The 142557-nt window shown below is 43.5% G+C and overlaps 14 protein-coding genes and 1 long non-coding RNA gene across 19 annotated transcripts; 10 read left to right on the top strand and 5 right to left on the bottom strand.

The window, feature by feature from the left end:
* The first annotated feature begins 12988 nt into the window (after positions 1-12988).
* LOC9266250 (pectinesterase inhibitor 28-like) lies at positions 12989-16080 on the top strand. The gene has a single exon (XM_026025421.2). The coding sequence runs from the start codon at positions 15322-15324 to the stop codon at positions 15916-15918; it is 597 nt and encodes a 198-aa protein (XP_025881206.1). The 5' UTR covers positions 12989-15321; the 3' UTR covers positions 15919-16080.
* A 1822-nt stretch (positions 16081-17902) lies between these two features.
* Positions 17903-19763, top strand: LOC4338536 (cytochrome P450 71A1). Its single transcript, XM_015782142.2, has 2 exons — positions 17903-18939; positions 19014-19763. The coding sequence occupies exons 1-2, from the start codon at positions 17983-17985 to the stop codon at positions 19662-19664; spliced, it is 1608 nt and encodes a 535-aa protein (XP_015637628.1). The 5' UTR covers positions 17903-17982; the 3' UTR covers positions 19665-19763.
* A 5359-nt stretch (positions 19764-25122) lies between these two features.
* Positions 25123-32002, top strand: LOC4338537 (ferrochelatase-2, chloroplastic-like). The gene is made up of 11 exons (NM_001420391.1): positions 25123-25334; positions 25533-25651; positions 26699-27014; positions 27375-27518; positions 28649-28750; positions 29154-29257; positions 29339-29465; positions 29605-29757; positions 30057-30157; positions 30334-30535; positions 31041-32002. The coding sequence occupies exons 2-11, from the start codon at positions 25545-25547 to the stop codon at positions 31263-31265; spliced, it is 1581 nt and encodes a 526-aa protein (NP_001407320.1). The 5' UTR covers positions 25123-25334; positions 25533-25544; the 3' UTR covers positions 31266-32002.
* Positions 32003-47765: 15763 nt separating this feature from the next.
* LOC107280962 (uncharacterized) lies at positions 47766-49196 on the top strand. Its single transcript, XM_015783116.1, has one exon. The coding sequence runs from the start codon at positions 47766-47768 to the stop codon at positions 49194-49196; it is 1431 nt and encodes a 476-aa protein (XP_015638602.1).
* Positions 49197-52535: 3339 nt separating this feature from the next.
* LOC4338538 (pectinesterase) lies at positions 52536-55876 on the top strand. Its single transcript, XM_015781941.3, has 2 exons — positions 52536-53638; positions 54769-55876. Exons 1-2 carry the CDS (start codon positions 52612-52614, stop codon positions 55488-55490), a joined length of 1749 nt encoding a protein of 582 aa, XP_015637427.1. The 5' UTR covers positions 52536-52611; the 3' UTR covers positions 55491-55876.
* Positions 55877-62527: 6651 nt separating this feature from the next.
* LOC4338539 (ethylene-responsive transcription factor ERF071) lies at positions 62528-63770 on the top strand. Its single transcript, XM_015782909.3, has 2 exons — positions 62528-62676; positions 62876-63770. The coding sequence occupies exons 1-2, from the start codon at positions 62571-62573 to the stop codon at positions 63364-63366; spliced, it is 597 nt and encodes a 198-aa protein (XP_015638395.1). The 5' UTR covers positions 62528-62570; the 3' UTR covers positions 63367-63770.
* A 10893-nt stretch (positions 63771-74663) lies between these two features.
* On the bottom strand, positions 74664-79020 carry LOC136356660 (uncharacterized). The gene is made up of 7 exons (XM_066310902.1): positions 77646-79020; positions 76506-77554; positions 76244-76417; positions 76047-76154; positions 75873-75945; positions 75679-75777; positions 74664-74693 (listed from the first exon to the last, which is right to left on the bottom strand). The coding sequence occupies exons 2-7, from the start codon at positions 76685-76687 to the stop codon at positions 74664-74666; spliced, it is 666 nt and encodes a 221-aa protein (XP_066166999.1). The 5' UTR covers positions 76688-77554; positions 77646-79020.
* A 1892-nt stretch (positions 79021-80912) lies between these two features.
* On the bottom strand, positions 80913-83091 carry LOC136356450 (uncharacterized). Its single transcript, XR_010741275.1, has 2 exons — positions 82612-83091; positions 80913-82295 (listed from the first exon to the last, which is right to left on the bottom strand). It is a non-coding gene; the product is annotated as an uncharacterized lncRNA (long non-coding RNA).
* A 770-nt stretch (positions 83092-83861) lies between these two features.
* LOC136356661 (uncharacterized) lies at positions 83862-84620 on the bottom strand. The gene has a single exon (XM_066310903.1). It carries the CDS (start codon positions 84618-84620, stop codon positions 83862-83864), a length of 759 nt encoding a protein of 252 aa, XP_066167000.1.
* Positions 84621-92557: 7937 nt separating this feature from the next.
* LOC4338540 (S-adenosylmethionine carrier 1, chloroplastic/mitochondrial) lies at positions 92558-96639 on the bottom strand. Of its 5 annotated transcripts, none has more exons than XM_015782220.3 (13): positions 96474-96639; positions 96331-96374; positions 96115-96187; positions 95828-95910; positions 95054-95130; positions 94633-94723; positions 94316-94369; positions 94133-94228; positions 93852-93941; positions 93442-93493; positions 93260-93321; positions 93075-93155; positions 92558-92993 (listed from the first exon to the last, which is right to left on the bottom strand). In XM_015782220.3, the coding sequence occupies exons 3-13, from the start codon at positions 96167-96169 to the stop codon at positions 92868-92870; spliced, it is 867 nt and encodes a 288-aa protein (XP_015637706.1). In that variant the 5' UTR covers positions 96170-96187; positions 96331-96374; positions 96474-96639; the 3' UTR covers positions 92558-92867. The 5 variants fall into 5 exon arrangements, with proteins under 5 accessions (XP_015637706.1, XP_066166809.1, XP_066166808.1 ...); XM_066310712.1 differs by having other exon boundaries at positions 96491-96509; XM_066310711.1 differs by lacking the exon at positions 96474-96639 and having other exon boundaries at positions 96331-96421.
* A 651-nt stretch (positions 96640-97290) lies between these two features.
* LOC107277871 (uncharacterized) lies at positions 97291-100341 on the top strand. The gene is made up of 2 exons (XM_015782221.3): positions 97291-99509; positions 99610-100341. The coding sequence occupies exons 1-2, from the start codon at positions 99380-99382 to the stop codon at positions 100230-100232; spliced, it is 753 nt and encodes a 250-aa protein (XP_015637707.1). The 5' UTR covers positions 97291-99379; the 3' UTR covers positions 100233-100341.
* A 4677-nt stretch (positions 100342-105018) lies between these two features.
* Positions 105019-112149, top strand: LOC4338541 (glyoxysomal fatty acid beta-oxidation multifunctional protein MFP-a). The gene is made up of 18 exons (XM_015782336.3): positions 105019-105263; positions 105739-105810; positions 105890-105946; positions 106029-106082; positions 106166-106233; positions 106340-106421; positions 107144-107199; positions 107316-107618; positions 107716-107802; positions 108176-108350; positions 108428-108549; positions 109086-109249; positions 109335-109589; positions 110477-110598; positions 110714-110835; positions 111360-111508; positions 111623-111761; positions 111889-112149. Exons 1-18 carry the CDS (start codon positions 105170-105172, stop codon positions 111922-111924), a joined length of 2157 nt encoding a protein of 718 aa, XP_015637822.1. The 5' UTR covers positions 105019-105169; the 3' UTR covers positions 111925-112149.
* A 9302-nt stretch (positions 112150-121451) lies between these two features.
* On the top strand, positions 121452-122388 carry LOC4338542 (uncharacterized). The gene has a single exon (XM_015784963.2). The coding sequence runs from the start codon at positions 121558-121560 to the stop codon at positions 122077-122079; it is 522 nt and encodes a 173-aa protein (XP_015640449.1). The 5' UTR covers positions 121452-121557; the 3' UTR covers positions 122080-122388.
* A 9193-nt stretch (positions 122389-131581) lies between these two features.
* LOC4338543 (uncharacterized protein At5g01610) lies at positions 131582-132436 on the top strand. The gene has a single exon (XM_015784962.3). It carries the CDS (start codon positions 131623-131625, stop codon positions 132169-132171), a length of 549 nt encoding a protein of 182 aa, XP_015640448.1. The 5' UTR covers positions 131582-131622; the 3' UTR covers positions 132172-132436.
* A 2119-nt stretch (positions 132437-134555) lies between these two features.
* LOC4338544 (protein SENESCENCE-ASSOCIATED GENE 21, mitochondrial) lies at positions 134556-135616 on the bottom strand. Its single transcript, XM_015784964.3, has 2 exons — positions 135454-135616; positions 134556-134957 (listed from the first exon to the last, which is right to left on the bottom strand). Exons 1-2 carry the CDS (start codon positions 135495-135497, stop codon positions 134711-134713), a joined length of 291 nt encoding a protein of 96 aa, XP_015640450.1. The 5' UTR covers positions 135498-135616; the 3' UTR covers positions 134556-134710.
* Positions 135617-142557: the final 6941 nt, after the last annotated feature.

A 142557-nucleotide genomic window follows, 5' to 3' on the forward strand; every position in this document is an offset into this window, starting at 1 on the left:
TTTGTCACTTAAACTACTCAGTGTCGATATTAATATGATGCAGGAAGAATTAGAAAAAACTAAATTTATATATAGCCAAAAAGGTAACGGTACCCCTTATAAAAAAGAAAGGGGTGAAAACAGAGTAGATTCGGATGGATGGTGGTTATACCATATCCTAAACCATATTTTTTAAACGGATTCGGAGCGGGTGCAGATAGTGTACGGATGCGGAGCGAATTGTTTCGGCTGTCGGAAATGGTGTGGAGTCGGTGCGGAATCGGATTAAATTTTTCAGATGTTACATGTGTATGCAATCAATACAACATCGAGTTAGCAATGCGAGAAACAATAATACAATAGTCAATAAATAACCTATTGTAATAATTGCGTGCTTAAGTGCTAAACAATATAAATACATAATATCCATAATATAAAAATACAGCTATGCAAGTGTGACATGAGACGGCGAAAGCTTCAGACTAAGAAATCTAAGTTAATTGATGAATTAGGCCAGTTGATTGGACCAATTTATGTTATATGCAATAGATAGAGTGGTTACATGTGTTGATAACATTAAATTATCCGGCAAACGACCTATCGGATAATTCGACAGAAATGTCGGATAATCCGTATCCGTCGGATTTTGGAGATACCATATTCTCATCCGTATCTTCATCATACTATCCACATCTGCATCTATATCCGTCGGATTTCTAAAAGCCCATACCATATACTCGTTTCAGACGGATTTGGAGTGGATCGGGTTGGATATTATCTGATCCGTTTTCACCCCTACGAAAAGACACTCGGTCGATCAGGAATTTTCATGATCATTGTCACCCCTAACTAAAATTATACTACTGTATTTACAACTAAAATTTTTTTACTATAAAATTTATGGACAAATCTATAACAAAACTGATTGGCATTTGCTTGAGAATGAGCTATCCGTAGGCCCATTGAGCCGGGGAGACTGAGCTTCCCCGGTGACCCTGGCATTCTGACTCGAGCCACATTTTGAAGTGGAAAAAGTGCACTGAAGGTCCCTCAACTTATCATCGAGTTACAAAATCGTCCCCCAACCATAAAACCAGATATCCGGCGTCCCTTAACTAATCAAAACCAGTTACAATAGGTCCTCTAGTGGTTTTGAACCTGGTTTTCTCATACGTGACGGCTGAGTCAGCGTGGAACCTATGTGGGCCCCACATGTCAGGTTGCCACATCATCTCTCTCTTCCTTCCCTCTCTCTCCCACTCTTCTCTTCTCCTCTTATCTGTGCAAGCCGTCCGGCGGTTGGGGAGGAGGCCGCTGGGGCGCCGACGGCAGCCGGCGTTGTCGGCGGCGGCTGTAGTGGGGAAGCACCGCGGAGAGGAGGAGGCGGCCGCCGTAGGTGTTCTCTGGGCATTCACCGTAGGAGGAGGCCTCGTTCTCTGGCTCTTCCCCTTCGCCGCCCGTCGCCGGTGGCATGAAGCCTATGGTTGACAGTAGCGGTGGCGGCGGCCCGTCGTTCTCTGGCCATTCACTGTCGTCGCCCGACGCCGAAAGCGCGAAGCCCGAGCCTCTGCACGACAGCGGCGCAAGGGCGTCGTTGGAGCAAGTCACTGTCGACCACACCAAGCCGCCCGACTCTGGAAGCGCGAAGCCGGTCACCGTCGACCACAAGTCGGCAACATCCGATTCTTCTACCGGCACGGAGTCTGACGGTGAAGGCGAGCCATCGTCGGCGTCATCCTCGCTGCCGGCGGCGGCGCACCCGTTCGGGCGCGCGCTCGCGGTGGTCGACGGTGTTGCCTCCGTCGCCTTATCCTGTACGCCGGGGACCCGTCGTCGTGGCCCCCCTCCCCCTCATCGTCGTCGTCGTCTTCATCGTCGTCGACATCATCGTTATCCTCCTTCTCGTCTTTGTCCGACGACGAGGCGGATGACGGGTACAAACACTACGCGTCAGCGCCATGAGCGCGGCGAGGCAATAGGCAGGTCGTGGGGATGCGGCGGCCGGCGACGGAGTAGACCATCGCATGCCACCCGGGGAGCTCGCTGGTGGTGGTGATGGCACAAGCGATCGCGCACCGCGTGACGCAGGTGTGGGTGGTGGACGCCGACGACGGCGAGCTGGTTGGCGTCGTCCGCTTCCTCGACGTTCTCAGTGCTCTGGGTTCTCCGCGAACACCTGAACCAACCACCCCCTGATCTATGTTGAGATTATGGGCATATAATGATTTAATTTATTCCATAAATAAATCATGACATTACAGATGAAAACTAGCATGAACGCATCATTAGATCTACACATGTAAACTACGCAGAATAACATGAACAGATCAAATATGCGCAACATATTGAACACGTACCGAGGTGACGAAAAGACCGGCTTCTTGGTCGAAACTTTTCGCAGGTGTCTACGAAGGCACGAAACACGCGAGCGAAGAGGAAGGCGAGCCGTCGCGAACGAACAGGGAGCAGTCGCGCGAAGCGCTTCCCAAAAACCTTATTGCCGCCTTCTCCCGGTGCAGGACGTCAAAGGCAGAGGTTCCGGAGACCTGCTCTCCCGATCGCTGGTGCACGCCGGCGAGCGGGATGGAGTAGTCTACGAGCGACGGCGCAGTACAGAGTAGGAGGCAAACCCTAGATTGATTTTCGCATATCCTGCGTGAAGACGGCGGGTCGGTTTATATAGAGAAGGGTCGCTTGATCAGGGCGCCCGCACGATCTCTACTGCGCGTAACCGAACCGGATAAGTCGCGCGTAACTTATCCGGACTCCACGCCGTTTGCACGCACCGGATTTTTCGGAACGTTTCCAAAACAAAAACGAATCCGAATTTGCAGCAAAACAAAACTGCAAAAGGAGGCTGCATCTGCGCAAGGGTGAGGAGCCAATTTTTCGGACCATTCGACGCGTGCGTCGTGCACGCGCGCCGCCTGCCCTGCCCTGCCAGGCCAGGCCAGGCCAGGCGAGCGAGCGCGCGCGTGTTTCCCCTCTTCTCTCCACCACACATGCTTCAAGTGGCTAGGAGGGCATCCTCTCTTTTAAGGAGGTCCCCCTCTCCTAGAATAAGCAAGGTGGTACTAAACTCCACATGCATGCCATCCCATGAGGTGGGCTTTTTGTGATTTTCCAAAGAATTAATCTTCGAGTGGGCTAAGGCCCATTCATTAATTCCAACAATCCCCCACCAAATCTCAAAATCCCACTGAGATTTGCCTTTTCCAATGTACTGTTTATATACCAGCGGTTCGATGGAGACCAATTAAGGTTGAACATCCACCTAGAACTCCAAGCTACACTTACTCACAACTTGAACAATGGACTACGCCTTGAATTGCAAGTCTTGTGCAAGCAAGTTTCACTCAAAGTCTTATCTGGTACTAGACCGTTTGTAGACTACCCCTCGGGTGGAGCGTATAAGTCATACTCCTAGGTCTTTAGTAAGCTTCCTAGAAGATTCACCCAAAATCTTCATAGACTGCGACCAACAGTCAAGCTCACAAAGGTGAGTTCTTTCAAGAATGCTCTGCAGGACAACATCTTTGCTAATTAAAGCCAACAGAACTCATTAAGGCATAGCCAACCTGCCTTGCAGCTCACGAGAGTATATGCATCTTCACTTGGAGAGGGTATATATATTGGTACTCTCCTATAGTTTATTAATGGTTTGTTCTTCCCAGGATCTAATTCACGGGATCTCCGATCACATAGACTGGGTTACCACCATAGTATAACTCACATGGGTCTCAAACCCATCTCTTTCGATGCATTGTCTATCACATTTCGTGATAGTCCCTTCGTGAAGGGATCTGCCAGGTTTCTCGCTGTTTGGATGTAATCCAACGTTATAACTCCGGAGTTTCTTAATTTCCTGACAGACTTCAATCGTCTTTTCACATGTCTAGACGATTTCATATTATCCTTAGAACTATTCACTTTGACAATTACCGTTTGATTGTCACAGTTCATAAGGATAGCCGGCACCGGTTTTTCAACAACAGGCAGATCCATTAATAGATCACGCAGCCATTCTGCCTCAACAGTAGCAGTATCCAGTGCCGTTAGCTCTGCTTCCATGGTTGACCTCGTCAAAATTGTCTGTTTGCAAGACCTCCATGAAACAGCACCACCACCCAGTGTGAAAACATATCCACTAGTGGCTTTGATCTCATCCACATCAGAGATCCAGTTAGAATCACTATAACCCTCCAGTACCGCAGGATACCCAGTATAGTGAAGCCCCAATTCCACAGTACCTTTCAGATAGCGCATTACTCGCTCAAGCGCACGCCAGTGATCATCTCCCGGATTAGAGGTAAATCGGCTCAACTTGCTCACAGCAAAGGAGATATCAGGCCTAGTTGCACTAGCCAGGTACATCAACGAGCCAATGATTTGGGAGTATTCCAGTTGATTCCTAGCAATTCTCTTGTTCTTGCGAAGCAACAAGCTAGGATCATAAGGTGTTGGAGAAGGCTTACTATCAATGTAGCCAAAGCGATTCAAGATCTTCTCCACATAATGGGACTGCAAGAGTGTAATCCCATTCTCACCTCTAATTAGTTTAATGTTTAAGATAACATCAGCTACTCCCAAATCTTTCATATCAAAATTTTGAGACAAGAATGATTTAACCTCATTTATCACCTCAAGGTTTGTCCCAAATATCAGTATGTCGTCAACATACAAGCACAAAATAACTCCCTCACCCCCACCATGGCGATAGTACACACATTTATTTGCCTCATTGACTCCAAAGCCTGCAGATGTCAATGTTTTGTCAAATTTCTCATGCCATTGCTTAGGAGCTTGTTTCAGACCATACAAAGACTTCAACAATTTGCACACTTTGCCTTCTTGACCTTCAACTACAAACCCATCAGGTTGATCCATATAGATCTCCTCATCCAGCTCTCCATTAAGAAAAGCTGTCTTAACGTCCATTTGATGAACGAGAAGACCATGTGAGGCTGCTAGGGAAAGTAGCACACGAATTGTGGTCAATCTAGCAACAGGTGAGTAAGTGTCAAAGAAATCTTCGCCTTCTTTCTGAGTATAGCCCTTAGCAACAAGCCGAGCCTTGTACTTTTCAATAGTACCGTCAGGCCTAAGCTTCTTCTTGAACACCCACTTGCACCCCACAGGTTTACACCCATAGGGTTGCTCTGTCACCTCTCAAGTCCCGTTAGCGATAATGGAATCCATTTCACTACGGACAGCCTCCTTCCAGTAGTCTGCATCAGGAGATGCATATGCTTCTGAAATTGACTTAGGAGTGTCATCCACGAGGTACACAGTAAAATCATCACCAAAAGACTTAGCCGTCCTTTGTCTCTTACTCCTTCGAGGAGCTTCACTGACATCCTCCTCAGAGACAAGTTCATGTGTATGTTCAGTTTGTTCTGGTGGTGTGATTGAACTGGGAATTATTTCAGAGGGTTGGTTCGAACCACTATGTGTATCCTTCATTGGGAAAAAGCTCTCAAAGAAGGTAGCATCACGAGACTCCATAATTGTACCAACATGCATGTCCAGTACCTCGGATTTAACTATTAAAAATCTATAGGCAATGCTATGATGAGCATATCCCAAAAAGACACAGTCCACAGTCTTAGGTCCAAGTTTGCGCTTCTTCGTTATTGGTACATTGACTTTCGCCAAGCACCCCCATGTGCGCAAATAAGAAAGTGATGGTTTTCTACCAATCCATATCTCATATGGTGTTTTGTCCTTATTTCTGTTAGGAACTCTGTTTAACACATGATTTGAGGTCAACAATGCCTCCCCCCACCATGCCTTAGGCAGTCCCGCGGTGTCCAACATGGCATTCACCAAGTCAGTCAGTGTGCGGTTCTTCCTTTCAGCAATCCCATTAGACTCGGGAGAATAGGGAGGCGTCCTCTCATGTATGATGCCATGTTCCTCACAGAATAAGTCAAACTCGTTCGAGAAAAACTCTCCACCACGATCAGACCTAAGCCTTTTTATCTTTCTGTCAAGTTGATTTTCAACTTCTGCCTTATAAATTTTAAAATAGTCTAGAGCCTCGTCTTTCGTTTTCAACAAGTACACATAGCAAAATCTAGTAGCATCATCAATGAATGTCATGAAATATCGTTTTCCACCCTTCGTCAACACCCCATTCATTTCACAAAGATCTGAATGTAGGAGTTCTAGTGGTGCCAAGTTTCTCTCCTCGGCAGCCTTGTGAGGCTTGCGAGGTTGCTTCGATTGCACACAACTATGGCACTTAGAACCTTTGACAATGGAAAACTTAGGAATTAAACACATGCTGGAAAGCCGAGACATCAAGCCAAAATTAATATGACATAAACGTGAATGCCAAACATTAGCCTCATCATCCACACTGCCACAAATATGGTTCACAGACTTATTGCAGAAATCAGAAAGGGAAAAGCGGAACAGGCCTCCGCATTCATAACCTTTACCAATAAAATATCCATGTTTAGACACGACTACTTTATTAGACTCAAAAACCAACTTAAATCCGTCTCTAGTCAGACGGGAGCCACTAACAAGATTCCTGTCGATAGAAGGGACATGCTGCACGTTCTTCAGCTGCACGATCTTTCCCGAAGTAAACTTCAGATCTACCGTGCCAACACCATGAACAGAAGCATGTGACCCATTCCCCATTAGGACGGTGGAACCCCGTGCGACCCGCTTCCATCTCCAGTGTTGCCAATGGTCACATTAGCAGACTTAGAAGTCTGCCCTGCAGGTGCCTTCATCCCCTTGCGCTGTGGACACTTCCTAGCCAGATGACCAACTTGGCCACACACAAAGCAAGTCCTCTCATCCTGATTAGGATTGTTGTTGTTCTTCTTCTGCTTCTTGAAGTTGGTGGTCTGCTGAGCTTTGTATTTCCCCTTGCTCTTGTTCTGGGCCTTGTGCACAACATTGGCGCTGGACTGCCCACCATCGCCCTTAGACGCGGCATCTTTTTCCCGAGCTTTCTCCTCAACATCAAGAGACGCTATCAACCCCTCAACGGAGTATTCTTGTCTCTTGTGTTTGAGTGCAGTACCGAAACTTCTCCAAGATGGAGGTTGTTTCGCAATAATGCACCCAGCCACAAATTTGTCGGGTAAGACACACTTAAGGAGTTCGAGTTCCTTAGCCATGGTTTGTATCTCATGAGCCTGTTCGACTACAGAACGGTTGTCAGCCATCTTGTAGTCATGAAACTGCTCCATGATATACAGATCATTGCTAGCATCAGTAGCACCGAATTTAGTATTCAGTGCATCCCACAACTCCTTAGCGTCGGTCATATGCATATACACCTCGACCAGACGATCGCCAAGAACGCTAAGAATGCATCCCACAAAGAGAGTAGTGGCTTCCTCGAATTGCTTCTGCTGTTCAGCAGTAAGAACTCCTTCAGGTTTGCCAGTACTCACCCAGAAGCATTTCATAGCTGTCAGCCACAGAGTGACTCTGATCTGCCATCTCTTAAAATGCACACCGGTGAATTTATCCGGCCTCAGTGCATCGGCAAAACCAGCCATAGTAAAATCACAGTGCCTATAATAAGGTTTTTGGATTGTTGAGATTATGGGCATATAATGATTTAATTTATTCCATAAATAAATCATGACATTACAGATGAAAACTAGCATGAACGCATCATTAGATCTACACATGTAAACTACGCAGAATAACATGAACAGATCAAATATGCGCAACATATTGAACACGTACCGAGGTGACGAAAAGACCGGCTGCTTGGTCGAAACTTTTCGCAGGTGTCTACGAAGGCACGAAACACGCGAGCGAAGAGGAAGGCGAGCCGTCGCGAACGAACAGGGAGCAGTCGCGCGAAGCGCTTCCCAAAAACCTTATTGCCGCCTTCTCCCGGTGCAGGACGTCAAAGGCAGAGGTTCCGGAGACCTGCTCTCCCGATCGCTGGTGCACGCCGGCGAGCGGGATGGAGTAGTCTACGAGCGACGGTGCAGTAAGAGTAGGAGGCAAACCCTAGATTGATTTTCGCATATCCTGCGTGAAGACGGCGGGTCGGTTTATATAGAGAAGGGTCGCTTGATCAGGGCGCCCGCACGATCTCTACCGCGCGTAACCGAACCGGATAAGTCGCGCGTAACTTATCCGGACTCCACGCCGTTTGCACGCACCGGATTTTTCGGAACGTTTCCAAAACAAAAACGAATCCGAATTTGCAGCAAAACAAAACTGCAAAAGGAGGCTGCATCTGCGCAAGAGTGAGGAGCCAATTTTTCGGACCATTCGACGCGTACGTCGTGCACGCGCGCCGCCTGCCCTGCCCTGCCCTGCCAGGCGAGGCGAGGCGAGGCGAGCGAGCGCGCGCGTGTGTTTCCCCTCTTCTCTCCACCACACATGCTTCAAGTGGCTAGGAGGGCATCCTCTCTTTTAAGGAGGTCCCCCTCTCCTAGAATAAGCAAGGTGGTACTAAACTCCACATGCATGCCATCCCATGAGGTGGGCTTTTTGTGATTTTCCAAAGAATTAATCTTCGAGTGGGCTAAGGCCCATTCATTAATTCCAACAATCTACCCATCGAATTTATCATCAATTACTCCCAGTACTAAGCTTCATTGATGTACATACGAGGACAAAATTGCGATCATGAACTGAAACCTTTTGTTCATCTTAATTGTACGCTATGTGTTTCGTCAGCGGATGAACTTGCAACGAACGAAGAAGGGTCGAAGATTGATGGAGGACAGAAACCACCTGTCCCGACAAATTTTGCAAAGTTTGTTGGTCGATCTGTGACGTCTGGGTTGGATGATGCATGCATGGTTTCAGTGATAGATCGTGCGTTTTCTGCTTGGCAAGACGAGAGTAAATTCGGGTTGGTGGCCAGGCAAGATCCGCCGCCTCGAGGGCCCATGGCTCTTCTCCTTCGCCGGCGCGGCGCGCCCTGGGAGCGCCAAGTCCATCCGTTCCGAGCTCATCGCTGGCGTCGGCGGCGGCGCGGCAACCGTCGACGTGCTCGGATACGGCAGCGGCTGCGGAGGAGGAAGCGTCGTGTGGGGAGCGGGCGAGCGGCCCCAAAGTCGAACTTGTGCAGCGCCGCACTCGTCCATGCCACGAAGCGGGCCCTCCTCTGCCTTCCCACTGCGGCGGCCGCCAGCGCCGGCGCCGGCCGCCGTTGCGGTGCTACGCTCCTCCTCTTCCGCCTTGCCCCGACGGCTTCCTCCCCAGCCGCCGGATGGCTTGGACAGACAAGAGGAGAAGAGAAGAAAGAGAGAGGAGGAGGAAGGGATTGAGATGATTTGGCAACCTGACATGTGGGGGCCACGTGGGTCCCACGCTGAATCAGCCGCCACGTAAGATAAAACTAGGTCAAAACCACCAAAGGACATATTGTGACCGGTTTTGATTAGTTAAGAGACGCCGAATATCTGGTTTTATGGTTGGGGGATGATTTTGTAACTCGATGATAAGTTGAGGGACCTTCGGTGCACTTTTTCCTTTTGAAGTTCTACATTGTGCTTGGGCCAACCTAATGGTCAACGTACCAAAGGAAGGAAAAAGTACTCCGGAGGTCCCTCAACTTGTCATCGAGTTACAAAATCGTCCTCCAACCACAAAACCGGATATAGGATATCCCTTAACTCACGAAACCGTTTACTTTAAGTCCTTCAGTGGTTTTGGACCTAGGTTTATCTGACGTGGCGGCTGAGTCAGCGTGAAACCCACGTGGGTCCCACATGTCAATATACCACATCATCACCATCTCTTTCCCCTCCTCTCCCTTCATCCCATCTCTCTGTCACTTTGCTTCTCTCTGCACGGCGTCCGGCGGGAGGGGAGGAGGTCGCCGTGCCTAGGTGGGAGAGGACATCCGGCGGTGAGCGACGCGGTGGCGGCTACGAATAGGGAGAGGACATCCGGCGCCCGGCAACACGGCGGTGGGCAATGAGGCGGTGGCGGCGGCGGCTGCAAGGCGGGAGAGGACATTTGGCGCACGGCGACACGGCGGCGGGCGACAAGGCGGTGGCAGCGGCACCCTCACCTTCTGATGTGAACCCGCTAGGGTTTGTGGCCCGATCTTTCGATGAGAGGTGGGGGATAACTTGATTGGATGAAGACGACGTTCACGGCCCGACTAAAACCGTCCAAAGACGTTGCGCCTTAGCAACCGATACACCGTCTCCAATGGTCACCGTGAACTTGTGGTGCGCGTCAATCCGGCCACGAGGGCACTCGTCCTGCAAGCAATCGAAGAACAAGCAAGAACAAGTAGAACAAGCACTGAATTGCTAGATGAGGATGAAAGTTTTCACAATCAAAAACACAATATGGTGGGGTTCTGATTACAAGCAGACGGGCGGTTTAGCCAACACGCGGGCTGTGAGCCGATAGCAAGTAACTAACTCTATCATCAAAACCCGAGTGTTCTTGGCGGCGACTAGAGGTATAAGAAGAGGGGAAGAACAACCACAGGGTCGTGCTCCAACCCTAGGACGCGCCCCTAATGGGCCCAACTTGATACACAGCCCATTGGGCCAAAGGAGGTGACGTAGCACCATGGACAGAAAGCAGTCGGGACTAAAACGACAATTGCGGCCGCTCCAGAACAGATATGGACATGTGGCTGGATCCATTTGAAAGTAGACTTGATAAGCTTTCCATGAAGTACTTGCTCGCCCAAATCGGAGTTCGTATGAAGTTGTGGCGACCGTCAGAAGTTGGTGCTGTCCTGCAGTCCGAATCCAACCCGCGGAAATCCTCTCCCCTTTGGATCCTCTCCATCGTTCCTGAGTAAAACAAGAGTGCACGCGTCTCCGGGGTATAAAGAAGTCGAAAATGAACTCAAGAAAGAACTCACCTGATTGTTGAGTTGACATGCACGAGCGCGAGTAATAGGACCATGAAGTTGTACCTGTGGGACGTGGATGTATCGATGGTGTTGATGTCCTCATCACCTTCCTCGAGCTCCACCACACAGTGCCCGCCCACGACGGCCGATGCACGCCCGCTGCACGCCCGTCGGGCCCATCTTTGGTAGCCGCGGAGCTCCGCCGTGCTTGCGCGATGCCGTGAGGTCGCTCACCTCGCCGCTGCCGGGGTCTCCATCCTCGACCTCGCCCACGCGGCGACGCCCTCCCCTTCTCCCGCGTCCTGCCGTCGCCGACGCCGACGCCCTCCCTTCTCCCCCGTCATCGCCCCCAGCCCCCGCTCCCGCCGCCGCCGCCAGCCACCGCCGCGGCGCCGCCCTCCTCCGGCCTCGCAGCCGGCGCCGCCGCTGAGAAGAGTGGGAAAGAGGAGGAACCGAGGAAGGGCGAGATGAGGGGAAAGAAAGAGGAGAGAGGGTGATGACTGATGATGTGGCCTCCTGACATGTGGAACCCACGTGGGTCCTACGCTGATTCAGCCGCCACGTCGGACAAACCAGGGGTCAAAACCACCCAAGGACCTAAAGTGAACGGTTTCATGAGTTAAGGGGTGTCATATATCCGGTTTTGCGGTTGGGGACGATTTTGTAACTCGATGACAAGTTGAGGGACCTCCGGTGTACTTTTTCCTAATTTGGTACTGCGTGCAGTAAGAACTTGTTTAGATCTAAACTTTTTCTTCAAATTTTCAACTTTTCCATCACATCAAAACTTTCCTACACACATAAACTTACAACTTTTCGATCACATCGTTCCAATTTCAACCAAAGTTCTAATTTTGGTGTGAACTAAACAAACCCAGTTCACTTTGACCACCTTCAAATATATAGCTGAGATCTGATTTATATCCCTCATCCGTAGTACTGGATATTTTAAACACCCAACTATCAAAACCGATGTAATTTGACTTCACCGGTTTTGACTTTTCGCTGAGTTGGCAGCACAGTTAGCAAGTAAAAAAAATAAAAAATAAAAACTAGTCGTGAGACTCACATGGAAGTGATTATCTTACCCGGCCCCTCCCTCTATCAGGGAAACTATTCTAATCTCTCGAGGGGATGTTCCCTCGTTTATCTAAACGGTTATGAAAAATACTGGAAAAATTTGACAACATTCATACAACACATATATACAACTCCACAAAATCTTAAGTCCAAACTCAACTCACACGTCAAGATATAAAAAAGACAAATTCAGCATATGAATAGTAGCATACTATTTATATCTAAATTTGTCTTTTTTGTTTCTCGATGTGTAGATCGAATTTGAACTTGAATTTTGGTGGACTAATAGGTATCATTATACTCTACATTGTCAATTTTTTTTCAGAATTTTTCACAACTATTTGCATCAAATTTGAAAGAAAAAGGTATACGAGGTGATATCCCCTCGAGGGATTAGAATCTGCTCCCCCCCTCTATCAGTCTATCTCTTCGTTCACCCCAATTCCTATGCCAACCGCGCAGGCAGCATGTTGGTGGCAGGCGGTGGCCGTGCTGGGGTCGGCGTCGGCGGGTGGCGGTGGTCATGCTCGTGCTCAAGGATGTGGAGGCAACATGCAAGCATGTTCGATCGGCGGCAGCTCAAGCTTGCCACCCATTGGCCCCACTCCTCCACGGCTTCCTCTTTTGTACGTCGGCGACGTCGGCATATGAAGTGGCGGTGGCGAGCCAAATTTGAGGAGCTAACTAACCTGAGTGTGGTGGATGGCCAAGTGTTTGCGCACACCGGAACGTGGACCAGCTGCTGCCGCGGCCGCCGCCGAGATCGAAAAGGCCAGGAGCAAACTAGGCTTGGGTGCCGCTGCCGCTAACTCCTCGTGGTCGCGCACTGCGAAGGTGGAATAGGAGGTGACGGTGAACTCTTCGGCGAGAAAGAAGGCGAAGATGGTCGGCGCCTACCACCGCTCCCTCCCTTGCCATTGCCAACGCTACAAAAGGAAAGACAAAGATTGGGGAAGAGAGCTAGGAAGAGATGAGAGGGATAGTGAGGATGACAAGTGGACCCATAATTTATTTTTTTTGCCATAGTCACTTACCTGTGAGGCCCGCTTTTATTTTGTGACTGGGTAACCACGTCAGCTTGGGGTGAACCAAGTAAGGTGCTTATAGCGAAACCACCCTCAAAACCATTGAGCGAGTCAAATTACACCGTTTGATAGTTGGGGGATAAGATATCTGGTATTGTAGATGAGGGATGCGAATCAGATTAGAGCTATATGTAAGGGAGTTAAAGTGGACTTATTAGGCCTTTCACAGTGCAAGCACCCACCACAAGATGATAGCTAGGATGAAGACCCTCTCTTCACAGTGCTAGCACTGAGTGGGACCCACAAATATCTGCTAGTGGGACCCACAAATCCCCAACTACTCCCCAAACCGGCAAATCCCCAAATTTCTCCTCTCCCAAGTCCTGTCCTCCCCCAAATCCCCTCCTCCCTTCGCCGGCGCCGGCTCCCCTCCTCCCTCCGCCAGCGCCGGCTCTCCTCTCCTCTTGGCCCGGCGGCGGCGGCGGCGTCCTCCGGGCTGTGCGGCGCGCCCTCAAATACGGCGGCGGCGGGAAGACGGCCGTGCGGCGGCGCCCTCGACCACCGATGTCGGACGAAGACGACGACGAGCTCGTCCGGGCCGGGCGGCGGCGTCCTCCGGGCCGTGCGGCGGCGCCCTCGAAGACAGCAGCGCGGCGCGGATCTGGAAGACGGCGGCGGCGGGAAGACGGTCATGCGGCGGCGCCCTCAACCACCGATGTCGGACGAAGACGACAACGGGAGCAGCGTCAGGGTCGTCGCGACGTGGAGCGGCAACGGGGCCCTAAGGTTTCCCCGACGGCGTGGCCGAGAGCTCCCCGGCGGCAGTCTCCGGCTCTCCCCGGCGGCGCAGCTACGAGCTCCCCGACGGCGTCGGGTTCCGAGCGATGGTGGTGGCGGCGACCGATCTGCTCGCGGCGGCATCCGTCGACGCATGAGCTGCGTCGTTCCTTTTTCGTCGTCGAGTGGGCCCTGCGCCAGGCTTTTTGGCCGAGCACCTCGTTCCTTTGTTGAGAAGCGAAGAACCCACCATAGCTATGGGTCCCACCTTGTTTTCCCTCCACGTAGACATAGCACCCCCTCCACGTAGGAGACTGTGAAGGGCCTTACACCAAATTATCACGTCACTCTGTCCGTGAACTAGCCCAACCGGCCTTGTGTTGATGGGCATCACGGCTCAGTTCTTGGGGATTAATCTAGGCCCATTTGATTTCTGGTTTATTCATTGGCCTGTTAAGCCTATCACGAATTTTATGAAAAACATATAAAAAATAAATTAGTTTTAGACTCGATAGTTTTGTCTTTCCACTATCATCTACACACTTGCACTTGTTCCTTACTTTATTAATATTTTTTTCAGGGGTTCGCTGTTTGTTATTTCACTCATGATATTTCTTTCCTGTCTGGTACTCATTTCGTTTTTTAATATATAAGAATGTTGACTTTTGAAAATATATTTAACCATTCGTTTTATTTAAAATATTATATAATCATTATTTATTTTATCATCACATGTTTTATCATTAAATGTTTTTTAAACATGACTTTAAATTTTTTATATTTGTATAAAAAATTTGAATAAAACGAATTATCAAACATTTATCAAAAGGTTAACGATTTATCGGTGGCATATATTAAAAAAAAAGAGGAAGTAGTAGTACTTAAAAGCTAAACCATATCCGTCCTCTCTTCCACGCCGCGTGAACCAAAATCTAGAAAAAAAAATAATCAAACGTTTTTCACCCAAAAAAACTTGTTGGATCAAATGCTTTATACTTGATCTAACACTTTCAACCTTTCCAATCGTACAATTGATCCAGCGTGTTGTAATGTACAGTATATTGCTATGAATAACGGGGAAAAATAATACTCCTTCCTTTCTTAAATGTTTCACGCCGTTAACTTTTTAAAACATGTTTGACCGTTCATCTTATTTAAAAACTTTCGTGAAATGTGTAAAACTATATGAAAAGTATATTTAACAATATGTATACATAAAAGTATATTTAACAATAAATCAAATGATAGGAAAAAAATTAATAATTACTTAAATTTTTTTGAATAAGACGAACGGTCAAACATTTTTAAAAAGCCAACAACATCAAAATAAATTTTGGGATGGAAGGAGTATATACCAAACCAGCATGTCTTTTTTTTTCCCAATCTTCAAACAAGCCACAACCAATTTTGGCCAAATGCCTATATTATGCATGGCGATATCCTAAAATTAGCAAAGACTCGCAGCGTAAAGACGCCATGCCCGCCTCCTCCCAAGAACCGAGCAGCTCGTCGACACCCAAACCCAAAAGAGAGGCGCGGCGCGGCGCGTCGTTGTCGTCGCGTCGATCGATCGCATCAACCCAACCCTACCAAATATAAATCGATCGATCCATCGCCGCCCTCTACACGTACGCGCCAATGGCGGCGTCGTCTTCGGTGCTCGTCGTCGTCGCCGCCTGCCTCGCGGCCGCCCTCGTCTGCCTCGCCGCCAACGTCGCGCCGGCGTCGTGCGCGCGCGCCACCGCCGCCCTGCCGCACGCCAGCATCGCGGAGACTTGCAGCTTCGTCGACGACCACAAGCTGTGCGAGGAGTCGCTGTCGTCGCTGCCGCTGACGGCGAGGGCGGCGGCGGACGCGCGCGTGCTGGCGCGCGCCGCGGTGCTGCTGGCGAGGCAGAACGCGACGGCGACGGCGGCGTACCTGTCCCACCTCCACGCCGCCGCCGCCGCGGCAGCCGACGACGGCGACGACGCGGATCACCGGTGCGTGGGCGACTGCACGGTCAGGTACGACAGGGCGGTGGCGTACCTCGGCGACGCGGCGGCGGCGCTGGACGCCGGCGAGTTCGACGAGGCGGAGCTGCTGGTCGGCGCCGGGCGGACGGAGGCGGAGCTGTGCCAGAAGGGGTGCGAGCACGCGCGGCTGCCGGCGCTGCTCGCCGCGCGCAACGGAGCCGTCGAGCGCCTCTGCAACGTCGCCATGGACATCACCAGGCTGCTTCATCAGCAGCACTGATCAGATGAGATGAGATGAGTTTACTATAGCCTGAAACGAGGATTGGTTGCTATCTGGAGTAGTTTTTTTTGTTTTAGCTGACCATATTAATTCTCAATTGGCAATGTAAGTCATGCGTCTTATTTATTAATTCAGGTGCAAAAGCCCCAAATATTCTATCAACCTCGGTCGAATTAATCAAAGATCATGATCCGAATTCTATCAACCTCGTTTGAATTAATCAAAGATCATGAATTCAGTCTCTGACTTTTAAATATTCTGGGCCGCAATTCACCCATGCCAGAGACCCCTTCGTCCTACTTCCTCTGTTCAAAAAAATAACTCCTCAAATTCAAACTTGTTTCAAAATAAATTAACTTATACCTTCTTACCAACCCATGGTCCACAAACGAGTAATTATATCCCTTCTATACCTCTTACTATCCACCACCAATTTTACATTTCTATTAGTGAGGGAAGAGAGAACAGAGGACGGAATTAATATTGAGGGTGGGTAGAAAAAAGCCAAGCACCAAGCCAAATTGTCCGTTTTTTAGGTGTTTGGTTTGGCCATCGATTTTTTAAGTACGTACGCATTTTTCAGTGTTTTTTTTATTGATCTGCTGGTTATCCATAGGTCACCCATTTAGGTTCGTTGGTCGAAATACTAGCAGTGCTACCATACGGCACGGTGTATACATCGTTACGGGTGTATACGGCATGGTGTATACGGTGTATAGTAGCACCCTTAATAACGACGATGAGGCAGAAAACAATGACACCACTACAAGCTGGTTTTCTTTGACTCATTTTCGCACACAAGCTGCTCGCGAGCCAACTAGTTATGTCTAACGTAACGAGCTGAAACAACATCTCAGCTCGTTAAAGAACACAATGAGCCAAGTCAAATCGAGCCACGAAACGAACGAACGAGCTACGAGCTTTTCATCGAACCCTATTCGCTAATACCAGTAGGTATTATCACCGTATTAACGCAGCCAAATTCCGTAGCCATCAACAACGTTGTCGCCTGTCCTACCATAAAATGTATTTTTGTCAAACTACTAGTCCCTGCATAGCATGATTGTACGTACGCTCGTTGGATGGTTCCCATCAAATCGGGAGCACTACAGGTTGGCGGGGCATCCTCATGCTTTGCAACTGCATTTCTGAGTGTGGTTGCCGCTGCTACAATAGTGTAACCACCACTGATTTTCTCTCCCTAATACTGTTCTACAAATAAAGGACAAATAAACTATACTCTTTCCGTTGTACTACCTCCATATTTTAATATACGACGCCGTTGATTTTTTGTCCAACGTTTGACCGTTCGTCTTATTAAAAAAATTTATGTAATTATTATTTAGAGTTAATTTCACTTTGGGCCATGTTTTATTGTCAAAGTTTCACTTTGGACCACCCTTTATCTAATTTTTTTACTTTGGACTAGGTAACTTTACCTTTGTTGCACAATGGACCATCCCAAAACATATTTTCATTTCTTCGATGACTTCGAGCAAATTGTTAACGGCATGCCAGCAAACTTTCATACCTATATGCATGACATATTTTTGTCGAAAGAGACGCTAAACATCACAAGCGAAAAGAGTTAGGGTAGTCCATTGTGCAACAAAGGTAAAGTTACCTAGTCCAAAGCGAAAAGATTATGTACAAGGTGGTCCAAAGTGAAACTTTGGTAATAAAACATGGCCCAAAGTGTAATTCACTCTATTATTTATTTTATTGTGACTTGATTCATTATCAAATGTTCTTTAAGCATGGCATAAACATTTTCATATTTTCACAAAAAATTAAATAAAATGAATGGTCAAACGTTACTCAAAAAGTCAACGTCGTCATACATTAAAATATAGAGGGAGTATAATATATTAACGTAGAATCAGATCAGACGTACCATATAAACATTAATAAAATATGTTTAAATTTATACTACTAGAATGAATTTCTTCTCGTTTCTGGGTTACTATATGATGGGACGGAAAATTAGTTTTTATTTCCATCGTCCATAAAAATGCATCCTGCGTGAGTGCAACGCAACCACTAGCTGCTCTCGCAAATTAAGCCATGGACATCTCGCTTGCTTCACTTGTCCTCGTCCTCCTCGCCTTCGTCCTGCCACTCCTCTACCTCCTCCTCCAACTTCCCGGCAAGAAGTCCGGTGGCGGCGGCGGCGATGGGCCGAGGTTGCCGCCGTCGCCGGCCGGGTGCCTCCCGCTGCTCGGCCACCTCCACCAGCTGGGCCCCCTGCCGCACGTGGCGCTCCGGTCCATGGCCGCGGCGCACGGGCCCGTCCTGCGGCTCCGGCTCGGCCGCGTGCCGACGGTGGTCGTGTCGTCGGCCGCCGCCGCCGAGGAGGTGCTGCGCGCGCGCGACGCGGCGTTCTCGAGCCGCCCTAGGAGCGCCATGGCGGAGCGCATCCTGTACGGCCGGGACATCGCGTTCGCGCCCTACGGCGAGTACTGGCGCCAGGCGCGACGCGTGTGCGTCGTCCACCTCCTCAGCGCGCAGCGCGTCTCCTCCTTCCGCCGCGTCCGGGAGGAGGAGGCCGCCGCGCTGGCCGACGCCGTCCGCGCCGCCGGACGGGGAGGAGGGCGCGCCTTCGACCTGAGCGGGCTCATCGTCGCCTACGCCAGCGCCGTCGTCTCCCGCGCCGCGTTCGGCGACGAGAGCGCGCGCGGCATGTACGGCGGCGCCGACGGCGGGCGCGCGGTGAGGAAGGCGTTCTCCGACTTCTCGCATCTGTTCGGGACGAAGCCTGTGAGTGACTACCTGCCATGGCTCGGGTGGGTGGACACCTTGAGGGGGCGGGAACGGAAGGCGCGGCGCACGTTCGAGGCGCTCGACGGCGTCCTCGACAAGGTGATCGATGACCACCGCCGCCGCCGTGATAGCGGCCGGCGGCAAACGGGCGACGCCGACGCCGGTCACCGGGATTTCGTGGACGTGTTACTCGACGTGAACGAGATGGACAACGAAGCTGGCATTCATCTCGACGCGATCGAAATCAAAGCCATCATCATGGTAACAGCCAACGTCTTCTCCCTTTGACATGGATGCAGCTCGCTGCTCACCTCGTTGATGGATGCATACGCCAGGACATGTTCGTGGCGGGGTCGGACGCGACGAGCAAGCCGATGGAGTGGGCCATGGCGGAGCTCGTCTCGCACCCGCGCCACATGCGCAGGCTGCAGGACGAGATTCGGGCGGTGGTCGGCGGCGGGCGCGTCACGGAGGACCACGTCGACAAGCTGCCGTACCTGAGGGCCGCGCTGAAGGAGGCGCTCCGGCTGCACGCGCCGCTGCCGCTGCTCGTGGCGCGGGAGACGGTGGCGGACACCGAGATCATGGGGTACCACGTCGCCGCGCGCACGCGGGTGGTGATCAACGGGTGGGCCATCGGCCGCGACACGGCGGTGTGGGGGGAGACCGCCGAGGAGTTCATGCCGGAGAGGTTCTTGGCCGGCGGCAATGGAGGCGGCGCCGCCGCGGCGGACTACAAGGTGCAGGGCTTCGAGATGCTGCCGTTCGGTGGTGGGAGGAGGGGGTGCCCGGGTGTCACGTTCGGCATGGCCACCGTGGAGATGGCCGTGGCGAGCTTGCTGTACCATTTCGACTGGGAGGCGGCGGCGGCCGACGGGAAGGGTGGGCGGGAGGGGACGCCATTGCTGGACATGAGCGAGACCAGTGGGATCTCCATGGGGCTCAAGCATGGCCTGCCTCTTGTCGCTAAACCACGCTTTCCTTAACCCTTCTTGTTCTTAGAAATAAAGCTTTCCTTCACCCTCTCTCGTTGTAATTTTGTTTCTTTTTTTCTTAAAACCGCAGCAGAACTGCGTTTCATTTCATTAAGGTAAAGAAAAGAAAAATATTTACAAAGTAGAAGCATCCAAACCCTTCCACCAAGACCCAAACACTTAAGACCACACCAGAGAGTCCTAACTACCTAGGTCGTTAGCCGTCCCACTAAAAAACTTTTGAAGTGGCAAAGCACCTGCAGAACACCAAAGATTACTCTTGTTATTTACCACTTGAAAAACCAACGTAACTCTAGAACTGACGTCATTGAAAACATAGTCGTTGTGATGCTTCCAAATCTCCCAAGTCACTAAAGTCACCAAGGAATTAATCCGTTTTTGCACTTCCTTCAGCCGGTTTTTAGTAGCTTGGCTCTACCATCTAAAAAAAGCTCTGTCGAAGGTTGAGGCGCCGCATCAAATAACCCCAATCCCGGGAAGAGTTAAACGACAATGCTCTTATTCCTCCACCTCTTCTCCTTCATTGTAATTATAAAAGATTTCTAATTAATATTTTACCTTCCTATAACTCAAAAAAACTAGTTTTTCATTATTTTTTTCCTTTTCAAAAATGGATAGGAAGTGAATTATAGCAGGGGAATGGATTCTAATCCCTCAAGAAGATGTCCTCTTATTTATATTTATCAATTGAATTTAATATAAATGGTTATGGAAATATCTACTTACTCCATTCTAAAATGTAACAACTAGTAACGATGTGTGTCATATCTAGTACATGCAGGTAATAGAAAGTTTGATAATATACTCTCTCTGTCCCATAATATAAGGGATTTTAGAGGGATGTGACAGATTCGTAGTACTATAAAGTATCACATCCCTCTAAAATCTCTTATATTATGGGACGGAGGGAGTAGAGTACGGTGTCATCTTATCTTAAAAAATCAATTCAAACTCGATATACTCCTCCGTCCCAGAAAAAGGCAAACCGTGGGTTTCCGTGCCAACGTTTGACTGTCCGTCTTATATGAAATTTTTTTATAATTAGTATTTTCATTGTTGTTAGATGATAAAACATGATTAATACTTTATGCGTGACTTATCTTTTTAATTTTGTTCATAACTTTTTCAAATAAGACGGATGGTCAAATGTTGGACACGAAAACCAGGGTTTGTCTTTTTTTTGGATGGAGGGAGTACGCACTAAGAATTGTTATCAAAGAAATTGGACAAATCTTCATCTTTCTATCAATAATTGTTTGTCAGCTTCCTATCAATAATTGACCGCATATCAGCATGTCTTATGCACCGCTCGAAATCTTCGTCCGCTCGATCACATCGTGTCCACCATTCCACCAACAAGTACTGATTTCACATCGATCGCATTCTCTCTCTCTCTCCCACAATGAAACAAATCCTATCATCCTAACTAAAGAAGATGATAAATAACCGAAATACCAATTAGTATTTGTGGGTAGGTGGGTAAGAGATATTGAAGGAATAAAAATTTATCAATTTACGAACCGAGAGTAAATAAGAAGATATAAGCTGATTTATTTTGAAACAAAGTTAGAATCCAAGAAGTTGATTTATTTTGAGACGGAGGGAGAAGCTCTATTGACCTTTTGCCAATTCTACCGCCACTAATCAGTAAAGGCATCACGAGTTTCCAAATTATCAATCCTTGTTTTGTATCACTCTCAGTTTTGAAGGTAAGTCGTCTCCACTGCACTAAAATTTTATTTTTACCATTGCACGTCTGTAATCTTTTGCATAGAATTGCAGGATGCTGCCAATTTTCCTTCGCTAGGATTTTTTTTAGATAATGGATATTTTATACCCGGCTTCATCTATAAAAGATAGACTCATGCCAATTATAACAAACGTTCTTACAGAGTAACACTTGGAAACAAAACCGAGATAAAAGTTCAAACGACTAAAGACCGATGTGTCTAGCTGATAACCATCCATTGGAACTAAAAAATTGCAAAGCTGATGACTCAAGATGTTGCGATGCCGCGATCAACTGTGAACGCAGATCCTCATGCCGTTGCAGCTTCGCCCATTGGCGTAACCAATGCGTACCCCTGAATAGTACCTGCAAAAAAGATTTAGGTTCGTAATTGTCAAACACTAACTCGTTTCTTGTTAACCAAACTGTCCAGAAAAGCGCTGCTGCTGCAGTTAACAGTAAAGTATTTTGTTTTTTATTACCCCCCTTAGACCACTGTTGGAATAACTCAACTAAGTTTGATGGGGTATTTATACCAAACAAAATATGAACCGCTCGCCACAAGAACTTGGCAATATAGCAATCAAAAAACAGGTGTTGAATTGACTCAGGCTGATGACAGAAAGCGCATTTTAAATCACCATGCCAATTCCTCCTAGCTAAAATATCTTTAGTAAGAATGACACCTTTCTTTAAGTACCAAAAAAAATTTTTATTTTTGAAGGGACCTTAATTTGCCAAATATCCTGTGAAACTCTAATACCATTACTGATTAGTGCAGCATACATCGATTTGACAGTAAAATTTCCTGAGGCCTGCAAAGACCACACAAACGAGTCACCCCCATCCTGTAATAATACTTCCTGTATGGAAGCAAGCACTCTATTCCATCTACTAAGATTCGCTCCCACCAAATTCCGCCTAAACGAAATATTCAGAGGGGACGAACTAAGTACTTTGGCCACAGAGTCATTTTTCCTTCTAACAATATTAAACAATGATGGAAATCTGTCCTTTAAAGGTTTATTACCCAGCCCCTTACATGCGAGCTTACTGAAACTATTCTCGAATTAAGCCTTTTGCTACTAGAGAAACCTACTTGAATGTTTTTTTTTCTCTCTTTGGAACTTGATCCCACTGCAATGAATATCTGGGATGAAAATTCATATTGTGATTCTAACAAAACATCCATTTCACTTTCTTTTTCGCAGATGAAGTAAAACTAATTATATTGGATATCCAATTATCCGAAGATCTCAGTTCAGTTTGAGCAGCCAAAACCAAGATCTTAACTCATTTCTACTAGATGTTCTTTCCATTTAGTTTATACAATTGATAAATAGTAGTAAGCGGTGGCCAAGTGCATTTCCCGATGTGCCACTTAGATGGTGTTTGGATCTAGAGACTAAATTTTAGTCCCCGTCACATCGAATATTTGGAATGACAAAATCTATTTCATAACATTGGACTAATTCACGATTTGAATCTATTGAGCCTAATTAATTAATTCATGATTAGCCTATGTGATGCTACAGTAAACATGTGCTAATTATGGATTAATTAGGCTTAAAAAATTTGTCTCGCGAATTAGCTCTCATTTATGCAATTAGTTTTATTATTAGTCTATGTTTAATACTTCTAATTAGTGTCCAAACATCCTATGTGACAGGGACTAAAATTTAATCCCTGGATCCAAACACCACCTTATGCATATGGAGTCAGGCTTTCATGTGCTGTGATTTCATATACTTTGGAAATCGTACTGGTTAGAAGTCTTCCATCCGTGTCACTCCAGCCCTAGGGGCGACGCCCACCCCCTCACTCTACTCCCCTGCCTCGCAGCCGCCGGCAAGCCGGCAAGCTGCCAGGCCGGCGGCGGCGGGATGCCTTTCCTCTCCTCCCTCATCAACGGGGCCGTGGCTAGGGCACCAAGGCAGCGGGGGGAGCGCCGCGCCGCCCGGATTAGGGTCTCCTTGACCGGATCCGGCGGTGTCTGCGATGGCTGGGACAGCGAGGGGAGCTTGGTGGAGGGGGTGGTTGCCGACGGTGGGGACGACGAGGGGAGCCCGGTGACGGGCGTGGTTGCCGACGATGGCTGTTAGGCGGCACGATGGATGGCCGGATCTGGCACCCCGGTGTCCAGATCCAGCGTGCTCTCGACGGATTCGCTGAGGCTGGCATCGACGGCGAGGGGTGGCTGCAGCGGCGGCGACGGGGTGGCTGCAGTGGTGGCGACGGGGCGGTGGAAGCAAGGTGGAGGGTGTGTTTAGTTCACGTCAAAATTGAAAGTTTGGTTGAAATTGGAACGATGCGACGGAAAAGTAAAAAGTTTGTGTGTGTAGAAAAGTTTTGATGTGATGGACCCGTCGCTACGCACGGGGTTTCACCTAATCCAAGGTAATAAATAGCGTATAGCGGGTTGGTAGCAGATTAGTGTCTGGATAGCAGATTGCGGATAGCGGGTGCTATTGTGGACGCTAAGTTCCAATAGTGGAATTAAGAAAAATAACCATAAATTTAGATTGTATACTAATATTAACATCAAGTTTCACTTAAAATTTAAAATTAGACTACATGTTTAATTACTTCTACATTTCATAACATAAAGAAAATATGAAATAACATATAATAAATATATAAGATAAAGAAGATAAACAATGCTAAATTATTCTATCCATACGTGAAGTGCACCGTTTAAACATTATAGCGATCTAACAAAATCAATAACGGGCTATTATAGCGGTCGCGAAGAGCTATAGCAGGCTGCTATAGCGGTTGTGGAGAGCTATAGCGGCCACTAAGTTCCAATACGCTATATGCAGTCCGCTACCTTATAGCAGCAGCGGTAGAGATACGCTACCGTTATAGCGGTCGCTGTTGCGGGTATCTTCACCTAATCTCATGGACAAATTAAAATTGCCTCTTTCATGCTCCACTAAACCATGCTGTCGGCTTGCCGCCGCAACTGGAGATGGCGGCGGTGCGTCGCTGCTACCAAGCAGCGACGAAGCTCCGTATTATTCTAACCCTCCAATGTCTTACCTCTTCTCTCTTTCGATGCCAAGAATGCAGTTCTTAACTTCTCATCTGCTATATATGGCGCTAGCTTCCGTTGCTGCGCTCAAGTTTTTGCTACGGGCCTGCCTCATCCAGCCATCCTTGTCTCAACTACTCGTCAAGTTGCTCCACATGCAAGAAGATACAAGACTTCCGATGGACACTAGCTAGCACCATCGGCCGTGCCGCGACGGAACATTTATATTTTTACAGAAACATTGCATGAAAAGCCCCCAATTTCTTAAGAAAAAGAACACCTCTTCCAAACAAAAAAATCTTAACCGTTGAATCTCAATGGAAAACCACGATAGGCTCACAATACGACATACTATTGAAAGAAGTTTGCAATATGACACTCGCAATTTTGTACGTGTATCATTCTTCCTCATTTTTCTTCTTTAAAAAAAACTGTTCACACACTTTTTTTTTTTGAGAGGGATAATTGTTCAGTCTTAGGCGAGCACAGATTTATCATGGGATCGGGCCAGGCTTAGTGCATTGGGCTCATGGACTCGGATGAAATTCACTAGACTGGGCTGTCTCATCCCCGGCCCGCTAGCCCTTTTGAACGGGTCTTTCTATATTGCATATCCTCCTAAAATATCTCGCGGTTGATTTTTTTTTCTTTCTTTTGTTAAACCCCTGCGGAAAGAAAAAAAAAATGGAAACCCCGAAAAACGCAGGGACCAACCGTTGCGGATCATCCTCCCCTGCCGCGCGTGGGTGTTGTCTTCTTCCCCTCCACTCCACAACCCGCGCCCCTCGCCTCCGCCGCCTCGCCGGAATCGAAGCCGCCTCCTCCCCTCTCCCGCTCTCACCGGACGGCACCGATCCGTTCCCTGCTCCTGTCTCCACCGTTCTACTCGCCTCGAAAGGTACTTTTGATATCCACCACACCCCCCTCCCTCCCACGCCGCGCGCCCTGTGGTGTTGAGATGTATGTGGTGGAGCGGATGAGATCGATCCTGGTTTCTTTTTTGTTGCGAGCTGATCCGTCGACTGCAGCGGATGCCGGGTTATTCTCGCGGAGACGGAAATGGTTGCTGAGATGTTGGTTTTTTTTACGGTTGCAGGGAGGGGGGAGGATGTGGTCGTCGAGCCAGGCGAGCACGAGGGGCGTGATTGAGGTGGGGAGGGTGGAGGCGGGGCCTTCCCATTTCCCCAAGAGGCCCGCGCCGCGGAATTCCTCCAGGTTATTTTTTTGTTCCCCCGTCGCTGGAGGATTAATTTTGGGCTTGTTTATAGTACCGCTAGCTCAGATTTATTTTTAGATAATGGATTTTTCATTAATCCAGCCTCTATATTCACGAAGGATACACACAGCCAAACCACTAGCTCAGATGAGGTCCATCTAGCTCTTCTTCCTCTTCTACTCAGATGAGGGATGGTTGATGATTTATGACTAATGCTTTAAACTAAATCGTATTTCTTCAGCTCACAAAGCTATAGGCTTGTGAGTTGTACGATGTTAAACCATGAAACGCTACTAGACTGCCTTGATTTTGATGTTGAATTGGCACGCTTGTACCGCGGTGACACGACGGCGCACGTGCCACCTGAAACGCTACTAGATTGCCTTGATTTGTTTCTTCCTACGACTTCGGCCCTCCATTCGTCTTGTGCATGTAATTGCTTGTTTTCCAATTATTGTGTATAAGGTGTTGGTACTTATATAGACTAATGGAATTCATTTGTGTCCATGGGTACATGGGTGCGTGTTTCACCTCATGCCGGGTTAAGTGTTTGTTTCGTTAGTTTCTTAACACTTACCCCTGAAACAAAGTTGCTGTCTTGCTGGTAGCCCTTAATCCAGCTATACAAACAAAAACTCTCACGTACTTGTGGGTCTACAGTAACCAGTTGCAACTTAAGCTCTGCATTAATGGTAGTGGAACTGAGGGCTAGTGCTGGTTATTTTTTTATGTTCTACATAAGATGGTCAGTTGTTCATGTTTGCACTATTACAAGGGCTATGCATACCTGCATCTATTTGCACGCGGTGTTACTCACTAGTCTCCTGCGCTATTGATAGAATGGTGCTAGTCTCCTACAGTATTCATAGATCGTATGGGTCCTACATGTCTTAATTTTTTTCTTACAAGAAAGCATTTATTGGATGATCTACAACTCTGTATATACAATTTCTCCTTGATCTGTCACCTCGTGTGCTACTTTTTGTTACTTACGAGTGCCATAATTAGTGTCATTCTTACACAGTTACTTTCCCTTTTTCCCTCAGGGTCAATCTGTCAAGGACATATGCAATTAAATCTTGTTCAGTGAGTAGCCGTACAGGGCTTTGCCTTGGACAATGTTATCATAAGAAGTCTTCTGCTTGCAAATGCAAGTTGGGATGGTCTTCTCAACCACTGTCTAGCTTGAGGCATCACTTAAGAGTACATTCATCAGCATCGGAGGCGGTTCTTACTTCCCAATCTGATTTCACAAAACTTCTTGTTGGGAATGAAAAAATTGGTGTTCTCTTGCTGAATCTTGGAGGTCCAGAGACCCTTGATGATGTGCAGCCTTTCTTGTTTAATCTATTTGCTGATCCGGTAATTGCCACTCTGAACTGCAATTGTAGTGCTCTAAGGTTTTTCAATTGCTCTATTTTTTATTATTTATTTTGCAGATTTACAAATTATGGTGCCAAAACAATTAATGGTGAGAAATTTGTTATTCCCTTCTTGAAATGTGCAATAGGGTACTCTTCCGATCTGCTGATTTTATTTGAATTTGAAGGTCTCAGTTGTGAAAGTAAAATCTTCTTAGGAGCTTGCGTAGGTTTCTAACAGCATGCTATAGAGAAGTGGAACGCTTTGATGTTCAGATGTATTACTTGATTGTAGATTAAGACAATAATATGGCAACCTGTTTTTCTTATTTACTGGATATCTCATGATGCATGGTGGCAGGACATTATCCGTCTTCCTAGATTGTTTCGCTTTCTTCAGAAGCCATTAGCACAATTTATATCTGTTGTAAGAGCACCAAAGAGCAAGGAAGGCTATGCATCCATCGGTGGTGGTTCTCCTCTTCGTCAAATTACTGATGCACAGGTATGATGTGATATTTTATTGTGTGAATGGCCATGGCTGCTGTACATTGAATATCTTAGTAATGTGGATACTTGCGATCATAACATTAACTAAAGACTATCAAGTGCTCACGAGAAGACAACCTTGGTTGACCCAAACAGTCCATGTCTTGTTAGATGATTCTAAAGTTCTTTGTGATTTTTTTAGATAATTGGAGTAAATATGGTACAAATGTTCCCCATATTTTATGATAGGGATTGTTTGCTTCATCTCACCCTGTTGTTTCGTGGGTATGCATCACTATTTTATTTATTTGGAAATTGTGAATTTTCCAATCTAGTTGTTGATGCTTTAGAATTTTCCACTTCTAATTTTGGCATCTATGGTTGCCACTTTTCATCAAAATATTCAAGTTTTCTGTTCTTGAAGTACTTTACTATCTTTATTTTTTTCTGAACTGGGTGAGTAATGCCCATTTTGACCAAAATTTACATAGGGTTTTCCTCTGTTTGATGTGCTCACTGGCTGATTCAATCCATGAAGCATCACAAGTATGAATTCACAAACATGCTCATTAGTCAACTGACATCTCTCCTTATACACAACATTAACATCATCTGTAGAAATGGCAGCAATAGGCTATTGCAATGGCCCTTTGTGCTCCTTTCCTTTCCTCCACTGCATTACCTGCAATCCCACTGCCTATTACGAACTCTAATGGCCAGCAATTGGCATGGTTCCCTCCAAGAGCACTGTTGACATCTGCTTCCCCTCTGCACCGGCACATGTGAACAACAAGCACCTGGCATGTGCTTGAATACTTGATGCCTCTAGGGATTGTTGTCAATGTTGCGATGAGCCTATAAATTTATGTAGGCAGTTTTGGTGGTAGAATGGACTTGATAGGAAGAGAGGAAGAAGGGGTGGTGAACGGAACCTTTCACAGGCGAAATTTGGAAAAATAAATATAAAAGCCAGAATACTCAAATAGTTGCAGCAAAATCCATTGATTTCAGTGTGCAGAGTGACAGATTAGTGAAACCAGAGTGAAGTGGAAATGTTTCCCTTTCCCGTTCATTCTTCTTATTATGTTAGAATCTTATGCATATTATGTGCTTTCACTTCGTGTTTTTATGGTAACTTATTTATAGGCTGAAGCACTGAGGAAAGCATTATGTGATAAAGATATTCCTGCCAAGGTGTATGTTGGAATGCGTTACTGGCATCCATTCACTGAGGAAGCTATAGAACAAGTATGCTTGCCGTACCTTGAACACATTTGTTTTCTTCTGTTATTTTCTCCTTTTAGCTGATTTTTGGTGTTTGACTATTTCAGCTACTGCATGCATACCTATAACAAATTCCTGTTCATGTAACATAAAGCAGCAATTCCAGTTCCCTTATCTGAAGATCAACCAGATCTTTTGCGAATAGAACTTTATCCTCTTAGGATTTGAAATGGAACATGAATCTTTGTGTGATTTTGAATCTTCTAAGATACAAAAAGAAAGCTATGGCAATTAGCAACCGTCACATCCATGAACCTCCATGCATTATCAATGCTATTATAGATAAAATGAATGAGCTACCTTCTGGCACTGAATGTTCAACTTATTTCTATGCAAAACATATTTATTTAATCTAATTGTATTCTAGATAAAACGGGATGGCATCACAAAACTTGTTGTACTTCCTCTGTACCCCCAGTTCTCCATATCAACTAGTGGTTCAAGTCTCCGTTTACTGGAGGGCATATTCAGGTACCTAGAATAATTTGAATAATAACTATAGCTATTGCTGTTACATTGCATAACTAATGCCATCTTTAATTTCTGCTTTAGAGAGGATGAGTATCTGGTGAATATGCAGCATACAGTTATACCTTCCTGGTATCAGAGGGAGGGATATATCAAGGCTATGGCAACTTTGATTGAGAAGGAACTGCGAACATTTTCAGAACCCCAAAAGGTAATATCCCTGGTGCATGCGCATGATTTGCTGACTTGATTTGAAGAAAAGGGTAATAAAAGGTTGTTAAACTTTGAGTACATTTTTGTAAAGCTGACCTAATAATATAAATATATCTAATGAGACATCCAATTTGCAGGTTATGATATTTTTCAGTGCCCATGGAGTTCCTCTGGCATATGTAGAAGAAGCTGGTGATCCATACAAAGCAGAGATGGAAGAGTGTGTGGATCTTATCATGGAGGAACTCGAAAAAAGAGGAATAACAAACTCATGCACACTTGCCTATCAGGTTGATACAACACCTGCTGCCTCCCTCCCTCCCATCTGACCTACAACTTCTTGATTACAGAAACTATTCTTGGTCAGAATCTGGTGGTTTTATCCACCACTTATATTTCAATATCTATTTCATTTCAACCATTCTCATAGAAGGATTCAAATTTGAAGTAGAAAACTGCTTTCTTCACCAAAAAAATAGAAAGGGGTGGTATTTAAATCCGAGATATGAATCCCTGATTACAAATTTATCATCACACCTGTGGTTGCTTTTCTTCTAAAGTAGTCAAAATTGTTTTAATTGCTCAACAGAGCCGAGTGGGGCCAGTTGAATGGCTGAGGCCCTACACTGATGAGACAATTATCGAGTTGGGGCAGAAAGGGGTGAAGAGCCTTCTAGCTGTTCCCATCAGGTATTACTTTGATAAACTTGATTTCTGCTGTCTTGATTAAAACAATATTCTGATGTGTTAATGCCTCTAAGTCCTAGTGACATCCATTTTGTTCAGCATCTTGCTTTGACTGTTCTCTTGTCAATATCATTTTAGCTGGATAGTTCTCATTTGTTTCCATGGTCTTCTTCCTCCAGTTTTGTCAGTGAACATATTGAAACTTTGGAAGAAATCGATGTAGAATACAAGGAGTTGGCTTTAGAATCCGGCATCAAGCACTGGGGACGAGTTCCTGCATTAGGTTGTGAACCCACGTTCATAACAGATCTTGCCGATGCTGTTATTGAAAGCTTGCCTTATGTTGGTGCTATGGCAGTTTCAAACCTTGAAGCTCGACAGGTAACAACTACTACAGTAGAAGAAAAAATACCTTATACACATGATAGATCGTCATATAATAACTTTTAGATGCTTCATGTGTATGTATTTCATACCTTATATGGTGATAGCATTTCGTACAACGAATGTTAGTTTGGGTTAGGATACCTCAAGAGGTTATTGAAATTCAATTGAATTTCCTATCCTGTTCTGTCACTGAATGAGTTTGTGTACCTGTGCAAATTGGAGCTCGTTTCTAAAGATGTAAATAGCTTCATGTATCAACACAAGGCTACAAACTTAGATCCCTAGTATTATAATCTGATTTGTTAAACAAAGTTGACCACAGTCATTTAAGGCTTTACTTCTTGGTGCACGTAGCACTGATTTATCAAACATAACCGGAACACTTGTTGTAGCATCCAGATGATTATAGTGCAGCATGCAAATGTTCGATCAAGAAGCAGAATTAGGCAACTTGCCGTTAAGAATTTACACTGATGTGTGGCGCATTGCCTTTTTGCAGCCACTGGTGCCACTTGGGAGTGTGGAAGAACTGCTAGCGGCGTACGACTCGAAACGCGACGAGCTGCCCCCTCCAGTGACTGTATGGGAGTGGGGCTGGACGAAGAGCGCGGAGACCTGGAATGGACGGGCTGCTATGCTGGCCGTGCTGGCTCTCCTAGTGCTGGAGGTGACAACCGGAGAAGGGTTCTTGCACCAGTGGGGCATCCTGCCTTTGTTCCACTGAGCCGATGGCCCTCTTCAGGTCAGCTCTTTTTGAGGTGATCTAATCATAATTTTGATTCATATGGATAATTTCCCGATGCTGTATACGAATGGAAAAAGAAAGAATATTAACTGAATTTGACTACGCACCACATTACCCATGTTGTACATATGAAATATTCTACGGACTCTTAGTACGAAGATTAACAAATTGAACACTGGCAAAACGCCTGGTTTCCCAAGGCAGAGACATGATATTTGTGTTTGGCCATCTGGGTTTAAGAGATGGGATTTTGCTGTTGATTGCGTGGTGGGGGCTGCGGCAGGGTTAATCTTATCATGAAGGCTTTAATCTTATCATGCAAAAGAAGACGGAAAGGAAGACAACAACAGAAGCACCGCGAAGTTAGGCTGTGAACCACTCTGCATGCACGATTACCTGTATCGCAACAATTTCACCTCCTGTGATAGTAAAGGGATTTCTCGGCTGGGCAGTGGGCACTCATACAGTTCACGGTCTATGATATCAAGTACTACTATACTAGACCATTTTCGTCTAAGTAATTTTATCTAGGGGCATAATGACTTACTGCAATTAGTTGTAGCTTAAGGGCCTTTTCTGAGAGCTTCGGACAGCTGTATCTACTAGCTAATTCTAGAATCTTTCAGCTCCTTAAATTGTCTACTCCCTCCGTCTCAATATATTGTAATTAGGATGGGATTAGATCCATTCTAGAACTACGAGTCTTGTTCAGCACTACAACATGTGTGCTCTTTGCCTACACCCATAACCCTCCACCTCCCATCCTTAGTCTTTTTGGCGTGAACCTCCCATTAACATGATTCATGGATGCAGGCCACCATGTATTGGAGTGCTTCACATGGAACAAGCGATGCACACTGATCGAGTAACTCTGCAGTCATATCTGTAAGAGCTCAAGAGAATTAAATTCCAAATCCTTCTTCGGCTCCTCACCCATTGTATCGATGATGCCATTGTATGTTACTCCTCCATCAACAACTGCTAGCTCAGAATTGCTAACATTTTCGAATTGAACAACCTCAGGATTGCGTCCAACTAATTTCTCAAACACCTCCCTTTCTGGCTGAGACATCTTGGCTACTGGACTACCACATACTCATCCTCATATGCTCCTCCTCGGGTGTGTCATCATCCCCCTCTGAATATTGGTCCAACAAATCAACACTCAATCCATTGTTCAACAAAGTCTCCTCACCCTCCGCTCGAGTATATGCTTTTTCTTGAAGCAAGTATCGCACCCCGGATGCTAATTGAGCATATGTTAAAGTCTCTTCTCCACCTCTCCCCATCGATCCATCTCCCTCTTGATTATCATCTTCGACATGATTTCCAATTGTCGGAACTGCCTGACTGCTTGCCTCATGCGCCTTAGTTGCTTCCTCCTTCTGCAACTCCACATTTACCTCCACCCCTTTAGATTCCTGACTCCTTGCCTCATGCGTCTCAGTTGCTTCCTCCTTCTACAACTCCACATTTACCTTCACCCCTTCATACTCATGACTCCTTGCCTCATTCGCCTCAACTGCTTCCATCTTTTGCATCTTCACATCAACCTCCACCCCTTGAGATTCTATGACTTCCTCAACTATCAAAGACCTAACCGACTGACTTTTCACGATTCCATTATCAAATGCTTTGTAGTTTGGTTCATCATAAAATAGTGTGTGGTCGAGGTCTAAAGTATCATCTCTGCAGTCAGTATTGGAAGGCTCAATTAAGCTTAGAGGGAGGGTGAATAGGCTAATTCAAAAATATTTAAGTAAATGCGGAAGCAACACTTTTCGGAAATTCCAACAGTGATTTTCGATAATTCTGAAAATAGCAGAGTAAGCGAAAATAAAATGAAATGCTAGATCTCATAGCAGAGTAAGCAAAGTCCGAATCCTTGAGAGGATTCTACTCTCCATTGAGGAGCTCACAAAGAGCCGGGTCTTCACTAACTCTTTCTTCAAGAGGTTGCACAAAGCACTCATCCTTCCACTAGTGGTATCTCTTCCCTTTCGGAGGTGAGATCCGACCGTCACAAACTTCTCCCGGCCAACCACATGTAGATTGGTGGCTCAAGAGTGGCACCTAGTCGTCTAAGAGTCCTCAACCTCCAAGAGTAATTAATGATGCAAAGAACTCCCGGGAATGATGCAAGTGCTCACAATTTTTCACGAAGTCAACACCAAGCACTCACACAAGCTCGAAACCATAACTCTCTCTCACACACACACCAAATCTGAATCAAACACGGGTGAAGAGGGGTATCAAGCAAGCAAGGCTCAAAAGTGAATCTCAAGAGTAGCAAGGCACGGGCACAGGTTTTCAATGAGAGCAGCAGCTTTGAATTAGGGAGTGAGGAGGCTATTTATAGCCACAGTCTTAGATTTGCCCAATATGTGCAATAATTCCATTTTTCGGAAATTCTGAAAATAAATATCGGACAACTCCGAAAATCTCCAGAACAACAAACACAATGAAGTCAATAGTGATTTTAAGAAATTTTGAAAACTTTTCGGACAAATCCGAAAATATCTAGAACCAAAATAGCCTTCCAAACATTTTCGGAAATTCTGAAAATTACTTTCGGACATGTCCGTAGATATACATAAAGTATTTTGGCTGCGTAGACATTTTCGGAAATTCCAAAAATAGCTTTCGGACAACTCCGAAAATTTTCAGAAGGTTTTTCAACTTCACAACTAGTATTGGAAATTCCGAAAATGAACTTTGGACAAGTCCGAAAATTTACAGAACCAATTTTGGCTTCACGACTATTTTCGGAAATTCCGAAAATTTCTAGAAGCGAAACTCAGTTCTATCTCCTTTCGGAAATTCCGAAAACTCATTTCAGACAACTCCAAAAAATTCCAGAATAGAGGAAATGAGGAGAAACACTTCGAAAAAAAAAAGATTTTTGAGAACCCACGTCATTCCTCATCATCAATGCATCATTCCCCTTAATAGTATGGCATTCCTAATGACGCAAAGAAATTCAAATGTACAATATATCCTTTGCTTATATGCCATATCACGTGAATTTCTCGCTATCATCGGGTTTGGCATTGAAACACAGTGCGGCGAGAACTAACAATCCTCACATATACTCAAACAAAAATGTTAGTCATCTCTAATTGCATTGTTATTAATCACCAAAATCATTAGGGGCCTAGATAAACTTTCAAGTACGATCAAGATTCGAAGCAACCACCTCAAGCGACTTGAATTGTGACCGAGCACTATATCCACATGTTTCCCTCTCCAGCTCCCTATTCAAATCTAGCATGTACTTGTGTGAAATGGGTCCAGCTCCAATAACATAATCTACCTTGCATAGCTATAGATTGATTGCTCCACCCTAGCACATCCTTTGTATGACAAACTAACTCCTCAAAACTAGGTTTTCCACCAAATATAAACTGCTTAACACTCATCCCCTCGAAATGGCTACCACTGTTACTTTGCTCTACCACTGAACCACCATAGTGCAATCACACCAATCTATCCATCTATAACATTAACTGCCATATCAACATTTTGCATTTTTTAAAAACTTGAATTTGCAAAAAAAAAATGATTTTCTTACCTACAAGTCTCTCCAACGATTTTTTCCAATAATATCTAAATACACACAATCTTCCAATTTAAAAGAGTATATGTATTCATTCCTAATGAAAACCCTCATTTTTTGTTTAAAGGAAAAAAAGGTTCTTCCTAATTTTTTGCAAAAAAGAAATTAGGGTTCTACCCTAAATGCCTCAACCCTTTTCCAATAATATCTAAATACACACAATCTTCCAATTTAAAAGAGTATATGTATTCATTCCTAATGAAAACCCTCTTTTTTTTGTTTAAAGGAAAAAAAGGTTCTTCCTAATTTTTTGCAAAAAAGAAATTAGGGTTCTACCCTAAATGGCTCAACCCTAATCATAGTGCTTCATTTTTGGGTTCTATCCACATGTAAGCATTACATCACCAACAACTACTACAACCACAACATAGAGAACCAACTAATTAGAGAAAATTATTCCCAAATCACATTTCTAGGGTTCATCCCGAAATGAGCCAATCCATGCAAAAAGAGGTGAAAAAATGAGAGGATTCAGAGGAGATTACCTTGGCACTATGTCTCCCAACGATTTCCCCTCAAAAACGCAAAGATTTCGTGGATATTTGCTCGGTTTTTGGAGGGGAGGAGAGAGAGGACGACCCGGCGCCGCTGAGCTGAGCCAAAATGGAGGAGGAAGAAAGATGTTGGGGCTGGGGCGACCGGGCGCGGGGCTAATAGTAGCGACCTCAGCACCAAGGCTGTTGGCGCTGAGCTCAGGCACCTCAGCGCCGAGGCGGTTGGCGCTGAGGTTGCCATGTCTGTCGTTAGGGTGCGCCTGGCCGTTAGGACCTCAGCGCCGAGGCGATCAGCACTGAGGTGTTCAATCTCAGCGCCATCAGGTCTGGTGTTGAGCTCGGGGTCCATTTATGTGAGTTTTTAGCAGGGACCTATTTTGAAAAAGTTTTGAAAAAGGGCCAAAATGTGAAATTTTTGGTTCTATAATATATCGTCGACTTTATCAATTGTTCTACAATACGCCATTAGGCTATGCATTCTTTTTAAAAATAACCAAAATACCCTTATGGACATATAAGGTTAACAATTGATTTATCTAATTTGAAGTTTAAAAAAAAATGAAAACTTTTACGTGACCTACTTACACAACACACAACATGGAAATTTGTATATAGGTTTCAAGCTTTTTACATTTCTATTTTTTAAAAAATATAACTTATCTGTTATATGCTATATAATTTTTTATTGTTTTTTAATAAAAAATATAACTTATGTGTTATATGCTATATAATTTCTTTTTTTATTGTTTTTAATATAAATCATCTTTCATACACTACATAAGATATTTTTTTGTGCTATTATGTCTTGTATAAGCAAATTCTCTCTCATATACCACATAAAAATATTTTTTCTAAAAACTAAATATACCAGAAGAAACTTGAAACTTGTATACAAACTTCCATGTTGTGTAAGGAGGCCACATAAAAATTTTCATATTTTTTTTTGAAACTTCTGATGAGATAAATCAATTGTTAATCTTGTATGTCTCTAAGCATATTTTCAGTATTTTTGAAACGAAGGTCCAACCCAATTACGTATTGTAAAACAATTGATAAAGTCGCCGGTATATATATTATAAAAAGAGATAATGTCGATGGCAAATCGTTGAACTCAAACAAACTCAGTGGTATAGAATAAATTCTCTCTTTTATCTAGGGCTACAATGGCTTGCTGCAATTCATTGTTTGAGGGGCTTACGTGGCACATGGGGGCACAGCTCTACCCTAAATGTTTTTTGCAAAAAAGATAACTATATATAGGTATATTAGCCATATGTATATAAATAGTTAAGTCAAAATGACATATACAAGCCTTTCAAAATAACTATCCAATAATCCTACTTGATGCCCCATTAGCCCACAGCCAATCTCCCAACCCGGAAATGCTAATGGGTGATTGATCGCCTGGCGATGGGGGTAGCGATCAATTCGCCCCCCCTCCCTATCCCTCCACCTGGTTTCCTTTTTTTTGGCACCGCATTACTTTCCTATTTTAGTAAATTTATGCACCTAAAGTTTATACACCTCAATTTTACACATCTAAAGTTTAGAGACCCAAAGTTTATAAGTCAAAAGTTTATATATCCGATTCAAATTTGAATTTGAATTCAAATATTTTTTTTATATATAGTATTTCTATACATCTAAAGTTTATACACCGTTTATAGACCTAAAGTTTATAATTCAAAAGTTTATATACCCGTTTCAAATTTGAATTTGAATTATATCCGATTCAAATTTGAATTTGAATTCAAATATTTTTTATATATAGTATCTCTATACATCTAAAGTTTATACACCTAAAGTTTATAGATCCAAGTTTATAAGTTAAAAGTTTACATATCCAATTCAAATTTTTTATATATAGTATTTCTATACATAAATTTTTATAACTTTTTGTTTTTTTAGAAAAATTTGTGGTGTACTGGAGTAGGAAGAGAAGGGGAGGAGGAAGGGGGAGAAGAGGGAGGAGCGTATCGCTATAGGGGGGTGCTGATCGTTTTTTTTATCGCTTGACCCTTCCTCCAGCGAGCAATCGCGTACTAGGACCCCCTCCCTCCCAACCTCCCTAACCAGATAAACCTCATTCCTCCTTAGTTCTCTCTTATTCGTTCTCACGCCTCTCGTGCCAATGAATGCCAATACTCGAGAGCATCATAGTGAGGTCATGAGCAGCGGTGGCCAGCACTTGGGGCAGGGAACAGCGCGCTGCACCACCGCGGAGCTCTGCTCTATGTTCACAACAAGATGGGAGCGTCTACGGATCGGGCGACTGATCCGGGCTAGGAAAATCGGGCATGTACGTCAGCGTCCGATTTACGTGCAAAACTAATTTCTCTTAAATTACTTATCCAAATCATGATCCGATTGCACCATTAAATTCATTGCAATTACATCTTCAAAACAAGACCACACATGGATATATTTCGATAAAATTTTTTTTAGCTTATTATTAAATTATTTTTAAATATTACACGATGTTCCACCAGCTATATCGGAATTGTTTCACTAAGTAGAGCGAAAATGCTTCACTCATTTAAATCGGGTGTTGTTTCACCATATATAAAAACAATGTTTCAGCAAATAGCGAAATAATGTTTCAGTTCACTGAAATATTAGATTTATACATAGTGAAACATTGTGAGTACACTAGGTGAAACATTTTTCGGTGGAACAAAAAATAAACCAAATTCCCTTAATAGGGGGTTTCCAAAATATGTTGGTTTTTTGTTGCAATAGAATGTTTCATTCACTGCAACATTAGATCTAGATCTATACATAGTGAAACATTATGAGTACACTAGGTGAAACATTTTTTGTGGAACAAAAAATAAACCAAATTCCCTTAACAGAGAGTTTTCAAAATATGTGGGTTTTTTTATTGCAAAAGAGTATTTTAATTCACTGCAACATTGGATCTATAAATAGTAAAACATTGTAAGTATACTAGGTGAAATATTTTTTTTGGAAAAAAAAGAAGAGAGAAGTGGGTGGGGCACGCGGGGGGAGCGTCCGATTCGGCTCCCCCCACGTCGGGCGCTCGGTTAGGAGCATTATCGCAACAAGATGGCACCGGCAACGCTGTGGCTCGGTTCCTCTAGCCACCTCCCCCAACCCTAGCCCGGCACCCTGTCGCCGGTGCCACATGTGGCAGAGCAAGAGCAACCGGACAATGCACGAAAACAACTTTAATTTTTATAATGGTAGAGATTTGGAGTTAATAGTTCGTACGATTTTTTTTGGTTTGGACTTTTCTATAGCGCTGTCATTCCTACAAATAAATCAGCACGCTAGTTGTCACGCTTCCGGTACTTTACAATTCTACCATGTTTAATGGGCTCAGTTAAAATTCGAAATCATATAAATATAAATTTATAAAAAAAATAAAGATTAAGATTTTATAGGTGAAGATGATTTGAGTGCACAGTCGTAAAAAATACTTCCATGCATGCATTTAGCTAAGTGCTTAATGGTTGTTATAAATGGAGCACTACTTTGCTAGTAGTACATCAGTAGGCGTATTATTGTAGGCTTTGATCAGTACGTAGTGCATTCGTGCCTACCCTGCCCATGCGTGAATCATGCCAAAATTAAGCCCGAAATTCTTCTTCAAAATTAAAACAAATAGATCCATGCATATATGTACACCGATCGATCGATCGATCGATGTGTCATAGTGCCATCATTAACTTTTGCAGTGTACGTGTTACATCCATATGCACTAGAGCTAGCACCACTGCACCAGCATACGTAACAACACATCTAGCTAGAAAGGTAGCCAGCTTGCTAATGGCCCTGGGGTTATAGCTGCAATCAGGGGCACAAGCTGATGACTTAGCTAGTGCGCCTCTAACGAATTAACAGGTACACGCAAGTAGTCATCAGGTTAAGTTGGGTTTGATGCATGCGCGAAATCAGTGGGTTTTGACGGTGCTTGCACGCACGGGGCCGCGCTTTACCTGCCGGCCGGTGATCGATTAAGGACATACACAGCCAAAATAATCGGTAACATCTCTCTTTTTTTTATAGTGGATATATATTTTTATTAATCCAGTATTTATATCCACGAAAAATATACATAATCAAGATGATACCAGAGCACTTACATACACAACCAAAATGATCGGTAGCATATTTTTTTTCTATAGTGGATATATATTTTCATTAATCCGGTTTTTATATCTACAAAGATATACACAACCAAAATAATACTAGAGCACTTAGATTCACACATCAACCATGAAGAGAACCGACAACCATCTCTTCGAAAATGATTCTCAATCGTCAACTGCCCTCCAATTAGGGGTGGGAATATTTAGACCGAACCGAAGAACCGAACCAAAAAGACCGAGACCGACACCGAGAAATTCAGTTATTTGTTCGGTCCCAGCCCTCAAAAGACCGAATTTATTTCGGTCATTTCGGTTGTTGGGCTCGGTTAACCGAATAACCGAAATGACCGAAATTTTGGCCCAATAGGCCTAGAAAGCTCAATAAACCCACCAAAACAAACCCTAACCCTAGAAGTGACCCTACCACTACCACTACTACCGGCCTGACTGCCTCCTCCTCCCGCCTCCACCGCGCGGCCTCCTCCTCCAGCCTCCACCGCGCGGCCGCCGGCTCCGCCCTCCACCGCGCCGCGGCCATCGGCTCCGCCCTCCACCGCGCCGCGGCCGCCGCCGCCGTCCTTCAACGCGCGGCCGCCACCGCCGTCCTCCACCACGCCTCGGCCACCGCCGCCCTCCACCGCGCCGGCGACGCCTCCGTCAATTTTTTTGTTCCAAACTTTTCTCCTGAAAAATTTCGGTCAGACCGAGACCGAATTTACCGGTCCTGAATTTTTTTGGATGAAATTCGGTTCTGAGTTTGCAAAGACCGAACTAACCAAAAAACCAAAGACCGAGACCGAATTTTTCGGTCTAACTGAATGCCCACCCCTACCTCCAATTTATGCTTGGTAATGGGAAGGACACATTATATTTAGGGCTTATTTGGATTAATGACCAATCAATCACAACAGAAAAAAAAATCTTCTAAAAGTATCACAACGAGTTTTTTTATTCTTGGGATCGGGTCAAGAGGGAATGTTACAAGGATTTTCACTGCCTGCCAAAAGGTCTCGTGGCCTAGAGGTTAATTAACTCAAATTGGGATGACACCCTGTGCAGTGCTATTACAATTGCAAATATTAAAATAAAATTACTCATGTCAGGTTAGGAAAGTAAGTGATATTATGAATCGTCAAAACGTATATATAAGGATATGATCGATTAATTAGTGATCAAATGATGCGATTCATCATGACACATTTCTTAATTTTATACCGAAAACTACACTAAGATTAACTCACCACAATATGGAATAAATTAACCAAAATATGGTCAAAGGAATATGAAGACCGGACTTTAGGAAAGTTTCATCGGGGTTGATGCAAAAAATACACACTAGCCTGAGAGATCTGCTTATCTCCAGTGCAGGTCCAAATCTTGGTGAGATGCGGGTGTGGCAGTCAGTTTGATCCTGCAACTAACAAGATATACAAATAGCATATCAATGAGCCGATCGGCTGACAAGCCGATGGAGTAATTTCAGCCGATGCCGATGCCAGCCGATAGTGATAGGGTTTTGAGCAATCGGCTATATGTCCAATGTATTAATGATATAAAGACAATCGGCTGATGATAATATAATATAACAATAACATAATCCAGTAGAAACCAATCGGCTAAAAATGATATGATAGAATAAGCACGGATCCGAATGTTAAAGCGTACATTGGCTAGAAGTCCGATGTCATAAAATCTACAAGATTAGATAAACAATGAAACCTTTATTGCAGTCGGCTAAATCAAACTTATATGTAATCCTTATAAGCCGATGCAACGTCTAGACAACTCATCAGCTGAAACCCCGATGAAACCCTTATTGGCAATCAAGAAGCAGGCTAGAAATTATGGTTCTAAGCACGACTTAGTAGATCAAACTTAACTGATGCAGCACTAAGTATGAAAAGAAACATAATATCTAGACAATCAAGCCTTTAACTGATTTTCAGGATGGTAAATGTCTGAGTTAATTTAATCTAGCAACACGATTTAGCCGATAGCAGCAGAAACCCTAAAACGAGAAGCAGCCGATAGAGCTAAATCGATATGCTAAGACTAGATTAACAGAGACATATGATAAATAGGTAGGCAAAAATATCAACTGAACTAGAGTAATCCAAGAGGTCGAATGTACTGATGCAACCTTGAACGACGCTGATGAAGCCAACACAATTGCTAGGGCCAACGGAACGTAGGACTTACCCCTTCGCCGGAGATCGAACTGAACCGATGTAGCCCCGCGTCAGGTGCCAAGTTCCATCGTGATAAGTAAAAACCTCGGTAAAGAGGGTGGCGATGCACCGAGAGTAGTTGTATTGATCTGTGTGATATTCTTTACAATGATCCCGGGTGTACAGATTTATACCCATGGGGAGATACTAGTACTTGTAGGACAAGAAATAAACTTTTCTAAAGATAAAAAGGAAAACATAAAGTCCTTATAGGACACTAAACACACTTTCATAAAAGAAAACTAACAAACTATTCCTAATTAATAGATAACTTGTCATGCCGCATTCTTCTTGAACTTGGTCACTTCTGGATAAGTTTCCTTTAATAGATTAATTTTCTTAACCGAATATAGCAGGAATCCGACTATTGGTGATGTGATAATTCTCTTAGGGGCTTACCAAATTTTATTGTTAACAAAGAGGTGATTAGGTGAAGTAAAAAAAAATCATCCATTTCATAGTCACGAAGTTTAACTTATATATGGTAATTCTTAGAAATTGATAGATAAAGATATGAATGATTGACTTATTACAAAGTTAGAATTATCATTAATTTAAAACGGAGGTGGTATTTGTTACAGTGGACTAGTGGAGACCAAATTCTATCCACACATAGCAAAAAACATGGCAAAATTTGCTAGGACACTTAAAGTTTGTGTGATTTTCTGGTGCATATCGCAAAAATGTGCTAAGGCTAGATGACACTTTTAAAAGTAGGTAATTTGTTAGAGGACACTATAGCTATTATTTATTATTTCTGGCCCAATTGGAAAGTCAATTTTAAAACGACGAGAAAGGCTTCTAACCTAACTCTAGAGTGAAGACGAAATGATCGATGTATGGTGGCAATGTATTTGAGGTAATTGCAGATTGTGTAGTTTCAAACGTTGGGAAGAAAAATGAAATTTTTGAAACAATATATTTTGGAAAAGTTGTAAATTGTACACTCGTGGCCACCACTCAAGGGTTTTGGAGCGGGTCACGGAGAGATGTCTTTGTTTGGTCTGGTTCGATCAAACTAGGGTGAGTATCCTGTGCTGGCCCAAGAGAAAAAATTGTTGTTTCAACGCGGTTTTTCTCTTCAGTTAGACGATAATAAGAAATAATGATTGTAGTCTCCTCAAATAAGTTATCCTTTTTTTAATTGTTATTTAGCCGTGGCACGTTTCTGCGATGTTCACTAGTAAATTACACAAATCTTAATTATCCTATAGCAAAATTTGCTGAAAAAACATATCAAACTTCAAATATAACAGGAACTTTCAAACAAAATGCACCATATTTCCGTAAATTTGTCCAGCCGGCTCACCTATAGCCGCGAACTTTTCATAAATCGTTATGTTAGTCAAATCTCATCCCAAATGGACAGGAGTGCACAATCACGTGCCCTTTTTGCTCACCAAATTAAATTTTCAAATACATTAGGGCACCACACAATAAATTTGCCGAGTAAATAGGCAGGACGAGTATAGCTAATCGCCTACTGCCTAGCGTAAAACACCGATTTCACGTAATCAACCAATCAATTAGGTATAATCATTTTATACTCTACACAAACATAGAGTCATAGACAACAAGAAGAAAAATAACTGGAGATCAGCAAAATTAAAGTAAGGTCAACCCCTAGCCCTTTTACTTTGACCAAAAGCACAAAAGAACATCGTAAACACCCCAACTTTAATTTGGATCCGACCAAACCAACCCAAACCTTATAAATTAATCATCCATCAATTGTCCATCCCTAATCCTTCATGTCATCTAGTATCTATAGCATTAAATACATTGTCACATAATAAAAAATATGATGTGGCAAGAGAGTTAATGAGAAAAGAGGTAAAAAGATAAAGAAATCGTTTCTAATGCAAGAAACCATCTCTAAACAAGAACCAAGAACGAAAACAAGAGATAGGTGGATAAAAAAGAGAGAAGATAGATTATTGGATAAAAAGTTTAATTTGAAGATACCATCCATTGGATATATAGTTTCCATACATATATAGTTTCTATTTAACAACTATTTGATGTTTTCTGGGTTGTAGATGCCCTAAAGTGTACTCTCTCCATACTCATAAAGAAAGTCGTTTTGGACAGCGACACGGTCCCCAAAACACAACTTTGACTTTTTATTTCTATAAAAATATTTATTAAAAAGTGATATATGTATACTTTTATGAAAGTATTTTACAAGATAAATCTATTCATATAATTTTTATATTTTCAAACACAACAACTTGAGAATTCATGATTTATATTCCCAAGGTTTGGCTTAATAATTGTCCTAAAAGACTTCCTTTACGAGTACTGTCGAGGGAAGATCCTTGATAGCGGGGAGTCGTGAGACCCCCCTTTCGTGAGTTCGGCCGGGGGCAGAGGCTCGCCTCTTGGAAATCACGCGTTCGCCCCTAAGACTGCCGGCTAGCTTGCACACAGTCGGATTATACAGGTTCGGGCCGCTATGGAGCGTAACACCCTACTCCTGTGTTTGAGATTATGGATAAGTTTTACAAAGGTTCCTTTGCTCCGGAGAGCGTTCTCGCTTTCCTTCTCCTAGAGCTCAGGTTTTCTGAGAGTCGTCCCCTTGTCTCGGTGGGCAAGGTCCTCCTTTTATAGCTCAAGGGGATACCACATGCACCGTCTCTACCTACCCTTCCATGGGAGGGGGACCCCACTCCATTTTGACTGGGCCTCGATTCGTGCCTTCCCTTGGAAGCTAAGCAGCAATCGGTCCTTGAGTGGGTCCCAGCGCCGTCCCCCGCCTGACACGGGAGACAACCCTGTCATTCCCTCATAAATGAGTGAAGACTTGTGGCAGCCCTCCTTCGAGTGACGCTCCGATGTGACAGATCACACCTACCCCTACTCCGCCGGAGACATAGGCGACATGGGGGCACGGCCGCCCGTTCAATCGGACGTGACTGGCAACAGGCCGGTCACAGACTGGTCACATCCGATTGACAGGGGTCAGTTAGGCGCACCGCACGTCTGCCCTTACCGCATTAAATGCAGTGAGGGACAGTTGGGGCACTGCATATTTATGGCTGTCCAGCCTGGGTCCCCTTCTCACACTCTCCCCCTGCCACGTGGCAGCTGGGCGTGGGCCTCGGGGGGAAGCAGCGGAAGAGCCCGAGGGGGTGACGTCGCGCCCGGCGGCCCCCCCCCCCCCCCCCGCTGCCTTCGCGACTCGTGAGGTGTGTGAGTGGGGCCAGCTTGCAGAGCCACGTGGCTGGACGGGAAGGTAACTCTCCTTTACTTCACATACCCCCGGGCCCATATCTCCTACAGTAGCCCCCGGCACCATATCAGACATTGGCTTCCTGAGATCGGTCTGACATGGTGCCTCACGACTTCTCAAACTGGGGTTGTAGGCCCGTCGGGGAATCGAAAGGAATATTGCCGAGTGGCCGGGTTGGCGTGCCAACCATAGCAGCGGTTTGACCACCACTGATCGCGCTAATGATGAGGATGCTTGAGGTGCGATAACCGGGGGGTCTGCCAGACCACGCCTCGATTCCCTCGCCCGCTACTTCCGTGGCGGCAGTGGTGACGGTTCGCTCAGCTCGCGCTCATGGCCGTCGCGCACCCCACCTCAAGTGTGCCGCTGTCAGGCGCACTAAAGGCGGGACGCGGATACAACGGGCGATGTGATGAGTGGGCGCGGCAAACGAAGAGACAACTGTGGGCGCGAGGATCGTGGGGGAAATTATGAGGGCGTGGAACGAGGAGGTTAGCGCGGATGAGACGAGGATAAAAGGGGGCGGAGGCAGGGACTCCGCCTCCTTCCTTTCGACAACCGCCCACTCGTCCTCTCGCTCCTCGAACCCTAACATTCTTGCCACTTCACATTGTTCCGCACGCCGCGCTCTCCACCACTGCTCCGCCGACCACCATGGCTCAAGATGCTGGCGACACAGTACTCCCTTCTTCCCGCATTACGGCAGACAGGCACCTTAGTCTCCCCCGCAAGATCATGCCGGATGGCGCTGTTGTGAGGGCGGGGGAATCGCGGCCACGGCGGCGATATCCGGAGCAATCCGTGCACCTCTTGTCCTTCGCCATGGCGGGCTTGATTCCGCCGTTCTCCAGATTCTTCCATGAGGCTCTGGATTTCTATGAAATCCATGCCTTGCATCTTGCACCCAACGCCATGATGACGCTGGCCATCTTTGCGCATCTGTGCGAGATGTTCATCGGGGTGCGGCCGACGATGCGGCTATTCCAAGCCTTCTTCATCCCGCAGCTGCTGCAAGGTGCGGTGGTGGGGGGATGCTACTTCCAGCCCCGGCCAGGCACGGTGGGGCAGTACATCGAGAGTCATCTCCGCAAGAAATGGGAGGACTGGAAGAAAGACTGGTTCTACACCGCGTTGCCGGACCATCCGCGACTTCGAGTTCCCACTGGTCCTCCTGAAAGATCCGCCGCATGGCTGGCGGTTTCGGAGCAAGGCGAGGAATACGACGCGGTGTGGGATTGCCTCAGGGGCCTGCGAAGCCTGGGCCTCACGGGGGCAATGGTCTTTGGCGATTACTTCCGCCGCCGCATCGCACCTCTCTAGGAACGATCCCGTGGCGCGTGGGAATACACTGGTCCCAACGACCCCATGCGCACGCATGTGGACGAGCGCTGGGACTGGGGGGAGGAGGACGCGAAGATGGTGATCCGGCGGGTGCTGGGCCTGGACTCCGCCGAGCAAACACTAATCCCAGATGGGATCCTCCCCCTCTGCTGCGACCGCAACCGAGAGAGCATCTTGGCCGTGATGTCGGTTGTCGGTGCCGGTAGGAGCCGGCCCAGCCGAGGCGGCGCCAGTAGTAGCACCGTCGGCGCAGGTGGCGGTGACGCGACCGTGGGCGGGAGCCGGACAAGCGGTCCAGGCGGTGGTGGTGGCTCAAGGGCGCCCGGCCTGAGCCGCGGACCCGGAGACGACTCAGCCAGCGACCCAAAGGGGAAGCGGAAGGTGCCCGAATCTCGGCCGCCCTCTCCCCCGCGTGGAGGAGGCGCCGAGCGCGCGACAGATCGTCCGCCAGCGGGCCACAAGTGACCTGTCGGGCCCGAGGCCGGACGGAAGAAGAAACAGCTCCGGAAGATAGGGCAAACGGAGTCGTGCCGAAGGAGCTTCATCGAGCCCCCGAAGTGGACCTTCAACCGCCCTCCGCGCAGGTACGATTGCTGGCACCTACTTCGGTGCTCTTACCCAGCTCGGCCTCTTGTTCCCTCCTTTTCTTTTTCTTTCGTTAACGCGATCTGGGTTCTCTTGTAGCGAGATTCCTTCTCAGGGAGTCTCAGGGTCGGACCCCTCGCGGGGGACAAAATCTGAACGATCGGAGCAGTCCGGGCCCGGCAAATCCAGGGCCGCGGGGTCTTCGCAGCCTCGCGGTGGGACCCATAGGACACATACCGGGCCCGATCCCGAGCGACCCTCAGCCGGGACTCGACCTGCTGCGGGCGACGATAGCGGCGACGTCCCTCCCAGAGGCGGCTCCGAGACCAGGGTCCATGTGGAGCGCCACCCGGGATCAGGGGGTGAGGGAGGTCACAGCTCGAGAGTCGAAACCAGAGGTGGTCCTGAGCCCGAGGTTGAGGTCGAGGCTGGGGGCGGTCCCGAGCTCGAGGTCGAGGTCGAGGCTAGGGGCGGTCCCGAGCCCGAGGCCGAGGCCGAATCTACTCGAGGACCCAAAGCGGGGGGCGAGAGGGACAGCTGCTCCCCCTTGCGCTTGGGGCGCCTTTGGGGCTGGTCTCGCAGAAGGGGGGCTGAGAGCAGCCCCCAGTCTCACGGGGGATCCAGCAGTACCCCGTCGTCCCGGGGCCGGACCGTGGCTTTTTCTTCCCCGACTCCGGCGAGTATGGAGCCACTTCTGCAGGTGCTCGCCGCCGCCGACTCCACTGTCCGGGAGGGGCTCAACGTCCAAGTCCAAGCCCTGGCGGAAGAGCGAACGGCTCTAGACGCAGAGTGGGCACAGCTCGCTGCGGACCGCGCATGACTTGACGAGGGGCGCCGCGCCGTGGACGACATAGTGAGGATAGGGCGCAAAATGCGCCAGACCCAACTAGCCAAAATCCAGCCGCGCGAGGAGGCACTGGACTCCATCATGCGGGAGACGGAGGAGGAACGGCAGGCGGCGTTGATCGCCTCGAGCGTCCTGGATGAAGCGCTGGGCGACATCCGCCTCCAGTACGAGGCTTATGCTGAGGACTTGGCGAGGAGGATCAGGGACGCTCGCGGCATTCTCGACGCAGCCGCTGCCCACGAGCGGCGGGCATCGGAGGCCGACGCCTCGCTGCGGGCCCGGACGGCGGCACTCGAGGCTGAACGCAGGGCCTTGGATGATCGTGCCCGCTCCGCACAGGAGTTTGAAGCCACGATCCATCGGCGGATCGAGGTCCTCGACCGGAGCCAGTGCGAACAAAACGCGCGCGGCCAGGAACAGGCGCAGCGGGCCAAGGATCTGGAGGAGCGAGCGTGCCTGTTAGATCAGCGGGAGTCCACCTTGGCCGTCCATGAGAGAACGGCGGCGGAGGTGGAGGCCTCCCTTCGCCTTCGCGAAGAGGCCGCAGCTGAGCGTGACCGGATCACCCTTACTGCGAAAGCTTCCGCGGACCACCGCGCGGAAGAGCTACGGCTGCGGGAAGAGGCATGCCGGGAGCGGGACGCCGCACTCGCCGAGCGCGAAGCCGAGGTGAACCGCCGCGAGGTAGCCTTGCGCCGGCTGGGTGAGCAACTCACGAAACGTGAGGAGGCTGTTGCCGGGCGCGAGGCCCAGCATCTGGAGAGCGCTCGCGCCGAGCGTGCGGCAATAGTGGTGAAGGCTTCCGAGTTGGAGGCCTGGGAGAAGGACTTGGCAGCAGGCGGGCCGCCCGGCGGCGCGGGGTTGGTGAGCCAGCTCGCCATGGCTCAGAATACCCTCGCCGACCTGGAGCGCCTGGTGCAAGATCAGGCTGGGGAGATCGCGGCCCTCTGCCTCACCAACGAGATCGGGCCCGGGCAACTCTCCGACGCCGTCGACCGGCTGGAGAGCGCGGGGCGCCGAGTCGGCGTCTCTGTGTGTCGGGATAGCAAACTTCCGCCCACACAGCCAGCACTCGCGCTTCGGCTGGACGGGCTGGCGGCGGATCTGGAGAGGCTAGAGGAGGAGGTCGGCGAGACCATAAAGTCGTCGTCAGCTTCTTTGTCCCGGGCTGTGGTGGAGCTGGTCCTCGCAAGCCACCAAGCGCGTGACCCCGACTTCGTCCCATGGCGCGCGCTCGAAGATTTCCCCCCGAGAACTGAGGCAAAGGCCCGGGAGCAAGTCCGGGAGGCGGCCGACACGATTGTCTCGAACTTCGAGAGGTCGGCCCCCCGGTTCACCTTCGGGCTTGCCTCGGACGAGGAGAGCGGAAGTGGGGGTGACGACAATGACGTGGGCAACGAAGACTGGGACGACGTCATCAGCGGCGCCGGCCTCGGGGGCCCGGGCACTCCGTGACCACTCGCGCTTTCAATTCCCTTTTGTTGTGTGCCCGTAGCGGGCACTTCTTGTATTTAGGCCATCGTGCCGTCCTATCTTACTCTGCAACTGAAACTTCCTTAGTCCCTTTTACTCTTTTGCCTTTTTCATTCGATGTCTGTGACATAGAAAGAAGAAAAAACAGAGCAAAAGGGTATAATTAATCTGCCTGTGATCGAAATGCTGTTTTGACCCCATCCCCTACCTGGCGCGCCAGCTGTCGAGGGAAGATCCTCGATAGCGGGGAGTCGTGAGACCCCCCTTTCGTGAGTTCGGCCGGGGGCAGAGGCTCGCCTCTTGGAAATCACGCGTTCGCCCCTAAGACTGCCGGCTAGCTTGCACGCAGTCAGATTATACAGGTTCGGGCCGCTATGGAGCGTAACACCCTACTCCTGTGTTTGGGATTATGCATGAGTTTTACAAAGGTTCCTTTGCTCCGGAGAGCGTTCTCGCTTTCCTTCTCCTAGAGCTCAGGTTTTCTGAGAGTCGTCCCCTTGTCTCGGTGGGCAAGGTCCTCCTTTTATAGCTCAAGGGGATACCACATGCACCGCCTCTACCTACCCTTCCATGGGAGGGGGACCCCACTCCATTTTGACCGGGCCTCGATCCGTGCCTTCCCCTGGAAGCTAAGCAGCAACCGGTCCTTGAGTGGGTCCCAGCGCCGTCCCCCGCCTGACACGGGGGACAGCCCTATCATTCTCTCATAAATGAGTGAAGACTTGCGGCATCCCTCCTTCGAGTGACGCTCCGATGTGACAGATCACACTTACCCCCACTCCGCTGGAGACAGAGGCGACGTGGGGGCATGGCCGCCCGTTCAATCGGACGTGACCGACAACAGGCCGGTCACAGACTGGTCACATCCGATTGACAGGGGTCAGTTAGGCGCACCGCACGTCTGCCCTTACCGCATTAAATGCAGTGAGGGACAGTTGGGGCACTGCATATTTATGGCTGTCCAGCCTGGGTCCCCCTCTCACACTCTCCCCCTGCCACGTGGCAGCCGGGCGTGGGCCTCGGGGGGAAGCAGCGGAAGAGCCCAAGGGGGTGACGTCGCGCCCCGTGGCCTCCCCCCCCCCCCCCCCGCCGCCTTCGCGACTCGTGAGGTGCGTGAGTAGGGCCAGCTTGCAGAGCCACGTGGCTGGACGGCAAGGTAACTCTCCTTTACTTCACATACCCCCGGGCCCATATCTCCGACAAGTACAAAGGGAGTATGTATCACTACTAGTCATCCATGGATGCACCCATTAATTTAATCTCTCTACAAGCTACACACACATCTCCCGCCCACTTGCATGCATATATACATGCACGAATGATTTAACCTTAATAATTACTTCCACACGTTTTCTCGCGGAAATGCTTGTTATCGATCATCTAGCGGAGAATAGAAAATCGGACGCCGACGCTTGTAGAAATAATTTTCTCTCTCTTCATTCTCCTTCCCACGCATCTACTACATACATGCTTTATGCTATAGACTTTATGCATGCATGGGACTTTATTTATAAGCTTTAAATATCTTTTTCTTCAAAACTGTTTATCCGATTGTATCATTGTATTTGTTGTAATTAAATCTTTACAACAAGGTCTCAGTTGATTGTGTTCTGACGAAATATATATATATATATGTTTTAGTCTGTTAAAATTTAATGTTTCACGTGTGAGAAATAAATGTTTCAGTTGGAATTTGACTATGTTGCACATTTTGTGTTCTATGTTGCAATTGATTTTTTTAAGTGTCGCAGATGGTGCTATTTGGGTGATTTAATAAATTTTTTTTTATGTTTCACTAGTTTATTTGCAAATGTTGCATGTGGTGTCATTTGGATGTTTCAATATATTATGATGTTTCACTAATTCATTTGTAATTGTTGCACGCGGTGTTGTTTGAATGTTTCATTAATTATTTTCTAATGTTTCATTAATTACACTTCGTTGTTTCATGTATAATATAGAAATGTTTCAATAAAGAATATAATTATATTTATATTTTTTTATTATAAACATAATCAAGTGAGATCTTGTTGCAAAGATTTAATTGTAACGAATATGATGGTGAAATCAAATTGTCGATAAGATAAGTAATTTAGAAATAATTTAAAGTTTTACTTAAAAATATTGCTAAGAGAGATAGAGGCTTGTACTGTGGTATAGGAGCTCATAGGCATTCATCAGTTGTCAGAGAATAGCTCAGACCATTTCTTTTGCAACGTGTAGCATGCTTGCCATGCAGCCTAGGAGACGTTAGACAAGCATCCAATATTTCGTAAAATATGGTACGTCCGATCCGTAGCTCTTTCCGTTTTCTTTCCGTTTTCTTGAGACATAAAAAAGCTCTCGACCTTCCGTTCTCCGATCTGCTTATCCTTTATTGTTGAAATTTCCATGAAGTCCCTCGCACGAATCCGCAGCCAATAAAACGGCCACTTCACTCCCTGTATATATATATTTTTTTTAAAAAAAAAAACAGGGTACATTCACATTCACCCTGCAAATAAAATATACACAAGTATGTTGTAGTTATACTTTTATAAATATGATATCGATAGATTGACTCGGTATATATTTAAATTGACGAAGATATTATAGATGTCTTGTTGTCGATGACCATACCATTTGATGCTAGCACATACTTAAGGAGGACACTGTCGAAGATATTGCCACATTAATGGCCTATTTGTTTTTAAGGAGTGGAATGATGAATTAATTTGCCACTCTATTCTCAATGAATGATGAGTTGTTAGTTCAGTAATATGGAATGGGTTTGTCTCCATATCACGCCTCATTTCTCAAGAGTACATGCTAAGTTCTTGGCTGAAGAATGGACTTATTTGTCAAATTTTTAAGATGAACCCATGACAGATCAACCATTCTAGATGCATGTTTTGAAAAGATCAGCACAAAAATGACGAGATAGCTAGATAAGCAGAATTTAAATAAGGTCAACGACCCTAGCACTTTTACTTTGACCAAAAGCACAAAAGAACAACACAAACACCCCACATTTTAATTTGGATCCGACCAAACCAACCCAAAACCTCATCAATTCCCCATCATGCATTAAGTCGGTCTCTCTGTCGAAGCCAGCTCGAGTGCATGCATATGCTTGACCTACACGCCTACACCCACATTTCCCGTCCACTTGCATGCATGCCATGAAATGATTTATCCTTATTTATTTCCACGCGTTTTTTCGAGACGTACGCAAAAAGCGCTAGCTCTTGTTGCCCCCAGCTTTAATTTGTACTCGAAATTACCATGAAGCCCCTCCCGTTCTGCTGCTCTGATCTCGCGCCTATAAAATGGCCACTTCACTTCTCCTCTCGATCACTCACCCACATCACACGCTGCGACGACAGCATTGCGAGCTATAGCTAAGCTAGTAGCTGCAATGGCGGTTCGCTACGAGAAGAAGGCGATGTGCGCGCTGCTGCTCTCGCTGATCATGGTGGCGCTCTCGGTGGCCGCCGCCGGCGACGGCGACGCGCCGCCGTCCACGCCGGTGTCGCCGACGACGGCTTGCAACGACACGACGGACCCCAGCTTCTGCCGGACCGTGCTGCCGCCGCGCGGGTCCAGCGACCTCTACACCTACGGCCGCTTCTCGGTGGCCCGGTCGCTGGACTCCGCCCGGAGGTTCGCCGGCCTCGTCGGCCGCTACCTCGCCCGCCACCGCGGCCTGTCGCCGGCGGCCGTCGGCGCGCTGCGCGACTGCCAGCTCATGTCGGAGCTCAACGTCGACTTCCTCTCCGCCGCCGGCGCCACGCTGAGGAGCGCCGCCGACGCGCTGCCCGACCCGCAGGCCGACGACGTGCACACGCTGCTGTCGGCGATCCTCACCAACCAGCAGACCTGCCTCGACGGCCTCCAGGCCGCGTCGTCGTCGTGGTCGGAGCGCGGCGGCGGCGGCCTCGCCGCGCCCATCGCCAACGGCACCAAGCTCTACAGCCTCTCGCTCTCCCTCTTCACCAGGGCGTGGGTGCCCACGGCGAAGGGGTCCAAGCACCACGGCGGCGGCAAGAAGCCTCACCAAGGCCACGGCAAGAAGCAGCCGCCGGCGGCGGCGGCGAGCATGAGGAGGGGGCTGTTCGACGCGGCCGACGGCGAGATGGCGCGGCGGGTGGCGATGGAGGGGCCGGAGGCGACGGTGGCGGTGAACGGGGTGGTGACGGTGGACCAGGGCGGCGGCGGGAACTACACGACGGTGGGTGACGCGGTGGCGGCGGCGCCGAGCAACCTGGACGGCAGCACGGGGCACTACGTGATCTACGTGGCGGGCGGCGTGTACGAGGAGAACGTGGTGGTGCCCAAGCACAAGAGGTACATCATGATGGTCGGCGACGGCGTCGGCCAGACGGTCATCACCGGCAACCGGAGCGTCGTCGATGGCTGGACCACTTTTAACTCCGCCACCTTCGGTGAGCAATACACCACCTCCTGACGCGGTTGTCTTTTCATGTAACGGTTGATCACTCATCTTATCTAAAAATTTAGTATAAATATATAAAAGTATAGGTTAAGATTATAGTTTTTTACAATAGAATAAATCACAACAAAATAAATGGTACTTATATAATTTTTTAATAAAAAGAATGGTGAAACGTCACGTGAAATTTAACGGCGTCATACGTTAAAAAAAATTGGGGTATACCACAAGTTTTGGCACGAATAGGTCAATTAATTGTTTTTCAAATTTTGAGACGTTCGAATTCTATTAGGATAAATTTTTGAAGAAGTGGAAGAGGCTAGATAGCAATTACTCTGGTGGCCATTAGTGAGCTTTGCACTTTCACTAAAGGACAAATGAAATTGGAGCATGAGACTAGCTAGGCAGGCAGCAGAGCATGATATATATAATGCTCTCATCGGCGCATATATGCATACATATGCATGGATTAGGGAGGATGTAACCAAAAAAACGTCGCTTTTAATTACTTGGCCCCATGCAACACTACAGGAGAATGCGTTCCACGATCCATTCCCGATCTATGGATGATAATTTTTGGTCTCATCAAATCATCATGCGCCATATCTCTCGTATTATATATTGCCCTAGTTTTATTTATATTTGACACACGTAATAGTACTCCGCCATTTAAAATATAATATTTTTAGACTTCAACGTTATCTTCGAGATACTACTTTAACCAATACTACATCTCTCAAAATACAACAATTTTTAACTATAAATCTGCACTCACACTTGTCCAGATTCAAAACTGAAAATGTTTAAATTTTGGGAAGGGGGGAGTAATATTTATAGAAAAAGTTATTTTAAATAAAATGAGTTACGAAGTATATATTATGTAACGACGTAAACGATATTTTCAAACTTTTTGTTATATATAACAGTCAAAGTTATAAATATTTGATTTAATATTATTATACAAATACTTATATTTTAGGATGGATTGAGGTAGAGGGAGTAATAGATTTGTATCATAAAAAGAAATGAAACTTAGGAATCGAGGTAGAGGGAGTAGTAGATTTGTACCATAAAAAGATCAAACTGTTGAATTGTATGCTTCTTTTTCATACATATATATAGCTGTGGTGGGGCAAGGGTTCGTGGCGATGAACATGACGTTCCGGAACACGGCGGGGCCGTCGAAGCACCAGGCGGTGGCGCTCCGGTCCGGCGCCGACCTGTCGGCGTTCTACGGGTGCAGCTTCGAGGCGTACCAGGACACCCTCTACGCCCACTCCCTCCGCCAGTTCTACCGCCGCTGCGACGTCTACGGCACCGTCGACTACGTCTTCGGCAACGCCGCTGTCGTCTTCCAGTCCTGCGCCTTCCTCTCCCGCCTCCCGCTCCCCGGCCAGTGCAACACCGTCACGGCGCAGGGCCGATCCGACCCCAACCAGAACACCGGCACCTCCATCCAGGGCTGCTCCCTCCTCGCCGCCCCGGACCTCGCCGCCGCCGGCGACGGCGGCCGGACGCTCACCTACCTCGGCCGGCCGTGGAAGAACTTCTCCAGGACGGTGGTCATGGAGTCCTACGTCGGCGGCCTCGTCGACCCGGCCGGGTGGATGCCGTGGTCCGGCGACTTCGCGCTCGACACGCTCTTCTACGCCGAGTACAACAACTCCGGCCCCGGCGCCGACACCAGCCGCCGCGTCGCCTGGCCGGGCTACCACGTCCTCGGCGCCGGCGCCGACGCCGGCAACTTCACCGTCACCAGCATGGTGCTCGGCGACAACTGGCTGCCCCAGACCGGCGTCCCCTTCACCAGCGGCTTCCTCACTTCCGATCCACCTATTAGCTAATGCATTATTTAATTAATTATATATATGATCATCTAAACCCATCTATTAATAATTAATTAATTATAGAATGACAAACACATAATGTACTACTACTATTCGATCGATCTCGGTGTCGGCATTATTAGTTAGTTTACTTCTTATTTATTAGTTACAATATTTGTGAGATTGAGATGACAGGTAAATTAAGCGAAATTAGTTTAAGAGATGGAGTAATAATACTATTATGTGTGCAAGAATAAGAGAGGAGTATAGTACTAGTGGAGTGGTGGTATACTGGTATTGTGTGGGTTGGTTACTTGACTTCTGCTAGTGCAGTAGCAGATCGATCGGATAAAGAGTTGTACACTTTGTACTACATGGAAAGGTATATATGGTTCTCAGCCTAACTTTGTGGTGCTTTTGTTGTTTCCAACTTTCCATCAGCATATGGACTGTGAGACACTACTGTGATTTGCACTTTAACTTTATGTCCAGTCGAAAATTAATGGCTGATGAAATCAAGTGATCAAATCATACCTAGAGATATCTAAACCAAATATCTCTGCTTTAAAGCATGTTCAGAATAGTGAGCAGTAGAGATGGCAATGGGGAGCCATGACCCGATATCCGACAGATTTTTACTTTATTAGACGTTAATCATGTTTTAACTCTTATACCCATGGGTCTATTGACAACGAAAACTTTTGCGCATTGGATACATTGGTATGGGTATGTTCTTTACCCACCCGTACCCACCAACCCGTGGGTAAAAAACCCAATAGATTGAGCCTAAAAATATGAGTAACATAAGTCCCAACAATTATTAAACCATAGTATAAAACTCCTTTCACATCTTAAGCGTTGTTCTAATCTAGTTATATGAAATTGTTATTTGATTTATTGATTATGTAATGTGGTTGCAGTTTTTTTTTTTTACTCTCCTTTGAACGCTAATGTTAATAGCATTTTACATCTATTTTTCACGTGCCCTTTTGCACATCAATGCTGGCACAACTTAGGTATGAATTGGAACCTTCATGTGGATCCCATGAGCATGATTTTAGAAGCAAGGAACAATTTTACCCATCTCTTCTTCATGGAGGTTTTCGCAATCTGTTGCTGGAACATTTGGAGCAGAAGAAATGATCTCATATTCAACAATGTGCCTGTAAGCTTTAGAAAATGGAAGGCTGACTTCAAGGAAGAGTTTACTCTACATGTGCATACAGTAAAAGAAGTTGATAATACAATTTGGCAATCATGGATACAACAGCTATTTTGATCCCCTCTGTAAATCTCCTGTAAATTCTGCCCCTCTCTCTTTTGTATTCTTCTTCTGTAGTTATTTTCTCAATAAAGCGCAGTAGGAGCTTCTGCTGCTGTTATTTCCCGTCAAAAAAAAGTTAATAGCATTGTTGCCAGAGAAAATATTGATGGTTTATAGTTCTAATATGCCTAATTACAGTACAAAACTATAAATGCTACGAGCCAATTATATGGGTATGGGTACTCATTGGGTACCCGTTACCCGCATGGGTGTTGGTATGAGGACGATTTTGTACCCGCGATAGATGTGGGTATTTAAGTGGGAATATTTAGCAGGTGCGGGTATAGTGCAAGGGAACCGATAGATATGCACCCGTTGCCATCTCTAGTGAGTAGAGAGATGCTCAAAACATTGCCTTTTTCTTGGCACTGGTTACATGAGGTGCAGCTTCCAGGGCTCTAGGTTGAAAGTACCTAGAGGTGATACCTAGCTCTCATGCTTTTTTCTCGTGGCAAGAGGAAAACCTCCTTTATTTTTAGGATTCCTAGCCACATGGATCTTTAACAAGTGCCAATATTCTAGTCTTTGATCTAAAGCTTCCACATTATTCTTATTTCATCGAAGAATAACTAGCCAGGCTCTTGGATGAGGCCGAGTTTCTCTATACATGTGTAACAAACATGATAGTGAAAAGGAAAAAGTACACCGAAGGTCCCTCAACTTGTCATCGAGTTATAAAATCGTCCCCAAACCGCAAAACCAGATATACAACGTCCCTTAACTAATCAAAACTGGTCATAAATAGGTCCTTCGGTGGTTTTGACTCCGGTTTTATCTTATGTGGCGGCTGAGTAAGCGTGGGACCCATGTGGGCCCCACATGTCAGTACACCGGCACGTTCCAGATAGGCTTCCCCATCACCTTGCGCCTCGATGCCAGCGGCGTGCTCTACCTCGTCAGCAACAATGGCAGCTACACCAAGAACTTGACGAAGGTCAGTGCAGCTACTCAAGCCCGCGCAGGCAGCAGCTACACGCTGTTCGTCAAGACCGGTTGAGCGGTGAGCCCAGCGCTCGGCGGCGACGGCAACCACCACCACTGCCCCAGGCAAGCAAGCACCGTTGCGCTAGTGTCGGGCTCCTGATGTTCGTCGCGCTGTGCGCCCTCCTCGCGTCGGCGGGGCTGCTCTGGTTGAACCAGAGGACGGTGCGACGGCACGTCGCGCTAGCCGACGTTGAGGCCTTGGACGACGAGGCGCCGCTCCGCTTGTACAGCTATGATGAGCTGGATCACGCGACGTACAGCTTCCGCGCCGCGTTTGGCACGGTGTTCAAGGGGACACTGCGGCACGGCGGCGAGAGGGCGGTTGCCGTGAAGTGGTTGGAGAAGCTGGTGGAGGACGGCGAGTGGGAGTTCCAGAGAGAGGTGCGCGCCATCGTGCGGAAGAGCCACTGCAACCTGGTGCGCCTGCTCAGCTGCTGCCACGAGGGCGCCAACCGCCTCCTCATCTACGAGTACATGAGCAATGGCTCCCTCGCCAACTTCCTCATCTATGACTACATGAGCAACGCTGTGCGAGAGGGGGAGAAGAAGGGGGCACGCGGCCATGGCAGCTCTCCGATGCTCCGCGTCCCCTGCCTCGAGGTAGGAGAGGACAGGGATGGCATTCTTGCGGAGGGAGCAGGCGGGGAGGAGTGGGTAGGAGGAGAGGTTGTCGATGGAGAGGCCGAGGCGGATGTCGAAGTCGAGCCGCTCCTGGAGCACCTCGAGGGAGGAGGGGAGCTCGACGGCCTCGAGCTCGCCGGCGGGGTCGGAGACGCCGACGGATTGGAGGAAGTCGAGCGCGAGCACGCGGGAGACGAGCTGCTCCTTCCTCCCCTGGATCACGCCCCACGTCACCGACGACATCTCGTACTCCAACGACGGCACGGTCGCCTTTGCGCGCGACGGGGAGAGCGGCGCCTCCTCCTCTTCGCCGGGTTGCCACCGTGCTTCCAAACTACGGCTGCCGTCGCGAAGCTGCCCTCCTCCTCTCCCGTCTTGCCCCGGTGGCCTCCTCACCAGCCGCCGGCCGGCTTGCCCTAAGAAGAGGAGAAGAGGAGAGTGAGAGAGAGAGAAAGGAGGAAGGGAGAGAGATGATGTAGCATCTGACATGTGGGGCCACGTGGGTCCCACGCTGACTCAGCCACCACGCAGGACAAAACCGGGGTCAAAACCACCGAAGAACCTATTGTGACTGGTTTCGATTAACTAAGGGACGCATGATATCTGGTTTTGTGTTTGGGGATGATTATGTAACTCGATGACAAGTTGAGGGACCTTCAGTTAGGGGTGGAAACAAGCTGGTTCGACTCGGCTTGCACTGACTCGCAACAAACTAGTTTGGCTTGGCTCAGCTTGGTTAGGGAAACAAGCTAAAACTTGAGCTCGGATTGGCTCGTTTTCTGGCTCGAGCCAGCTTACAAGCCTTCCTGTTTAACACCTCTTCATATATATTTCATAATTATTAAAAAAAGTAAAAACAAATCATCAACATGTAAAAATTAAATAAGTTTATATATTCAATTCTTCGAAATCTTAATGATAAATTTCAAGTTGACAAATAATAACGCCATATAAAGTAAAATAATCGATATAAACACACGATAGCCTAGGCTCACGAGTCAAAACAAGTGGTTCATGAGCTAGCTCGGCTCGGCTCATTTCAGCAACGAGCTGAAAAGGAGGCCCTATCTTTTTTCCACCCCTATCTTCGGTGTACTTTTTCCTAGTGAAAAAGGTCAGACAACCCTCCATAGGACGAGCTAAATCAATTATTCACATGACCCATTTAGTCACACTATATATATTTGGGTAAAAGTCTACTGTAGATCCCTCAACTATAAGTCGAATGGATACCCTCAATCATGAAATCATGTATAAAGTACTCCTAACTCCTAAAACCAGTGTAAATTGACGTGTGAACCCTTAGTAAGGGTGGGGCCAGTCTACATGATTACTTAGCATGGTCAACAAGTCACGTTAGCCCCAAACCACTCTATAGACCACCGATTTACATTAGTTCTAGAAGTTGTACGACACTTTATACCTCACTTTATAGTTGAGACTGGAGAGACGCAAATGAAACACTACCTGTATTGGAGGGATGTAAGGTGGACTTTTCCTACATTTGGGGACAGTAATAATCAGGCCTCTGGAGCAAGCATCGGACAAAATTAATTATTTGGGAAGCAACTGTTGCATTGTGGGTAGCCCATCGATTGTTGCGATATGTTTACAGATATTTGGAATTATTTTTTCTTTCTTTTCTCAAGAAGCAAAGAAGAAAACAATGCAAACTTAGGATGACGAGCTTTATTCTTTTTTTTTCAAGGTGAGATTAAAACTGTGGGTGCAGCGAACATCAGATCAAGCAATCAGCCATATATATATTAAGTTCACATTTTTTTTAATAAGGTGCATTCGAAAAATTCCTTTTTTGTTCCAAGACATCAAGAAGGTGGTCCATGCCACGAATGAGGCGTTAAAATGAAAAGGAAAAAAAAAGCTTTGCCCCCCTTTGTAGGAAGACGAAATGGGGCCCATTCAAGTATTTTATATAAAAAAATTGTCTTGAAAATTGTATGAGCTAATAAAGGCAACTCAAGGACCCATGTGTGATTGTAAATATTGGAATTTGGAAATATTACTTTTTTACATGAGGGATATTTATGTTTTTAGGGTAGTTCTTGGACAGAAAAAAAATGCGTTTCCCTCAAAAAAAAAAAGAAAGGCGATACCGGATTATGTGTGAGAAACCGTCACCAAAACAGGCGTGAATTTTAAATTACCGTCGCCGACGGTTTTGCACGTCCAAATTTAAAACCAAGTTGTGGAGGTAATTACTAAATTGAATTCGAAACTAAACAATAGAAATCCTTGTGGGGTCTGGTCGTGACATGAAGAATATATTGGCGTGGATACCGGCCGGCGCCGACGGACGAACAGAAGAAAACGCAACAACAACGAAAAAAGAAGAGTAGGAATGAGGTTGCAGCATCTATCTGAAACTATTTTACCTTTTGGGATTTGACCAAACCTGCATGTTCTGATGTTCAGGTTCAGCTGAACTAAACCTCGAATACATGCAATGCACTTCTTTTTCGTTTGGATAAATGTGTCACGTGCGCTAGTGACTGCTCACCGATCGAAACGTACGGGGCCTAGATCTCTCAATTTTGGAGGTATCCGGCCTGCATTTTAAATTTATGTTTCCAGCTTGAGTGACTTTTGCTATCCTTTTCACTGCGATTTGGCTCGTGGTGAAAATTAAATCGCTCCTTCCATTTCTAACTGGGATTTATCTCGTGGTGAATATATATTACTGTCGTTTTCTCCTAAAGATTGAAGTGGTGGCCGGTGGGTATCAATTTAGTGACCCGTTCTTTTGACTGTCGTTCAAAAGTCTTTTGCACGTGGTGAATAACTATATAACTTCAAATGTTTGGATATATGTATGGAGTATTAAATATAAACGAAAAAAACAACTAATTACACAAATTACATGTAAACGAGACGAATCTTTTAAACCTAATTGTGTCATGATTGAACAATGTGGTGCTATAGAAAACAATTGTTAATGACGGATTAATTAGACTTAGTAAATTCGTATCGTAGTGTACAAGCGGAATCTGTAATTTATTTTGTTATTAGTCTATGTTTAATACTTCAAATGTGTATCCGTATATCCGATATGACACGTCAAAACTTTACATCCATATATCTAAACACCCCCATTTGTCCTAAATATTTTCTCACCGAGGGGATTGGTTATTGTAAATTTGAAAAGAAATAATTGATCGGAACAAGAGAATTTGTCACCTAACTTTATGCTCATTTATATTTTAGAAAATGAACAAATGAGACTTAGAAAATAATTCCATTAACCTAGTTATTCTATTATAGTAGTTTCTAAGAAAATCATTTGATCCAACTAAGCCCTTGTATTTTAGCATACGAATTAAACACAGCCTACGTTTTAACACTCCCAATATTTTAGCACTACCCCGAAATTTCCGTTTCCAACGCGACGAGGGGAGTTTGAAATGACAGGTACCAGAGTTGAAAAGGAGTAAAAGCAGGAAGCAGCAATACCTCTAGTACAGCCTACAGCGACCTCCGCGGCGTGGCGTCGGTAAACCCCCCGCGTAGGCGCAAACCCACGTCCACCCCACCCACCGTTTTCCCCCCTCCAAAACCAGGGCCGCACCGCCACCGCCACCCCCCAACCCCGCCCTTTCCGCCGAGGCGTGGCGAGGCCACCCCCCACCTCGCTAGACGCTGACCCCGTTCAACGCACCCGTCCTCGCCTCCACGCCACTTGTCCCCCTCCCCGCCGCGCCATCCGCTCGCGATCCGGGCGTCCGGGCACACGCGGCGTGCGTACGCAGCCACACGGCGCGGCGCGGCATCTGCGTCGCGCTTGCCGCCTTTGGTACAGCTGCTGCTGCTACAGTGTTCGAGACGCGCGACGCGAGTCAGTGGCGGTGCCGGTGCCAGGCGCCAGCACCAGCAGCAGCGGCCCATCACCACGCGGACACTCCCCCCCCCCTACTGCTACAGTGTCACTGCAGCTGCCACTCGCCACGCACGTGAACGTGTAGGAGTAGTCTCTCACAGCTCTCGCTTTCTCCTCTCACTTTTCAGGGAGACGAGCCAGCGACTGTGCCAATGTACTACTCCTACCCCCTCTCCTACTCCTGTTAACAAGTTGTGCTGCTATATAGAGGAGCAGCCGAGCAAGTGTGTTGCTAGAAGAAAAGCCTTGTGAGTTGGTAATTGATAGTAGCAAGACAATGTGTGGGGGAGCGATCATCGCCGACTTCGTCCCGCCCGCCGGCGCCCGCCGCGCCGCTGCCTCCGACATCTCCGACAACGCCGTCCTCTCCGCTGCCGGTGCCGGTATTTCTATCTATCTACTCCTATTCGACATGAACAGATGTTTCCCATGTCCATTTCTTTGCAGTCCTCGCATGCGCAACGTGTCCACTGTTTAGATGGATGCACACGGTTTTGTAACGTAGCTGCAGAGTCCTATCCTATATATGCGTGGTTAATCTTCTAATTGGCTGTTTTCCTGGGTCGCGTCTTCTTTGTGCAGGTGACGAGTCGTTCGCGGCGGCCAAGGCGCCGGCGCCGGGGAGGAAGACGGCGTACCGCGGCATCCGGCGCCGGCCGTGGGGACGCTGGGCGGCGGAGATCCGCGACCCGAGGAAGGGCGCCCGCGTCTGGCTCGGCACCTACGCCACCGCCGAGGAGGCCGCCCGCGCCTACGACGTCGCGGCGCGCGACATCCGCGGCGCCAAGGCCAAGCTCAACTTCCCCCCGACCATCGGCGCCGCCGCCGCGCCACCGCCGCCCAAGAAGCGACGCAAAGCCGCCGCCGCGGCGAACCACCACCACCACCACCACCAGCAGGAGAGCTCAGGCTCCTCGTCGGCGTCGTCGCTGCCTCCCACCCCGCCGCCGGCCGCCGAGCACCAGCTCCGCGAGTGCATGTCCGGGCTGGAGGCGTTCTTGGGCCTCGAGGAGGAGGAGGACGACGGCGGCGCCGGTGAGCCATGGGACGCCGTCGACATGATGCTCGAGTAGGCTCGCCGGGAATGGCAGCGTTGCCATGCTCATGCATCCAAGCTTATTCATGCATGCAGCAGCAAGATATACAACTTTAGTACTACTACTATGTTAATTACTACTTACTGCGTAGGTAAATGAAATAAAATGGGGTTGGTTAATTAGGGTGTTCTTCTGGGAATCCTTGGCTTTGCTAATTGCTAGTACTACTATGTACTTTGGCGTTAAGCATTGCATTGCCAGGTGATGCATGTCATGTAATCGTGGTAATTATATGGCCGTCCTCCTAGAGCTAGCTAGCAGATTAGATTTACTATATAAAGTGGTAGTAGAAATATATGTCCTCCTAGAGCTAACTAGTGTCTTGTAATGATTTCAGACTTCTTGGGCAACATGAGCAATGCATTTCGACTTCCACTTTACATCTATATACCTCTATGAAGGAAATATGTAAGAAAATTAGTAATTTCTTATTTGGTCATTCGAAACAAGGATTGGGACTCCGGCTGAACTGCTGAAGACATTAGCGTTAGGTCCCATCCGATGGAAAATTTCGATTAGCACCACATCTAACCTTATGGAATATTTTGTTTGAGTCTCTCCCCTTTTATCTCTTCTCTTCTCTAGGCTCTCTTTCATTTGAAGGAACAGACTCTCTTTGAAATTTTATTGGAATTTTAGAGGATTTTATTTCTATAGAAAATTTTCCTACGTAGCCTTTGAATCGAAGAATTTTAGAGGATTTTATTCCTATAGAAATTTTTCATACGTAGCCTTTGAATCGAAGGAATGAAATTTATAGAATGAACTTTATGGAATCCTATTAAATTTCTATATGGAATTGGATTCTATATGGAATTGGATTCTATGGAATTGCCTCTTCCATATAAATCTTAGAGGAAATTAACTCTACGAAATCCTATGAAATTCCATATAAGTTATAAAGATTATAAAGGAAATTCCATATAAGTTATAAAGGAAATTCAACATTTGGTAAAACCTTATAGAAATTATCCTTTGAGTATTTATTAATTCTTAAATTAGTGTGTTTTTTCTACGGTCCAATCAAACAATCATTTCTGTGTGTTTTGTATTTATTTTACACTTGTATTCCTATCAGAATCCTAAGATTTTTCTATTCAACCTTATTTTCGTTGATTCAAGGTGGCCCTTAGTTCTCGTGTTTTCACGTGATTTTTTAAACAATTAATCACAATTATTCATGTCTGTTCTTTCTGTGTAAATTTTATATTTCTGCTAAAAATCCTACGTTGTTTCTATGTTTTTTCTATTTATATGATCTTTTAGATAAATTTAATAATATGTCACCCAATTTACAATAGGAAGTTGTACCGACCATGGCCTTGTTTGGAAGGCCTTGTTTGGAATGAGAAATTTAATAATACGCCACTTAATTACAATTGTTTAAGTATATTGAGTTCTCATGTTATCAAATTTCTTTTGAACCGAGGATTTTTGGAGTGTTTTTTTTTTGCATGCAGTGAAATACTTTTAAAACGAGGATCGATTGACGCATGCAGTTGGTACTACTTCAGTATGTGTGACTTTTCAGTTTGTCACGGTAGTTTCCTTACGTCCGTGGCCAGCTGCCGTGTGTTCTGCTTCTGCCAGCCCAAGAAATTTTTTTGATCCAGTGTGTTCACTCTGATGTCATTCCTATTCATAAATGTAAATGTTCACATTGATTTCTATTCCGGCGATTATATATGTAATCCTGCCCTCTAGAAAAGCTATATATACTCTCTTACTGTGTTCTGTATATTTGTGATACTTTGACTTCAAATATATAGATTTGTGATAGTGCTAAATCTGTAATTCTACGATGCCAACACCTTAAATCGTTTTATAATAATTTAGTTAAATTTTACAGTTTTATAAAATTTATTGTAATTAATAATACCTAATTAGAAGTTCAATTATAGATATGGTCATTCGTCGTATCGCGCACAATTGCGCGCTCCAAATCCACCCCTAACTAGTTCTTAATTCAAGTTATCTTGAAATTTCGGTAATTTTGCAAACTCCTGCCCGGCAAGCACAAATCTCCCTGAAATTTTCGGGTTTTTTTCAAATACTTGTAAAGTTGATTAAATTTTGTTCAAATTCAGTCAAAATATGCTAAAAGTTCAAATGATTTCGGTCCGAAAAACCAAAATAAACACGAAATTTTCAAATTTTCGGCAACCACGGAAAATGCAAACCCTGTATCTAGCAGTGCAGGAGAGCTAACTAGCTAACTACAGAATCAAGGTGTTCTAGCTACCATTTGTCTGATCCTCGCTGCTTCTCTTCCTCTACACTGGTGGAGAAACAATTTTTACTTTCGGTTAGAAACCCTCCTATAGTCCCGGTTTTCTAACCGGGAGTAACAATCCGAGACTAAATATCGCTATCTTTAGTCCCGGTTAAAATACCCGGGACTAAAGATCGATCTTTAGTTCCGGTTGGAAGGTTTTTTTCTTTTTTTTCCATTTCTCTCTTCCTTTTTCACTGTTCTTTTGCTATTTGCCCTAATCATCTCAGATCAAACATTCACAGCAAATCATTCACAACATTATCTCAGATCAAACATTCACATCACACAGCAATATAGTTCATCCAAATCATTCACAACAATGGTTCATCCCAAATCATTCACACAATAGTTCATCCCCAAATCATTTACAACAACAACACAGATCAAATCACACATTCAACACATATCGTATCAATCAACACAGATCGAATCGCACATTAAGCGAAAAAAAGAAAAAAAAATCCACAGCAGCGCTGGCCTCCACCGCCTGCTGCCGCACCGGCCGCCGCCGGGCGTGGCCCTCCGCGCGAGGCCGCCTCCCCCTTTAGATCCGGCGGCGGCCGGCTGCCTCTCCTCCGGATCCTGTTGACGAAAAAATCGAACACACTGGCCTGGGAGATCTGCTTAGCTCCTGTGCAGGTCCAAAGATTAATGAGATGCGGGCGTGCCAGTTAGTTTAATCCTGCAACTGACAAGATATGTAAATAGCAGACAAAATAGCCAATCGGCTAGACAGCCGATGGAGCAATGTCAGCCGATAGCCGATGCCGATACCAGCCGATATCGATAGGGTTTAAGCAATCGGCTATATGTCCAATGTAGATAATGATATAAAGACAAGCGGCTGCTGATAATAAAATATAACAATAATATAGTCCAGTATAAACCAATCAGCTAATATTGATATGATAGAATAAGCACTGATCCGAAGGTTAAAGCATACATCGGCTGGAGATCCGATGTCATGAAACCCACAAGATTAGATTAAACAGTGAAACATTTGTTTTCATCAGCTAAATCCAACTTATATGTATATGCAATCCTTATGAGCCGATGCAACGTCCAGATAACTCACCGGCTGAAACCCCGATGATAACCCTTATTGGCAATCAAGAAGCAGGCTAGAGATTATGGTTCTAAGCACGACTTAGTAGATCAAACTTAACTGATGTAGCACTAAGTATGAAAAGAAACACAATATCTAGACAATCAAGCCTTTGACTGAGTTTTTAGGGTGGTAGATGCCTAAGCTAATCTAATCTAGCAACACGATTTAGCCGATACCGGCAGAAACCCTAAAGCGAGAAGCAGTCGATAGAGCTAAATTGATATGCTAAGACTAGATTAACAGAGACATGATAAATAGGTAGACAAATATATCATCCAAACCAGAGCAATCCAAGAGGTCGAATGTACTAATGCAGCCTTGAACGACGCCGACGTAAACGATACAATTGCCCGGGCCGACAGAACATTGGACTTATCCCTTTGCCGGAGATCGAAGACGATGCAGCCCCGTGTCGGGTGCCAAGTTCCGCCGGAACGTAAAAACAAAAGTAGAAAAGGTAAAAGGTGGCGATGCGCCGAATTGTATTGATCGTGAGGATAGATTACATAGACCCCGGGTGTACATATTTATACCCATGGGTTGATACAAGTCCTTGTCGGACAAGAAAGAAACTAACCTAAAGATAAAAGGAAAATATAAAGTCCTTATCGGACACTAAACACACTTTCCTAAAGATAAAAGGAAACTAACAAACTATTCCTAATTAATAGATAAACTGCCATGCCGCATCCTCTTTAAACTTGGTCACTTAGGGATAAGCTTCCTTTAGTAGATTGATTTCCTTAACCGAATATAGCAGGAATCCGACTATTGGTGACTTGATAACTCCCATCAGCTAATTGCGAGATGCTGCAGCCGATAATGATTCTAAGCCGATGACGTCTTTGCCGATTACCAAATTTCACTGTTAATAGATCTGTTGCCGCCCGGCTGCCGCGATGCGAGGCCGCCTCCGACCCGTCGCGCGAGGGCCCAACCGCCGCCGCCTGGCTGGCTGCTGCGGCGCGAGGCCGCCTCCGCCTCTGCCCGGCCGCCACCGCACGAGGGCCCCACCGACGCGCCCGGCCGCCGCCGCCGCTTGGCCGCTGACGGAAGGGAGGAATAGAATGGGGAGAGGAGAAGGAGGAAGAAGAGGAAGAGATGGGAGGAGGAAGAGATAAGGAGTAGAATTTATTAACTCCTAGATCTCGCGCACTCCTCGTCCTCTCCGCCACGCATGCGTGCATGCCGATATTTTGTTCCGGTTTAGGCTACCAACCGGGACTAGAAATAGATCTTACCAACCGGCACTAAAGATAATAGGGATCTTTTTTCCCGGTTGGTATTACCAACCAGGACTAAAAATAGATCTTTAGTCCCGGTTGAGAACACCAATCGAGACTAAAGATAAAAAAGTAGCTCTAACCTTTTGAACCGGAACTCTTTAGTCCCGGTTTTTATTGCAACCGGGACTATTGTGGATTTTGGCTGACCGACCAAAGATGGTTTCTCCACCAGTGTTACTTGCTCGAGCAAAACATGCAGTTCAGCCTTCGTCAAGTTCTCCCGTCGTTTCTAGAAACAAGAGCTAGAAACTTCAGGTCAGTCACTCACTCAGGTCTTTTAATTCAGTCCAATGCTTAAAAAAAAACCTTACCATTTATCGGTAAAAACCGAAATTTAGGAATGCTAAAATTTTGATAAGATCAAAGATATGAAGATGTTTGTTTAGTTTGTCACCTTATCAAATTTTGCATAGTTCAATGAATAGAAGTTTAAAGAATTACCAAATATTGGTACAGAGATTGGAAATTAAGGTTGTGATGATAAACTCATGTTTAGATTGTTGGATTACCAATTTTGTATGGTTTGGTTTTGGTAAAAAAAGTAAACAAGCCCCAGTCTCTTGGTAGTAACATACACTGAAGTACTGAACAATTGTCAAACCTCCATGACTTGCTTAGGCCAAGAGGCTAGGAGGATCAGAAAAGGAAGAGGAGATAATCAAGTAGAAAATATTTTTAATATGATAATGATATTAATTTTATGTCACAAAAAATATATCATAGTTTATATGCCACTAAAAGTTCGTGAGTTGTGTTATATGCCACTGAAAAGTAACTATTTCCTTATATGACATCCAACGAAAAATTTCATCCTTTATACACCACTATCGAGATCAAACTGCTTTGACCTTACCAATTTTTTAATGAAATTGACAAAATTATTCTCGTGTGTTCTTTCCATTGCTTCCGTTCAGCCATCATCAATTCACAATTGAGCATGACGGTTCTACTTACAGCTGATCTATCATATTTTCTAATCTATTCAGGGACATCCCCTCATTATTGCAGTCATTAGGTATTTTTTTAAAAAAAATAAAATGATAAGATAGATGAATATGTGATGTATCACTGCATAAAACAAGTTTAATTTAATCTTTACAAATTGTAGTATAAATAACAAATTTAGCTTAAATTAGTACACGTGTGCTCACAATTATTTTTTAATAACTTGTATAAGTCAAATTTAAACTGTAAGCTTGTGATATGATATAATATCACATATTATTCTATCTTTTTTAAATATTTTTTATAACTATGTATCTAGATGGCGTACTAAGAAACTAATGGACATCCCTTAAGGATCAAAAGAGATCAAAAGGGTAATCTCGTAACTTTATGTCCATATTACACATGATGATGATATGGATGGCATATGAGGAACGGAAAAGTTTGAACAGTGACATAAGAAAATAACAACTTTTCAATGACATAAAAAAATTCATGAACTTTAGGTGATAAATAAGAAATTTTCTCTTTTTACGAAGGGAATAATATACGCTCAATGTGCTTCAGCCAAGAAAGATATATGTGATCTAGAAGTAAGCCACAATTACTATTTTTAAACATCTGATAGATGTCTTGTTTACTCGAGATTTGCTGACTGTAATGCTTCATAGAAGTACTAGCTTTTGCACTAAACACGTTTAAAAGCTCTTCTTGAAGTATATTATATATTTTATAATGACAGTTGCTATCTCATATATATGCGACCAATCCCTACGTACTATTGTTCCTCTTTTACTCGACATACTAGAACACGTGCCATCAGTCTCTAGAGTTTGACACCGCGTTAATATATCTACAACTATGTAGGATTTTAAATTGAAAATTGCGCCACTAGATATTTATCTAGAAATGCTTTCATAACAATTTATTATTTCATTTTAGTTCTCTCTTTAATTTTTCTGGAAAATTTATTAGTGTTTATATTTTAGAAATGTTTATATTTTAGGGTGGATGACGTAAAAGATTATTTTTTAAAAAATATCGAGCCCGGCCGGAAGCATGCACTAGACGTTGTGTTCTACGGCAGCAGACAGCGGCCGGTGAGCGGTAGACCATATCCTAGTAATAGGAAGCTGTATTGCCCATTCTTCTCCTCCTACTAGCTAGGTTAATTAGCTAGAGCATTTAGTACAATCACTTGCTTAATTAACACGGAGTCGTCTCCTCAAAGAGAAAAAGTCTTTGATCGATGTGGGCAGTGCAAGACCAAATGTGCATATAGATCCTCCATTAATTATTGTAACCTAAGTTAACTAGGTAGGTAAGCTAACTAGCTACAGTATACTCCATATCTAGCTGAAGTACAGTACTGGAGTTCATATGTTCTTTCTTAAGATAATCTAATGTCTAGAACATCATCGATTTATATAGTCTCTAATTTATATTTGGTCGGTGCCTTTTACAACAGTGTATTAAATATATATATATAACTACCTAAAAATGATTTCACTACTAGTTTTGTTTTTATATATCAAATCTTAATCTTTTTTATTTATTAGTCAATTAAGATTTGCATGTACGACATGTACTATACATGTTAATTAACTATTAGCTATAAGAGCAAGTATAATAGTGAGCTATAAGCCTACTATAAACTTATGTGGAGGAGAGAGGTAAACAAAAGAGAATGGTGTTGGCTCTCATGCAAGAGCTAGCTTAACATAAACTCCAAGACAAATAAATTAAATGTATAAGTGAGAGATAGAGATAGGAGAAGAAAATTATAGCTAATCTTATAGCTAATCTATTATATGTGTTGATTTTAGGATGGGCTAATAATAGGAAGTGGGCTATATTATTATCCTTGCTCTAAGGGTTACTTTGGAGAGTATTTTCACGGGAGTGATCTTATGGCTTCAAATCCTGGATTAGGAAATTTTCCGGCTAGGTTATTTGGGAACATATATAGTAGGATTGAAGTTTACTGAATTCTTGAGCTCTGATATCATTTTAATTTTTGTTTGAGCAGTTCGATGAATCTTCTCGCTTTATCTCTACTATATATCTAGATTTCGTCTAAATTCTCATATTTACTTCCTATGAGCTATCCAAATGCTTGATCTTTTAAATTTCCAGGTTTTGATATTTCTATATGATCATTATAATTTTATGTTTTCCTTATTCATGTATTCTAAAATCATGGAGTTCAAATAAATCCTATAGTTGCATAGTTAGCCAGTTATTCCATCCTAAAATAAAATTATTACCTCTATCCCAGAATATAAAGATTTTTAGGGATAACAATTGGACATAGTTAGTAGGTAGATTTAATTATATAAATATGAAAATAATATAATTGGATGAGAAGCGAAGATAAGTGGGGAAGTTAAATGGTGAGGGATTGTGATTGGTTGCGAAAACGTGTTGGTAAAGAAATTATTATATTTTAAGATAAATCCTAAAGATTGAAAGTTGATATATTTTAGAAAGTGGATCGAATAACTATATGTACGCCCCTATCTGTCCGACCTGCGTACGATGTATATAAACATGGTTTTGGCGGACCCCACGTGAGGTTTGTGGTTGGTTGGTTCAGCACGGTCGTATGTGAGTTGGATGGTTGAGTCGGGTGTATAGCACAACTCTTTTGAATGAGGGAGTAATTCATAGCTATGACAGTTTTTCTCTTAGACCTTGGGAGTAAATACTTCACCGAGTCTATGAATGGTACGGCCGGTCGCCGGGTGCAGAGACAGTTAGTTAACCCGCGTACACGTAAGGTACAATTTACGTACTACTCTAATTAACTCTCTTTGACGTCTTTCTTCTAATTTTCTCTCTCGAGCATTCGTGCGAGCGATCGAGGGAGCCAAACCGACGGCGCACACCGGATTTTGCATTGCGTTGCATTGTTTCCTCCCCCACTACCCTAGCTGATCGAGGGCAGTGCAGCTGAGCTAGCCAGATGGAAAGCAAAACGAATTTTAGCTAGCTAGCCATCCACCAAATTAAATATGGATTTATGGTCTGAATTTAGTACTCCATGGGAAAATTATAACAAATTTTAAAGATCAAGTTTTGTCATAAATTAAAAATAACAACATATACTTCCCCTGGCTTATAATATAGGAATCTTTTTCTTCGAATTTGTTCCAAAATATAAATGAATATGGAATTCCTGAAATATATTATATTCTCCACGTACTAAACTTTTATACTAGTTTATTCCCCACTTATCAACTTTTGAACTATATATTGTACTGCTTTATTCTTTACCTACTAACTTTTGTACCATCACATATCATTGTGATATCTCCTTACTTTTTCCTAAAAAATTATATAATCTCTTACGGAGTATATTATAGGAGATGCCGTTGACTTTTCAACCAACGTTTGACCATTTATTTTATTCAAATTTTTTGTGCAAATATGAAAAATATTTATGTCATGCTTAAAAGAACATTTGATGATGAATCAAATCATAATAAAATAAATGATAATTACACAAATTTTTTGAATGAGACGAATGGTCAAACGTTGGAAAAAAGTCAACGGCGTCATACATTAAAATATGGAGGTAGTAGTATTTATAAAACGTTACTTCTACCATTAAATTATCCATAATACTCTTTCTACCCCTTGTCGTTATTATGGCCCCAACTAGCCTAGGCTTAATTACACGTACCCCACTCATCCCATGAAGTTAACCGAGTTTTTTTTCCCTCCTCGTCTTAATAGCAAGTTTAATAGTATAATCCACTGCTAGCTTCAATTCATCTATAGTCAATCTAATAGCTAATTCTTACAATATCCATCCCAAAAGTCAAAACTTGTATTTTGGGATAGGGGAAGTATCAAATTGAGGAGTTAATTAGGGTGTGTTAGGTCAGATGTTTCAAGTTGCCAAGCGAAATCTTAAGTGCATTACACATTTTTAGCTAGCTGTTTGATGATGTAACAGCTATAGCATAACACAATGATTCATCCTTAATTTTTGTCCCTTTTTTAAAAAATACAAGTACTTATCGAATGTATTGTATCTTAAACATAATATTTCTAAAAAAACTTATAAACATAAGCATAGTTCATACTAATCTAACCATTTAAAAGTGATTACTCATTCACACAGAAGTGTAAGAGATTTTTATAAAAAAAAAGAAGTGTAAGAGTGTTAACAACGAAATTTGGAAAGGTAGACTCGGATTAAAAATAGAGAAAAAATGTCATAGTAGTTAATTAGTTAGATAAGTGCTTAATTGATGGTACGATGGGATCATGGCAAGCCATACTTCACTATTCCTTTTTTTTTTGAACTTCACTCTTCCTATTGATGCATATGTAGTAGCATTGTCCATATTTATATGGATGTTAATAAATCTAAACTTATTTATGTGTCTAAATTTATTAACATCTATATCAATGTGAACCATGCTAGAAAGTCTTATAATATGAAACGGAGGAAGTAGTAGTTCACTAGTAGCTTGCCACACCTTCGATACACTGAGAGTGAAAGATGCTGACTTAGGTTTTCCATTTTCCCAATGTCCTTAAGGAAAATAAAAGAGCTTTTCCTGTACAGGTCTAGGTGGCTTCGAAGAGAACGCTAATGGGCTGCCGCTAGGCCATAATGTCAGTCCCAACACATAATACTAGATATAGTTTTTATAAACTTCACGTCATAAAGAAACTAGTACTAGACACTACTCTTTCAATACAAACACCACTATTCTATACTTTAATTTAATGCTATTTATCTCACATGATATTTTGGATGTTGTGTAGAAACCATGTCTCATTCAAGACATGGTTTTCTTCCCTTTCCTCATTTATTCACTTGCCACATTATTTTTTATCCTAGGTAGCAGCTTATTTAATACTATGGACACCATCCTAGTTATTGGGTTGATAATGCCATAATAGTGCACAAATAGGCCTCGATCAATTTTTTCAATAAGGGCCACGGTTAATAGGCCTCATTTAAGTTGGAGAAAAAAAAAAGGAAACAACCAGAAATAACTAATGAGCAGAACTTGTATATTTGTATTCTTAGCAGTTTAAAAATATAAGTTCTACTCATTAGTTAAGTTTGAACATTTAAATTTTAGCTATGGTCAGCCAGCAACCAAATGACAAAAGTTCATATTTTGGATATATCATTAAATGTGCTATGTCTCTGTAAATTTTACATTCACGTGCGGTAAATCGGCCACCTCTAGAACGTAGCTTGATATTCGTGGATCACATATATTAGTTTATAAAGTCATGCATTCGCACGACTATGACCATCCTGTTATTAACAGTCTTCGTTACTACGCGAGTCACCATATTTTCACCTTTTTCGTCATTGCATGATCCCTTTATTTTTTTTAACTATGTTGTCAAAACTTCTAAATTCTTTGGTATTAAATTTAGTACGAATAATCATCTTCTTTGCTGCTGTGTGAGCCACTGAATTCCCTCCATCTCTATTGACGCACCACCATGTCCTTGTATACTCCGTATATCCTCTATTTGTGATACCTTTTGTTTAGCAAATTTAGTTTTATTTCATATTTGAATAGGTGTTGAAAAAAAGTATTTGGCAGGAAATAATAAGTTTTCTAAATTTTAATTTATTCAAATTTGATTTGTCACATTGTTAATTAGTTTATATTTTAGTCTATATCCGTTGGATGCAATTGCAAATGCCCTGTAGAAATTCAACAAGATGCACAGAATGAAGCGATGCTCCTGTACTTGATGTTTGGGTTTGTGGTCTTCAACCTTTCTATTTATTTAACCTTCTGGAAGCCTCTTCATTTCGACGGATGGCTACGACCACTGGTGGAGAAACCGTTTGTAGTACCGGTTGGTAACCCCTTTAGTCCCGGTTGTCCAACCGGGACTATGAATCCGGGACTAAAGATAGCTATCTTTAGTCCCGAGTGAAATAACCGGGACTAAAGATCGATCTTTAGTCCCGGTTCGTGTTACCAACCGGAACTAAAGATCGGTCAGCCACGTGGCCGGCCAAACCATCTTTAGTCCCGGTTTGTGTTACCAACCGGGACTAAAGATCGGTGCACCATTTTTTTTTATATTTGCATGGCCCTGTTTGCTGCATGATTGATTTTATATATATATATATATATATATATATATATATATATATATATATATATATATATATATATATATATATATATATATATATATATATATATATATATATATATATATATATGTATATATAAATCATATATATATATTACACACATATGTATAATTTAAAGCACTTAACATTTTATGTGCATATATGTTACCAAAATATATATTATCACTAAAGTAAATGTGTACATATATAAATATATATATACATGCATATATAGTACAATTCATTTGCTTGGTAGCTATAGCTACGATTTCGACGCCGGCGTTATGTCAGAAGAGGAAGGACCGACGTTATGAATTGTCGATCCGTCGTAGTAGAATTCACCATCGGGATTAAGGATTTTTTCGTTGATGAATCCCATCAGTTGATCTTGAACAACCGTGATAAAATCCTTGTGTGGGAGATTATCCCTCATGTGAATACGCTATCATTCGAAAAATAATGACGTATCAATATATGAAATTAATAAACAACTTAACAAATCAATACGCAATGAAATTTTGAATGGTTTATGTATACGTACATCGAAATCTCGTATTGTGCATATTTGGTTTGATAGACAGTGGGCATACTCGCATACGTAGTAGCCGCATAAGTTAGTTCCCTGGTCCTGCTTTGCACACTACATGAGAAACGATGAGAGATTTAATATACTCATTATATTAACTGTAATTAGAGATTCAATTCAATATAATTTTGGATCATGCATGTACTCACTGGAAAATGAAACCTCCGTCCAAGTTTTTCTTTCCAATTCCCGCGGACCAATTGACGGAACCGATCCCAAGCCCTACATATGCAATTGCAAGCTATGATTAATTAATTACTACCAGAGATCAACATAATAGCAATAGATTCCCTACGACTTTGGAATAGATGGTATTATATTACCTGTCTATCAATTTGAAGACCTTGTCAAAAATCTTCTCTTTATTCATTGAGTCGTACACAGTGACTCTGCATGCGTCCAAGTCGAAGAATAACAGGACCCAGTGGAATCTGGAATATGTGTGAGATGAGATATATATGAAAATGTACATGCTATATGTATGGGAACGAAATCTGTTCGAACGACAATAAAAACTCACTCTGTGTTGTACGGCAATAGTATGTACGTCTTGAAATGCTGCTGCGTTAGGAGATGGACGAGATTGTCCTCTGTGTCTTTCTCGTACTTATCGATCATTTCGGTGTTGATTTTCCGAGGATCGATGAACCCAGTATCGTAGACCCTTCGCCATCGGGCCCTTTGAATCTCCAATCTACAACGATGAAAGGAAATTATTATTGCTTACATATATGCCAGGAGCTAATTATTAAACGAAACAAATCGAACTCAAAGATACTCACAAAATCCATGCGCTCAGAAGAGAGACGTCGAGGGCGTCCAGCTGGTACAGCTCGAAGAGATCCTTGAAATGGATCCAGAGAACATCTTCTCCTTGCAAGAAGTCGGGGTTTCTGATCCTCGCTCCGAACATCTCTCTACCCTTGGCGCTCATTTCCATGTACCGTTCATGGAATTTGTACATCTGTGTCGGTAGGGACTGCAGTTGTTCAGGTTTGACAAGCGGTTAACCGAGTTCAAACTTGTATGCCACTTCTGCCTTCGGGATTGGTGCGCCTCCAACCAACTGATCCACAGTTAGACCGGTGTCTGAAATGAATTCCGTTATGCCAAAATCTTCGCCGGTCACCAACGGCTCGACCTCTTGGTTTGGTTGTTCTCCAAGCTGAGGGACTGGTTTGGACTTCTTGTGATAGGCTCTCTGAAGTGTTCGGTCATAGTCCGATATCTGTAATGCCTCCTTGTTTGTTGCGGACATTCCCTTGAAGAAGTTCTTCACGCTCGGGTCAATAGGTATCTTCTTTTCAAGACTCCGAGGCTTGAGTTGCCTCTTCACTTCTCCTGCCACATAAGCATCAAGCTCCTCTTGACTGCAATCGTACGGTGGCTCCTTGTTTTTGGTGGCGTCAACTTTCGCCTTCTTCGTTGCCCTTGTGCGGGCAGGCGATGGAGCTTGGCGAGACCTTGTCTTGGGAGGTGCAGGCGGACACGGTGGAGGTGGAGGAGGCGGAGGAGCCGGAGGAGATGGTGCAGGAGGACGTGGCGGAGGAACCGGAGGAGATGGTGCAGGAGGAGATGGCAGAGCCGGAGGAGATGGTGCACGAGACGCCGCTTGTCGCCCAGGGAGGATGATGTACCGCTTGCGCCATAGTATAATGGCATGGCTTGTATCTCGTAGATGCGTCTCACCGTCTCCTCCTGGGTAGTCCAACTCGAGGTCCTCGTACGCGGCTTCCACCAGCTCAACTTCGACCCTCGAGTATCCTGCTGGAATCGGCCTGCAGTGGTAAGTCCCGGAAGGGACCGTTGGGATGGCCATTCCCGACGCCACCTTCACGTGATGAGAGGTTATCTATTAGTAATCAACCTAAGCAGCAACTTGCGGAATGTACAAGTCAAAAATCATCAAACTACTAGCATACCTTGATTGATAAGTTCTTGAAGAGAATATGCAGCTCACATGGTGTCCGCTGCGTGATCTCATCAATGGGGCAGGTGGTTTCGTCCTGGGTTTGCATGGCGTCCATGCTCTGTGATCCGACCTGCCCCGTTGAGGCGCAGCTGCTACGATTGCTTGATGGGCTGACCATTGCTGGATGAATGTATGGCTGGGGATCCTGGGACCGATGTGTGGCCATACGTTCATCCACATTCCTTGCCACCTCCTCTTGCATGCTGAGCTCGTAGCTCGATACCCTGTACTCAAGATCTGCAATCTTCGCCTCGGTATCTCTCTTGCTCCTCATCCGACTCCTGTATGTGTGGATGTCCTCCTTAAATCCAATCTTCCAGGGAATCACGCCTTTCCCTCGTGTTCGTCCTGGATGCTCGGGAGTCTGTAGGGCGAGTGACAGCTCATCCTTCTCTCTGTCGGGTCGGAATGTGCCCTGAGAAGAGGCTACCACTGCGTCCGTTAGTCGACTGGCAGCCTCGCGTATCTGATCGCTGAAGACAAGGGAGCCATCAACTGGGTTAAGCGTTCCACCGTGAGCATAGTACCAAAACTTCGATCGATCCGGCCATTTAGCGGTGGCCGGTTCGATACCCCTCTCAATCAAACTTGCCTCCATCTCCTCCCACTTCGGCATTGCGACACTATATCCGCCTGACCCCAAGTGGTGATGGTACATCTTCTTGGCGGCATTTTCTTTGTTTCTGGCCATCATCGCTTGCCCTTGTTGCCCTGTCTTGTAAGCAACGAACTCGTCCCATTGATCCCTTAGCTTTGGGAATACGTCGAAGTTCGGTGTTAGTCCCTTCAGGATGTATTTCTTGTAGAGATCTCCCTTGAAGCTCTGGAATTGTTCTGCCATTTTCTTCAGAGTCCACCGTTTCACTATGTTCTTCGTACCCGCGGGTAGCGTGAACGTCTCGAGCATTGTGGTCCACAGCATCTCTTTCTCTGAGTCCGGGACAAAGCTGTCATTATCCCTGCGTGCCCTTGTTCTGCGCCAGTACACCGTGCTGACAGGCACGTTGTCCCTCACAACCCAGCCGCTGTGGCGTACAAAATTCTTGGCTGCTTCTGCCGGGGCACTAGGTCGGCCGTTTTCGTCCACCTCAGTTATGATGTGCCGACCCTCTATCTTCTTCGCGGCACCTCGTTGTCCGCGTGCCCTCTTCTGTCCAGCGGAGGGATGACTTCCACTAGCCTCCTCCTCATTGTTCCCCTCATCATTCCCCTCCGCATCCCTCTCCACGTTCCCCTCCTCGTTTAAGTACTGGTTTGGATCCTCGTTTCCCTCTTCTTCGTTCCAGCACTGGCTGCTTCCCTCTGCAATTGTATCGTATAGTACCTGTTCCTCATCGCGATCAGCCATCTGTGCATACAAAAAATATTTGTTAGGTATATAGGATGTATTTGCTAACCGTAATATTAAAACTCTACTAATCTTATATTAAATCTTTAATAATCTTATATTAAAATTTTAATAATCATATATGCTAAGTCTAACAATCTTATATTAAATCGCTACTAATCTCATATTAAAATTGTAATAATCATATATATATGCTAAGTAAAACAATCTTATATTAAATCGCTACTAATCTTATATTAAATCTCTACTAATCTCATATTAAATCGCTACTAATATTATATTAAAATTGTAATAATCACATATATATGCTAAGTCTAACAATCTTATATTAAATCTCTAACAATCTTATATTAAATCTCTAATAATCTTATATTAAAATTGTCATAATCATATATGCTAAGTCTAACAATCTTATATTAAATCGCTACTAATCTCATATTAAAATTGTAATAATCATATATATGCTAAGTATAACAATCTTATATTAAATCGCTACTAATCTTATATTAAATCTCTACTAATCTCAAATTAAATCGCTACTAATCTTATATTAAAATTGTAATAATCATTTATATATGCTAAGTCTAACAATCTTATATTAAATATCTAACAATCATATATGCTAAGTCTAACAAACTTATATTAAATCGCTACAAATCTTATATTAAAATTGTAATAATCATATATGCTAAGTCTAACAATCTTATATTAAATCTCTAACAATCACTTCTTTACATCACTTGCCTGCGCAAATTCCTTCGATGGCTAGCTACCACTTCGGCTTGAGGGACGACGACGACGTCTTCTCTGCAACATTACCAGGAAAATGTATTAGTCTAAACGGGCCAAGTTACATATATAATCATATATGTATTACCAGGAAAATGTATTAGTCTAAACGTGTTCGTTCTCACACTTTTAGTACAAGTGCATTCACGTTCGTAAGCGTTTCGTTCACGTTCGTTCGCGTTTTGTAATCGTTTCGTTCACGCTCGTTCGCATTCGTAACCGTTTCATTCACGTTCGTAAGCGTTTCATTCACGTTCGTTCGTAACCGTTTCGTTCACGTTTGTAAGCGTTTCATTCACGTTCGTAAGCGTTTCATTCACGCTCGTTCGCGTTCGTTAACGTTTCGTTCACGTCCGTTCTCGTTCGTTAACGTTTCGTGCACGTTCGTTCGCGTTCGTTAACGTTTCGTTCACGTTCGTTAAGCGTTCGTTCAAGGTCGTCCATGTATCGTTCACGTTCATTCGCGTTCGGTCACGTTTCAATCACGTTCGTTCATGTCCGGCAATGTTGGGCACGCGCGGCAGTGGCGTGGCGGCGCGGCGGCGCGGCGGCGGCGTCGGGGCGCCGTGGGCCGGCCCAGCGGCGTGCGGGCGCGGCGGCGGCGTACCGCGGCGGTGGCATGGGGCCCGACGGTGTGTGGGCGCGGCAGCGGCGTCGGGCCCCGGCGGCGTGGGGGCGCGCCGGCGGCGTGGGGGCGCGGCGGCGGCGTGGCATCGCGGCGGCGTGGCGTAGCGGCCCGGTGGTGTGGCGCGGTGGCGTGGCGAGCTCGAGGCGGGGGCGGCGGAGTGGCAGTGGCGACGGCGTCGGCGGCGGCGGCCGCCGCGTCGAAGTCGGCCGTCGGCGGTGGCGGTTGACCGCGGCGTGGCACTGGCGTCGGCAACGAGCTAGGCGGCGGCGGTTTGGAGAGAGAGAGAGATCGAGATCGAGATCGAGAGAGAGAGGCAGCGGCGGCTCTCACCCAAGAGATGTGGCGGCGGCGTCTGCGGCGGAGGCGGCGAGGACCACTGTCACGCCCGGAAATTCACTAGTAATTTCCGAACTTATTTGTGCATAAAATCCTCGTCCAGGAATCAGCCGAGGTACACAAACTGACAATTTAATATACAAATCCATCATAATAATAACGTTACACACTTACAAAAGAAAAGAAAACAGCAGCGGAATTAACGGTCTAGCGATGGCTTCAGCTCCACTCCCACAGGCAGCTCAACTGGGGTATAAGCCAAACGTCTTCTCCTTCTGGATCCTTTTTCTTCAACTGTGGTTGATTGATTATTGCAAGAATGAGCATATGACATACTCAACAAGCCACACAGCAAATATGCAAGTGCACAAGGATACCAAAGGATGGCATAATATAGGCTCATTTGCGAAAGCAGCATTTAGCAAAGAGTTAAGAGTAGTAAAACAGTAGAGTAATTAATTAAAAATTTTAATCAACACTGAACAGCACACCCATGCTGCACAGGCCCAACCATCCTGAACAACCATACCCGGCTGTACAGATCTAACTCCAAACCAGGAGCTAAGCAAATTATTACCAGGTATAACATCCATAATTATTGTGAGAGGTGTGAGACTAATCACGAAAAACATTGCTCAACCCGCCCATAACCGCGGGCACGGCTATTCGAATAGTTTTACTCTGGCCAGAGGTGTACCACTGTACCCACAAGACACAACCCCACATCATGTCACCATGTGCCTCAATACCACCACGGTACCTCGGAAAGGAGTTGTGACAATACCCCTTGCACAACATAACCCATTACAGCGCACCTTTCCTGGATCATAATCACCCCCTTATAAACAAGGCATGGACTCCCCAGCGACCCCCGTGGACTTCTCGCCACTTCTTAGTCTGGCGCACTATAATGAATCACGCTACACAAAAGATAAAGCCGTTGCCCACGCTGGCTTGTGGTTGGCACGATAAATGTTTCACAACAGTAGCTCGCGAACCGGCCCTTAATTGCCATGAGCACGACTCTCAAAACCATGTGCTCACAACCCACCATTATCAAGTTTTAGTTGGCAAGTAATTAATTAACCAATCACGATTAACCATCGTGAACTATCATTAAGCCATCCTTAAATAATAGTGAGTCATAAGTTATCCCAATAGTGTGCTAATGTTTCTAAGCATGGCTAAGCAATCATAACTAATATCTAGCTGAACCAATATATAAAGCCCAACTAGTCAAGTTATAATAACCCAAGGTATCAAGGAATAAAGTAATCAATGCAAATTGGCCATAACAAAGGAATAAGTTCACACCACCCGGTGACATTCGAAAATAAATGCACAGTTGAAATAAATAGAGAATTTAAATATAGGATCAACATGCTCAAAGGATTGTGTTTAGGATCTGTGTGACTTGCCTTGCAATAATCGGTCTTTAAGTAATCTTCTTGATCACTTCCGACGCACTCACGAACCTTCGCAACGACGGAAACGACAAGCTAACACGCAAAACGAAGAAAAAGACTAATAAAAACCAAATAAACAGTACATATAAAGTAAACAAACATGTAGATCATGATTTTAGATGAATTTAGCAACTTGAACCACTCAAAACCGAGTTACGATGATTTAGTTATGAATTTCCGAAGATTTAATCTATTAGAAAAAACTGGAAAAGGAGAAGATGATGACGTCATGATGACATCATCAATGGCCGGACCAAGATGGCGACCTCGCCGGAGATAGAGCGACCGGCTGCGGATTTGGAGGACATGAACACGTAGAGGACGACGAGACGAACCCAACGATACTCACCCTCGTGCCAAACGACGACCGACGACGGCCGGCGACGAGGAGGCGACGGCGGCGGCTCGGGTTGCACGGGGCGGCGGAGCTCCGATGACCGGCGACGGAAAAGGAAGGGTGGCCGAGCTTCCCCTCACCACGGCGCACCCAACGGTGGTGACGGCGACCGGCGACGACGATGGAGACGGCGGCGCGGCGGCACCGGAGATGGCCGGCGGCGGCGGTTTGCTTGGCGGCGGTGGCGACGGAGCTACGGAGCACGGAAGAGGACGGGAGAGGGGGCAAACGAAAGAGGAGGACTAGGGGGTCCTATTTATAGCCTTGGATTGAAGAGATCGGACTCCTCCCGCAAGAAATCGATCCGGGAAATCAAAAACTCGGTTTTGGAGATAAACTCGAAAACGAGTTTGATTCGGATAAGATACTCAACGATTTGCTCCGATTTTTGGGGGTAAAGATAGAGGAGGATAAGAGGAATATTTCCCCTCAACAAAATTGGAGAAAAAGAGCAACGGGGAGGCGAGATTTGGAAGGAAGAGGCGGCGGCACTGTGCACGGCACGGCTGGCTCGGGCTCTGCCTGAGTTGGAAGATGAACAGTAGCGCAGGGAGGGAAAGTAGACTTTTCCGGCTGAGCTGAGAGGAGAGGAGGCGGCTCAGGTTGGGCCGGCGGAAGAGAGAGGAAGGAAAGGAAGGAATGGGCTGAAAATGGCCCAAGCTGAGGAGGAGGATTTTATTACTTTCCCAATTAAAATAATCACTTAAATGATCTTTGAATTATTAAAAATACTTCCAATGCTCAAATAATTTCAAGAAAAATCCTGAAAATACTTGGACACTCAAAGTACTTAACAAAATTACAATTAGACCATTTAATGATTAATTTAATATGTGGGTAATTACTGAAATGCTCTTTGTATGATTAAAATTAGGAATTGAGCTCCGAAAAATCCGAGAAAATTCCAGAGAGTATAATTAACCATGGAGAATTTAATAAAAATTAAATCCATCCATGCTTTATATTTAGGAAATTTTATTTCCCACATTTAACTTCACTTGTAAATTAATGAACATTTAATATAAATTCTATTATTAATTTATTAAATAATTTATAAATCCTGAAACAAAAATCAGGGTGTGACAAATCTACCCCCCTTACAAAGAATCTCGTCCCGAGATTCGGAACGGCTAGAAAGAAAAAGGCATAGGTAAACTACAGTCTATCTTTTATTCCACAACTCCAATAATTATTCTAAGGTTTTAAAGAAAGCTACTGCTGCTTTGGAACTGATGGCTGAGCTGTATCCCTTGAGACGCAACCGGCACTGCATTTGCTCCTGTGAGGACAATGTTGTTGACTTGGCCTTGTGGCTGTTGATGCTTCGGCTTCGGACACTCTTTTACGAAGTGACCTGGCTCATAACAATTGAAACACACCCGATGCTCCCTTCCATTACTGTTATCTTCTTGAGACTGATCCTGCTGAAATGACACTGATTGAGTAGCTTGCTCATCATTGTCTTCATTGCTTGCATTAGTCTCTGAGTTGATCTCACCACTGATGCCCAACTGTTGTGACTGTTCTTGACCTGCAGAAAAAGATTCACCAATTTGGAGTGGCTTGATACGCTGCCTCTGGCTACTATCCTGTGCCTCCTGGAATACAATCATTTTCCTTTTACGGTTATCCATCCTGTTCTTCTTGTCTTCAAGTCGAATTGCTTTGTCAACCAACTCCTGAAAATCCTCATAGTCATGAGAGATCAACATAACTGACAGCTCATCCTTTAAGCCTTCCAAAAACTTCTCCTGCCTTTCCTCGTCAGTACGCACATCTTCTGGAGCATAGCGAGCTAGACGATTGAACTCATGAAGATATTCCGTCACGGTACGATCCTTTTGCTTAAGTGCCCGGAACTCACGCTTCTTCAAAGCAACAACACCTGCAGGTATGTGTGTCTTCTTGAATCCTTCGATAAACTCTTCCCAAGTGATTGGTTGTCCTTCTGCTCTGTTCATCCGGAAATGATCCCACCATTCTGATGCAGATTAGAAAAGGTAGAAGGAGAGGGGTTACACTAAAGACAAGACCTTAACCAGGTTAACACTGATCTGATGTGTGTAGACCATTATATTGTTCAAGTTGATTAAGCAAGCAATCTAGTATAGTTACACACTCATCAATGAACTACTCCAATGATGGGAATGCAACCATACCTACACACAAAGCAAACAACAAGCGTTCTACCCTACTAACTATTCTTCAAAGACACTTTAGCGGCATAGGTTCTAAGATAGGTTCCAAACTTCACTCTATCTGAACACTTAAGATTCGACTATCATCTTCTTATTCCTCGATCCACTTGACTTAACCTCCATAAGTAGACCTCATTAACATCTTCTAGTTTCAACAACTAGTTTTAGAACTACTCAAGTTGAAAGCAGAAGGGGAGAGGATGATAAAATGATTTATAGAGAATTCTAGAGAAGGAAGAAAGGAAAATTTTCACAAATCATGTTTTCGGAAAATTAGTCCTTAAGGTTTGACCATTTGGCTTATCCTACAGTCAAGATGGCTCTGATACCAACTTGTCACGCCCGGAAATTCACTAGTAATTTCCGAACTTATTTGTGCATAAAATCCTCGTCCAGGAATCAGCCGAGGTACACAAACTGACAATTTAATATACAAATCCATCATAATAATAACGTTACACACTTACAAAAGAAAGGAAAACAGCAGCGGAATTAACGGTCTAGCGATGGCTTCAGCTCCACTCCCACAGGCAGCTCAACTGGGGTATAAGCCAAACGTCTTCTCCTTCTGGATCCTTTTTCTTCAACTGAGGTTGATTGATTATTGCAAGAATGAGCATATGACATACTCAACAAGCCACACAGCAAATATGCAAGTGCACAAGGATACCAAAGGATGGCATAATATAGGCTCATTTGCGAAAGCAGCATTTAGCAAAGAGTTAAGAGTAGTAAAACAGTAGAGTAATTAATTAAAAATTTTAATCAACACTGAACAGCACACCCATGCTGCACAGGCCCAACCATCCTGAACAACCATACCCGGCTGTACAGATCTAACTCCAAACCAGGAGCTAAGCAAATTATTACCAGGTATAACATCCATAATTATTGTGAGAGGTGTGAGACTAATCACGAAAAACATTGCTCAACCCGCCCATAACCGCGGGCACGGCTATTCGAATAGTTTTACTCTGGCCAGAGGTGTACCACTGTACCCACAAGACACAACCCCACATCATGTCACCATGTGCCTCAATACCACCACGGTACCTCGGAAAGGAGTTGTGACAATACCCCTTGCACAACATAACCCATTACAGCGCACCTTTCCTGGATCATAATCACCCCCTTATAAACAAGGCATGGACTCTCCAGCGACCCCCGTGGACTTCTCGCACTGTGGCGGCGAAGGAGAAGCCGAGATCGAAAAACGTCTAAGTGTTGGTGGAGAAGACGAGGGCGCACCGTGAATATATATACCCCCAGATCTTTAGTCCTGGTTGGTGAGAACATCCGGGAGTAAAAATATCTTTACTCCCGGTTCGTAACAAGAACCAGGAGTAAAGAAAATATCTTTAGTTCCGGTTGTTCGTACGAACCGGGAGTAAAGATATTTTTACTCCCGGATGTTCTCACCAACCGGGACTAAAGATCTTTTTCCGCTATTTCCAAATTCTTTTTAAACCCGGTTAGGGTTAAGAACGGGACTAAAGATAATAGCAGCTGTGTCTTGAATTTCATTGCATATGTGTTTCTAAAATAGTAAATAATGCATTACAATTATTTAAAGTCGAACAATTAATCACAAAACCTTCGAAAAATTATTGTTGTATGTAATAGAATAAGTGGATAATATATAATAAGCACATGAATGATTTAAAATTGTTAAAAATTCTAATAATCATATATAATTAGCATATGCATGATATTAAATTGTTAAAAATTCTAATTAACATATGTAAATAGCACATGCATGATTTAAAATTAATACAGAATCTAATAATCATATATAATTAGCATATCATGATATTAAATTGTTGAAAATTCTAATTAACATATGTAAATACCACATGCATGATTTTAATAAAAAATCTAATAATCATATATATAATTAGCATTTCATGATATTAAATTGTTGAAAATTCTAATTAACATATGTAAATACCACGTGCATGATTTAAAACCTTTAAAAATTCTAATAATCATATATAACTAGCATATGGATGATTTCAATTTGATTAAAAATCTAATAATCATACATAATTAATAAAAAATCTAATAATCATATATAACTAGCATATGGATGATTTCAATTTGATAAAAATTCTAATAATCATACATAATTAACATATGCCATACAACAATTGATTTGTATGGATATTCAGTACATCCAACATAGTTTACATCGTATACACAACAATTACGGCAATGCATCGGCGGTGACGGTTGACCGCACGTACTTTCTCCTCACTATTGTTCTTTCCTTGTGATCGCTACGTGAGTAAGGGGTGTCTTCATTTGATAGGAGGATGCTAGGGTCAATCGTCACCGTGAAAGGGGGTTGCCCATCAAACTGATTGTAATCCTCGTGGGAGAACCATCGAAAAACTCCGACGATTTTTCTTTTTCCTGGGAGAACCACGTGGCGCTTTGGCTCGTCAGGCCCTTTTCCCTTTTTTCCGTTGCTAGACATGTCCTTGACGTAAAAAACTTGCGTTACATCATTGGCAAGGACAAAAGGTTCGTCCGAGTATCCAACCTTGTTAAGGTCAACAATTGTCATCCCACTGTCATCAATCGTTACGCCTCCACCAGTCAACCTAACCCATTGGCACCGGAACAGAGGGACCTTGAGAGGTCCATAGTCAAGTTCCCATATGTCCTCGATGGCACCGTAATACGTGCCAGTAGTACCATCGTGTCCCATGGCATCGATACGAACAGCACTGTTCTGGTTCGTGCTCTTCATGTCTTGGGCCCTCGTGTAGAATGTGTACCCATTGATTTCATATCCCTGGAATGTCGCGATCGAGCCAAATGGTCCCCTCGCCAGGAAGGCCAGTTGTTGGTTAATCGTCTTGTTACCCATGAGATGTTGTTGCAGCCACATGGAGAAAGTATCAATGTGATGCCGTGTAATCCAAGCATCGGACTTACCGATGTTTCTGGCGCGAACTAGAGCCAAGTGCTCCTCGATGTAGGGAGCCACCAATGAAGATTGTTGCAGAACCGTGAAATGGGCTTTACGGAATAAATTGTTGTCTACCGTCATTATTGCTTTCCTTCCGAGAGTCCCCTTTCCTCGTAGTCTCCCTTCATGGCGTGATTCAGGTACCCCGATTGGGCGAAGGTCTTCGATAAATTCTACGCAGAATTCAATGACCTCCTCTGTTCCATACCCCTTGGCGATGCTTGCCTCTGGACGAGCACGGTTACGAACATACTTCTTCAGAACGCCCATGTACCTCTCGAAAGGAAACATGTTGTGTAGGTACACATGACCGAGAATACCGATCTCTTTGACAAGGTGACAAAGCAGATGCGTCATTATATTGAAAAATGAAGGTGGAAATATCAACTCAAAGCTGATAAGACATTGCACCACATCATTCTGCAGGGCTTCTAATCTATAAGGATCGATGACCTTCTGCGAAATTGCGTTCATGAAAGCATATAGCTTTGTTATTGTTGCCCGGACATTGTCTGGGAGGATACCCCTTATTACAACTGGTAGCAGCTGTGTCATCAACACGTGACAGTCATGAGACTTTAGATTTGTGAACTTCTTCTCCTTCGTGCTTATTATTCGCTTTATATTCGTGGAGTATCCAAACGGTACCTTGATGCTCTCCAAGCATTCAAACATATTTTCCTTCTCTGCCTTGCTAAGAGTGTAGCTGGCTGGACTCAAGTAATGGCTTCCTTTCTCCTTTGGTTCCGGGTGAAGGTCACCGCGTTGTTCCATATGCTTTAGATCATTACGTGCTTCCAGTGTATCTTTCGACTTTCCATATACACCTAGGAAGCCAAGAAGGTTTATGCAAAGGTTCTTAGTGAGGTGCATCACGTCGATTGCGTGGCGGACATCCAAGAATTCCCAATAGGGTAACTTCCAAAATATAGAGTTCTTTTTCCATATCGCCGCTTGACCATCTTCGCTCTCTATAGGCTGGCTGCCAGGCCCCTTTCCAAACACTACTTTAAGATCTTTAACCATAGCAAACACTGTTTTCCCGCTGTGATGTTTAGGCTTCGTACGATGGTCCGCCTTATGTTTAAAGTGCTTGCCTTTCTTCCGTACCGGGTCGTTTGCTGCAAGGAATCGACGATGTCCCATGTACACAACCTTCCTACAGTGCTTAAGATACGTACTTTCTGTTTCATCCATACAGTGAGTGCAAGCCTTGTACCCCTTGTTGGACTGCCCGGATAGCTTGCTAAGTGCAAGCCAATCGTTGATGGTTACGAACAGCAGCGCTCGTAGGTTAAACTCCTCCTGTTTGTCCTCGTCCCACACGGGGACACCTTCCTTCTTCCACAACAGTTTAAGATCTTCGACCAGTGGTCTTAGGTACACATCGATGTCGTTACCAGGTTGCTTGGGGCCTTGAATTATAATCGGCATCATTATATATTTCCTCTTCATGCATAGCCAAGGGGGGAGGTTGTAGATACACATCGTAACGGGCCAAGTGCTATGGCCGCTGCTCATCTCTCCAAAAGGATTCATGTCATCCGTACTTAAACCAAACCGTATGTTTTGTGCGTCCTTTTCAAAGTCTTTAAATTTTCTGTCGATGTTTCGCCACTGCGAACCATCGGCGGGGTGTCTCAGCATCCCGTCCTGTTGACGCTCTTCAGCGTGCCATCGCATCATTCTAGCATTCTTCTTGTTCCTGAACAAACGCCTTAGCCGTGGTATTATAGGGAAATACCACATCACCTTAGCAGGAATTCTCTTCTTCGTTAGCTGCCCATCAACTTCTCCTGGATCATCTTGTCTAATCTTGTATCGTAGTGCTTTGCAAACAGGGCATGCTTCTAGGTTCTCGTACTCCTCACCGCGATATAGGATACAATCATTCGGACATGCGTGAATCTTCTGAACTTCCAGTCCTAGAGGGCAGACTATCTTCTTAGCCTCGTACGTTGTCTCGGGCAATTTGTTTCCCTCCGGAAGAATGTTCTTGACGAGTTTCAATAAATCGCCAAATGCCTTGTCACTAACACCATTTTTTGCCTTCCATTGCAAGAACTCCAGAGTGATATCCAACTTTTTGTGCCCCTGCTCGCAACCTGGGTACAACGACGTTTTGTGGTCCTCTAACATCTTCTCCAATTTATGGGCCCCCTTTTCACTTTCGCAATCCTCCTTGCATCCTGCAACATTTGACCAAAATCATCCGCAACGTCGTTACCATCAGCATCCCTTTCCTCCTCGCCCGTTTGATTTCCTTCAAATCTAGCGTACTGAGCAAAGTCCGGAATATTGTCGTCTTCCACTTCATCTTCTTCCATTTCAACACCTTGCTCTCCGTGGGATGTCCAACAATTATAGCTTGGCATGAACCCCGACTCAAACAAGTGGAAATGAATAGTCCTGGATGCAGAATACTCCTTCTGATTCTTACACTTATTGCATGGACAACAAATAAAACCCTTTTGCCTGTTAGCTTCGGCCACTCTCAAAAAATAATGCACGCCATCAATAAACTCTTTGGACCGCCGGTCAGCGTACATCCATTGCCGATCCATCTACATGACATGAAAAAAAATTGTACACAAATAATTATTCGTACAATAATGACAGTCATACAATAATTATAAAATAATTACAAACTCTTTCAACAGTCACACAATAATGACATATCATTATTCATAGAAAAATTATGAAATATTACACCAAATAATTCTTATTTACTATTTATAAAGTTTTAAACTAATATTAATGTGTTGTACTTATTTTAATTTTTCATTTTAGTTTGTTTTCTATTATTCAAGATTAACTTTCACTATATTTTCCTTCTCAACTATTTTATAAAACCTTCTTTAGCAAATAAACTAAATTTCTATATATTCTTTCTTCTCCACACAAATTTTCTCTCTCATCAACTTACAACAAAATTTTGGAGACAAAAAAGTGTGCAAAACATAGCTCCAAATGTAATATGACAAAAAAACATTGGAGGATGAAGTTGCTAACCTTTTAGACACCTCCGATTTGTATATAATCACCAAAATAAATTCACTAGAAATTTTGGCATGACCTTCCCTCTTTTTTGAAGAAATTTTGAAGCTTGCTCGGGCTGGAGGAGAAAGAAGACATATATATATATATATATATATATATATATATATATATATATATATATATATATATATATATATATATATATATATATATATATATATATAGGGGTGGGACTTTAGTCCCGGTTGGTGTTATGAACCGGGGCTAAAGATCGCCGGGATCTTTAGTCCCGTTTGGTAACACCAACCGGGACTAAAGTTACGATCTTTAGTCCCCGGTTGGTATTACCAACTGGGACTAAAGATCCCAGGGGGCCTGTCAAGCCCTGACAGCATTTGAACCGGGACAAAAGATGATCTTTAGTCCCGATTGGTGCCAACCGGGACTAAAGATCAAATATGTCCGTTACCCTTTTTAACCGGGACTAAAGATCATCTTTAGTCCCGGTTTTTGTTGCAACCGGGACTATTGTGGAATTAGGCCGACCGACGAAAGATGGTTTCTCTACCAGTGGACTTAGGCCTTCATCGTTTTGGCTTTTTCCCTAATAAGCCAAAACAGTTTATTAGGGAATAAAAATGAATTTATAGGTACAACTTTTATATATGTGTTCTTGGTGATTTAAAAGCTAATGCTGAAAAAGAAACTACGTTGAAAATATCTCAAAATCAGTCTTAAAATTAAGTTTGAAAAATTAAATTTTGGTTTATTCTTTAGCTGTTTAGGCCATCCGATGGGGGCCTTAAGGCCCCATCGTTTCGCTTTTTTTTCTAATAAGCCAAAACGGCTTATTAGAGAATAAAAATGAATTTGTAAGTAAAACTTTTATACGTGTTCTTGATGACTTAAAAGCCAATGCTGAAAAAGAAACTACGTTGAAAATATCTCAAAATCAATCTTAAAATTAAGTTAGAAAATTTAAATTTTGGTTTATTCTTTGGTTGTTTAGGCCATCCGATGGGGTCTTAAGGCCCCATCGTTTCGCTTTTTTTTTCTAATAAGTCAAAACGGCTTATTAGGGAATAAAATTGAATTTGTAAGTAAAACTTTTATATATGTGTTCTTAATGACTCAAAAGCCAATGCTGAAAAAGAAACTACGTTGAAAATATTTCGAAATCAATCTCAAAATTAAGTTTGAAAATTTAAAATTTGGCTTTTCCTTTAGCTTATTAGCCTAATACTTTCTAATTTGTCTTTTCCTGAATCAGATGGTCACCGTTGTGTTGATTACTTGGCTTACTCAGGTTGCTTTGTGAGATTTACTTTTCACTTGGGTTGATGGGCTGTCTACTTAATTTATTTCAAATTAAGATCGCATTGTTCTGGTAGGGGGAGATAGAATGCAATGTGCTTTGATTGCAATTAATCAAGAGAAATTGGAAGGTAGGTATAGTTAGATGTAAAACAAACTTTTAAAGTCAGTTTTGCAGGTTGTTCACAGATCACTCTCTTTGATGCAGCTATGGAGTGTGCTCCATTTGTTGGACATTTTGCAGAAGTTGATGGAAGAGAAATCTTTCAGCTTCGGCCTGTAGTAGATAGTTTACCTGATGATCTGGGAATCGGTTATAGTTGCCCTGTGTTGTCTTTTCTTTCTTTTCTCCAGGTAAACTACCTCCAGAACAAACAAGAAAAATGAAAAGGAAAATATAACAAGCTTACCATTTGTAAATACTGCTGCAATACTATCTGGATTGACAAAGGTACAATTTGATCGGCAACGACCGACTGTTACATCTACAAGTCATACAGCATGGGTAAACTGCAGGGAGAGAGAGAAGCTATAATGTAGTATAATCAGATTTTAAAAAAAACTTGAACATAATATTAATTCATTAAACGAATGGGAATTTAATCATTGGGACGCAAAGTGGCATTGTCTTCCTCCTCGAGAGATGCACTACTTCTCATGTGAAATCGATCAAAACAAACACAAAACTTGAAGCATCCATCCATGGCCGAGGGTAAAATCTGTCACTCATCCTTCCCGGCTGGTGGCTCGCGGCTCCTCCTCTCGGCGAGCATCGACTTGGTCTTCTCCAGCACGCCGAAGAAGATGGACCCGCCGATGCCAATCCACAGCACCCGCGGCTCGATCCCCTGCCATCACCAGCCACCAAGTTCAATCACAACCCCAGTGCACCCACCACCATCAGCAGGCGAAAGGAAAAATTTTGCTACCTTCAAGAATGCCCCAGGTCCTTCCTCCCTCAGGATTGTCTGGGCGCAGCTTACAATTCCGGAGTACTGGTTCGCTGATCCCTGCGATTGCGGTCCAAAGAAATATATGGGGTCAGCGATACCAACAGGGGTTGAAAGGAATGATGTGTTATTCTGTGGATGGATTTTGATACAAAAGGATCCACCTGAACCATCAACCGCGTCTTCATCACATCGAGTGGTGTTGTTATAGCCCCAGTAATGGCACCTAGCAGAAAGAAATGATGGGTTATAGAAGCAGGTAAACAAAAGAAGGACGGCAACATAAGAACAGAAAAATTGTCCAACAAGGATTAGAAAGTGAGGAAGAAACAGAATTTAGTCCTACCAGCAAAAGCACCAATAAGTGCATTCTCTGGATCATTCAGCTCCCTCTTGGCCTGAACAGACAAGTGAAAAGGTGGTAGTAAATCCATAAATTTCTTGAAATTACAGTTACAGTTCATGGTGGAGTCAGAAAATGTCACAAGGATTATCAATTAATAGTAGTATCTCACTTTGGGCAGCTAATCAAGTTATAGTATTTGATGCAAATAGCACAAAAATGATTGGCAAAGCAGCGTGATGCTGATGCCCACAATTAGTACTTAACAAGATACAAGACTCGTCCATAGACAACATGTATGAAGGTGTGAATCCTCAATCCTACATTTATATTGAGGTCGTCTGAGGCCTAGTAAGGATTGCTAACCAGAAGTAAAATATGGTTCTCATCAAGACAGAGGCTAAGATGGGTACCACAACTTTGTAACCAATTCGAAGTTGCTCATATATACAGAATTGAATGGCATCAAAAGGCAGATCTCGAAGTAAAAATGATCCATATCCCTACAAACAAAAAGAAACAGTATGACAAGGAAGGCAATGAGTTTTTTTCCATTGTAACAACAATTCAATTAAAAAGGCATATTAAACAGATTCAAATAATTATTTTTCCTGAAATATACAGGGATAACAAAAATTAGAGTTGAATCGGCTAAATACAGGTTCCACCATATATGAGGTCAGAAGATACATACAGCGTAAAGACCTCTGAATCCTTCTTTACCAACAATGAGACGAACAGCATCAGGTGCAGACCTGAATTGACCTGTTTGCATTCTTTGTTTGACAACCTGAAAGGAATGCAATCAATTTTCAGTGTAAAACAACATTAAATTCATCAAGAAAAATGTGAAAGAGTTCAGAATAGAAAAACTGACCTCTGTGGGGACGCGAATGAGAGAAGCCGCAATTCCTCCAATAGCCCCGGCAGTCTGTAGCATTCTCATTTAGAAAAGGCAGTGATAGAAAGCAACATGCTCTGAAGATTAAGCATTAAAACGACATCAAACAGCATGGTTGATACTTCAATGCTGTAACTGACGAATTAGAAGTTCTAGAGACTTAACAGATTATACAAAATATTCCCCGCAAAAAAAAACAGATTATACAAAATAAACAGCACGATGTACAGCCTGATCAACATTCTACGTGCAATCAACTAGTGCAAAAACATGTTAAATGCATGTTAACTTACAAAATGGGCAACAGCACTCAAATTTTCAGGAAAAGTCTCCAGTAGTTTTCTTTTTGTCGGTTCGTATATTCCCACAAATACAGCAGAAGCCCTACAAGCAAATAGAGAAGAAACAATATGATGGAAAGAGAATGCAATGATTCCCATGTTATGGAGCCTGAAAAAGTGAAGCTAAGGATTATTACCTGAGAAAGGGTCTAGCCAAAGATAAACAACAGTACTTAATTTAACAATATCAATTTGGAAGGAAAGTAAAAGCAATCATAGCATCAGACCCCAGAATCATATTCAGTATCTTGTCTATGTTAGGTTGTAACATAAATGATGCAAAATGATGAACATATTTACTGATAATAACATGTTATATCACGATGCCAGGAGGAAAAGAAAAGAAACTGAATGCTTTGTATTTTGTACTTACGGGAGAACACCAGCAATATTTCCAGCTAATCCAGAATACAATCCTTTCCATTGAATTTGACTTCCTCCCCGAGCAGCCTATGGAAGATCACAAACTTCAGACAACATGTACAGGTTGCTATTCAAATTTAATAGCAAGCATACCATATTCACACAAGAAACTGGAAGCACAAGATAATATAAATTATAATTGAGACATGCATTTGCTAGAAATATATTAGAATTTGGGGTTGCTTCAGGACCACATCCACATGAAACCCGACATTTATGCATAAACACAGCGAATGCTCTTAGTTGATCCACCCTCCTCACATTTTTCCATTTGAGCACAAGTTCTGAATCAATCCTCTCTGTATAAGCATCTTTTTTAATACCAAAATACTGCAAATACTTCCTTAAATTTTCTCTAGTTACCTGGCATAGGTTAGAGCCTAGAGGACTATAGGGTTCTTACAATCATGCCAAAACATGACATGCCTCACATGATTCATGTAATTACTACTCGCTTGAATCTAAGTCCTTGTTGGACCAATTGAAGAGAAAGATAAGAAAAGGTTGTCATTGCTAGACATTTGCTTAAATTATCTGGTTACTCCAGGTAATTTCAGTATAAATAAGATCCCTTCTTGGGAATGAACTCTGGGGCCTATTTCAATGTAAATTAACTAACAAATTTTTCCACAGTCTATAAATAGCATCGTCACGAGTAAATGCTTTATATATGATGATCAAAAGTGGATACTTGCAATACAGCATGATGCGAAAATTGGATCACCTGAAGCCTGGTTTTTATCGTATCAATCGGGTACAGAGCTGTTTCCACCACCACACCCGCGGTGCCACCAGCTATGACGCCCTCTGCAGAAGACACGGGGAAATAATCGAATTCGCATTGCATCGCGGGACCAATGAAACGGAGTAATTTCACACAAAATTCAGAGAGACAGAGAGAACAAGAACAAGAAGAAAAATGTGGCTATCTATCTAATAACTCTGTGCTCTGTACCATCCATGGGCAGAGGAGGAGGAGGATGAAGCAAACGAGGGGAGGAGTTGACGCACCACACAGAATCTGGAGGAAGTTGAAGGGCTTCTCTTCTTCACCCCCCACCGCCATGCCTCCTTGCTGCAACAACTGCAGCCAAGAAACACCATTGCAACATTCGTCAGGGACGGACAAGCAAGAACCCAAAAAAAAAAAAAACATGGGTGGAGCGGCGACCGCGGGAGAAATCCCGGTGAATCGGTCGGAGAGAATCCCCGTTGGCAAGTTCCCACCTGCGGCTGTGGAGATGGGATGAGCCGCCTCGCCGCGGGAGAAGCTGCGGTGGAGTGGAGTGGATTAGGGGAGGTAGAGGAAGTAGATAATGAGCCCAAATTTGGCTCTCGACTCGGGTCAAGCAAGCTGGTCGAGAACGTGCCTGGGGGCTGGGCCCACCTGTCAGTCAGACCACCGGGCCGAGGAGAGAATAGCTCGCCGTCGCCGTCCCCGAGCCCGCCATCGGCAGCTCGACCGGCAGCCGTCGCCCGTCGGCGTCGGAGCTCCTCGTCGGCGTCGACGTCTCCGAGCCCGATCGACCACGACGCTTCCTTCCCTCCGTCCTTGGATTTTTTTTTATTTTTTCAACTTTATTAATTTTTAATTTTAAAAATAAACGATTCCAAAACTTATTAATATAAAACTTTTGATCACGGCATTCCGTCTTGGCGTGCCAAATCAACGCTAACACATCATACATAGGGAGTGTGACAATTTTATCTTACGAGGTGTGACCAAATAATATTACTACGTCAGTCAGATCGATGTGGCAAAATAATATTATCACATTGACGTGGCCAAAATAATATTGTCACATCGACGTGGCAAAAAATTCATATTTTAATAATAAGTTTTGAATTGATTTATTTTCAAAACTAAAAATTAAAAAGGCTAAAAATAAACAAAAATTAACGTCATTGCTGTCAATTCCGTCCCGGCAACAAGATGACACAAAGAGACATTAATTTTAGAGACAATTTTGTTCTTATCCTTATTTTAATATCTAATATTAATTTTTACCCATATTTTTTTTAAACGAATGTGGCGTTTACTCTTACTTTGGATAGAAGTTAGTGGAGTAAAAGCTAATGCATAAAAAATAAAAAAGAAAAGGGAAATAATGATTTTACATATTATATATTGACCTTTCTAGCCCAAGGTTATTTTACAAATATCAGGAGGCCCTTTCTTCTGCCGCTGCCTCCTTTCCTCAATCCCCATCGCGACCATATAGTTGAGACGGCGGCGGCAGCGGCGGAGACTCGGCCGCGCGCAGGCGGCGTCCGTGGGTCGACCAGGCGGCGGCGAGCAGGAGCCGTCGTTGGCGACCCAACTAGACGGCCGCGACCCGACCAAACCGCGAGCAGGAGGGCAGCATGGCGGCGAGGAGCAGCAGCCGCGCGTCCTCGCCGACCCGACCAAGCCACGGCGACGAGCAGGAGGGCGTGGCGGCGGGGAACGAACAGCAGCCGTCGTTGACGACAGGGCTAGGTGGCCGTGACCTGACCAGGTCGTGGCGGCAAGGAGGTGCAGGGTCGGTTCGGCTCGGCTGCAAGCAGGTGGCTAAGGGAGGAGCAGCAGGCTGTGGGTTGGTTTTGGTGTCGACGCTGCTTGAGCATATCTTGCAAATGGAGGAGATTTTCATGGTTGATAATACTGAGATGAATATGCGGCAGAAATGTTGTCAAAGTTGTCCAAATTCTATCAAAATGCTATTGAAATGTTGTCTAAATTATACGAATCGGATCATGTCACAATGTTGTTGATATTTTGTCCAATTTGTTATATTAGTCAAAATTTATTAAAAATCATTCTATTTTTGAAATAAAGTTTTCCAAGAATGAGGATAAAAACACAATTAATGACTTATAGGGGAAAATGTGCAACATCTTACTAAGTAAGAGTATAAGGCCTTGTTTAGTTTCCAAAACAAAAACTTTTCACCTATCACATCGAATATTTGGATACATGCATAGAGTATTAAACAAAAAAACAATTACACAGTTTACTTGTAAAATTAAATAAAAAAACAATTACACAGTTTGCTTGTAAATTGCAAGACGAATCTTTTAAGCCTAATTGCGCCATGATTTGACAATGTGGTGTTACTGTAAACATTTGCTAATGACGGCTTAATTGGGCTTAATAAATTCGTCTCGCAGTTTCCAGGCGGAATATGTAATTTGTTTTGTTATTAGACTACATTTAATACTTTAAATGTGTGTCCGTATATCCGATGTGACAACCAAACACAAAAATTTTCACCAACTAAAAAAAGGCCTAAATATCATTTTGCCAATGACTTAACACTGTTAACTTCATCATCCAAAGTAGGGGTAAAATGTGGATTCATTTAAAAAACAGAGGCAAAAATGAAAACCCTAAAAAAATAGGGCAAAATCAATATTGAACATCAAAATAGGGGTAAGAACAAAATTACCCGTTTATTTTATTTTATTTTCTTAAACTCTAAAGTAAATTTCAGGAAATCCTAGCACCCTGTTGACGGTCTTTTAACTATAAAATCCGACCCTTCATAAAAGCAAATAAAAAAATATAAAATGGAATATCAAACTTAGAGGTAGTGTTTATTATTAACCATTTCCACAAGTCTTGGTGAATACATGGATTAGAGGTCTCACATGTCAATCAAAACCACCTATAATTGAGCCTAACCAAGGTACAACACGTCTTATTTTGGAGAATCAAGGATTGAGTGGTATGAAATCAAGAAAAAAAGGGAAGCAAATGACCACACCATCCCTAAGGACATATATCTTAGAAATTTGAGACATAATGGTTAGTGAGAGCATCAATTCTAAATTTGCTAATAGATAAGGTGCCACGTTAGCAAATAGTGAAAGTAGATCATATTTTCTAAAAGGCAATACTAGAATGTGAAAACTAGCATACCTAGACATATCCATGAAATAAAAAGGAAGGAAATATACATATACTTTAAATATGAGACATAATAGTTAATGAGCACATTGATTCTAATTTTAGCTAATGGATTGGGTGCCATAGTAGCAAATATTCAAACTAGATCACATTTTTCAAAAGGCAAATAGTAGAATGTAACTAAAATTGGAAGATAGCCAAACCAGCTTATCTAGATTGCCACAAAAGTATAAATTAATATATTGCCTTGTTATGCAGAAGGTACACATCAATGCAGAAAGAGAAGAATACTATGACATACATGCGCCTCCCTACATATATATCACTGTCTCAAGCACTTCTGACCTACAACAAAGATACAATAGGATACACACAAAGTAGAGAGAAATGTCATCAATATCTTACTTCTTAGTAGCTATGCTCTTATGCAACGGTTTTGGGTTCATCGTGTCTGCTCAAGTGGTAGGTGGTGGTTCTTCCTCAAGAATTCCATCCTTCGTTGGGATAGATGGTGGAAGTAAGTTTTCTCCAAGTGGCTTGGACCAGATCCACCATAGACTTATTACTAACCATGGTGTTGCTCTTGGTCCATGTGACCCCATATATAGGTCTTGCAGGTAATGTGATTGGCGTTGGCAAAAGATTGACTCCTACAGGCCCGAATCCAGTCCACAATGAATTTCAACCTCCACCTCCACCTCCACCTCCAAGTCCTCCTAATGGTGGTAATGTGATTGGCAATGGCAAGAGATTGACTCCTACAGGCCCGGATCCAATCCACAATGAATTTCAACCTCCACCTCCACCTCCACCTCCAAGTCCTCCTAATGGTGGTAAGGTGATTGGTGATGGCAAGAGATTGACTCCTACAGGCCCGGATCCAGTCCACAATAAATTTCAACCTCCACCTCCAAGTCCTCCTAATGGTGGTAACGTGATTGGCGATGGCAAGAGATTGACTCCTACAGGCCCGGATCCAATCCACAATGAATTTCAACCTCCACCTCCCCCTCCACCTCCAAGTCCTCCTAATGGTGCTAATGTGATTGGCGATGGCAAGAGATTGACTCCTATAGGCCCGGATCCAATCCACAATGAATTTCCACCTCCACCTCCAAGTCCTCCTAATGGTGCTAATGTGATTGGCGATGGCAAGAGATTGACTCCTACAGGCCCAGATCCAGTCCACAATGAATTTCAACCTCCACCTCCAAGTCCTCCTAATGGTATGATAGCATAGAGCTTGAGTACTTGACATGACACTATGGAGAAGAGATGTTATTTAAAAATATAGCTGAATGTAAAGCATCCAGCTCATGCTAAAGCAATAAAGTTAAGCTTCATTTTTAGTTTTTCTTTGTTAGAAATGATATTTTTCCTTGTTATAACAATGTCCGTATTTCTAAATTTCAATTCAAAAAATTTCTCATTATGCATATAGATTTGAGCAATAATATGTAATGAATTGTTGAGAACTACTATAGCACAAGTAGCACACTACTCCGCAATACCCCTATGCCCCTCCCACCCCACGCAATAATTCATTTACCACACACCAAATCTCCAAATCCTATATATTTACATCGGTTTCCACATACCCATCGACTGCAACCAACACCACCACCTTTTTTCGGATTTAGGAGGCAACAACGCATACAATGTTCTCTAACATCGCGTCACCGGCACTTAGACCCACTTTTTTTCTGCCCATCCCTGACCACCTACAAGTTGGGAGTCCATGTGTACCACGAGGACTGCAATGTTGTACTGGTAAGAACACGTATGGTGCTCTTCGGATGGTTACATGCACATCCAGGTCTTAAAGGTTAGGACTATTGCGAAGTAGTTGTAACTAATTTAAGGGAAAGAGAAAAAAAATTACATACATATTTTGATTGACTGTGATTTATCTCTACTACTTAAAAGAAACAAAAGTAGTATGTCTGCTCCTCTCCACGAAGTGCACAACCATTGCCCCTCCGAGAAAACCAGAAAATAAAACAAGCGATGGTTAAAAAAAAGAGTAAATTACACTAGCGGTCCTTAAACTTGTAACGAAGTTTCACTTAGGTCCACGGACTTGCAAAGCGCGCATCGAGATCCTTAAACTTGGTTTAATGTATCATCCTGTTCCAAAGTCTGGTTTGACCGTGATCTTGCCTATGTGTCATGCCACGTGGACAATGACATGGCTAATTTTTCTTTTTCCCTTTTTTTCTTCCCATCTTTTCTCTCCTTCCTCACCTCGCGTGGAGAAAAATGCGGCAGAAGGGAGAGGAAGGAGGCAAAGTGGAGAAAAAAAGGGATAAGAAGGGAGAAAAAAAGAAGGAAGAAAGGAGAAAAAAATATAAAAATTCCATCTCATCGTCCATGTAGGTAAGACCACAGTCAAACGAGGCTTTGGACCCGGATGATACATTAAACTAAGTTTAGGGATCTCGATGCGCGTTTTGCAAGTTCATGGACCTAAGTGAAACTTCGTTACAAGTTTAAGGACCGCTAGTGTAATTTACTCTAAAAAAACAATTGGATCTACAACTGACGGAGCGTGGGGCTCCTCACCGGGAGACCGCGCGGGCCCCCCTTTGCCGGTTCGGCCGGGGGCGCTAGGTGAGGTTCTAAGCCCTCGATCTGTGGAATGTTTCGCGAGAGAGCAAATGCGCAAGACACGGGCGATGTAGACAGGTTCGGGCCGCTGAGAAGCGTAATACCCTACTCCTGTGTTCTGGTGGATCTGTGTATGAAGGAGTTACAAAGAGCTGGAGAGCAAGAGAGTTCAAACTCTAGAGACTCTCTTCCTCTTTCTCTCCTCTACGAGCTCAGGTGTTCTCCCCCTTCTCCTCGAGCTCCGCCCTTCTCTAAGTGGGCAAGGTCCTACTTTTATATCTCAAGGGGATCCCATATGCACCATTTCTACCTACTCTTCTTTTGGGTGGGGACTCACCCTATCTTCCCAAAAAAGAAAAAACTGGCTTGCGCCTTCGCCTGGAAGCTAAATCACAGCTTGTCTTTGAGTGAGGCCCAGCGTCATCACTCGCCTGACACCGGGGATCTCCCTGTTACTCCCTCATTAATGGGCGGAGATTTGCCATGGCTGTTGTCCGAATGACCCTCTGATGGGATGGGCCATACCTACCTCCACTCCGCCGGAAGCAGGCGCAACGTGGGAGCACGGTTGTCTGCCGATGACGTGACCGGCGTCAGACCAGTCACAAACCGGTCATTCTTGTCTACCACGCGTCAGTTTAGCATGCCACACGTCAGCCCTTCTTCATAAAATGACTTCCTTGTAATGGTTGCGATGAAGCCTGGTATGAATCTAGCCAGGACTGACGTGCTAACTCCAGGAGTCAGCACGCCGGCTCCGGCTAGGGACGAGTGCCTAGAGGCTCTCATCATTCCGACGGGACGGGGCGAGGCGTGCGAAAGGCCGCCTGTTGCCACCTAACCCGCGATCTGACCGGTCTGTGACCGGTCACACACTGTGACCTGTCACGGACCGAACGAGTGTGCTGCGCTGCATTAAATGCGGCGTGGGGCGCTCGTCCAACCCGCAATAAACGCGGTTAGGTGAGCGCCGCTGTGCTCACCTAACCCACACACGTGGCGCCAAACCCACAGGGGGTTGGGGCGCCCCAGCCCTCGGGGCCGAAACGGGAGCGGCCCGACCCCTCGGGGAGACAGAGGGAGGGGCGGCCACATCACCCTCGGGCCCGACCCCCCCGAGGGGGTCAGGCCACGTGGGTGACCGCGGCTGCCCCAAACCTCTAGTCAAGATACCCCCGGTCCCATGTCACCGACAACAACCCTAACCCATCCTGTGAAAGGACCTTGATATCACCTGGGGGCTGGGGTTGAATTGGTGTTCCTACAAATTATAACAACTTTGAAGCAGATTAATAAGCAATTGCACCTTCCGATTTAAGTCAGAGTTTTCGATATGAAATCAAAGTTTCTGATATCAATCCGAATGTCCGACAACTAAGAGAGTAAAACACTAAATGTGAACTTGCATGTAGCTCAACAAAACAATATGTATATGAATCACAAGGAGACAACCAGGATATATAATCAAGATATATGGTTACCAAGTAGATCAACTAAGAATGTAAATAGATCGGCCAAGAATAAACTAAAGCACAATATGAATAAGGCAAGAACGAGCAAACCATGAGAAGAGACATGCAAATTGTTTAACGAAGTTCGAATCCACCAATCCTACATCTTCGTTGAGGGGCCACAAAGGCTAGGTCTCTTTCAACCCTTTGCCTCACGAGGTTGCACAAATACACTCCTCAATTTCACTCTTGATCATTTTTTTTATTTGTGGAGGCACAGTCGAAGCCTTCACAAACTTCCTGTGGCACACCACAACCTTGGGTGCTCACTGGCGACACCTAGACGTCTAGGAGACCTTGATTTCTCTTTTTTATCTTATATTCAAATATGTTGCTATTTTTAAAACTAGATAGCTGACTAGGGTAAAATACTGATTCTATTTATCGTGGATTCGATGCTCTGATATACTACGGAGCGGAATACTACAGAGGAAGCTACAACAGTATCCACACACTTGTGGTTCTGTTGGCATAAGAGCCGTCAACAACAAGTTTTATAGAAAATGGAGAAGTTACTATGTAATCAGAGTTTTTTTTTTATGCGGGGACTATGCAATCAGAGTTGTCATTTGCAGATCACTAAGAAATGATTTTTTAGACCAAGTTTCTTCACTCGACTTATAAGTACATAACTAATCCAATGGCCATTGGGATGGGATTTACAGTAATATCATTGAAACAGAGAAGGGAAATGTGCTTCCACCCAAACTGTTCAGTAGAGAATCACACGGTGGGGTCATTATTTAATTAAATATACTCTTGATTATCACGCAAATCACACGGTATTGCTAACATATTGCCCACGCCCCTCTCGTGATCTAATTTCCTATCGGAGAAGAGGGAAGCTGACGTGATAACGCAAAATTTTATACGTAGTAATAGTATAAAAAGTGGTACGAAATCATACATCCAGATTTGGCTCAAAATACAGCCATATTTTATACTTTTTTTCATCCTATAATATAAGACATTATACCATTTCTTTCAAAATATTAAGAAAGTATAAAAAGACATATCATATAGTACAAAATATGATAGTTGGGGAACAAAGTAGTACTCTACAAGATTTGATATACGAGGAATATAAACTAGTAGAGGAGTTGATAGACGAAAGAATAAACTGGTACAAGAGTACTTGAAGCTGATATATATTTTTACATATTTGCACTAAATTTCTTAATAATACCAATGACCAAATGTTGTGTTAAAAAGTAGAACGTCGGATATTAATAGTTTCTCTAAAACGACAGATTGAGAAAACGGATGAATAGAAAATACATATGATTTTGAAATAATACAAGTGCAAAACAAAAGATTTACAAAATACAGTAAAAACACAACACAAGAATTGTCGTTTTGATTAGGCTGCATGAAAATTAAAAGAATCGGATGAGAGATATATACTCAAATAATTTTTTTCAAGAGGTTTTGGATTTTTTTAACTTTTATATAAAATCTCTACATGATTGTTTATTTAATATAAATTTCCAAATAAACGATAGGATTAAAGTTCTTCATAGAATTTTCTACGTTTTCGTACGAATGAGGAAAAAAACATGGAGCATTTCAACAAACATCTCACTAGACAATTACCTGATTTTTTTTCCAAACAGTGGAAGTCCTTAAGACAATTCATATTTGGCACGTACTAGCAGTAGTACAAATATCTAATTTTTCCAACTTGTATTTAATGAAGTGTACGTGCAATTAATCCAAAGCTCCAATTATTATTAAGGGACATTTAGCTTTTTTTTTTGCTATTTTTAAAATGTGACAATTAAGAATTTACCACTCTATGACATATAGGCCATCACACATCGGTACAAATTTTTTATCACCACTGGCAAATAATTAATCATTTCTATTATTAAAACCAGTTGAACAACCAGAGTCCGGGAGGAGAGTAGTAGTAGTACTATACCATCTGTCGGCTGTATTCTCAGAGAGAGAGAGAGAGAGAGATCTCGCGGCCGGGCGAGTGTGAGCCACGTCATCGTCGCCGGCGGCGAGGGGGGCTCCCCGCATTGCCTTCTCCGGCCGGCGAGCGAGCGAGCGAGCGATGGCGAGAGGCTCCACCTCCGTGGAGGTCCGCCGCGACGGCGTCGCCGTCATCACCGTCTCCAACCCCCCCGTGAACGCGCTCTCCCTCGACGGTATCATATCCGTACAACCCCTCCTCTCCTCCTTTCCATGCTCGGATTCCGCCCATTGCGGGGCTGGTTAGCAGCCATGTTTGCCTGCGTGGTTCTCTGTGTTGTCGCAATCTTGCCAAATTTTGCTGAACTTTCTTTTTGTGTGTGTGTGTGTGTGTGTGTGTTTTGGAAGAACAGGTTGTGAAATCTGAGATGATTTGTGTGCTTTGGGATATTTTGAGGGTCTATGTTAGAGTTGATATGCCAGATTTGGTTGTTACTCCATGTCTCCATGTTCCATGCTCCGAGCCATGCCTTATATATACACGAATTATTTGTTATTGCCAAGTTGTCAACATGTGTTGTGTTACTATATGCAGTCAATTTTTGTTGGCCTTGTTTGATCAGTTCTCGCTGTCGCCAAGTAATTTGTGCTGTTTAATCAAGTAACTATTTTTGTTACTAATTATAGGACCTATGGTTTCTACTTTTGCAGTGATAGCCAGCTTGCAGAGAGATTATGGGGAAGCTCTGAGGAGGAGTGATGTCAAGGCAATTGTTCTCACTGGTACTTACTTGCACATGAGCTTCTTGTCAAGGATCTTATGCTAGCGATGTGTGTTTCTAATGCCTCATATGATGTGAAGGCGCCAAAGGGAGGTTTTCTGGAGGCTTTGATATAAACGCATTCGACAAGAAGCCAAGTAAAGATTGTCCAGTGCTCTCAGTATGTTCCTGCCTTTTTCACCACCCCCACTTCCATTGCTAAATTTTTCTTTTCACCAGAAAATGAGAAGCCTGGATATCTGTCTATTGATTTTTTAACGGACATAGTAGAAGGTAACATAACCTGAGATTTCTTCTTTAAACCAAGTTTGTCAACAAGCTGAATATTTATGTCGTTAAGTTCATGTTGCTGCCAGATGCTCCGAAACCATCAGTGGCTGCTATAGATGGCGTTGCTCTAGGTGGCGGCTTAGAGCTTGTAATGGTATGTGTAGATTGCAATGGTCGAATTGTATGCTTCAACCTTTTGGGATTCTTCTTTTACTTCCAATATGTGGCTATTTTTGCAACATTGGCATTTTCTTGTGCAGGTTTGTCACGCTCGTGTTTCTACATCTTCGGCTCAATTAGGATTACCTGAACTTCAACTGGGCATCATTCCTGGGTTGGGAGGTATGCTCAAGTCCCAACCTGGTCTTTTGGGTCATCCCTTTTTTTTTTAAAAAAAAAAAGAGACTCTGATCCTATATGTTTAACTACTGCGCTTTGTTGGTTTGGTTGGCTTAACTCTAATCATGGGACATCTGTCCTTGCAGCCATTACTAATAAGATATGAAATCAGAAAAGACTGTTGAAAAAGAGGAAGATAAATTATGAACTTTAAGATGTACAGAGGGCGAATACATCAGAAAATGAGCAAGAAAAAATATCTGTATTTTTCTTTTCCAAACTAACTATTTAGTGAAAGGCATAATCATTCTAAAGGAAACGAAAGAACATTTTACATGGTTTCCAAAAAAAAGGGGTCTACAAGGGCCTGTTTGGCATGGCTCCCACTCCCAGATTCTTGTAGAAGACAGAGTTTGTTGCTTAAAATAAGTGATTAATCTAAAAGTTTGAACAAGATGTCTCACACTAACAACCCTAATCTAGCCCCAACTCCAACTCCAAAATTTTTTGGAGCTATATATATTCAACTCCAGAAACAATTGGGGTTGGAGCTTGTACCAAACAGTGCCTAATTCTTTATTAAAAAAACAAGGCATACACAAATTTCCTGTTCTATGGTAACAAAATTAGATATGACGAGAGAAAGCCTCATGGATGTTTATTCCTCTGCCAAAAGAATTTTTTTATCTTTTTCCAGTTGATTGAAGGATCTTTACTTTCTACAGGAACACAACGACTGCCCCGCCTTGTTGGCCTGCCAAAAGCTCTTGAGATGTTGTTGGTATGGCTGTTTATACATTGCATTGTAGTGCATCGACAATTTCTTTTTCCATCTTTTCTTCTATGGTGGTCATGGTCATGCAAGAAAGTTAACTATGGATTGTCTTCTCTTATTAGATGTCTAAACCTCTAAAAGGAGTGGAGGCACATAAATTTGGTTTAGTTGACGCTGTAGTTTCAGCTGATGAATTGATCAGCACGGCCTGTTCCTGGGCTCTGGAAATTGTTGAAGACAAACGCCCATGGTTCAGGAGTCTCCATAGAACCGATAGACTTCCAGCTCTTGAGGAAACGAAGAAAATTCTGAATTTTGCAAGAGTTCAGGCCCAAAAGCAGTCTGCTAGTCTCCAACATCCCTTAGTTTGCATTGATGTCATTGAGGAGGGCATAATTTCTGGCCCTCGAGCTGGCCTAATGAAGGTACATCACCACTTAGTGCTAACTTTTCGAGCAATTGTTACATACCTAGTCTAAGTTGTTCTTAATTCTGTTTAATGTTCATTTTTGGTAATGACAGGAAACACTTTGTGGAAAAATGCTTGAGATGTCTCAGATAAGCAAAAGCTTAAGGCATGTCTTTTTTGCACAACGTGCAACTTCAAAGGTTGTTAGAGTCCCATTTGCTGAAGTTTATGTGGTGTTCATTCTTAATACTTCTTTCATCCTGCCTCATAATCAGAAGTTAGCAATAGATTCTTATGAACATCTGTGAAATGATAAAAGAGAATCATACCTATATGCCTTTTAATCCAATTCGTTTAAGATCAAAACAGAACAAGGTGCAGTACAATTATCTATTTAATTGTATACGATGAATTAGCATCTGAATGACTAAATGCAAAAATGTCGTGTTGCACTGTGATTTCCATGATTACTCTCAAGTAAAGATCCTTTTGGGTAGAATTTTCAGGTATAGAATTATAAATAGTACTTATGTCAAATGCATTCGTTTATCTGAGCGTCTTATGCTCTAACAGATTCCAAATATCAGCATATTGGGGTTGACACCACGGAGAATACACAAGGTGGCTATTGTTGGGGGAGGTCTAATGGGATCTGGAATAGCAACTGCATTGATATCGAACAACCTCCTGGTAATCCTGAAAGAAGTCAATGAGCAGTTCTTAGATGCTGGTATTAGCAGAGTTAAAGGTGATCTTTTTTTGTTTCTCCAACTTTTATTGTTTGTCTTTTAAGTTTTTCATTAATTCTTCTGTTTTCCTGTTCAGCTAATCTGCAGAGCTTAGTCAAAAGGGGGCAAATGACCAAAGAAGATTATGAAAATAAACTTTCTTTACTATCTGGTGTTCTTGACTATGAACAATTTAGAGAAGCTGATGTGGTCATTGAGGTAGATCCAATATTTTCAAGTATTTCTTTTCGCTAACTTTATTCAGTAGAAAATAGCTCTACTTGAGTGCTTATTCTGTTATTCATCATGCTTGCCAGAACTTTTGTGCTATTTATAACATAGTTATGAAATTTAACTGGACTAGATCACTTAAGATGTTGGTTACAGCATCAGAATGTCCGCTTAAGATTTTTTTTTTCCTCTGAAAGAAAAGAAGAACAATTTTGCCTACCTGCAGGACACAAGCACAATGATTTAATAGCAAATTTATAAGAAATAAAAAATACCAGATCACTTCCACTTAAGAATATTTTTATGATTTTTTCCATAGCTTCAGGATAAGGAGAATGATTTAATAACAACTTGATAAAATGATGACATATTATTGACACGATGAATGTTTTCGTTCTTAGTGATTGTAGAAATCAATTCATCAGTCTTTGAGTCAAGTAGTTAACTTGAACTTTTTAAGTCTATTGTAACTGAAGGAGAAAGCACTGATCTTAATCGCTGCTTGATGATAAAAACTCTTGCAGGCAGTTATTGAGGATTTATCACTAAAGCAGAAAATATTTGCTGACCTTGAAAAATACTGCCACTCTAATTGCATACTTGCCACGAATACTTCAACAATAGACCTTCATTTAATTGGCCAAAAGACATCTTGCCAGGATCGAATTGCTGGTGCACACTTCTTCAGGTAATGTGTTATGCCTCTTTTCTTGTATTCCTGTTTTTTTTCTGAACTACTGTTTATAACTTGTCTTTTGATGTATATTCTCCAGTCCAGCCCATGCAATGCCACTGTTGGAAATAATCCGTACTCATCGGACTTCCTCACAAGTTGTCATTGACTTGCTAAACGTGGCAAAACAGATACGAAAAACACCAATAGTTGTTGGGAACTGCACAGGTTTTGCTGTGAATCGGATGTTCTTTCCTTTCACACAGGTGGCTTATTTTCTTGTTGATTATGGTCTGGATGTCTACCACATAGACCATGTGATTACAAAGTTTGGAATGCCAATGGGACCTTTCCGGTAAGGATGCCAGTTTTACTGAATGATCCTATTCCTCTACGGACTTCTTTTTTTTAACAAGATATTCCTTTATAGACTTGAGCACTTAGGCGATGGCTATTAGTCTTGTTAAGCACTTCGGATGCAAATTTATTTTTATTTCCTTTTATAGTAATTTATGAATTGTCTGAATTATGTTCCTTGTAATAAAAGTATGAGGTACAGCTTTCCTGCATCGGAAAGATTCTCAGATGTTATGAGAGCAAATGAAAATTGTCTATGACTATATAAAGAAAGGTGTTTCAGCATTAACCTTACTTGGTTTGTTGCTACTGTTTCCACTCAGTACTCTGTCATGTGCAGCCATTTACTTTTATCTGCAACTGCCAACAAGTCAATTTCTCCATAAACCTGTTATGAGCCATTTTGTGCAGTTTAGATAGAGTAGATAGGATTTGGTTGCTGAACTTTTCATGCCTTAATTAAAAACTTGGACCAGTCCATTCCTCCTATCATACTTAACCTTCAGTTATGTCTAATTTTTTTTGGCTTCCGTTCCAGTAAAACTATGGTACAATACGATTTTTTGAATGGCAACAGATTCATGTCTTTTCTTCTTCCTCTTTTAGCTACCTATTACATTTTCCATGTAACCACTGTTTCTGATGTTACCTGTTTCTTTCCGTTTCTACTATAGTAATGTTGTTCTGATGTTATCTATTTCTGATTTAGTACAACAGATATAGCATACCCATGTTTATTACTGGTCCTTTTGGTAGATATCTTCACACTTTCTTCATGTTTGTTTCTGTACTCTAGTAGATATCTATTTCTTCATTGTTTATTGAAGGGGCCTTTGTGGTGCATGTTTTCTGGACCATGAGTTCTCTGTTGTCTTGTCCGTACAGATTAGCTGATCTTGTTGGTTTTGGAGTTGCTATTGCCTCCAGAAAGCAATATCTCCAAAGTTATCCTGAGCGATGTTACAAGTCAATGCTTATTCAAATTATGCTTGAGGAAAACAGGACAGGTTTTTCATATTAACAATACATTCACCTACAATTTCTTCATGCTGTTGAATATGATTTTGAGCTACATGTGAAGCTGAATCTCATGGCTGATATACTTTCTGGAGTGCTTGGCAGGTGAATCTTCACGCAAAGGATTTTATCTTTATGATGATAAGCGAAAGGCTTCTCCAGATCCTGAAATGAACAAGTACATTGAGAAATCAAGAAGCATGGCTAGTATTGTACAAGATCCTAAGGTACTCTCGTACTTCCTCTATCCCAAAAAAAGCGTAACCTAGTACTAGGGTGTGACACTTAGTACTAGGTTGGGTTTGGAACCAAATTATTCTCCTTTTCTTTATGCTGGACACTTAGTACTGGCCCGTACTGCCATGCATCACATCTCACAGCTGTACTTTGGTTTGCATATTTAGATGTCGTACTTCTCAGAGTAAACTTCTCCGGGTGTCTTTTTTTTGTTCTTTTGTTACAGTAGTGAGCTTTGTAGCAAGGTGCTGAAAACCGTATGAAATTAACCTGATTTCAAAAAAAAATGATAAATTTGAAGTACAATACTAGTTCAGCACAGGTACTGTAACTAGCAAGTGAATTGCAAGGTATCTGCAGTGCTGTAGATCATAGTTTGAAAGAACATGGTTGTACACATGTATGGTTACTGCATCTTTTGGCTGCCGTTCGATATGCAAAATATGCATACCAGCAAACCTTTAATTTTTCACTGCTTCTACACAAAGAAATCTGACAGTTTCTTTCCCGTCAGCTGCCGAAATTAACAGATGATGAAATCGTGGAGATGATGCTCTTCCCCGTGGTGAATGAGGCCTGTCGACTGCTTGACGAGGGGGTTGCTATGAAAGCATCTGATCTTGATGTAGCATCCATTATGGGGAGGGGCTTCCCTTCCTACAGGTCCCTTTCTTTGTTTCTCTTCTGCATCATCTCTCACATTAATTCTCCTTCCCTGCCACTAATTACATGTTCATAACTGGTGAATCTTCCATTCAACATGTATTTTGACACCAGGGGCGGAGTGATGTTCTGGGCCGATTCGTTTGGCGCGAAATACATTTACGACAGACTGAAGGATTGGTCCAAGTATCACGGAGGGATCTTTGAACCCTATGAATATTTATCAACAAGAGCTCGTCAGGGTTTGTCTCTGGTAAGACCTTATATAGCATATTCAATCTGCTCTGATACAGCTTTTGCGTTTACCAAACACCACTTTCCTCTCTAAACCTTTGGGTCGATGGCTTCGCCTTACAAATTTGTCGATGAAACTGCTGCAGGCCGCCATGGCTGATGGTGCAATGTCACGGCTCTAGGGGCTCATCTCATCTGTTCATACTGGTATCCTGCTGCTATTGCTACGTGACTCCCATTTGAGGAGATGCAGTGATGTTATCTCTCTTTTTTTTCCTTTTATTTACAACTGATAGTTAGCAAAATCTGTAATTGTGTACGACAGTTTGAATAAGTGGTAAATCTGGACTACAGTTTATGAATATAGGAAGTATATATATGAATATATTGTAGAGCTCGTTAGTGCATCTGCTGAGACGGCCCATGCACTGATGCACAACTTCTGACGCGGCCCACGCTCATCCTCCTGCCTTCTACTGTTAACAGTTGGCTCTGGCCGCTGTACGGATCTCCACCGTCTCTGCCTATACCCTTCCTGGCTGGAGGTATTCTCCGGTGTAGAATTAAGAGTAAATTAGTAATTTACTAATATAATGATTATGGCTAACTTTATTATTTATGGTTTTTTTTTCGGCTAGACCGATATATGCTCATCCATTGCGTTGGTATCGCTCATATCCTATCGAAAAAGCCAACAAGAAGGAAAAAGAGTTTAATCATAGCTAAATGATGATTATACCTCTCTATATCTATTTTTTTACAATAATGCTTCTCCACATTTATAACTAAGGTGGTAGTATAAATAGATCTAAACCTTTTGATCAAATGAGATTAACGATTCAAGGGCTTTTACAGTGCTTGGGAGGTATGGGAGGTACCCTCCTCCCTGCTTAAAATCTACCGTTGATTTCTGAAAGGGTAACTTTGGAATAGAGATTAACGTAAACACAGATAATTAAGTTATTATTTTATACGGTAATCATTATCATTCGATAACCTTGACTCCTTGCCATTTGATTTTTCCATGGCGTAGATGGTAATCGGCTGCTTGACATGTAGGAGTATATTTCATTTATGACGGCACTCGTACTTGGTTCTTGTTTGATCAAGCTTTGTTATATGCCTATGTTTTTATTTAGAAAGTTCCATGCAAGATTGCAAAAAGTTCGATGCATGTCGCTAATTTGTAGTATTGCTAGTTCTTCCCCGGTTACCTAATTTCAAGTGTAGTTACCGAGTTTATCTCAGCAGTTATTTGGAAACAACCGTTGCCTTCTAATGTGATATCAGGTACAAAATTACCTATATAACCCTCCACCCAATTTTTACTTAATACCTTGGCCTACATTTGTAATACCTTCCTATATCTACCTTTTGTTACAGATCGTCAGATTACAAGCCATCCACGGATATAATGCCTCCCAAGCACGTTAGAAAATCTCTAACGATTCAGATTGCTTTCTACTACAAGTAGAGCACACTGTAGTGGGGCTCTTCTCGCTTAGCAGTAGAGTGTTGGCGTTTTTTTCCGCCAACATGAATTCACCTATAGTATGGAGTTACCAACCATTTTAATCAGGAGAATCTCTTAATCAAGATGGGGTTAGTGAAGATCAAAAACCAGTTGGTGGATCCGATTTAGTGATCAAGCAAATTTCTAGGCCGGTTTGGATTGATTAGCAGTGAACGCATATCTCATGGGCGAATTAGAAAATTATGGAACAAAACTACAAAGGATCTTGTAGCAAAGATAGTTATGGTGCGAATCGTTAAAGATGAACAGAATACTCTGCTAGGGGAAAAATAAAGTAGAAAATGACTAAAAGTAAAGGTAAACGGCTGACGCAAATCAGCCAAGATAAATGAATTAGGGTACTAGGTAAAAGGTAAAGCAGAAAACATTTCTTGTGTATTTCAGGTAAAGGGTTCATGTATTCGATCGAATCGGTCATAATTGGCTGTGTCCATAGGACTATTAGATCCCAAGATTGATTAGGATTTAGGAAACCTCATGCACACCCAAAGAAACACAAGACATATCTTAATTGGACTCGGACTCAGAGTATGTCAATCAGATCACGTGAACCCCGGTCGGACCAGCCTAAACCAAGCTCCTCTTTTTACTACTGTCTGACCGGTCTTGATCCAAAGGCACTAAACTTGGTATATTTTAACATAGATGCTGCCATAGCTCATTTGGTAATTGCATTGATATATTATATTTTGAAATTTTTTTCTCCATCTTTTGACAACTAGCATTGAAATATATTATATTATATTATGGAGAGTTTGATTATGTGGCAACACGGATAAATCAGCTACTTTAGAAAAAGAGGCACAACAAACAACACAATGCATAAAGTATCTGCAGTCATTGGCTAATTCTAACTGAATTTTACCGGATGAAGTAAGAATAGAAAACCCTAGTACAAACCGAAACTGTTCTCCAGATGATACTATAACTACACCTCTAAGGAATAGGTCTTCTAAACGACACCTATAAGTAGGAAACAACGCCAAGAGCATTATCGTCGTCCGTCCTAAAAAATCAGAACGTGGTTTTTACTTGAAGAACTCATTGGGAGGGGAGATAAAACACAACAATACCCCAAGAGGAAACGGCCTCAGCAGGCATCGTCTTTGCTTGCCCATGGTTGTTTAAGGAGACGACTCCGGGTCGGGCATCCGATCGGGAGGGGGCCGACGTCAGCGTCCGATTTACGTGCAAAACTATTTTAAACTGATTTTTCTTCTAAATTACTTATCCAAATCATGATCCGATTACACCATTAAATTCGTTGCAATTAAATCTTCAAAACAAGACCACATATGGATATATTCCGACGAAAATTTTTTTTAGCTTATTATTGAATTATTTTTAAATATTACACGATGTTCCACCAGGTATATCAGAATTATTTCACTAAGTAGAGCGAAAATGTTTCACTCATTTAAATCGGGTGTTGTTTCACCTTATATAAAAACAATGTTTCAGCAAATAGCGAAATAATGTTTCAGTTCACTGCAACATTAGATCTATACATAGTGAAACATTATGAGTACACTAGGTGAAACATTTTTTGGTGGAACAAAAAATAAACCAAATTCCCTTAATATGGGGTTTCCAAAATATGTGGGTTTTTTGTTGCAATAGAATGTTTCGTTCACTGCAATATTAGATCTATACATAGTGAAATATTGTGAGTACACTAGGTGAAACATTTTTTGTGGAACAAAAAATAAACCAAATTTCCTTAATAGAGAGTTTCCAAAATATGTGGGTTTTTTGTTGCAAAAGAGTATTTTAATTCACTGCAACATTGGATCTATTTAAACATTATAAGTGCACTAGGTGAAACATCTTTTGTGGAAAAAAGGGGAGAGAGAAGTGGGTGAGCCCAACAGTAAGGACATGGGGGAGGGGTGCACGGGGGAAGCGTCCGATCCGGCTCCCTCCGCGTCGGGCGCTCGGTAACGAGCATTATCGAAATAATTTGGTTAGTTGTTTGTTAAGGAGAAATTTGATTCCATGACAACACACAGAAAAACAACTCGTTTAGAAAAATAGGCACAACAAACACAAATGCCGAAAGTATTTGCAGTCATCGGTGAATGTAACTGAATTTCACCGGATGGAGTAAGAATAGGAAACGCTACAACAAACTGAAACTGTTCTCCGATGATACTAGAAGTCTATAACTACAACTTAATCCACGATTAGTTGAGCATAATCAAGATTCCCTAATCCATGTTTTATTAGCTTTTAATTACAGCTCACGCTTCCTCTAATCCCTCTCTCTTCTCCCAACTCTCCACTCCCGCACGCACATGAAACCGATTTCCCTCTGCCGCAACCGAAGCTCACCTCTCCTCGCCGGAGAAGATCCGCCATGCCTCGTGTGCCCCTCCTCCTCCTCCGCATCGCCAGTGCGACGGGTAGCGCCACGGCGGAGATGAAGCCGATGGCGTATGAGGCGTTGGCGACGTTCGACTTCCCGCCAGGAATCCTCCCCATCGAGGGCTTCAGCAGTGCGATGACTGTGGAAGAAGGAAATTGAGCACCATGCCCGAGGTCGAGGACGCATAGTTCCGCTACTTTGAGACAAAGGCAGGTGACGCACCGGCCGATGACGCTGCAACCTTGCGACTGCCTCCTGGTGGTCGTGGAAGTCCTGCGGCGAGCACAACAACACCGTGCTACTCCTTCCCCACCGACAGGTGGTGAAGCAGCGGCAAACAGCGGGGAGCGAAGAGAAGGAGACACGGGGAATGGGGAAGGATGACGCTGCGTAGCGGGGAGCAGCGGGAGGGATGGAGAAGGAGAAGGTCATCGGTGACGAGGAGGGAATGGGGATGGGGATGGGGATGGGGATGGGGTCATACATGATGATGTGACGAAGATGACAAAAATTGTGATGGAGTGGCATCGTACTAATTTCCCCAAATTTCAGTGGCATTCAACCGATATCGTGAATAGTATTGATATTTCTCTAATTTAGTAAATTTGCAATAGCGTAGATCTAACTAACCCTACCATAAAAATATAATGACATATATTTTTAACAAAACTTGAACACAACAAACGCAATGCCAAAAGTATTCGAGGTGCCTACAAACCGGGCGCCCTATTTTTTTTGTCAAAAATTAGGCGCTATTTCACCAAGTAGATCAAAAATGTTTCACTAAATAGATCGAAAATGTTTCAATCTTTGTACAAAGCTGAAACACAACCAAATCACCTCATGAAAAATTTTACTAAAATCAGACATTGTTTCACCCTATATAAAAAACAATGTTTCAGCAAATAGCGAAACAATGTTTTCCATTCTTAAAAAAAGTGAAACACAGTCAGATCGCTAGATAAAACAATTTGGTTCAAGGTATGCAACAAACGATTTAAAGCCACTGCAACACTTAAACCCCGTGTACATCAACAAACCACATGTCCATCAAGATGAAATTATTAAAACAGTATAAAAAATCCACTACAACATTTGATCCATACATAGTGAAACATCATGAGTACAATAGCTGAAACATTGTTGGTGCAACAAAAAATGAAACGGATCCCTTAATAGAGCGTTTTCGTGATATGCGGGTGATTTGTTGCAACGGCGTGCGTGGTGGGGCGCATTGTGGGGGCAGCGCGCGAGCGTGGGAGGTGCGGCGGAAGGCATAGGGCGCCCGATCCCCCCCCCCCCACATCGGGTGCCCCACGTGAAGAATTTTGGAAAGTATTTGCAGTCATCAGCGAGCGGTAACTGAATTTCACACGATCGAGTAAGAATAGGAAACGTATAAACTGAAATTGTTCTCCAGATGATACTACAAGTTAATCCATGATTAGTTGAACGTAATCAAGATTCCCTAATCCTTGTTTTATTAGCTTTTAATTAATTACAGCTCACGCTTCCTCTAATCCCCCTCTCTCTCCTCCCAACTCCCGCACGCACACGAAACTGATGCATAAAGTATCGGAGAGAGCTACAAATCGGACGCGCCCACGTCATCATGACGTCATCCTGCAGGCATACATCTAAGCGAACTTTAAACTATTGTTTCTCTTAAATTATTTATCCAAATCATAATCCGATTGCACCATTAAATCCGTTGCAATTAAATCTTTAAAACAAGACCACACATGGATACAATTCGATGAAAAAAATTAGCTTATTATTGAATTATTTTTAAATGTTGCACGCTGTTGCACCAAATATATCGGAATTGTTTTACTAAGTAGATCGAAAATGTTTCATCGGACACTGTTTTATTTTATATGAAAACAATGTTTCAGCGAATAGCGAAATGATGTTTCAATTCACTGCAACATTTGATCCATACATAGTGAAACATTATGAATACACTAGGTGAAGCATTTTTGGTGGAACAGAAAATAAAACGAATTCCCTTAATAGAGGGTTTCCATAGTATGTGGGTGATTTGTTGCAAAAGAATATTTCAATTCACTGCAACATTAGATCTATACATAGTGAAATATTATGATTACACTAGATGAAACATTTTTAGTGGAAAAAATGAAATGGATTCCCTTAATAGAGGGTTTCTAAAATATGTTGGTGATTTGTTGCAACGGAATATGTGGTGGGGACACGTGGCAGCACGAGGGCGCGCGTGGGAGAGACATGGGCGCCCGGCGGCTGTCATTTTCCGCATCCGATATTGAGCTTCCCACTGGACGGGCGATCGGAAGCATTCTCCTAAAGTATCTGCAATCATCAGTTAAATCGTAACTGAATTTTAGCGGTTTGAGTAAGAATAGGAAACCCTAGTACAAACTGAAATTGTTCTCCAGATGATACTATAACTACACCTCTAAGGAACGGGTCTTCTAAACGACGCCTCTAAGGAGGGAACGACGCCAAGAGCACTGCCGTCGTCCGTCCTAAAGAATCAGAACGTGGTTTTCACCTGAAGAACTTATTGGGATGAAGAGGAGAGGAGATAAAATGCAACAACACCCCAAGAGGAAACGGCCTCCGCAGGCATCGTCTTTGCTTGCCCATGGTTGATTCAGTTTTATAAACAAAATAATTTTGTTAGTTGTTGTTAAGGATAATTTTGATTCTGTGGCACACACGAAAAACAGCTAGTTTAGAAAATAGGCACAACAAACACAAATGTCGAAAGTATTTGCAGTCATCGGCTAATCCTCATATATTTGACGAGGAGGGGATGAGGATGGGGATGAGGACATAGATAATGATGTGACGGAGATGACAAGAATTGTGATGGAGTGGTATGGTACTAGTTTTCTCAAATTCCAGTGGCATTCAACCGATATCGTGAATAGTATTGATATTTCTCTAATTTGGTAAATTTGCAATAGCGTAGATCCAACTAACCCAACTGTAAAAATATAATGTCATATATTTTTAACAAAACTTGAACGCAATAAACGCAATGCCAAAAGTATTCGAGGCGCCTACAAATCGGGCGCCCTTTTTTTTTCAAAAATCGGGCGCTATTTCACCAAGTTGATCAAAAATGTTTCAATCTTTGTAAAAAGCTGAAACACAACCAAATCACCTCATGAAACATTTTTCTAAAATCGGACATTGTTTCACCCTACATAAAAACAATATTTCAGCAAATAGCGAAAGAATATTTCAATTCTTAAAAAAAATGAAACACGGTCAGATTGCTAGATGAAACAATTTAGTTCAAGGTATGCACCAAAGGATTTAAAGCCATTGCAACACTTAAACCCCGTGTACATCAACAAATTACATGTCCATCAAGATGAAATTATTAAAACAGCATAACAAATCTACCGCAACATTTGATCCATACATAGTGAAACATCATGAGTACAGTAGCTAAAACATTGTTGGTGTAACAAAAAATGAAACGGATCCCCCTAATAGAGCTTTTTTGTGATATACGGGTGATTTGTTGCAACGGCGCGCGTGGTGGGGCACATTGTGGGGGCGGCACGTGAGCGTGGGAGGGGAAGGAGGCATGGGGCGCCCGATCCCCCCCCCCCATCGGGCGCCCCACGCAGAGAATTTTCAAAAGTATTTGCAGTCATCGGCGAGCGGTAATTGAATTTCACACGATCGAGTAAGAATAGGAAACGTACAAACTGAAACTGTTCTCTAGATGATACTACAACTTAATCCATGATTAGTTGAGCGTAATCAAGATTCCCTAATCGTTGTTTTATTAGCTTTTAATTAAGAATGTTTCAATTCTTAAAAAAAAGTGAAACACGGTCTAGATCGCTACATGAAATAATTTGGTTCAATGTATGAAAAAAACGATTTAAAGCCATTGCAACACCTAAACCACGTTTCTATCAAGATGAAATTATTAAAATAGTATCAAAAATCCACTACAACATTTATTCCATACATAGTGAAACATCACGAGTACACTAGATGAAACATTGTTGGTGAACAAAAAAAAATAGATCCCCCTATATAGGGCGTATCTGTGATATGCGGGTGATTTGTTGCAACGACACACGTGGTGGGGCGCGTTGTGGGGGCGGCATGCGAGCGTGGGAGGGGCGGGAGGCAGGGCGCCCGATTTTTTCTCCCCCCATCGGGCGCCCCACGCGGAGAATTTTCGAAAGTATTTGCATTCATCGGTGAGCGGTAACTGATTTCACTGGAGCAAGTAAGAATAGGAAATATACAGACTGAAATTGTTCTCTAAATGATACTATAAGTTAATCCATGATTAGTTGAGCGTAATCAAGATTCCCTAATCCTTGTTTTATTAGCTTTTAATTAATTACAGCTCACGCTTCCTGATCTAATCCCCCCTCTATCTCCTCCCAACTCCCACACGCACATGAAAACGATGCATAAAGTATCGGAGAGAGCTACAAATCGGACACGCCCACGTCATCATGACGTCATCCTGCATGCATGCATCTAAGCAAACTTTAAACTATTTTTTCTCTTAAATTTTTAATCCAAATCATAATCCAATTGCACAGTTAAATCTGTTGCAATTAAATATTTAAAACAAGACCACACATGGATATAATCCGATAAAAAAATTAGCTTATTATTGAAATATTTTTAAATGTTGTACACTGTTGCACCAAGTATATCAGAATTGTTTTACTAAGTAGATCGAAAATGTTTCATCGGACGCTGTTTCACTTTATATGAAAAGAATGTTTCAGCGAATAGCGAAAGGATGTTTCAATTCATTGCAATATTTGATCATACATAGTGAACCATTATGAATAAAAAACAAACATTTTTGATGGAACAAAAAATGAAGCGAATTAAGCGAATTCCCTTAATATAGAGTTTCCATAATATGTGGGTGATTTGTTGCAAAAGAATGTTTCAATTCAATGCAACATTATGTCTATACATAGTGAAACATTGTGAGTACACTAGGTGAAATATTTTTAGCAGAACAAAAAATGAAATGGATTCTCTTAATAGAGGGTTTCCAAAATATATGATTGATTTGTTACAACGAAATATATGGTGGGGACACGTGGCAGCACAAGGGCGCACGTGGGAGAGACGTGGGCGCCCTGCGGCTGGCATTTTCCGTGTCCGATATTTGGCTTCCCACCGGACGGACGGACGATCGGAAGCATTCTCCTAAAGTATCTGTAGTCATCAGTTAATCGTAACTGAATTTCTCCGGATTGAGTAAGAATAGGAAACCCTAGTACAAACTGAAATTGTTCTCTAAGGAATGTGTCTTCTAAACGACGCCTCTAAGGAGGGAACGACGCCAAGAGCACTGTCGTCGTCCATCCTAAATAATTAGAACGTGGTTTTTGCATGAAGAATTTATTGGGATGAAGAACTTATTGGAAGAGGAGATAAAACACAGTAACACCCTAAGAGGAAACGGCCTCTGCAGGCATCATCTTTGCTTGCCCATCAACGCTTGCCCATGGTTGATTCAGTTTTATAAACAAAATAATTTGGTTAGTTATTGTTAAGGAGAAATTTGATTCCATGACAACACACGGAAAAACGACTAGTTTTAAAAAAAAACGCACAACAAACACAAATGCCGAAAGTATTTACAGTCATGGGTTAATTGTAACTGAATTTCACCGGATGGAGTAAGAATAGGAAATCCTATAACAAACTGAAACGGTTCTCCGATGATACTATAACTACAAATTAATCCATGATTAGTTGACTGTAATCAAGATTCCTAATCCGTGTTTTATTATCTTTTAATTATAGCTCACGCTTCCTCTGATCCCTCTCTTCTCCCAACTCTCCACTCCCGCACCGCACGCACACGAAACCGATTTCCCTCCGCCGCAACCGGAGCTCACCTCACCTCGCCGGAGAAGATCCGCCATGCCTCGCGTGCCTCTCCCCCTCCTCCTCCTCGTAGCCCTCCTCGTCGCCGGCGGCGGCGGCGCCGCGGCGGAGACGAAGCCGACGGCGTACGAGGCGCTGGCGACGTTCGACTTCCCGCCGGGGATTCTCCCCAAGGGGGTGGTCTCCTACACCCTCGACGACGCCACCGGCGACTTCACCGCCACGCTCAACACCACCTCCACCTGCGCCTTCTCCATCCAGGGCTCCTACTCCCTCCGGTACCAGCGCCGGCTCTCCGGCCGCATCGCCGCCGACCGCCTCACCAACCTCCAGGGCGTCTCCGTCAAGATCCTCTTCCTGTGGGTCAACATCGTCGAGGTCACCCGCCACGGCGACGAGCTCGGCTTCTCCGTCGGCATCGCCTCCGCCGACTTCGGCATCGACAACTTCCTCGAGTCCCCGCAGTGCGGCTGCGGCTTCGACTGCCACGACCACCGCGATCTGTCGCTGCCGCTTCCGCTGCCGGAGCCCAGCCTGCGGCTGCGAGGTGCGTTCTAGAATCCTCCTCCTCCTCGATCCTTGGAGGTTGCTGCTCTAAAGCAATTCTTGGATAAATGCTGTTGGTGTGAGCTGCAAGATCCAAATCTATCTTTAGATGGGTTAATAAACAAGAATTGGTAGATCCCCAACTTTTTGATGGGATAGGAAATTCAGAGCTCGATTTCGTATGTTTCTGCACTGTTTCAGACAGTTTAGAGAGAATCACAGGAGAAAGTAAGATCAGCTGAATTTTCTTGTATGCAAATTCTTTGGGAACTATACCGAGAAAAAAAAATAACTCAATGGAATTATGTTCTTTAGCTTGTAGTTCTGAGGCATCTGGATGACTGGATGAATATTGTTGCGAAGTTTGTTGAGATGCCAGAATGATTCTATGGCTGGCAGGTGTAACTGCCTGTTCTGATCTTCTGTTAGTTGGTTGAAGATATCAAACATCTCCATTTTAATATAGGACATGCAGCATTGTAGTTAAGATGATTACAAAGGGGATTTTTAGGGAAGTCTACATCTTTGCGATGTGAAGAGTTGCTATAAAATTCCAAAACAACAAGTGTTAAATTGTGCCGGGAAATGTTGTGTTTTGAGTCAGATAGTCAGGTGAGAAGTATGCCCAAGATGATTAAGGTTTTGTCTGTTTTTCACTATGAATGTTTATTCCAAGCATAAGACATTCAGTAGATTTGTCTTTTGAGACATCTATTTAACAATCAAAAGAGATATGGTTAGATTTATCATGCTTGGATGATTGTTTTAATTATTAGGTTCAGTATTGTCCTTTAGGTTTTGATGCTTGAAGCATTATTGGGTATTGGGCTATACTGTCTCTTTCTTATGATGAAAAATCATGAATTTGGGTTCTGCATGCAACCATGCTTGCTTTATAGGATTTTTGATACAAATCAGATCAGTTTGCTCATGTCAAGCTCCTTTGGAGGTTTGTTTGAAAATTTTGTACGGTACAAAATATTTGGAAAAGTTTTTCTGTTTCTTTTGAAACAAAGCAATGGGCCTTTGAAGTTCCTATGGAATAGTCTAATTCATAGGAATTTTGGAGAAAATCATGAGCTCCAACCTCTTGGAGAATTTCCTTTGTATCATTCTCTCTCCTAAGTCAGTGTTGTTTTACTGTGAAGCATCCAAACAACAAAAGTGGGCATTTCTAGTGTTTTGAGATTGCTTAGAATCAAGTTTATTTGCTAGCATAATCCTTTTTTCTCTATTCCTGCATTCTTACAATTGGAATGTTACAATTCCCAAAAGTGCCCGAACTTAGAAAAAAAAATCCCATATTCCAGGCTGTCAGCCATGGTATGACAATATGGCTGGTGACCCAAGACCTTAAATATGGCTATTGAGGATCAACAAGCCTTGAAAAGCTCAAGTTTGCAAGCAAGAAAGAAAGAAATATTATGGGTTTTGGTTATTATTAATGAGTAAATTCCCTATGTACCCCTGAAAACTCACTAAATCCCTTTCGTACCCCTGAAATTTACCCGATCCTTTCTATACCCCTGAAATTTCAACTTGATCCCTTCCATGCCCCTACCGTTACATTTTTTATCATTTCACTATTACGTTTGGTTGCAAATGTCTTTTTGCCCTTGATGTTTTAGGTTTGAATATAAGCTTCAAACACGATTGAAATTTTTGTTTGAGTGCACAGTATGTGCATTTTATGAAACTAATGAGATTAAATAATTAGTGCAGAAAATTTTGACATAAATTTAGGAAATAAAACAAATGTAATAAATTAAAATTTTAATAGGACAATGGATTTTTTTTTGATCGGCAGCATTCATAAAATAATTATTGTGAAAATTGGTAGTCCTATCTTCGTATGAATGCTCCTCATTTTTCTGATTTTTTTAAAATAAATACATAATTTTTTATTTCATTATCTAAACATAATTTTTGGGATAAATAATGCATCGCACAACAAACTCATAACTATAACAGTCTCATGTAAGAAGCTTTTACATTTTTAATAATGTAATCCATAAATTTCTATGTTCATTCAAAGGGTAAAATGGTCGTTTTTATTGAAATTAGACGGTCAACTAAAATGGTCGTTTGTTTTTATAGAAATTAGACGGTCAACTAACGGTCAATTGACGGGAGGGGTATGGAACGGAGGGGTATGGAAGGGATCAAAATCAAATTTTACGGGAGGGGTATGGAACGGGAGGGGTATGGAAGGGATCAAAATCAAATTTTAGGGGTATACAAGGAAGGAAGGAAGTAAAATTCAGAGGCATATAAGGGACTAGCTAAAAATTTAGAGGTATAAAGGGGGCATAGAAGGGATTAGCTAAAAATTTAGGGTATACAAGGGATTTTCTCATTATTAATTGATGAGTAGATTTAACCCATATAATTGGTCAGGAACAGAAATGGTCCCCATCGGTTGGTAATATCGTAATTAAAAGATAATTTGAAAGTAGAAAAAATTTATATGTGCGACCTTGACGACTTAAAGCCAATGTTAAAAGAGTACGTTGAGAATACTCTAAAATTAATTTAAAATTAAGTTTTAGAATTCAAATTTTGGTAAAGGCTTATTCTTTATAGTGCAAACGATGAGGCCCTGATTATTCCCCAGGAATAAAATCTGTATATGGCGATTCTTTAAGGTAGCTATTTCACTATCGTTGTTTTGTTTGATAAAGTTTTCTTTAGTGGGACTGTTATCTGTTCTCGTGGCTTTAAAAGATCAGACTATGCAAAACAAAAGCCAAAAGTCAGTACATAGGTAATCTAATCAGGCTAACACTAGTGAAATATAAGCAGCAGCGTTCAATATGAAACTGTCACACTTGGAGACTCGATCATAGCTGGTAAATGCTCCAGCAACTACTAAAAAGCCTTTCAGCTTCACTGATTCTTAAGGCTATTTTGAAACGCAAGATTCTAAAAATACAGAAATTAAATAATTTGTTAAGACTTGTTGAATCCTTAGAATTTTAATAGTACAGAAATTGCTCAAATAAGCTGTTTGGCTGCCTCGTATAAAAAAGAAGCGAATGAATTTGTGAACAGGAAGACGGAAAAAGAAAAATCCCGTGAGGTTGGTCCTCATGTTTAAGGGTATTGATTTGTAAGAAAAATTCTAGGAAATTTGGATGATTTCAATTCTATAAAAAAAATTACTATGGAAACTTTTGAAACAAATGATCGAGTCATATCCTATCCTATCCTTAAAAATTACTGTAGAATAGGTAATTCTATAAAGATTTTTGGAGGAAAATTAACAAGAGGTCCTATCTCTTGAAAAATATTCCTTTTATTCTATCTCCCATCTAGCTCATGTGTTTTTATGTGATCCAATAAAATTAATCATTCCCGTGTTTTTATTTATTTCGTAATTATTTGTTTTACACTTATATTTCTATCAGAATCCTATTTTTTTTCTATTTCTCCGTTTTTCCGTTCCTGCGATTTAAAGGGACCCTAAAATCTTTCATAATTCATATGAATTTAGCAAATGCATAGGAGTTTAAAAGGATTTGAGATGACCATTCTTTTTTTTTCCCAAAGGCACATATAGGAACTTTCTTTATGGAATTCAGATCTTTATAAAACCTCTTAATACCCTTTATGCCAAAGGAGCCCTTACGCCTAGAGATGGACCAACGAAAGATATCTTCAAGCAAGCTTTGATTAACTTGACAATATGTGTTTCCGTTTACAAGCTGTTATCAAATTTTAACTTTTGGCTCTTAACTTTTAACTTCTTTTATTGTACTGACAAGTCGTTTTAGAAATTATGTTTAGCTTTACATCCCCCATTAAAAAATTAACTTCTAAATAAATACATATTTAGATCTAGAGACTACTTATTAGTCTTTCGATTTATGTCTTTCAAGTCTTCGTATGTTATGTTATAGAATTTTCAACCAATAGATATAGTCCATTTTAAATGAAATAACAAAAGAAACATGTCAAAAAATGTAAAATCTAGAGAAAAACTATTGTAAAATCTAATTTTGATGCACTTTAATTAAGCGTAACTGTAAGTTAGATGGAGTATAAGTGAAGAATAGAAGCATGAAAACCAGTCACAAGTAAAATAACAAATCTGTATAACTACTCTTAAAAATTGGTTTTTTTTTTTGGGATGGAGCAGTATGTCGTGTGCAGGCACTACTTCAGACTGCAGTTGCATCTGAAGACGGTTGATCCATCCTCGTTAAGACTGGTCTATGGATGCAACGTGCCGTGCATACAACTGTATCTACATAGATAGCACTCCACGTATAAGCCCCTCAGTCCAAACGTGCCACTGCAGCTACATACTCCAGATAGCACTCCACGTATAAGCCTCTCAGTCCAAACGTGTCACCAGACGACGTAAAGAGCTGCAGCTCCCGTGCTAGAACCTTGTGTGGTCAAAAGTTAAATACTCCCTACGTACTCGTAAAGTCGTTTCGGATAGACACACGGTTTTCAAGATACAACTTTAATTTTTTATAAAAAATATTTATTGAAAAGTTATATATGTATATTTTTATGAAAGTATTTTTCAAGACAAATCTATTCATATAATTTTTACATTTTTAAACTCAACAAGTTGAGAATTATTTATAATTTATATTTCTAAGGTTTAACTTAAATATTGTTCTAAACAACCTTCTTTACAAGTAAGAAGATAGTATATATAGCTTTATCTTTACAAGTAAGAAGATAGTATATATAGCTTTATTTAGTTTATTACTAAACATTGGTCATGCCTAAATAATCTAGCAACATCATATTTATGTTTATTATGCTAAAACTTAATAATGATATCTTCATTCTATAAAATACTTATTTTTCTAGGATTAAAAGATTATTTTAAAATAGCTGTCACTCTATACTATTATGTGTCACATTAATCATCTTATGTTAAAAATTTCTTTCCATTCTATTCCAAACATCTTCATATATACTTCCCATTTAAATAAGGGACTATAATCTTTTTAAAATGATAAGTATTGTGAGATAGAAGTAGCACGTGATCGATGTATAAATACGGCCGGTTAAAGTTTGAGAAAAAAATAGTTTTAAAACGTTGTACATACTCCCTCCTTTATAAATTGATCATCATATTTGTTTATGCACCAAGACCAAGGATAATTAAATCACATCCATCGAGACACTATGCACACATTTTCCTACAATCCATACATCAATTAAAACATCATGCCAATTACACCTTATTATGCACATATTCTCCCATGTTGTATTAATTGTATTTTGATGAAATTTGTCTCCGTGCGGTTATATGATGATCAGTTTTAGAAATTTAAATTCTATTATATGATGATCAATTTGGGAAGGAGGGAGGCTCTGTTTAGATCCCATCCAAAAATTTTTTACCCTATCACATCGAATGTTTGAACACCTGCATGAAGTATTAAATATAGGTTAAAAAAACTAATTACATAGATTGCGACTAATTCGCGAGGCGAATCTTTTAAACATAATTGCTCCATAATTTGACAATGTGGTGCTACCGTAAACATTTGCTAATGACGGATTAATTAAGCTTAATAAATTCTTCTCACAGTTTACTCACAGATTCTGTAATTATTTTTTTATTAGTGCCTGCACACCCTATACAATAGCCTATATAATATTTGATGTGACAGGTAAAAACTTTACACCTGTTATCTAAACACCCCCTTTAAACTGAAGGTAGTAATGTAGTACACTACTCCCTCTGTCCTAAAAAAAGACAAACCCTGGGTTTCCGTGTCCAATATTTGATTGTCCGTCTTATATGAAATTTTTTTATAATTAGTATTTTTATTGTTGTTAGATGATAAAACATGATTAATACTTTATGCGTGACTTGTCTTTTTAATTTTTTTCATATTTTTTTCAAATAAGACAGACGGTCAAACGTTGGACACGAAAACCCAGGGTTTGTCTTCTTTTGGGACGGAGGGAGTAGTTGTGAACATCTTTCTCAATGAGCGTACGTGGCTTCACACTTGCCGGGCATCACCAATGTATATGGCAAAAGTGATCCATATAGATGAGACCCACATAAAGAGACTTTAACTATAGCAATCTTCACAATATATATATATATAGATATAAGGTAGCATTAGGAGATGAGAGAGAAATAGAGATATATAATATTATTTATTCCATATGGGTAGTCCATATGCTTATGGATAGCTTTTGTTATTTTCTTCATATGGACTAGTTGTACAATGGTAATAGATAGCTGAATGAAATATAATATTGCCTATGGACTACTTTTGGTTCACATTGTGGATGCCCATATAGGAACAACCACTGTGACGGATTTACGGTACAAGAGAAGAAAAAACAAAAAGCAAAGAGAAATAAATACTGCTCCTTCTGTAATGCATGAATTCTGTAAAACAATAGTGCTACATAATTCCTCCATTTCAAAATGTATAGTATCATTTATTTTTATATAGCGTTTAACTATTCATCTATATAAATATTATTTATTTTATTACGACTTATTTTATTATTAAAGAAATATAATATTAGTTTTTAATAAAACGAACGATTGAAAAGTTAATGATTTTATACCTTCTAAAACGAAGGTAGTACTTCGTAGATAGTGATCGCGATGGTGCGAGAAACTCTCTCTACTCATCGTGTTGTTGACTTGTTGGTGAACAAACAGTAGTGTGCACCACCTGGACAAGAAAGGCCATGCGTGCCGTGTGTACACTTTCTAGATCAACGTACGGGCTCGTAAGTCGTAACATCACTAGACGGCGATCCTAGCAAGATTCCGATCAGGCTCTACTTCATCATGTAATCCTTCCTCAAGCTTAACATCACAAAGGCATTCGACACAGTCCGTAGGGACTACCTACTTGATCTTATGCAGCAGAAAGGCTTCCCTACGAGATGGAGAGATTGGAGAACAAATATTCTCGGAGTTCTTCTTCGCGGGTGCTTCTCAATGGAGCCCCTGGCCCTCCTATAAGACATGGGCGTGAGCTCAGACAAGGCGATCCTCTATCCCCCTCCTATTCGTCTTGGCCATTGACCCCCTACACCTTCTCTTCGAAAAAGCGACAAGCGAGGGGCTGCTAATTAAACTCGACGGACGAGCTGCGTGGCTAAGAACCTCCTTATACGCCGACGACGCTGCGATCTTCATCTACCCCTCGGTCTAGGACATGACCAACCTCGCGCAAATCTTGACCCACTTTGGTGAGGTCATGGGCTTTAACACAAACTTGGCCAAGAGCCAAATTGCGCCAATTCGCTGCGAAAACATAAATCTGCAGAACATCACCGAAATCTTCCCAGCACAAGTCACCCATTTCCCGATGAAATACTTAGGTCTCCCACTCGCTCTCTCCAAGCTCAAAAAGGTGCACGTTCAACCCCTTCTTGACAAGTGTCGAAAAAAAATGGCTCCATGGCAAGGCAAACTTTTGAACACAGCTGGTCGCACGGCCCTCACGAAATCAGTGCTGACAGCCCAACCAATCTATCATATGACGGCACTAAAGCTACAGGATGGCACTCTGGAAGCCATCGATAAAACCAGACGAAAATTCCTATGGGCTGGAGGAGAAGACATCTCAAGGGGAAAATGTAAGGTTAACTGGGAAAGCGTCTGTAGACCCAAAGAGTTGGGAGGGCTTGGCGTCCTGGACCTCTTCAAGTTTGCAAGAGCCCTTAGACTGCGATGGCTTTGGTTTGAATGGACTGCGCCAGAAAGGCCTTGGACAGGCACCATGGTCCCTTGCGATCAGCTAGACAAAGACCTCTTCGCAGCAGCAACCACTATAACTATTGGAGATGGGAGGATGGCGAACTTCTGGCACTCCCACTGGATTGAAGGCAAATCGCCAAAAAGCATCACACCGGCAATTTTCACCGCTTCAAAAAGGAAGAACATAACAGTTCAAGAAGCTCTGACTTCCAATTCCTGGATCAGGGACATTAACCTCCTACATCTCACATCCGGTGATCACCTTCGGCAATACGTCGAGCTGTGGACTCTCATTCACAATAGAACCCCCCTGGGACAACAGCGTGACACCATCACCTGGAAACTAACTCTCACCGGGGAGTACACTACGAAATCAGCGTACAGAGTTCAGTTCTTGGGGGCAGCAAAATCATTTTTCAATGAGACGATCTGGAAATGTTGGGCGCCGCCAAAATGCAAATTCTTCGCATGGCTGGTTATGCAAAACCGGGTGTGGACGGCTGATCGACTAAAAAAACGAGGCTGGAGAAACCAACAGTATTGCCCACTTTGCCACACTACATTGGAAACGGTAGTCCATCTCCTCGCCCACTGCAGATTCTCCCAACGCATCTGGCTGGATATCCAAAGGTGGACTGGCCTTAATCTCAACATTCACAACTGGGACAGATGTGCCAGTGGAGGATTGGTGGTATCTACTCACGCACAGTCGGCAAAATCCAGCCAAGGCTGTCAAGACCCTAATCATCCTCATCTCCTAGGAACTGTGGTGTGAGCGAAACGCGCGAATCTTTTGACACAATGGCAGCCCGCCAACGGCGGTGGTCAACAAAATAAAAGGAGAAGCGGCTACATGGGTCCTTGCAGGGGCCTCTAGTCTGAGTGCGTTTACTACTCTGGGAGGAATCCCGTATAGTCCCCCCCCCCTCTTTGTTGCAGGGCCATGTAAATATCAGTCCTGTTTTTTTTTACTTTCTTGCTCTATCAATATATATACGAGGCAAAGCTTTTGCCTTCTTTTCAAAAAAAAATGTAATCCTTCCGTTTAAAGAAAATCCCAATCCTTATTAAGTTCCTGGATGAACACTTGATCAGGTTTATAACTAGGAAGGAAAAATTATTCTAATTTTATTTTGCATTATAAGACTTATATGTGAGTCACACTTACACGTAGACATTACTATGAAGTTAGCATACGGAGCGGGATGAAACTTGTTTAGACATGTATGACATCTAAAACTATTTCGGAAATTTGAAAATATGCATCTCGAAAGTTTAGAAGCCAACACCCCACACAAATTCAGAGACTAGCCATACACTCCCTTTTTCTTTTCTGATATAGGGTTAGCTATTGCTTAGGATCTGCTTTCACCTTGCTAGCTCCGATAAAATATAATAGATAACTAGATATATCGTTTTGCTTATGTTTATGTTTATTTGTACGACCTATTAGCAATAAAAGTAATTTTATATACTCCATCTAAAAGCAAATACCATAAAATAAGGTACGATAACAAAACTATAAAATAAATTTCAAAATTAACATTTATAAATTAAAATTTGGCTTATAACCCCAAGCATAAACCTAACGATGGGCTGTGTACGGCACCAGCTCCGGATTCGCCAAGCTCCTGGTTTCTTGGGACCCCATAGCTCCGGATTCGGTTTTCGTTGGAGCTACAGCTACAGCTAGTCAGCTACCACGAACCACGTTGCTGTTGCTCCTCATTAATGGCGGGGGCTGCATTTTTCTCAAGCCCCCAACGTCATAAAATCCACCCGGATTCTCCCTCCCGCGAAACCAAACAACCCAACCCAACCCAACCAAAATCCCACCCTCCGCCATGCCTCGCCTCCACCTCCTCCTCCTCGCCGTCCTCGCCGTCGCCGCCGCGGCGGCGGAAGCGGCGGCGGAGAAGAAGCCGACGGCGTACGAGGTCCTGGAGTCCTACGACTTCCCCGTCGGCATCCTCCCCAAGGGGGTCACCTCCTACACGCTCGAGGCCACCACGGGCGACTTCACGGCGACGCTCGACACCGGCGACGACGACGACTCATCCTCCTCCACCTGCGAGTTCGCCATCGAGGGCTCCTACTCGCTCCGCTACCAGCGCGCCATCACCGGCCGCATCGCCACGGGGCACCTCACCGACCTCCGCGGCGTCGCCGTCAAGGTCCTCTTCTTCTGGCTCAACATCGTCGAGGTCACCCGCCGCGGGGACCGCCTCGAGTTCTCCGTCGGCATCGCCTCCGCCGACTTCACCGTCGACAACTTCCTCGAGTCCCCGCAGTGCGGCTGCGGCTTCGACTGCGACGACGACGGCATCTCCTCCTCCTCGTCCCTCCCGCCGCCGCTCGAGCCCAGCCTGCTGCGACTGCGAGGTGCGTTCTAGAATCCCCATCCTTCCTCCAACCCAATCTGCGATGACGTCATCAATGGGGAGCTCTATTAATTACTGTTGGTACTAGTACTAGAAATGATTCCCAATTAACTGTCTAAATAAGACGCAAGTGTCCCCAGCTTTTAGATGGGACTCTCACGAGTTCAGAACACCATTTCATTCTCATATGTATGGGTGGGGTCTTGTATTGTACTCTATCAAGGCAGTTCATAAATAGTATGAAATTGGGATCAATAACGAAGTCTTCTTCAGTTCACAACTCGTTTGAGGTTCTCCCTGTTCTGTAACCTGCAACTTTTAGCAAAAACTTGCAGTGTTGGATGTATTTCGAGTGGCCAGGAATTTGTTTCTTGAATCCAGAGGCATGTTTAGAATGTTGGGATTTCACTTGATTCTCATATGAAAACAACTCGATTCCCATCGGAGTGAAGAAATTCTTGTGTCCCAGTTATTTGTAGTTATGTACAACCTTCTGATAGTTTGGAGGGCTGTATAAATTTGCCTTACCCAAAAGCAACGGATTCTTGTTCTCAAGGTGTTTGAGATAGCTGAGATCAGTATGTTTATCTTCTACTTCCTCCGTTTCACAATATAAGTCATTGTAGCATTTCCCACATACATATTGATGTTAATGAATCTAGATAGATATATATGTCTAGATTCATTAACATCAATATGAATGTGAGAAATGCTAGAATGACTTACATTGTGAAACGGAGGGAGTAGTTGGGAAGTGGTGGTGACAAGGCGAATTATACTGGAAATTGGCACTGTAATTGAGTGCGATTTCAGATATGGAATCAGGGCCTGTTTGGCACAGCTCTAGCTCCAGCTCCACCCCTCCTGGAGCTGGAGCTCAGCCAAACAGTTTCAGCTCCACTAATACTGGGAGTGGAGTTGGGTGGAGCTCTCTCACAAAATGTACTAGAGTTGTGGAGCTGGGTTTAGGCAGCTCCACAACTGCACTCTAGACTCAACTCCTGGAGTAATATTTAGGAGTTGGAGCTGTACTAAACAGGCCCTCAGTATTAACCTAGTAATAAATATAGAATATTGGTTAGAGCACCCACAATGGTAAAGTAAGGTGCTATCTATAAAACATGTACATCTCAGCAATAGACTAGATTAATAGTAAACCACTTCAATGGTATGTCTACATGGGTATCTATAGCTCTCTAATCCATTGTCTCGTTTTTCTCTATAGACTATCTCCAGGTTAGTAGATAGCTTTCCTCTCTCTCTTCATTTAATCTCTTCCAAGTAGGAAAATATGCTGACATGGATCTCTTGTAGAGAGCCTATAGATAACCATTGCGGGTGCCCTTACAAACATGCTAGAGATGGTTCTTAATTTCACATTGGCAAAGTTCTAGTGCCTCAAAGTGTTTAATATTTCTACGAAATTCCTTACAAGCCACTACAAATTTCCTTGATCACCACATACCAATGATACTAGGCATGGCATCTAAAAGATTTATGAATTTTACAGTGGCACGTAAGAATGTATCCCATTATCCATACTCTTTACATTTTGAATGGCAGCAATTTTTATACAACTATGAGTTGGAATGGTTTACTATTTCACAAATAATATCCTTTGTAAAACCTCAGTTCTGAACAGATCAAAACTGCTTGTATGATTCCAAGGTGAAAAGGAAAAAAAAGATCTTTGAACTTTGCTTGGATTATTTCAAGCTATTTGAAAGAAAGGGAAATATTTTACTTGGTTGGTCCATTTTGAGTATGTTAATCTGAAAGGTTCTCCACAATAACTTCGGAGTAAGTTTTTCGTGAAAGAACCTCAGAACAAATGCGAATTCAGGAAAAGCAAACGAAGCCATGGAAAAATAACCAGCACAGAGCATGAATGCCTGATCATTCAAAAAACCAAAAAAGAAATGTAAAAAGGATTACAGTTTACCATCCTTGAAGTTGATAATGTTTCTGTTTTCCTGAACCTAAGATGGCTCAATTGCTGTAGACATATCAGATTTGTCTTCTCTGTGCGCCGAGTGTTCTGCATTGTCAAACATTATGATTTGCAGCAAAGTTGAGCTCTTTCAATGCTCCTAACTGTGATCTGGACCTGTTCAAGTCTCTTTTAATTTGCCATTTCAGATTGTTGTTCTTGTGCCGCTATCACTGCTATTAGTGTCATGCACCTACTATCAACAATGAAATACTTGAATGGTGACAATCTTGCTGCTATAATTGTTGGACAGTGTAACCTGTGGGGTTTGTTTGAATATATATACTGTACCTTGCTCATATCTGATGTGCCATTGTTAAATATATAAATCCTGCTTGTGAGCAGTTAAATTATGTAATATATATATTTTTTTTTGGATGAAATCTGTATTGTGTCAGGTAACAACTAAGCCATGCAAAATGCATGAAATTGGGTGTTAGTATACTGGTACAACGTGCACAATTTTTTTTTCACAGACGAACCGGGGTCGCATCCAACGGCCCATACATACGCATACCGTCGGCACGAATCTCAAAGGACGGGTAAACCCCCCATTCTGCATCAGTCATGGAGCATCCTCTGCTTCAGCATCTCGGCGCGGAGGTCGGCGGCGTCCACCTCCTTGGTGCCGGTCACCGGCCGGTAGTAGCCGGTGTCCGGGTCCGGCTCCCAGAACGCCGTCTTCTCCTCCGTCGTGGTCGCCGTCGCCGTCGCGACGTCCTTCGCCGCCGTGCCGAGCTTCACCGCCTTGTCGTCGATGGTCTTGGCGGATCCTTCCGCCGCGGTTATCGCCGCGGACAATCCTCTCCTGCACCGTACGTGGTACCATTTTCCATCAGCCTCAAGCTCAATTTTGGCGAGAGGTAAAGCGTATAAAGCCAATCTATTCCAAATACCTGAAGTAGTGATCGTTGTATAAGACATCCTCATAGCATTGGAGATGCAATCTCCCTTGCTAAAAGGAATGCAATTCTAGCTATACATGTAATCCATGTGCATAGCTAGAATTATATTTTTTTTATAAAGAAGTACTACATTCGTTTTTTATTGTATGCCGTTGTTAACTTTTTGACAAATGTTTAACCATTATTCAATTTTTTTTTATAAATATAAAAATATTTTAAGTCATGCTTAAAAAATATTTGATGGTAAATCAATTCATAATAACATAAATAATAATGACATAAACTTTTGAATAAAATAAATGGTCAAACGTATCTTAAAAAAGTCATATATATTAAAAAGTCATATATATTAAAAAACAGATGAAGTAACATATTTCAACATAAGGTAGGAGAGCACACCTTTGTGCCAGCAGGGCAACACAGCTGGCTGCGACCCGCGCCATCCGATCGGGATCTGGCGGTTGATGTTGACTCAAGTCCTCTTCTCACCCGTTCTACTCCTCGTCGTTTCGGCAATTGTTCCTCTTTGGTCTCCTCTCTTGTTTTGAGCGAAGAAAGACGGCCATGCAGGTAATTATAGGGACGAGAAGAAGGGAAACAAGAAATGGGAGGCTGTTAGCACAAGTCGGAGTCCAAACCGGGGGCGCATGTTTTCTCCATGGCTTTATTACAGCATGCCAGATGGGATGGGCCTTCTGCAAAGGCCATTACATGGAAGGAATAAGTTCACTTGGTGACTCTCAAAAGTGATTGAAATCTAATCCGTTATCCTAAATCACAAAACCGGATATCTTGACCACCAAACTATGAAAACCGGTGCAATTTGACTCCCTCGGCGGTTTTGGAGGGTGGTTTCGCTGACGTGGCGATATTGACCTAGTCTGTGTGCTGACGTGGTGCTTAGGTGGCATTTCAATTAAAAAGTTATACGTGGGACCCGTTTGTCATTCGCACACACAATTGTGGGGCCCACTGACATGCGGGCCCCACATGCCATCTTCCCCCTTTCTTCTTCCTCCCCTCCCTTCTCTCTTTCTTTCTCCTTCTCCCCTACGGCCATCCGTGGGGAGCGAGCGGCGGCGGGAGCTAGCTGGAGCGGCGGCGGCCGTGGGCCGGAGTCATGTCGCGCCGCTCGCCGTTCCTCTCGCACCACCACCACCTGCACCACCCGGTGGCCGGCATCGAGACGTCGGCGGCGGCCGAGCGGCGACAGTGGCAGGCCGCGGGCGGGAGAAGCAGGCCGCGGCTGTGACTTCGAAACCACGTGACGAAACCGCGCGGCCCCACGGCGAGGCGGAACCACTCGAGGAGAGGGAGGAGGGAGAGCGCGCCGCCGAGGAGGTCGCCTCACGCCGTCACCCCCCTATGCGGCCGTCCACCGAGAGGAGAAGTGCCATGATCCGGTCGCTGCCACCGCCGCTTCCCCTCGTCCTCCCTCTGCCACGAGCCGCCGCCGCCCTCGCACCGCCGCCGGCTCCCCACGTCCTCCCACTGCCACAAGCTGCCGCCGCCCTCCTGCCGCCGCCCTAACCCGCCCACCCTCCCACCGCCGCCGCTGTAGTCTCCTCCGTATCCGCAAACTGCTGCCACCGCCAAAGAAGCCGTTGTGCCATCGCCCTCCGCCACCAAAGCAGCCAGCAAACCCCGCCGCCACCAGCGCCACTGTGCCGGCCTTCGCCTGCCGTGCACCGCCGCCACCATGTCGGCCTCCGCCGGCCACGCACCTCTGCCACCGTGTTGTGCCGGGTTTTGCCGTCGCTGGTCGAGCCGCCCCGCCAGTGTTGCACCAGCCGAAGCCGCCGCTGTCGCACGGGCTCCGCGCGCCTCCGTCGGTCGCGGAGTCGGCCTCGCCCGCCGCCGCACCACCGGGCGCCGCCCACGCCATCGCCACCGAAGCCGGCCGCTCCTCCTTCCCCGTCGCCGGACACCTCCGCCACGCGGGGAGCGCAGGGGAGACCAGATCCAGTTGGGGGAGCGCCGGATCCGGCGCTAGGGGAGCCAGATCCGGCGTCGCCGCACGCGGCGAGCCCGCCGCCGCGGCCTCTACCCCGCCGCCAACTTCGCCACCTACGCCCTCGCTGCCACTACATCCTCTGCCGCACCGCCGCCTCCTTCACCCCGCTGCTGCCTCCTTCGCCCTGCCGCCGCCTCCTCCACCTCGCCGCCTTCTTCACCTCGCCACCGTCTTCGTGCCCAAGACCGTGTCGGTGCCCCCACCGCCGACGGGAGGGAGAGACGAAGCCCCACTGCCGCCGTCCTTGTGGTCCCGCGGCTTTGCCGGCGGCCGCTTGGGCGGCGGCGGGGCAGTAGAGGTAGGAGGGGGGAGCAGACGATAGCGGCAGTGGTTTCCGCCTCCCGTGTCGGCCGTGAGGGAGGATGACGCGGGGGCCTATGTAGCGTGATATTTGGGCTCAATCCCAAGCCGTCGCAATAACACAGATCTTAAGGCAACATCAACCGTCAAAAAATCTGACTGCAAAACAAACAAATTTGTGGCACAAATATAGCGTTTCCGATTTTTTTTCTCTTCTCTTGAGTGTGTTGGAGTATATTGGTTGTATGCACTATCGTAGTGCGGAGACCGAAAGTTTCATCAGATCTTTCGATTAAGGTTAATAAAACTTCCACTATCTTAAACACAACATATATGATTTGAGTATCATCCACTGCACGGGAATGCCTGCATGGGCTGATCATCAGAACACGAAATGTGATGTGATGTGGAAGGTGATGTGATGGTAGTCAACTGGATGGTCTTGCAGATGATGCAATGCAGAGTCGATGCACGATAGTCGCAGCCGTGAAGTTAGGGCGTCTCCCAATCATCATGGGGATGCACGCTCACGTACGCTCTCCTTCCTATAGCTACTCTACCCTCTGCCACTGCAGCATCCATCAATCTACCTATACCTATTTACTGTTTACTTGCAGTGCCAGCAACAACACCGGCCGTTGTCAATCGATTGAATGCTCACGCCTGCATATACAAGTGTAAAGAAATGATCCAAACATTGCAGTGGTCAAGCTAAAGCATAGGAGTAGCTATCTCCATGCATGCATGTCCCAATTGAATGCAATTTTGGGTCAACACAAGCCATCTCTATATCTACTCCCTTTGCTATCCATCCATCCATCATTCCATCTGTCCATCTTCCCATCTCACATCTCACATGTCATGGACCTTGTTTAGATGGGACTTAACTTCCCTATCATATCGGATATTTGGACACTGATTATAAATATTAAACGTAGAATATTAATAAAACTCATTATATAACCTTGGACTAATTCGCGAGACGAATCTATTGAGCCTAATTAACCCATGATTAGCCTATATGATGCTACAGTAAGCATACACTAATTATGGATTAATTAGGCTTAAAAAATTTGCCACGCGAATTAGCTCTCATTTATGTAATTAGTTTTATAAGTTGTCTATGATTAATACTCCAAATTCATCCGATATGACAGAGACTTAAAATTTAGTTCCTGAATCCAAACACCACCTCACGCAACAACAAGACACAATCGACGACATAGTACATGGCTTCTTATTATTCAACTACTAGTAACTGTTACACGCCAATTGTATTAATATCGATCGATCAACAGCCATATATATATATATATATATATATATATATATGGAGTATTTGATTAATTGATCGACCGGCTTTCTTCCTGTGTTGTGTCATGCGACGTGCTCTTCATAATATTTTATATAGTCACCGATGAATTTCGATCTATTAGGTCAGGAATTAACTCTGTTTGCAACTTTAGACAGTGTTAGGAATGAAACTATATAATGTCTTTGACAATTTTGGAACATATTGACTGATATGAAAATTTTGGTACAAATGTGCGATGACACTCCAATTAAGAATATATGCACGAAAATATATGCGTAATATTCGTGGGCATAAGGATTTAAACTTTAGTGGGTAGAGTTATGTACCCACGACTCCACCACCACACCGTTGGTGCTTCTCACCTATGCTATCTATTAGATAACAGAGAGAAACTACAAGTCACCTACACCCTAGCTGTTGGATTGAGATTGAAAGGTCAAAGGGTCATCTTCAATTCGATCTTTAGCCATCGGCACCAACGATAAGTGAGAAGAGGGAGCAGAAAAAGAAATAGCTGATCAATGGCAACGGCGTGGCGATGGCTTGAATTCTAGCAAGCATGGTGGACACTGGACAGGGCGTGGCCGACGGCCTTTGTCGGCATCACACCAGGGCCGGTGAGATGAAGGGCAGGGTTATATCAACGACTTGGGTGAGGCGTGTAAGCGGCATGTGTGAGTAGCCAGGAACAATGGGAAGAGAGAGAGGGATTAGGTTTTTATAACTCATACACATATATTGGACAATAATGAACCTATTGCGGATCCCAGGTATTCATTTGAATACCCAGTATTTATAAAAGAACTTCAATATATATAATATATGTTAGATATATATATGTATATATTACATATTTTGAACCCTGCTCTATATATATATATATATATATATATATATATATATATATATATATATATATATATATATATATATATATATATATATATATATATATATATATATATATATATATATATATATATATATATATATATGTCCGACTTGTTTGTTTGTTTGACCGGTGTACGACTAAACGGTAGAACAGCTCGGCACGTGACGGCATGAGGCAACATTATGGGTTGGTCCTACGGAGATCGACGCCATGCACTCGCGTGCGTTATGGCTGTCCAAGAGTTGGACATAATGTTCTTGTGTATAGCATTTTTTATGTATTTTATTGAGTCTAATAATGCTTCATTCTCGATATTTTTTGTCAAGGAAAATAGTCTCATCTTGAGCTTCTACCTTACATCACTTGTAACCCGGCCAGTAACCCCAGACCACCAAACATTAGTGATACATGAAACCTGCAATCGGTTGTGAATACCCCGATCTAATTAAGATCCTGCGTCCACCGCTGATCTTGGAGCAATCGTATCGTACCTATTCAAAACTGATCGAGATTAACTTACCCTAAAATCTCAGACAGCTAATTAATCAAATTGCTCCCATTAAGTTACACAATGATTTGTATATATGGCCATGTTTAGGCTCTGCTTAGTTCTAAAGTTTTTTTTTTCAAACTTTCAACTTTCCATCACATCAAATCTTTCATACACACAACTTTTCTATCACATCGTACCAATTTCAACCAAACTTTCAAACCCTCAGTGTGAACGAAACACAGCCTATATATAGCACATATGCAAGCTAGCTTGCGTGTTCCCTAGCTACAAAGTTGCATGCTGACTGCTGGCCTGCGATCGAATCCAACGATAGATACACCATACGTAAGTGTAAGATGCAATGATGTACTTGTACAAGTTCCACATACACACACATAGGAGTACACTCCTACTCCATATACTTGCCTGAACATGTGCAGAGCGCAGAGACACACTCTCAAAGGACTGGGAGAAAGTTTAGCAGCTATTATACACAAGAAACTTCCCAAGAAAGGCCTGGAGAGTGACGACCGATCTGCACGCACACACAGCAGCAGCAGCTGCTGTGGTAAACTCTGGTACACCAGTACTACTGTACCTATATATCATTGCAAATACTCCCTCCGTTTCGAAATGTTTGACGCCGTTGACTTTTTTACATATGTTTGACCGCTCGTCTTATTCAAAAAATTTAAGTAATTATTAATTCTTTTCCTATCATTTGATTCATTGTTAAATATATTTTTATGTAGGCATATAATTTTACATATTTCATAAAAATTTTTGAATAAGACGAACGGTCAAACATGTGCTAAAAAGTCAACGGTGTCAAACATTTTGAAATGGAGGGAGTAAGTAGAAGCAGTACTGTATATATTCGATTGTTGCTTCATGTACAGCTTCAGAAAGAGGTCATGCCAGCATCATATGTACTGCAGTTGTACAGCTGAATCAGCTTCTACTAGTTACTGGTACTAGTTTCCCTTCCTTGTTGCCTAATATAATGAATCTGGACAGGGATATGTCCAGATTTATAATACTAGGATGTAATCACATTTAGTATAAAGTTGGTTTTTTATTGGCGATGGAGGGAGAACTGGCTTCATACAGCTACGACGACAAATCATTAGAGAAATCCAACGCTAGGTTTGCTTCTGCAAGCCACACGGTTTGCCATCAGTAGCGACTCAGTGTACGACGTACAATGGTACGAGTAGTACGAGTTCCTTTCTTTTAAAAAAAATAACATTCGATAATTCTCTAAAATCTTTCAAATATGAACTAATTGGAATGTAGTAATTACATGTATATCCTTCAAGAATCAAATCGTATCCAGATTTATTGCTATTATTTGATTTTTCTGGAATGGAGTATGTAACTGAAATAGTAATAATAAAGAACTTTGTGGTGTGCTCTCGTGAAAATTTGAGCTCCCCACCTACACAAATCTTGAAGCGGATCAAATGGTCGAAATTTCGAAGGTTGTATGCCTAGAAAACTTTTGATGGTTAAATAGCAATTCTGAAAAGAAAATTCTACTTTTTTTTCTCTGATAACCATATGACGAGAAAGCTCATATCATCAGCGATTAACGATGAAAAGAAGATGCATATACGGAGCAACTTAACACTAGCTAGGTGGAGGGGGTATTGGTGGCACACATTGTTATAGAGAATAAAGTGTAGGTTTAAATTATCCAACGAACCGACGTGTCTCTTATCTCCCCCAAGCGTCTCTTCCTCTCTCCCAGCCAGATCTGGCCCTGCCACTACCAGAGCTGATCGGCGTCTGCACGGCGGCTAGGACGGGAGGGGGGGAGGGGGGAGGCAGAGGTGTGGCGGTGGCGGCCAGAGGTAGCTGGGCCTGCGCTTGGCCGTGTGGGTTTAGGATGGCTGGAGGTGGTCGGGAGGGTGGTGGGGAGCGACAAGGCGTCGGCGATGGAATCCCTCTGGAAGGTGGTAGGGGCGGCGAAGCACGGCGGTGGCCCAGTGGCGGCGATGGCCCGGCAGCTCCCGTCGGCGCTGGCGACCCTAGGGGCAGCGACAGTTCCCGTCGGCGCCAGTGGCCCTAGGGACAGCGGCGGGTCCCGTCGGTGCCGGTGGCCCTAAGGGCTGCTGCGGAAGATGGCGGCGGCTCTCGGCGGCGGCGGCGGCCTAGGACAGCGGCAGTTTGAGCACTGTGAATCCGATGAAGTGGAAGCCGATCCGTCGGTTCTTGTATGGTTGGCTAGTTCCGGCTAAACGACGAATGACGACAGTTGAAAGTGGGCTAACTAGCGGCGTGTGGCGTCAGTTTACTTGAAACATATAAAGATGCCACCAACAGAGGTTTGCATCGACTGCGCACTAGGGGCGGCGACGACTAGACGACTTCCACTTGTCAAATCTGGCCGTTTCAGGAGAATATGACGAGACGTAGAGAAGCAGGCGCCGAGGTTGTTTGGTTTTCTTTTCGTTTTTTGGTTGTGTGTTTTCTTCCTCGTTGAATTG

This window comes from Oryza sativa, chromosome 5 (genome assembly GCF_034140825.1).
Source record: "Oryza sativa Japonica Group chromosome 5, ASM3414082v1".
Taxonomy (NCBI): domain Eukaryota; kingdom Viridiplantae; phylum Streptophyta; class Magnoliopsida; order Poales; family Poaceae; genus Oryza; species Oryza sativa.

Coding starts and splice junctions, on each gene's coding strand:
- LOC9266250 (XM_026025421.2), top strand. CDS start 15,322: ATGGCGGCGTCGTCTTCGGTGCTCGTCGTCGTCGCCGCCTGCCTCGCG.
- LOC4338536 (XM_015782142.2), top strand. CDS start 17,983: ATGGACATCTCGCTTGCTTCACTTGTCCTCGTCCTCCTCGCCTTCGTC. Junction 18,940..19,013: donor AAATCAAAGCCATCATCATG/GTAACAGCCAAC, acceptor TGCATACGCCAG/GACATGTTCGTGGCGGGGTC.
- LOC4338537 (NM_001420391.1), top strand. CDS start 25,545: ATGTGGTCGTCGAGCCAGGCGAGCACGAGGGGCGTGATTGAGGTGGGG. Junction 28,751..29,153: donor CTGAGGAAGCTATAGAACAA/GTATGCTTGCCG, acceptor ATTGTATTCTAG/ATAAAACGGGATGGCATCAC. Junction 30,158..30,333: donor CTTCTAGCTGTTCCCATCAG/GTATTACTTTGA, acceptor TTCTTCCTCCAG/TTTTGTCAGTGAACATATTG.
- LOC107280962 (XM_015783116.1), top strand. CDS start 47,766: ATGCGCCAGACCCAACTAGCCAAAATCCAGCCGCGCGAGGAGGCACTG.
- LOC4338538 (XM_015781941.3), top strand. CDS start 52,612: ATGGCGGTTCGCTACGAGAAGAAGGCGATGTGCGCGCTGCTGCTCTCG. Junction 53,639..54,768: donor TTTTAACTCCGCCACCTTCG/GTGAGCAATACA, acceptor ACATATATATAG/CTGTGGTGGGGCAAGGGTTC.
- LOC4338539 (XM_015782909.3), top strand. CDS start 62,571: ATGTGTGGGGGAGCGATCATCGCCGACTTCGTCCCGCCCGCCGGCGCC. Junction 62,677..62,875: donor CCTCTCCGCTGCCGGTGCCG/GTATTTCTATCT, acceptor TTCTTTGTGCAG/GTGACGAGTCGTTCGCGGCG.
- LOC136356660 (XM_066310902.1), bottom strand. CDS start 76,687: ATGTACAAATTCCATGAACGGTACATGGAAATGAGCGCCAAGGGTAGA. Junction 76,155..76,243: donor CTATTGCCGTACAACACAGA/GTGAGTTTTTAT, acceptor CACATATTCCAG/ATTCCACTGGGTCCTGTTAT. Junction 74,694..75,678: donor GCACAATACGAGATTTCGAT/GTACGTATACAT, acceptor GAATTTCTACAG/GGCATTTGCAATTGCATCCA.
- LOC136356661 (XM_066310903.1), bottom strand. CDS start 84,620: ATGAACAGAGCAGAAGGACAACCAATCACTTGGGAAGAGTTTATCGAA.
- LOC4338540 (XM_015782220.3), bottom strand. CDS start 96,169: ATGGCGGTGGGGGGTGAAGAAGAGAAGCCCTTCAACTTCCTCCAGATT. Junction 94,370..94,632: donor TGAGTGCTGTTGCCCATTTT/GTAAGTTAACAT, acceptor AGAATGCTACAG/ACTGCCGGGGCTATTGGAGG. Junction 93,942..94,132: donor GATTCAGAGGTCTTTACGCT/GTATGTATCTTC, acceptor TTTTGTTTGTAG/GGATATGGATCATTTTTACT.
- LOC107277871 (XM_015782221.3), top strand. CDS start 99,380: ATGTCATCAATATCTTACTTCTTAGTAGCTATGCTCTTATGCAACGGT. Junction 99,510..99,609: donor CGTTGGGATAGATGGTGGAA/GTAAGTTTTCTC, acceptor TAGGTCTTGCAG/GTAATGTGATTGGCGTTGGC.
- LOC4338541 (XM_015782336.3), top strand. CDS start 105,170: ATGGCGAGAGGCTCCACCTCCGTGGAGGTCCGCCGCGACGGCGTCGCC. Junction 106,234..106,339: donor GCGGCTTAGAGCTTGTAATG/GTATGTGTAGAT, acceptor TTTCTTGTGCAG/GTTTGTCACGCTCGTGTTTC. Junction 110,836..111,359: donor GTATTGTACAAGATCCTAAG/GTACTCTCGTAC, acceptor CTTTCCCGTCAG/CTGCCGAAATTAACAGATGA.
- LOC4338542 (XM_015784963.2), top strand. CDS start 121,558: ATGCCTCGCGTGCCTCTCCCCCTCCTCCTCCTCGTAGCCCTCCTCGTC.
- LOC4338543 (XM_015784962.3), top strand. CDS start 131,623: ATGCCTCGCCTCCACCTCCTCCTCCTCGCCGTCCTCGCCGTCGCCGCC.
- LOC4338544 (XM_015784964.3), bottom strand. CDS start 135,497: ATGGCGCGGGTCGCAGCCAGCTGTGTTGCCCTGCTGGCACAAAG. Junction 134,958..135,453: donor GTTGCCCTGCTGGCACAAAG/GTGTGCTCTCCT, acceptor CGTACGGTGCAG/GAGAGGATTGTCCGCGGCGA.